The sequence below is a fragment of the Carya illinoinensis genome, chromosome 4, assembly GCF_018687715.1.
Source record: "Carya illinoinensis cultivar Pawnee chromosome 4, C.illinoinensisPawnee_v1, whole genome shotgun sequence".
Classification (NCBI taxonomy): Eukaryota; Viridiplantae; Streptophyta; class Magnoliopsida; order Fagales; family Juglandaceae; genus Carya; species Carya illinoinensis.
In genome coordinates, this window is record NC_056755.1 from 3766725 (window position 1) to 3906129 (window position 139405).

At 34.9% G+C, this 139405-nt stretch overlaps 12 protein-coding genes and 1 long non-coding RNA gene across 32 annotated transcripts; 5 read left to right on the forward strand and 8 right to left on the reverse strand.

The window, feature by feature from the left end:
* Positions 1-1524: 1524 nt before the first annotated feature.
* On the reverse strand, positions 1525-2898 carry LOC122306585. The gene has a single exon (XM_043119009.1). The coding sequence runs from the start codon at positions 2609-2611 to the stop codon at positions 2105-2107; it is 507 nt and encodes a 168-aa protein (XP_042974943.1). The 5' UTR covers positions 2612-2898; the 3' UTR covers positions 1525-2104.
* Positions 2899-3246: 348 nt separating this feature from the next.
* Positions 3247-14197, reverse strand: LOC122306583 (LEAF RUST 10 DISEASE-RESISTANCE LOCUS RECEPTOR-LIKE PROTEIN KINASE-like 1.3). 2 transcript variants are annotated; one of them, XM_043119008.1, is made up of 4 exons: positions 13216-14197; positions 4926-4955; positions 4507-4830; positions 3247-4429 (listed from the first exon to the last, which is right to left on the reverse strand). In XM_043119008.1, the coding sequence occupies exons 1-4, from the start codon at positions 13958-13960 to the stop codon at positions 3501-3503; spliced, it is 2028 nt and encodes a 675-aa protein (XP_042974942.1). In that variant the 5' UTR covers positions 13961-14197; the 3' UTR covers positions 3247-3500. The 2 variants fall into 2 exon arrangements, with proteins under 2 accessions (XP_042974942.1, XP_042974941.1); XM_043119007.1 differs by lacking the exon at positions 13216-14197 and adding an exon at positions 10336-11567.
* Positions 14198-17795: 3598 nt separating this feature from the next.
* On the forward strand, positions 17796-23910 carry LOC122308023 (EVI5-like protein). Of its 8 annotated transcripts, none has more exons than XM_043121176.1 (9): positions 17797-18198; positions 18973-19266; positions 19370-19565; positions 21545-21715; positions 21799-21915; positions 22783-22980; positions 23077-23136; positions 23218-23316; positions 23517-23910. In XM_043121176.1, the coding sequence occupies exons 2-9, from the start codon at positions 19124-19126 to the stop codon at positions 23598-23600; spliced, it is 1068 nt and encodes a 355-aa protein (XP_042977110.1). In that variant the 5' UTR covers positions 17797-18198; positions 18973-19123; the 3' UTR covers positions 23601-23910. The 8 variants fall into 8 exon arrangements, 6 of the variants coding, with proteins under 6 accessions (XP_042977112.1, XP_042977114.1, XP_042977110.1 ...); XM_043121177.1 differs by having other exon boundaries at positions 23529-23910; XR_006241894.1 differs by having other exon boundaries at positions 17798-18198; positions 23218-23428.
* A 626-nt stretch (positions 23911-24536) lies between these two features.
* On the reverse strand, positions 24537-26595 carry LOC122306819 (putative glutamine amidotransferase GAT1_2.1). The gene is made up of 4 exons (XM_043119337.1): positions 26348-26595; positions 25420-26153; positions 25082-25288; positions 24537-24915 (listed from the first exon to the last, which is right to left on the reverse strand). Exons 1-4 carry the CDS (start codon positions 26433-26435, stop codon positions 24664-24666), a joined length of 1281 nt encoding a protein of 426 aa, XP_042975271.1. The 5' UTR covers positions 26436-26595; the 3' UTR covers positions 24537-24663.
* A 1853-nt stretch (positions 26596-28448) lies between these two features.
* LOC122307574 (RAB11-binding protein RELCH homolog) lies at positions 28449-37450 on the reverse strand. The gene is made up of 20 exons (XM_043120510.1): positions 37104-37450; positions 36644-36796; positions 35793-35971; positions 34795-34902; positions 33824-33994; positions 33161-33730; positions 32706-32780; positions 32481-32609; positions 32324-32398; positions 31841-32050; positions 31469-31621; positions 31160-31374; positions 30864-30981; positions 30628-30760; positions 30361-30559; positions 30178-30283; positions 29951-30091; positions 29746-29869; positions 29264-29380; positions 28449-29187 (listed from the first exon to the last, which is right to left on the reverse strand). The coding sequence occupies exons 1-20, from the start codon at positions 37300-37302 to the stop codon at positions 28808-28810; spliced, it is 3555 nt and encodes a 1184-aa protein (XP_042976444.1). The 5' UTR covers positions 37303-37450; the 3' UTR covers positions 28449-28807.
* A 12339-nt stretch (positions 37451-49789) lies between these two features.
* LOC122306997 lies at positions 49790-50473 on the forward strand. Its single transcript, XR_006241603.1, has 2 exons — positions 49790-50122; positions 50191-50473. It is a non-coding gene; the product is annotated as an uncharacterized LOC122306997 (long non-coding RNA).
* A 16987-nt stretch (positions 50474-67460) lies between these two features.
* Positions 67461-72443, forward strand: LOC122308317. 2 transcript variants are annotated; one of them, XM_043121577.1, is made up of 7 exons: positions 67462-67611; positions 68817-69001; positions 69302-69352; positions 70792-71039; positions 71672-71797; positions 71898-71957; positions 72043-72443. In XM_043121577.1, the coding sequence occupies exons 2-7, from the start codon at positions 68836-68838 to the stop codon at positions 72124-72126; spliced, it is 735 nt and encodes a 244-aa protein (XP_042977511.1). In that variant the 5' UTR covers positions 67462-67611; positions 68817-68835; the 3' UTR covers positions 72127-72443. The 2 variants fall into 2 exon arrangements, with proteins under 2 accessions (XP_042977512.1, XP_042977511.1); XM_043121578.1 differs by lacking the exon at positions 69302-69352 and having other exon boundaries at positions 67461-67611.
* Positions 72444-73866: 1423 nt separating this feature from the next.
* Positions 73867-83338, reverse strand: LOC122307488 (elongation factor Ts, mitochondrial). The gene is made up of 8 exons (XM_043120396.1): positions 82976-83338; positions 82705-82877; positions 82427-82516; positions 81582-81756; positions 81126-81310; positions 80271-80396; positions 74762-74850; positions 73867-74165 (listed from the first exon to the last, which is right to left on the reverse strand). The coding sequence occupies exons 1-8, from the start codon at positions 83226-83228 to the stop codon at positions 74120-74122; spliced, it is 1137 nt and encodes a 378-aa protein (XP_042976330.1). The 5' UTR covers positions 83229-83338; the 3' UTR covers positions 73867-74119.
* A 300-nt stretch (positions 83339-83638) lies between these two features.
* Positions 83639-87238, forward strand: LOC122307489 (EEF1A lysine methyltransferase 2-like). Its single transcript, XM_043120397.1, has 7 exons — positions 83639-83985; positions 84599-84727; positions 85085-85285; positions 85702-85798; positions 86217-86320; positions 86542-86593; positions 86800-87238. Exons 1-7 carry the CDS (start codon positions 83768-83770, stop codon positions 87022-87024), a joined length of 1026 nt encoding a protein of 341 aa, XP_042976331.1. The 5' UTR covers positions 83639-83767; the 3' UTR covers positions 87025-87238.
* Positions 87239-87417: 179 nt separating this feature from the next.
* LOC122307490 lies at positions 87418-88567 on the reverse strand. Of its 2 annotated transcripts, none has more exons than XM_043120398.1 (2): positions 87892-88567; positions 87418-87797 (listed from the first exon to the last, which is right to left on the reverse strand). In XM_043120398.1, exons 1-2 carry the CDS (start codon positions 88031-88033, stop codon positions 87529-87531), a joined length of 411 nt encoding a protein of 136 aa, XP_042976332.1. In that variant the 5' UTR covers positions 88034-88567; the 3' UTR covers positions 87418-87528. The 2 variants fall into 2 exon arrangements, with proteins under 2 accessions (XP_042976332.1, XP_042976333.1); XM_043120399.1 differs by having other exon boundaries at positions 88028-88509.
* A 603-nt stretch (positions 88568-89170) lies between these two features.
* LOC122308144 lies at positions 89171-93354 on the reverse strand. The gene is made up of 7 exons (XM_043121330.1): positions 93200-93354; positions 91427-91547; positions 91023-91082; positions 90868-90915; positions 90714-90767; positions 89651-89708; positions 89171-89559 (listed from the first exon to the last, which is right to left on the reverse strand). Exons 2-7 carry the CDS (start codon positions 91517-91519, stop codon positions 89516-89518), a joined length of 357 nt encoding a protein of 118 aa, XP_042977264.1. The 5' UTR covers positions 91520-91547; positions 93200-93354; the 3' UTR covers positions 89171-89515.
* Positions 93355-94186: 832 nt separating this feature from the next.
* Positions 94187-98825, forward strand: LOC122306972 (eukaryotic translation initiation factor 5-like). Of its 3 annotated transcripts, none has more exons than XM_043119552.1 (2): positions 94187-94348; positions 96855-98825. In XM_043119552.1, exon 2 carries the CDS (start codon positions 97228-97230, stop codon positions 98554-98556), a length of 1329 nt encoding a protein of 442 aa, XP_042975486.1. In that variant the 5' UTR covers positions 94187-94348; positions 96855-97227; the 3' UTR covers positions 98557-98825. The 3 variants fall into 3 exon arrangements, with proteins under 3 accessions (XP_042975486.1, XP_042975488.1, XP_042975489.1); XM_043119554.1 differs by having other exon boundaries at positions 94333-94476; XM_043119555.1 differs by lacking the exon at positions 94187-94348 and adding an exon at positions 95534-95682.
* Positions 98826-100196: 1371 nt separating this feature from the next.
* On the reverse strand, positions 100197-107319 carry LOC122306973. Of its 8 annotated transcripts, none has more exons than XM_043119558.1 (10): positions 106387-107310; positions 106221-106282; positions 105954-106064; positions 105382-105631; positions 104153-104224; positions 103962-104029; positions 103688-103832; positions 103313-103393; positions 103132-103221; positions 100197-100670 (listed from the first exon to the last, which is right to left on the reverse strand). In XM_043119558.1, the coding sequence occupies exons 3-10, from the start codon at positions 105971-105973 to the stop codon at positions 100593-100595; spliced, it is 804 nt and encodes a 267-aa protein (XP_042975492.1). In that variant the 5' UTR covers positions 105974-106064; positions 106221-106282; positions 106387-107310; the 3' UTR covers positions 100197-100592. The 8 variants fall into 8 exon arrangements, with proteins under 8 accessions (XP_042975492.1, XP_042975494.1, XP_042975493.1 ...); XM_043119560.1 differs by having other exon boundaries at positions 106190-106282; XM_043119559.1 differs by having other exon boundaries at positions 106162-106282.
* Positions 107320-139405: the final 32086 nt, after the last annotated feature.

The following is a 139405-nucleotide window of genomic DNA, read 5'->3' on the forward strand; positions in this document are numbered from 1 at the left end:
CCCCCCTCCTTAGACTCAAAATCAAAGTAGCATCAAAATGGAAGTACCTAATCTTTAGTTATATTGCATTAAAAGCTTAGACTCCCAAAAAGTCAATAAATTAGGAGCATAGGATTTGGGACTATCCAACTATATTAAGGTGAGGAAATGAGAAAATAGTCAATTATTCCCCACACGACAAATTTAGAGAGAGACGTGACCTGCCTACATATATTGGATGGGCCATCAAATGCTCATTTTCAACATCATTTGATCACAACCTATACCTAAAAATCACTTCTGCAGGGCGGGACCCAACTAGCCAGAAATTCGTATCATGTGGCATCTTTTTTAGTGAGTTTGGCTCCAACCTATTGTCTTTCTCTTCTTCTTTTTTTCACTCTAAACCATTGAAGAAGTCCATCATCGTCAATTCCATACAAAAAGTCATGAATTCGGTCACTTGCTACTGAAAAATCTCGAAAACATACTTAGTTGTTAGTAGTTACTATTTCACTTACCATTTTACAGCGGTCACAGAGAGAGAGAGAGAGAAGTTTCACCTCTCGTATGTTGGTTGCAGGGTTTTGGCCATGGAAGGAAACCTGATTAATCATTGATGAACTGACAACTTATCCCCGAAATCCTAAAGCAGATCATGTTAGCATGCGAAGAAATTATTGAAAAACTAAGAATAATTAAAGCAGAAGAAGCTCAAATTCTTTGAAGAGCATGCCTAAGTTTTATGGTTTTAAAGACAAGATTCGTAAACTTTACATCGCGGTGGAGAAACTTGCACCAAAGAACATGGACCATGTTCATTACAAAGCATATAATGCTTTTCTTAGCAAAAACATAAAAGGCTTGGACCATATGGCATATCATCCTTGGACATCGAGTTGGCCCAGATGAATTCTCAGCTGTTTTCTTCCTCAGAATTTGGTTATAGGATTGAGCTATCCAGACTGATCAGTCATCATCATGGTCCATGTTACTTTTTGCAACAAGCAAACCCAATATAATATCGAGCCATCGTTAGTCTATTATTAATTTGTTATTTTTATTATTTCAGCGTCGGGTTAGATATAAAAAGTATTTAGCTCTCTCTCATTTCATCCCTATAATTTTTTTTAAAGTTATATATAAAATATAATAAACAAATTTAATTATTTTAAATTTTAAAATAATAATAATATTAAAAAAAAAAAATTAATAATATTTTATTCAATTTTTAAATTTTTTAATCTCTAAACTGCGACTAAATCATTAGTCATATATGGGCCAGATTCAATCAATGCATAGCCACATATAGCAACCTTTACGTTTGTTTAAAGAGCAAGATCATTATTCCTGGTGTCCGCTAAATGCATGTAAAAGAAAGTCAGCTTGTACAAGAAAGAATGCACCAGCCACGGCACCCGCATTTTGGGGGTGGGGGGTCCGGAGGCTTAAAGGGCAGGTTTTTGGCTGGAGCGGTATATGTGGGACTTTCTTTTTGTTTATCCCTTAAGCATCTATTCTTGAATGCTTCAGGGGATGTAGAAATTACGCATTGCAAGTACAGCCATCTGTAATTCATATATGGTTAACATGATTTTCAATATCAATGGGTTCGTTCTCTAATGGCCAAAACAGAAACAAAAACTAATTTTGTTATGGAAAAATCTCCAAACAGCAACGCATGGATGCTAATTAAGCTGCAATGGAGTTTGGAGACGCATGCAGCTTTTATTAAGAACTAAGTAATTTGTTCTTGGTGTCCTTTGTCTTGACCTTGTCATCATCATCCATGGCCACCACCCTCATAAACCCAACCCCACGAGGCCACCCCCAACACCATAACAGAACCTCTTTTAAGATCCATGATTTCCCAAATTTTTCATTTTTTTCCTAAGAATTTTACGGTAAGAGGCGCCTGTCCTGTCCAGACCACCTCCCACGTTCCTGCTCCAATTTCTAGCCGAAGAGGTTCAGGACTTTACGCCTCCGTCAGACGCTTAAGATAGCAGTGGGCCGTGCCCGTTAGCAAACCAACAAAATATACATTGATTTTTCCAAAAAAGACAAAAAATTAAAAGAAAAGTAATCAACAGAAAAAATCCGTACATTTCGTTCCTTTCTGCCGCTACTCTGTGATCGAAACGAGTACGGGTCGCCAAGCTCTTCTAAGCAATCTATACCGGAACGTCGTCGTAAAAGAACCGGCTCCTCCGTTTCCCTCACGCCGAGGAGCGGGGGTTCCACCATCGCTACTCCCGTTTGCCAGAAACAACCCGACTGCTCGTTCTTCTGCTTCTGCTTCTTCTTTTTCGAATCTCTTGTCCGAAACCCTATCCTCAAGCGGTGGTGAGGACACGAACAGGTCCTTCAGCTTGTGCCGGATCCGAACCTCCTCGTTCTTCTTCTTCTTCTTCTCCTTCTTTTTCTTCTTATCCTGCAGCGTACGATTGGGATCCGCTCGGAGCTCCGGAAAGTCGTCTCGGGAAAAGAACCCGCCACGGTGATCGTTGCGATAGAGGAGCATGCGGAGGGTCTTGCGGCGTCGGAGCTGTATGACTGGGCTCCGCGACGGGCTTGCAGCCGCTACGGCGCACTGAGTCGCCAGGAGCTTGAATTTCTGCAAGGTAGCCATTGGATGGAAAGCTTAGCTTGATTGTTTGTTGGATACTGGGGTGCTGCTTGTTAGGGGAAGTGAGTGAGATCTGAGGGCATATTTTGTTGTTTAGAATGAAGAAATTAAGCTGTGAATTGAGTTTTCTAGATATGGGACAGTGAATAATACCGTTATGCGTCTAGTCGGGTCAATTACGCTACCCAATCCCATCCATTCCAAATGCTTCCACGTGGCATATGCTTGACCCGTTTCTCTATTATTAGTTCCAAATTCAGGTTTCGGATAGAACTTACTACATATAAAAATAAGGAGATATTTGCTGAGGGATTGTGCATACAATCTTATTGATGAAATAAAATTTTATATATTATACTATCATTCTATTTATATTTTATTAAATAAGATATAACATATTTATTATCATTAAATAATTATTTATTACATATTTATTTATTATTAAATAGTAATAAATACACCACATCATATATAATAAGATTATGTAGTGTATAGTATTACTCAACATAATTGTACGAACTTGCAAGAGTAGTCCTCATTTAGAGACTCTATGTAAATTAACTCAATAGTTGTACGTCTAGCTACATCTCTAAAACAATTTCTCGGATCGAAATGATAAAATATATCATCAAAGTATGTACTTAAAAGAAATACATCCCAACTTGTATTAAGAAGTGCATCGTTGGCAGTTCCATTTACAATGTGCATTGCCCAACAAGCAACTGTGATTCTCTTTCATCTATCTAATTTTATCAAGACAAAACAAAACCAACCAATGGTGCAGATAATGCAGCATTGATCCACTCATTGACATCCGAATATGAATTTACAATACTTATCTACTTAAGAGTTGTATGCCCAAATACAAAAAAGGATAAGGAAATCTCAACTGCTAGAAGGAGTTGGCGTTAGTAGAGTCGCTAACCCATTTACCAGTCACAACTGAATCAGGTGAAAGCGGGGGAGGAATGTTCTTCAAATGCCCAACATCATCCACCCTAATATCCACCACTTCTGCTTTCTCTTCACCCATCTCTTCATTCTTGATCCTCTTCAAAATCTCCAGTACTTCATCCATCTTAGGCCTCATATCCCTCTCTTGCTGCAAACACCGAAAAGCCAATTCTGCAACTGAGGTTGTCATCCTCCTCACAGCATGATCCTTTTCAAACCCAAGAGACGGATCAACCAACTCATGTAATGTGTGATTCTGAATCTTGTTGATAGCCATGCTAGCCAAATTAATATCGTGCCGGTGTCTATTGGTGTCCACGGCTGGTAATGATGATATAAGCTCAATCAAGACTACTCCAAAGCTATAAACATCACTTTTGTTAGTAAGTTGGTAGCACTGGTAATACTCAGGATCAACATAGCCAGGCGTCCCTTGTGGAGCAGTCGAGACATGTGTGACATCAGTCGGAAATAATCGTGACAAACCAAAATCAGCCACCTTAACACAGAAATTCTCATCTAGGAGAATGTTGTTGGTTTTGACATCACGGTGGATAACATCTGATTGATGGAGAAAGTTCAATGCCTCGGCTGACTCTATGGCTATGCTCAACCGAATGGGCCAAGTCAGTGAACCAGTGCTTGATTTGTTTCCATTGAGATGATCGGCCACAGTTCCGTTAGAGATGTATTCATAAACAAGGAGAAGTCCTTGGCTACGTTTTGAGGTGCACCCATACAGTGTGACGAGGTTTTTGTGCCGTAAGCGAGTTAGTATAATAACTTCATTCATGAACTGCTCAACTCGTTTGAAATTGTTTTCATACAGGCGCTTCACAGCAACCACACGTCCATCATGGAGCTTGCCTGGAAATAATTAAAAGAAAATTTCAGGGAAACAAAAAATAAAAAACCACAACGATATGTATTTAGTTACAACCTACCATAGTAAACTGTGCCAAAGCCTCCATCTCCAAGTTCTCTAGAAGGGTCAAAATTGTTAGTGGCTTCTTCCAGTTCCGCATAGCTGAAGATATGAGCTCCAAAGTACGTGCTTCCCTTCTCAAGATCTGACTTCGAGTGGGAATAAGATGGGGTGCTTTGATACAGATTAGTTGAAGAATCAGGAACGCCTTTGCTTGAAGGAGGTGTAATAGGCAGCTCTTTGATTTTAGCTTCCTCCGCTCGTTTTTTCTTCCGTTGCCTGATGGAAAAGATCCAGAAACCTAGGAAAATGCCAACAATGCCCACACCACCTATGCCAATGCCTGAAGATGAAACGAGAGTTCACTTAAATTTTCTTCTTTATATTACTGACCTCAATGAAAACATGTGGTATGGTTATAACACCATAAAATATTACCTACTCCAAGTGATACTTCATTCTTCTTGCCTGCAATGGTTAAAAAATCAGAGTCAGTCAAAATGAGACACAAACAGATATTGTAGAAGGACATCTTAACAAACATGATCACACAAGCACAAACAGCCGTGATGTAATATAAACTTAAGTAATACAGCAAAGGAAAACAGCTGTCTAGGGGGAAAAAGAACCAAGTGACAAATCGAGAATGAAAAGGTAACAATTAATTACTAGCAAATAATCTCTTTTCCATATTCTGAGCTCGTCATATTGTAGGGCATACAGAAGGTTTTGATAGAAGTTTGAAATAGCATCTAATACTGGCCAGAATAGGTCTCAAATAGATGTGGACAAAATATATCACAACTAGATAAGCCTGTTCCATTACCGGTCTCATCTACAGTACTTTTCATTGGAGAATGGTCCATTTCATGTAAAATTGTTAAAATAACTCTTTTTCTATTAACCTCATAATAAGGTTGTTATAAATATTTAGTGGGGGTCCTGCATCGACTAAAAATCTCAGAATTCTGCTATACTAGAATTATTTGTGCACTTGTATACGTATAAATATACCATATAACTGGTCTTGCATGGGACTCACATATCAACAAACACAAGCAGGGAATTGGTGGAAATTCAAGTCCGCAATGCAAAAGCTTAATATCTTTTTCTATGTTTGTACCAAGCTGCAATCTCAAAACATATTCTACCCTCTCAAAACTAATCACCAGTCTTGCATGGGACTCACATATCAACAAACACAAGCAGGGAATTGGTGGAACTTCAAATCTGCATGCATAAGCTTAATATCTTTTTCTATGTTTGTACCAAGTTGCAATCTCAAAACAAATTCTAACCTCTCAAAACTATTCACGTTTAGATATATAAAATCAGTTCTAAGTAGCATATGGAAGATGGAAGGTCAGGTCAGAAATGTAATTTTCGTATAACAAGGAGGAAGATCCCCTGTTCATTATTGGCTCCAGAAGTGGGATCGAACAACAGGAGAAACATATGTGCATAATTTAAGAACAATTCTTTACCCTATCAGCAAGGATACATTTTATAAAATCCATACTTCCCTTAGCATATACAAAAAGAGCCAGTGCAGCTTGAGGCAGCTTGCCTTTTAGACTCTTAAGGGCTATCAGACAGACCAAATGCAACAAATCCACTGAGTTCCAAATCAGAGAGAGACCATCAAAACAGCATCCAGTTTAAAGCACGGGCTACATGGAACATATTAATGACTAGTGCCGCTAAATTCAATGGAGACAGGACAACTCAAGGATTGCAAAGCTGTTCTAAACGGAGATTATGAACTAGAGCGGCACCAAAATGAAACTTTTTTTAGGTGCGGGCCGCATTTAAGTATACAAAAAGCAAGAATGTGACAGAGTGAAGGTAATGCGGAGGCTTTCAAATAAGAGACGAAATTACATCGAATAGTCAGGAATTACACAAGAAATTGGAAGCTTGGTGTCATTTTTCGATATATGGAAGTCACAAATACAATTAACGCGACCATCATTAAGACCACCCCACTAAGGCCCTCAGCAATTAAGGGGGGAGTGTTAGGCTATTCAGCTAGTTAAATAATTTTTCTAAATCACTCAAACCATCCGTAGGCACAAAGACATAGATTAGCACCAACCATTGCACTGTCTATAATCCAAATTCGATAGGCTACAAAAATGTTTCCATTGCCATTTACACGGATAAAACAATTTCTGCCTTAGCCGCTCCAAATTGCCCATTTTAACAATTCATTTCTATCTCAACGATCATTCCCAAGAGAAAACGCTAATTTTGTCTAGAAAGAGCTCGAATACCTGGTGGCGAGGGACATGGATGATTGTCGCAAAGGCAAATAGGTTGGCCTGAATCCTTATCAAGTCCACACTGCCTACCAGAAACCAGACAATCGGCACACTTACCATAACTCACACTGAAACCCGCCATCAAAACCTTGAAAAGCGTTGACCGATTGTTTGTGAGCTGAACTGCTTGCGCCTTGAAGATTTTCTCTCTAAGACCAACGCTACAGTTAACAACGCTCAGAATCGGATCGGTCGGAACGGGACCGGTCAGAAAATAAGAGTCGTTACGCGACGTCCCATTGATCTTGCAATGGAATCGATTAGCAGGTGTCACTGAAGTCAGATTAGAGCAACCGTAGTAGATGGTGAGGTCCTCAGTGTCCGTACCATAAGCGAATACAGCGGGATTCAGAGTGGAATTAAGGAACTCGTGAGGGCAGGTGTTGTTCCAGAGGTCGGAGCGGGCGAGGGTCATGGTTTTCGCGGTCTCGTTGAGACAGAGGACTCGGTAACTCATAGAATCAACGGTCAAACCGGCAAAGTCGTTGTTGCAAGTGAGTCGGAAATGGCCGCATTCGCCCCGGCTGCTGAAGGGGTAGGAAAGGTTCTTGAAGGGCCCGCAGTCTAAGGTCTTGGGGCAGTCGAAATAGGGGGTGGCTTCATCGGAGGGAAAGGACGTGGCCACGAAGACGGAAAAAAGGAGGAGAAAGACGGGAGGGAGAGTGATTGGGTGCATAGCGGAGGAGTGGAGAAGTGATAAGGCATCATAACTGGAGTGGAGGCAATACGATAAGGGCAGTGTGGTCGCTGCCGTTGCTGGGAGGAGGTTGACTGGTAACGGAGCTGCTATGGTTGACTCGGACTGTTCATCGAGTAGCCTTCGAAAACTGACCCATGATCCGCATCTTTCAACGATTAGAAACGTGTGGCTTTTGCCGAAGAAAAATATAAATATATAATTTATAAAATATATAATTTTATTTAAAGACCCGTGGCATAATTTATATCTACCAGTAGACATAACACAAAATTTTAATAATAATAAATTCTATTTTTTTAAATAATTATACAACATTTAAATATTTCATGATTATGTAGAATATTATTATTATTATTATTAATCAACTTGTTCACATGAGACTGACTGGTTCATGGTCATGATATATTATTATTAACATAAAGGAAAGGCTAGAATTTGGAATACAGCAATTAGACACGTCAGCCAAACAATTTTTCATTGCGGTGTAAGTTGTTGACCAACTCTTTCTTTAGTTTCTTTATTTTCCGTTGGAGACTTGGATAACACAAAGTAACATCTCTTTCTTTAATGAATTAATGCAATAATAATTAGAGAAATGATATTTATAATTATAATTGTGTAAGTGTTATATAATTTTTTTAAAAAAAATAAATTAATAAAAAATTTATATAAAAAAATTAATTTTTTAATTATAGATCATACTTTTTTTTAAATAAATTACATAATATTTATATATCCCACGACTGTACGTATCATTATTCTAATAATTATATTCAATTTCATGAAAAATGGTCATATTTATGGCTGAGTTCACTCGGCTCGGCATTCTACTTTCTTGTCTCGTTTTTCACCCTCTTCAAATTTTGTCTTGCACGTTTCTCATGATCATTTCGTTTTGGCTCTGGTTTTTTTTTTTAATAATTTTCTTGACGCGTCTTGAGATACTTTTCTAGAGGCTAAAATCTTATACAAGGAACAAAAAAGAAGACTTTGTAGCTAGGCTGCATGCAGGACATGAACCTTCTTAAATAAACTATTTAGCCGGTGTTCTCATGATGCCTACATGAAGCGGTCCATTATGTCAACTATCCTCTAGAATCATTTGTCGCCATTAATGTGAATACTATGCAATATCCAACTACCTACTACGCATGCATTAACCAGAAAAAATTAAATTAAAAGTACTACCCACCCCGTGCATGATACACGCGATGCAAGGAAATTGTCATATGTTCCCATGTCAAAAGATCAACATCCTAATTAAAAGCAGCCTAGTACGAGGCATTAAAAATAGATGTGAAAGTCTATGCACAACTCAAGTTGGAGTTTTGAATTGAACCTAGTCTTTGTCGTTGGTGCAAGAAATTAATTAAAGGACTTGATATATATATATATTGGAATTGCAGACCAATAATATATAGGAGTTAGAAGAATTTGATCGATGCGGGTAGTTTCTAATGAGAATGGGATAAACTTTAACTAGAACACCAAAATGGACAAATTGACTTGATACACAAAGTTGGTTAGCGGTCATGATGGGGTTTAGGTTTGTTTGAATGGAAGATTAGACAACCCTTATTGGTCATCTACCAGCAAATAATTGAAAATTTATTTATTATTTAATTCAAAACTACTACAGTCTTAAACAAAATATATAAAAATAAACTTATAAACTGATATATACGAAATTTATATGATATGTTAAATCTACTTTATAATAAAAATAATTTTATAATATATCATACCACATAAAGTCATGCTGGTTTATGAATTTACTTTTGTGAAACTTTATTATGACTAAAACATTTATTTACTTCTATTTATCTACCAATGATCAGTTTATGCAACATAATAATAATAATAATAAGAGAAATGATATTTACAGTCGTGGTTGTGCAAGCGACGTGCAGTCGCTTTGAAAAAAAGAATTAATATGAAACTCACGTGAAAAAAAAAAAATTAACTTTTTAATCGTAGACCCCACTATTTTTCAAAGCGATTGTGCGGTGTTTGTAATTCCACAACTGTATGTAGCATTGCTGTAATAATAAATATGATAGTTAAGAAAATTATGAATAGAATTTTAGAGATTTTGAAAATTGCATTCCATTTTAAACCTAGCTAACACAAAATGGCTTATAGTGCAATTGTACATGATAATTGCTGCTAGATGATGTTTGTGTCTAAGGTGAAGGTCAGTGTGCTAAAGATTAACCCAAGAAATCCCCCCGAAAGAGATCCAACGAAAAAATCACTCAGTCTAGTTAAAAATTTTAACGGAAGAAATCCAAGTACTGACTTAGTTTCATCTATTTATTTACTTCGATCTCGTCCATGCATTATATCCTAATCTTTAACTAACTCGGACTCCGCATATATAATATTGTTCCCAGCTCCTACGTAGTTAGGTTCAAACCCAAATCATCCATCAATTCCGTATTCAAGATCATCAATCAGTCCATCCTTGACCAGAAGAAATATTTATCTTCAAATTAACCTAAGTAATTAGCAATTAATTATCCGAATTAAGCTATCATGGAATTCTGGAAGTAATGCCTCCCTCCGATTTCACTCACAACAATAATAATCATCATCATATAACCGGATGCTCATGGATGTTTCGCATATGGGATTTTAAGACTATATATACGCGCCGCCCAGCAAACGAGTTCGGAGTTTTTCCTAAATGTTTGATCTTAATTTCTGAATCCTCTGGTCTAGAGAAATTTTCTTGATTTATTCATTCAAGCAGTACGAGAAAGGGAAAAATGAAAAAGGAAAAGGTAGCTACCAATCAAATAAATTAACTAGCGAAATGGATACTTACCATCTGATCCACACGTTTCTGGAAAAGACCCAGTTTTACAGAGGCAAGCGAAAGCATTCGTGCTGATGTTGAACCCACACTGCCCACCGGACCCATTACATCTATCGCACAAGCTGTTATTTGCATTCCACCCCACCGTGAAGCCACCATCAATAGCTTCCTTCAGTGCGTCTTCAGTAGTTAAATTACTGACTGCTTCAGTACTTACTGGAACGTTAACGTTGTTCTCGCACAACCCCAATAAGCTATTAATCGTGCTTGCAGTCGAGGAGCTCGAATAGTAATTGGTAAAGCCCTTAGCGTCTCCGGCACAAGTAAACGAGAAACCATCCGCCGGCTGAGGTAGAAGAGGTGATATTGAAATAATAGGGCAGTGGTAGTAGAGCGTCAGGTTGGTGGTAGCAGCAGTAGTACGAGAAAAGAGGGTACTGCTATCTGTGGTGGTATTATCGTAAGTGGCAGGACAGGTCGTGTTCCAGTAATCCAATCTAGCAATCCTGAGACTTCGCGCCGCCGCCGCGCCATTGATTTCAAGGACTCGGTAAAACATGTCCGCGACATTAAGCTGCGGGGCATCGCCGCTGCAGTTCAACTCGAAAGCCGGGTGCCCACAATATTCAGACCGATTTGGTGATCCCCATAAAGGATAACCGAGGCCCGAAATACCCGCACATGAAAAGGTTTCGCTGCAGTTGAGGTACTGCTCATCTTCAGCAGCGTGCACAGATGGTACTGGAAATTGGACTAAGGTACTTAATGCTATTACGATGAAGAAGAAAGTGGCCGAAGCTGGGAAGAGATCATGGGTATGCATTTTGAGAGAGAGAAGATCGAGAGAGATTGGAAGCAAGCGTATAGAAAAGGAATTAAGGAGGTGGGGATGTGTGGCTTTCCAATTCCTATCAGGCATCATAAGATAAGGAAATTGGTGGCTTTTGACAAAATGAATTCATGGGATGGGAGGTTGAAATTTTCAAAAGAGATGCTTCTATTGGAATATTACCAGCTCGATCTAGTCAATCCACAAATTGGGTGACATAGTTGCAATATAAGCATACCCTGCAAAAAATCTCGATCTTCTAGAGATTTTATTTATTTATTTATATAATACTTATTAAGTTAACATGACTAGGAAGTTCTGTAAACATTTTGAACTCATTTACCGAGTCAGACATAGCAGCAGACAGCCGCCCCCATAAACAATTTAATGATCATGACCAGCCCAACTCTTAAGTTTTTTAACATAATTTAACCACTGCATCTAAAATAAATAAATAAATAAATATATATATATATATATATATCAAAGTCATAAAGGTACGTAGGAGGACTTGATGACTCCCATTTTAAGTCTTATTATTCCAGCTTTTTAAATATCTCCCTAATTATGAGTTAATCCAAGGGGATATCCCCAATGATCGCACGGCACTTCTATTTCTAGCTAACTAGGCCTAGGAGGATAAAAATATGATCATCTTGATTATGTTATCCGAGAAAAGAATAAGCTGGAAGATAGGGAGATCAAGAAATACATCATCTAGAGGGACAGAATTTGAAAAAAAAAAAAATGTAGTATTGGGGTTGGGGAAATAAGAATTTGAGGAACAATCAAGGTCTTGATCAAAATTATAAAACTTGATCAAGAATGCATGCATGGATGCCTACGGCAACTTGGTTCCTACATTTAAGTGGAAGCTGGTCGTCGATATCTCGTGTCTGCTCGATCCATGGCTCAATCGAGTATTCAATTCAAGCCTATAGAGCTGCTGATCAAACTCGTGGTGCTGAATTTTCATTTTTTTCCCCATTGAACCACCAATTTCTATACTGGCCTCTACGCGTACTCATGAAGTCCAATATCACTGCTATACATGCCAATATCACCACGTACGATATATATAATTTGCACTTTGCCGTATATAGAAAATTAATGTATCCTACTCGTCAAAATATAGGAATTAGGAGACACGACCCAAAGTGACATAATATAATAAACGTACGTGGATCAATATTGCTATTAATCACATATATATATATACACTATAAGAAAACTGTTCAGTTGTAACTAATTATTTCTTACGAAAATAATTATTTTTTATAAAAATGAGTGTTTTGATTGTAAATAGTTATTTTCATTGCATATAATTCATCATAAATAGTCTCTTTTTTTTTTGTAGTAATAATACTTTCAAACAAGTCTTGTTGGGCAAATATAGTTGTCCCTTGCACGTTTATATTATATATATTATATATTATAAGATCAATATCAATGAAAACGAATGCAATCTATCACACAAAAATATCTACTTAATTTCTTGATCCCAGTTGAGATCATGACCATCAAATAAGAGAGATAAATATATAAAGCGAGTAATATTTTAGTCTGAGGTCTTCAAGTTATAAGGACACGATCATCCCACGCGGAGAGAATTCCGTATTTATTAGATTCGGTTTGGTAATATAAAATATTTATCTCAAATTTAAAATTTTTATCTCATCATTATAATTTTTCTAAATTTTTATATAAAATATAATAAATAATTCAACTTTTTCTTAATTTTTTACAAATTTTAAAATAATAATAATATTTAATATTTCTTCTTAAAATTCAAAATTTTCACCTCCCTTACTAAACCAAACCAAACCAAACCTTGCCTCAGCAATGTTAACGTGATCGCGATGTCGTCTTGGACCCACTTGGGACCCAAAATGTCAAAACAAATTTAGAATTCATGCGCCCGTGAATGTGATGAGGAGTGTGTAGATTGCCGTTCAAAACAAATATTTTATCTTAATGATCATGTTCATTTGGTGCAAATAATTAACTTTTTTCCTAAATTAAATAATTAGTTTAAAGGTCATGCTGGCATGGGGGCGTACCTGGTTTAACTGGTGAATAATAGCAAGTTGGTTGATTCAACTTGAGGTCATAACCACAAACTCCCTTCAATCCCACGCAGTCACTGCACTCTGTACTATCCACCTTCCATTTCACCTCAAATCCCTCTCTAATGATCTCTTCCAATTTCGACTTAGTAATTCCTATATCCATCAAGTTTCCCAGAGTACTCAGAGTACTGACGGGGATAACAACACTTTGATTGCACTCGTTACTAATATTAGGTAATCCAGCTACCAACTCCATCTGCACATCCCCATTTACATGGCAAGTGAATACTCCAGGGACAGATAAAAGAGAAGTGCAGCCATAGAATAGCGTCAGATTCTGGTAACCGGGGCTAAAATCGAAAAGTATAGGATCGAGTGTGGAATTCACGAATTCTGGGGAACAAATCCCACTCAGGTAGTCCTCTCTCGAGATTTTGATTGTCTGGGTGTTGGGATTGACATCAAGAACTCGGTACGTCACGTTCATGATCTCTATGGTGGCAACGCTTCTCTCGCAGTTGAGCTTCAATCCTGGATATCCACAACCATCGGGTCGTTTATCTCCCCAGAAAGGAAAACCAACATCGTTGATGTTTCCGCAGTTGAACCGCGAGTCGCGGCAGCTCGAGAACAAATCTTCGTAGCATAGAGATAGAGGAATCATGGCCAAAACCATGAATAAGAAAGATAAAGAAACGAGGGAAGAAGACGACGAGAGAAGCCAGCTGGAATCCATTTTCTGAGAGAAAAAAGTCGGTAGAAAGTAAGGATCGATGAGTAGAGATCGAATACAAGAAGCAGATATGGATAACCACCGATCGAGCAGCAGTGGGGGAAGATCGATAATTTGGGAAAGTGATAGCTATGAGGAAGGGATGTATGTGGTGATTTAATTTCATTGATTTCAACGCCCAACCAATTTTCGTCGGCGAGTGATTACCATGGGATACTGTTAGAACGTGTGATCAGTAAGTAAGCTAAGGAATACTCGCGAACAGAAATGCATTTTACTTCATCCATTAATTGGTATTAAAAAGTTTCTTTTCTGATTAAATGGATGATGTTGAGACGAAATAATATAATTTTAAATAAAAATTAAAAATTAAATAAAATATTAATAAAATATTATTATTTTAATATTTATAAAAATAAAATTATTTATTATATTTTATAAAAAAATTTAAAAAAATTATAATAATAAAATAAAATAATTTTCCATTCTAAATAGCCCATAAATATATATTAGAAAACTGATTTGTACACGTCCAAGCCTTGCACAAGTTAGTCCTACCTAAAAGCATAATTTTTATGGTGAGGGGGTTTTCTTTTTTCTTGTTTTTAACAAATTCCTAACTTATTGTATATATATAGTATTATTCCGAATTTCCATATTTATCTTTTATAAAGTAAGAATCAAAAAGGTTTGGGAGCTGCAAAACAGAGAGAGAAGTGTTTAGACATAAAGATATTTAATAAAAATAAATTTATAAATTGATATAATTTTATGTGAGTTATTAAATTTATTTTATAATAAAAATAATTTTTAATTTAATAAATTATAACAAATTACGTCTATTTATAAGATTTTTTTCACGGAATGATTTTGTGAATAAATTATTTCTCAAACCGAACAGGACGAAGAAGGATGAAAAGCATGAGTTCATAGAAGCAAGTTTCGCATTCAGTATGCCGCGAGTAATAAATAGAGCCGACGGTTGGTGTGGAGCCTGTGGATGGTGAACGTGTGTAGCCCGCAACCTAGACTTGATCTTCTAGTCATAGGATCTGCCATACGTATTACGTATACATCCAATTCGCGTGTTGCACTTCCCGTTTCTCCTACCACTCGGCACTCACCCACCCTGACGACGTCGTTTATACGGTTTGGTGGAGAAAGACACTTCCTACCTTAAACGAGACCAATCGAGCCTGTAATTAATTTAGTCGAATTCTTTCTTAAGAAATTAGATATAAATTTCGTTCCCGTGATCGGCTGATAAATTATTAAAAGTGCTGAGATTTTAAAATTTGATAATTAGTAGATATACTTAAAGTTACAACAAAATTAAAATGATATAAACGACTTTAAAACTAAAATTTGATAATTAGTAGAAAATGTGGGATTTTAATTTCTATTTGGTTGCTGAGAAAATATGGAAAATTCATGGGCCTGATATGTAATCTAGTATGATTTTGTACTAACTAGCAATGCAATGGTAAAGCTCAAGATGCCTTGAAATTGATACTTGCCCTTGAAATTGGGTTTTTTCTCTCTTGATACCTGCACCTGAAATTCACGGGCGTTAGTAATATGGTAACTTTTAGTGACAACACATTGCTTGCTGTCACGATTTTACAGAGAAGAAATAGACCATTTCCATGGTTATTTAAGCAATACCAATACATTGTGCGTGTGTGTATGGGTGGGTGCGTCTTAGCAGGAGATTTTAAGAGAAACCACACAAGGATTTTAATGTTGTATTGATTGTTGAAGATTTCCTTTTATTACGTGTTAGCAGGAGATTTGCTGTATTATTGAATATTTCTTGAAGATTTGAGTGTGTGCGTGTGTATGGGTGGGTGCGTCTTAGCAGGAGATTTTAAGAGAAACCACACAAGGATTTTAATGTTGTATTGATTGTTGAAGATTTCCTTTTATTACGTGTTAGCAGGAGATTTGCTGTATTATTGAATATTTCTTGAAGATTTGAGCGCATAAGATCATGATGTTTTTGTTTTGGAACGATGAAAAGGAAAAACATTAGCAAACAAGAGATTATTATAATGTTTTTGTTTTGGCCTGGGAGAGAAAATCAATAGATGGTGATGAGGAGAGAGATAAAAGAAAAGATGTGAGAGGACAGAGGACTGCAGAGTGTGGAGGCGAAATGATAGAAATGAGGAGGGGTATTCAATACACTAGCCCACATCATAGATCACATAAGTCTCGTACTTGTTGAGATTATTGGCTAGTGTAAAAAAGGCGAAGACATCTGATCAGGAGTTTTTTCTAATCTAAAACTATGGTTATAATCGTAAAAAAATTTCATAAAAATAAATTCATAAATTGATATAATTTTATGTGATATATCATATCTATTTTAGAATTAAAATAATTTTATAATTTAACATGTCGCATCAAATTATATTAGTTTGTGAATTTACTTTTATAAAATTTCTAAAATTAAAGTATTTATCATTTTAGTATTTCAATATCTCTTCTTTAAAAATATTATAATAGGTGACACGACTCAAATCTTATTCTTTCTAGTTAGAACATGACGTTACTAAATTTGAAAAAAAAAAAGTCAAAATTATAATTTAACTTATCATTCTCATGCAGTAAATTCTATTCACAAACATATACACTCTGATATAATTTATAAGTGCATATTTTATCTTTTTTAATACACATAAGTTATTCTTATATGTTAGTAATGTATAGCAATAGCATAAACCAACGAGCTAACGAGTCCAATCGAATTCTATATGAGTTTATTGACCAATAATATCCCAATGAGTGGATTTTTATAAGAGTGTGTATTATTTAATAATTTAAAAATTGAGAGGTTTGGGTTTATATACAAATCTTATACAAAAGAAATTTAAATATTAATATAATTTCATATAATACGCTCATTTTAATTTAGAATTAAAAAATTTTATAATATAATATATTACATTAAATCATGCTGTAATTTTTTTTTTTTTAAATATTGCTATATAGCAGCCCCTACACTGCACTCCTCTCAGGCTACACACTTTGTAATTTTTTTTCTTATACCATTTTCCCGAATTCCTATTTCCCTATTCACGTCTCTCCTCTTAAGCTCTGCGCTCTCTTAAGTTAGGTTTGGATTTAAGAATAGCTTTTAACCAATCTCATTTTATTATTATAAATTTTTTAAAATTTTAAATAAAATATAATAAATAATTTAATATTTTTAAATTTTAAAATAATAACAAGATTAAAAAATAATATTTTAATATTAAAATATATGATTTATAAAATAAAAGTAGACAAGAGAAAGTAGACAGATGTTGAAGCGAGCGAAGCGTAGCGCAGCAGAGCTACATGCCCATACGAAGGGTATTTTTATAAATTTTTAAATATGTGCGTACGTCTAGGGTTAGTATAAATATATATTATGTAATCTTACTTGACTAATAGTGAATTTTATACCGTTCGCTCCCTATAGATATAAGTATATCGCTAAATCATGTTAAATATCTATATCGATTTTTATTATTTTTTTCTTTTGATTATTTCGTACAATTTATCAACAATTATCATATGTTTCGTAATATTTAATAATATTTTTTTTAATTTTTAAATTTTATTTAAAATTATCTTATCTTATCTTATTATACAAACTTCACTTTAATCTCATCTCATCTTGAATGTTGAGAACTGTAACGCGGTGGCCAAACCGAATTCGCTACCTCATGTCGTGTGGTGTAGAAAAGTTGGACTTGCTGCCGAACATAATTTCTCAATATTTTTAGCTCTAAGATTTATGCGAAAAAAATATTTTCTTATTTAAATTTTATTTATGTTTAGAAAACCATATTCGAATTAGACGTGGAATGTCCTTGTTCGGTTCCATCCCCAACAGCATTGCCTCTGCGGTCTGTCTCAGTTCCTCCGGCCAAAACAGAAAACTCAACAATTTTTATTTTTAAAGTCATTTTCCTGAATTCGTCGCTATCATCCGACTGCTCATGCACGATTGTTACGCTAACGCACGCGTAGAGCTCCATTTGGCCTTTACTTTTTAGAGCGAAAAAAGCAATTCACCATTCGTCGATAATATAATCGACAGTAGACTTAGATTAGATTGGATTTTCTGCTTTTTTTCTTCTCTGAATTATCATATCGGCACACATGCGAAACAATTGACTTTCCTTTATACACTGCAAGAAGAAAGGGAAAGCCTCTCATCACTCCCACACTGGCAACTTTCCGAAACCTAGGTTGGTTTTCTCATCTCCCGCGTCTGGCTTTTATCTTATTCTCTGAATATGTTGAGATTTTCGTAATTTTGTGCTTGACCCATTTGACGGTTATGCAAAACACTAATGGGTTTACATTTCCTCATTGGTATTTTCAAATAACGTTGCCGTTTCTGTCCCCTCTCTCCTGTTTTTAGTTTAAGTTGAGATTTGCAGAGTTAAGTCTTACGGGGGCATTCGGATTTTGGCAAGTTTCCAATTCATATCTTTTATTGGGGTTTCGGGCGCGTGATTAGGGTTAAATTGCATATTGTTGAACCTGTTGCTTGGTTTACATGTTAATGAATAAACCAAGAACATTGTTCAATTTGTTCTGCTGTATTTTTTATTCTGTATTGTTCTTTATGTTGTCTTCTAGCAGCGTGGCCATAGCATCTTTCACGGGCATTGATATTTACTCCTTGTATCTTCTTTGTTTCTTGGAAGTTACTACCCTTTTCGGCCATATTGATTCAATGTAGTTGGACAGTGATTTTATAGTTGTAGGTAGCTGTTCTTCTTGGGGATTATTCTGTCATAGATTTTATAATTTACCATATATTGCGATTATCGATCTTAACATCTATAGCTTGTCTTCATTTTCGTTGATGTGCTCACACATATTCTGCTAATCTGGTATTTAACTGATTTTGGGAATACTTGTCGTTGATGAGCTTTTAACATAATGACTATATTTAACTGTCAAGTGCTGTTGCTCCTTTAGATTCACTGATTACCATATCTTTTATTTTTCAGCTCTTTCAGATTTCGCTGGAGGATACTTTTAGAAAAAGAAAAAGATGCCACTTGAGGTTGTAACTGAAATTGGTCAACAGAATATCATGTTGAAGAAAACAGATTTATTTCTTACCCTTTAGCCGTGTGAGAGATTGTTTGAGGTAGCGGAATGGAAAAGAAAAGAACTGATGACTATGAACCAGGTCCCATTCCTTCACCAAGACCACTGGACAGATTTGGGTTTGTAAAGCAGGAACCTAATAGCTCTCCTGATGGTTTAACTAGAGGCAGGCCAGCTCATGAATACGAGAGGTATGTTATTCTTTTACTGAATCATATAAAACTTTACTGCTGAATGATTATGCATGATTACACATTCATCTTGTTCATTTACATGGAAATTGATTCCTTTAAGGGAGGAAGGAAGGGTTCGAAAATGGAGGAAAATGATTGGGGTCGGAGGGAGTGATTGGAAGCATTATGTTAGGAGAAAACCCCATGTTGTCAGAAGGCGTATACGGAAAGGAATCCCTGATTGTTTAAGAGGACTAGTTTGGCAGTTGATCTCTGGAAGTCGGGACCTTTTGCTGATGAACCCTGGGGTTTATGAGGTATGCCGTTTCCTTGTCCTGATAAGTAGCCTTGAAATCTTTTTTGCACTTGATAAGTGGAAGATATATCCATTTTACCTTTGCCATTGCCTGATATATCTCTGTGGACTGCATGAGTTTGTGTTTGATTCTTTAATGATCATGGGAGAAGGAATTTCACCCTCTTTGCTAATTCATGACAATTTTTTTCAACAATATTTCACTTCTCATGGAATGGAATGGGCTAGTTGGGATTAGACTTTTAGATTTTTGTAGAATAACATGAATGATATGTGGATTTAGATTTCGAGTTGATTTACAGTTTGACTTGTGTTGATTGTTTTCGTGGCGCATAGCAATTGACCTTTTTGCATTTATCTTTCTCTTATGAAAACCTTAAATGATTAAAAATATCATGCCTCTTAATTGGTGAGATGGAACTGCTGCATATTTTATATTTGCTTTGAACTAGGCTGCTTTTTTCAGAGAGCCTTGTGATAATTGCAAGCAAGGGTGATGCTACTGGCAGTAGCCCAAAGTTTAGGGTTTGAATGTCACGTCCATTCCTAGAAGAACATGCTCGTACTTGCTGAGGTCCATTTGCTTTAGTGGTTTTCTGCCTTTCCCACCTGATTTAGCTGCATATTACTACAAATGAGAAGGACCAAGACATAGATTAATTCACCACAGTTGTTCTATTCCAGATTAGCCATATTAACTGGTGCAGGTTTGCATCATACCTGCATATCTAACAATTTTTGTGTACATTTAAACTGAAGCTCATGATCCTACCGCAGCCATAAAAATGATTTCTTATTTAATCATACATCCACAGCTAAGGTTGCTTGCTTGACAAAGAGAAATGTACTTATTATGTGAAGCGATGACTATTGAGTATCGAATCTGCATCCATGATGCAGTGAAAACTGGAATGAGACTGGTGAGAAGCCTTGGGTGACACTTTTGCCATGTTGGCTTAGGAACACCTCTTGGGTGAATTTTTCTTGATAAGTAACTCTTGAATGAATTCTACTTGAAAATGAGTGTCTGACTGATCGTTAGGTATGCTTTGGTTAAGCCTTTTGCACTACCAAAGTGGGGCTTCGTTGGAAGATCACAACTATCTAAAAAAAGATGGTAGTTGGTTGAGGTTCTGGAGCTTGGTTTCTGTGGTGCAATTAAAGTGTCCTGGAAATGCGGAGATTTTGTTTGACATCAAACGATAAATAATCTGGTAACAGAGCTTTCGCTTTAGTTAGGGAAGTTGGGCATGGTTCTTAGTTTTGGCAACTCAGAATTTCAGGTTACCTTATGCTTTGCATATATTTGATTATATGGCCATTTTGACCTGGTTTGTGTTATATACTCAGAAGATTGTTTTCCAGTATCAAATTTGATGCCCTAGGTGGATTGTGGACATTAGCTTTGTGCTGTTAACTTAGCAAATCCATACCTTTTTATTTTCTAATCTGACCAAACGGTTTTGACTCAAATCCAGTAATCTTTCCCTGAGCTGAGCTAATGTTGGCCAGCCTGGGTTAATTATCAAATTGTGTTGGGTAAAGAGTAATTATTAAACTGTGTCTGGATAACTGCCTTCTTTTTATTAATAAAATTTTAATTTTACTCATAAAAAAAACTTTGCTGTTAAATGATAATGTTAACTTGGCATCCATACAGTGCTATACACCATGATAATGTGGAAGTTTTGGGTAAAAATCACGTCATTCTGCTAATGTCCTGTTTTTATCTTGCCAGGCATGAGTCTTTCAAGTTAATTAATTCTTCCTTCTTTAATTTCAAAGAACTAGCACTGCTCTTATCCTGTTCAGCATCTTAACAGAGTCCAGTCTGTTTTCCTCCCTAACAGAATCGATATTCTTGGCTTTGGTTGATTCTTGAAATATTCGGGGTTCATTTTCATTAAATGCTGTTCTTCCATGCCATGGACACTTGCACATCTTTATGTGTTACGCTGATGGGATTTTATGTTCTTGCAGCAACTAGTAATATATGAGACGTCAGCTTCAGAACTAGACATAATACGAGACATTTCTCGTACGTTTCCCTCACACGTTTTCTTCCAGCAGAGACATGGACCTGGTCAAAGGTCACTTTACAATGTTTTGAAGGCATACTCTGTCTTTGACAGAGATGTTGGATATGTTCAGGTTTAACTCTTGGATGCTCTAATTGCTATTCTATTTACTGTGTCTATAAATCTATGATACTAAATGATAGATCTGAAATGCAGGGAATGGGTTTTTTAGCTGGTCTCTTGCTTCTGTATATGAGTGAAGAGGACGCTTTCTGGTTATTGGTTGCATTACTGAAAGGAGCTGTCCATGCCCCAATGGAAGGATTATATCTGGTAAGCTTTTTCTCTGTAAATGCATCCTTTTTCTCATCTTAGAGGTGTAGCCAGCTTAGCATGTCGGGAAAAATGCAAGGTTGTAAGAATGAATTTAAGCTGACTGCTAGGTCAGTTGGGATTTTGATCTATATAATAAGTGAACTTGTTCTAGTTTTTCAAATTTCTTTTGATAGTGCAAAAAGAAGTGGCTATAATCTAGGAAAAACAATGAACTTGAAATGACTTTTTTGCTTAATGCTAGCTTTTGTAATTATACCCCACGTTATACCATAACAAATCAGGCTCAAGAGTGGCTTCTAGAATCCCGTTGAAGCTGCTACAGATTAATTTTTTAAGACAAATCTAGATGGTATCTTTCGACTGAGATCTTCTAATGTTTTGTCATATGCTGGCCAGAAGAAAGGGTAGTCTCTAGTAATCCAAAATTTTATATTTTTTTCCAGAGCATACTAATACTGTTCTATGCATTTTTGTCTGTTAATTAAACCATAACAACTTATCAAAAAAGACTAAATGATAACTTTCTGAGAAGTAGTATATGTTGACTTCAGGCATATATGGCACAAGTAGGCAAAATGGGAGGGAGGTTGGGGGGGGGGGGGGGGGGGGGGAGAGGCCCACTTGTTTTACTCTTAGCATCCTAAATCATAATTTGAAGTGATTTTTTCGTCCACAAATATTTTGGGATCATGCTAATGTCACTTGAAGATGAAGGTTATGATTTCATATAACTATTCATACACTAAGGGCTGTTGAATTGTCTATTTTTCATTATTAAAGCCAAAGTCCCATCTATTTTGATTTGATTGCAATGAGAAATATATTTTGATTCTCTTAAATCTCTTGTGATATGTTTGTTTATAGGCGGGGCTACCTCTGGTACAGCAGTATCTTTTTCAGTTTGATCACTTGGTGAGAGAGCATTTGCCGAAGCTGGGGGAGCATTTTTCCCAAGAGATGATAAACCCTAGCATGTATGCAAGTCAGTGGTTCATTACAGTTTTCTCATACTCTTTTCCATTCCACTTGGCTCTTCGAGTTTGGGATGTCTTTCTCTATGAGGTTAGTGATTGGTAACATTATATGTCTTTCCTTGCAAGCATTTTTATCGTGTTTGGAACTTGATATATATATATATCTATTATTTATATTTTTCAGGGTGTTAAAATTGTTTTTAAGGTTGGTTTGGCCCTATTAAAGTATTGCGCTGATGATTTGGTGAGTATCAGAAGATCTTTTGTCTGCTCAAGATTTGACCTAATAGTCTAATGCCTGCTTGCCGTGTTTTTTTTTTATTAGACAAAATTACCTTTTGAGAAACTCATACATGCTTTGCGGAACTTCCCCGAGGATGCAATGGATCCAGATACATTATTACCATTGGCCTACTCAATGAAGGTCCTCTCTCCGTTTCTCATCCATCTGTAAATGGTGTTGGTTTTGCAAGTGCCTGTGTACTCTGATCGTCTCCATGTAGTTCTTTTCTGGTGCTTGAAATGCTTTGTTTGAGGTCCTTGGATTTTCATTCCTCACTCTTTTTCCAATTACTTGGCGTAAGTACATTTTTATATGATGATTAGGTATCTAAGCGTTTGTAGGAACTGAAGCAGGAGTATGAGAAGAAGCATGGAAAGACAGTTGAATCAGCAGAATTTAACGACAAGCAGAGACAGTCGCAATGACGCTTCTTTTATTCTAACAAGGAGCTTAAAAATAACTCTCCTAGACACATATATATTCGCTTTGGTGGATTAATATCTCATGAAGAAACATGCCTTAAACATTGACCATGTAATGTGTGATTGTTCATATATAGCTGCTCTATCCAGACTGTTAATGTAAGAACTATACGAAGTCAGTTTACACGTGAAGGCTTTTACCAGCAAAATCTAAACTCCCATCCCATCTTCTAAATACGGATGAAACCTATCTGATGTATACACTGTTTCATTTGGAAAAGTCAGAGAATGTCTAGGTGGTTGTTTCTGTAAATATATTATGGTTTATTATTTGATATTGTTGGAAATAGACAACATAAATTACAATCATGAAACAAATTTAGTTGGGAAAATTGCTCGAAAATTTTGACAGATTTTTTTTTTTCAATTTTATTGTCCAAATCGAATGATTTAATTTGAAAATTGATATTGTAAGTTTCTTTCTGTTTGACAGAATCTCTGTAACTTTCATTGGCCGATTCATTTTCTGTGGTAACCCACAAATGCTTGTATATATTTTGGACATTGCATGCAAGCCAGTGTTATGGCGAATATAAAGTTTCTGAACCATCGGATTAATCATTTAATTTAGAGAAATAATAGTTACAATCGTGAATAAATAAATGTTGTTTAATTATTTTTTAAAAAATGAATAAATATGAAATTTATATTAAAAAAAATTAATTTTTTAATGATAAATTTAATTTTTTTTTAAAATGATTATATAATATTTACGCATTTTATAACTGTATATCTTTAATTTATATTCTAATATTATTAGGAAAAAAAAAAGTTAGCAATAAAAGGCAATGAAAAGAAACGGAAAGTAATCGCGTGTTCAGAAATTATGCTGGTGGTTTTGTTTCATGTTCACGGAGGGAAGGAGAAGAAAAGAAAAAGTAAAAATAAGTTAATATCTTATTATCTTGTAAAAAGAAAGAAATAGATGAGAGAGAAATACACAGTCCAAAAACCAAGAATCATGTGAGTCATTCAAAGGAGTACTGGTGCGCACTGGATCATCCTTTCAAGAACCAAGGTCATTGACAATCCCACTTAGCTTTTTTTCCAACACTTCTGAACATATCTGCCCCAACATGTGGTAGAAAGACATGAGATCAGATAGCTGTTCTACTGTCATTTTCCCCATCACAATCCTTGCCAACCTTTCTTTCTCCGCGTTCAACTTCAATCTTTCTATGTAGGAACCCGCATTCCTCACTGTTGCACCCATCTGCTTCAGCCTATTTTCTTGCTGCACGCTCAGCGCTGTGTTCGACTGCAACTCAAGATCAAAACAAATAAGAAACACAATCGGAAACAAAACAAAAAGGTCGAATCATGCCTGTATTTGTTATAATGAGGAAACCCACAAAAAAATTGTTTGAAATATATGTGAAAGCTGGATTCTTTGATCTGTATTTTGGTACATTAATAGTAAGTACCTCAAGAAAGTCTGCTCCAGCTTCGAGTTCAGATTCTTTCCAGGGATGCATACCACGGCCAGTTGCGTAGATATTTTTTGCGAGTGAGAAACTCCGCATGATAACTTTTCTTTTATTCTCCATTTCTCGATCGAGCTTTATGGGTTTTGGCACTGATGTTGTGCTATTACGTTTCTTCTGATAAGCAATAACCGCCTTCACAAATTCCTGCCCATATCAACAGTAAATTAATAATTTAAGAAATGGATAAACCAAACATCAATTTCATCAAATCTGCTGCTGCATATATCTTAGATGAGAGGTCATGATATATATATATGAAATCACAATCTTGAAACCTGATAAGCAAATGGACATCCAGGATAATCAAATTCGTCAGAGTTCGTCTGCCTCATTCTCTCTGGATGAAATTGGAGTCCCATAATGAATTTACCCTCATCTGGATTATAAGCATCAGCATCATAAAACCCTTCAATCAAACCATCGGGAGCAAATGCCATTGGAACAAATCTCTGAGCCAATCTCTTAACCCCTTGGTGATGATAGCTATTCACCCAAATCCCCATTTTCCATTCTTCCTCCAAAGAATCCTTGAACCAATGATGCAAGGGGGTATTCTCCACCACCTTAACCACGTGCCTATGCCCATCATAATTGTCATAATCAATGTGTTTGACTCTCTGCTCATCTGGGCACTTGCTTGATACTTCTTTCTCTATGTCTTGGTATAGGGAACCCCCACATGCAACATTTAATACCTGTGAACCCCTGCAGATTCCCAAGTAGGGTATGTTTCTTTCTAGGCAAAGCTTTGCGAGCCTCAACTCGATCGTATCCTTCTCTTTATCAATGGCGGTATCACTGGAATGAAGCCCCCTGATTTCTTCTAATTCTTCTGGCGAAAGGCCAGAGGTTTCTTCCTCATATAGAGATGGATCAATGTCCTCTCCTTCACAAAGAAGAACGCCATGGATGGGCTCAAAGCTATCTAATAACATATGAACCCCATGAACACGGGGAACAATGACAGGTACTGCACCATAGCCTACTATAAGATCGAGATGATACTCACCTGAGAATTATTACATGTTCAATTTTAGCGTATTCTTATAAAATAAATAACAACAATATTTCAAAATTTCGCCGTATCATTAAAGAGGAAAAAAGAAATGAAGAATACATACATATATATATATATATATATATGCCGGCTCATGTGAAACTTGATTATACATGAAACTTTGATGTGAAAGAGAACGTACGTACCCACAAAATCGACGAACTTGTTTTTGCGAACGCTACGTCTAGAGACGATGAGAACGCGAGGGAGGATCACGGAGAGATCTGAGGCCATGACAGTGATGATGAGAAGGATTGAACTATGACTTTCAAGATTGGATCGATATACTCTAGTTTAGTTTTCACAAGTTGGATTTCTTTCCATATACACACACACACATATATATATATATAGAGAGAGATAGATATATACAGCTTTAAGAGGAAAACGAACAGCGCTAAGGTTTTTATTTATATTTTGTTAGTCTTTGGTTAGAGAAACGGAAGTCAGAAACATGCGCGCAGTCCTCGCGCCGCGTAAGATCGAGCGAAATTCCATTTAGGATTTCGTTTTTTGCATTTATCAAAATTAATTAGGTAAATGCTTGATTTATAAAAAAATAAACCCATAACATAATATATTTTAATATGATTCGTAAAATCATAAAGTTATTTTTATTTTAAAATAAATCTAATATGTTATATAAAATTATGTCAATTTATAAATTTAATTTTATAAAATTTTTGTAATTGCAACACTTGTCAATTAATTAAAAATTAGTATTTGTAAAATAGGATTATTATTATTTTTGAGTAATTTAAATAAATTAAACTATAACTAGCTAGCTAGCTAATTAATATACGTACATTTTATGGAAAGAAAATGTGATTTTATATATAAAGAGATCTCATGATGCAAATTAAAATATTAATTACTAGCTAGTTAGCACCTGCACCTCACGTTATAACCAGAGTGTAGTTACCAAGTGTTGGTCGGGAAGATGGGGCAGACTTGACACTTGGCTGGCTAGTCATGCTTATCTTAATTGGGACCTAGTTAGGTAGACATAGAAGGGTCAAAGCTGAGGCCGCCGGAAGCTCATGAGGATAAAGATCACGATATTCTTGATAATTAATTAATGAGTAATGCTATATACAGTTATTTTTATATATTTTTTGTGTACTCTACTGATATAATTGGTTGGATTAATTTTTTTTTAATATCTAACCAATCATATCATTGGAGTGCACAAAAGAGTACAAAAAAAGACTGTATATAAAATTTTTATTAATTAATTAATTAAAGAAAATAGGTAAGAGTATTTTTTTAATGGATGGATGGATGGGCATGCACATGATGTGGCCATAAATTATAGGTACGTGTATATATTATTTATAGGAGGGCGCGCTAGCTTTAGTACTTATCCACTTGTAGTAGTTCAGATCAAAACATACATCCTCACTTTCATTAAAGCAATATTTGTTTCAAGAGGGAAGCCCCCTTCGATAATCAATAAAAAGAGTTTGTAGGGGAAAAAGAAATGAAAATATAAAAAAATTTCGTGCAATTATTTTTATTTATTTTATTATTGTAGGGAAGCCTCGTGATGATCACGCCCAAGAGTTGGATCAATAAATGCATTAATGATATGTATTTATGCCCTTGACCACCTTGTTAATGTCTTTTTTTTTAACACCTTTTAATGTTTGTTAAAAGGTCGGTGATGATGACTCACTGCTCACGCGTCAGGGGCGGCCACGGCTGCCTCTTTTTCCAAGCCATGACCAATATGACTGCATGCATGCATGAGTGAATTTTAATTAATTAGTTTATAATTGGCCAAATTTACAAAGCTGAATCGCTTCATTAATTCCAACATGCGCAGTACAATGCACGGGACCAACTCTAAAAGGTTCAATATATAACATCTCTTGCAATACGGTACTCGATCGATCGATTGTTTCAAATTGAAGGTCTGGACGTACGTCTAGTACGTAGTACTTTCATGAATAATCACTTTCAAATTCGTGAGATTTGGTCAAATCTGTCGATAGATGGGTCGACAGATTATTCTCACCAATCTGTTGTTCAGAAGCAAAAATATAGATTTTGTATTTTTCCTCTCTTTTCCATGAAAAGTTGAAGAAATTCGGTAAAAGTACAAACCCGGCCGGCCCGATAAATATTGCATGCATGATGCATGTATGGGGCATGGCTAGCTACTTTGATAAAACGATTATATATATTATCTGTACAAGAATGAAATCTCCTTGAACATTTGAAGATAAACATGTGGAGATGGATACATGAGAATTCGAAATCACGTCGTCTTTGTTATCGCCTAAAAGCTTAAAATCAAGGCAGCGTATACGTCCTAGTGAATATTGAACAAAAGTTCATATTATTTTGAGCTATTTAGCAATTAAAACGTATCAGAATTTCAGCAAGAATTTACCCCTCCCACCCCCTTTTTACTTTTGATATCCCACAATGAAACCATCAAAAGAATAATAATAATAGGAAAAAAAAAAAAAAAAAGAAAATTCCTGTTTTCAGTCCATCACCTGCTAAACAGGGAACAAAAACCGCTTCAACTGACATATTAGGAGATAAAAATAAAATAAAATTATCCCCACAGGACACCATTGATAGCTCAAAATCAGACTTCATGGGTTCTGAGTTTCCTCTTGGCTCTTTACTTTTACCCTGAGCATGTCTGTGAAATTGCCCCTCATGATACGACCAAATCTAGTGTCCTCTACTGGCAGTGGTGGCAACGGATTTGGGGACTTGGGAGGCTCTTGTGGCGGCTCTGTACTTTCTTTCTTTCCTAGCAGCCCACCTTCCCCAAAGAAACTGCTCACTGATGAGGCAAGTCCGAGATGAGCACCCATCACCTTACTGATTGTCTCAAAAGTTCCACCTGATCTTTCCTTCATTATGATTTCAAGGGCTTCCTTGTGTGCTGGATCCAGTGCATCTGTGTCTTTTAATAGGTTCTGCACAGCAGGTAGGAGGAAGTCTCTAACACTAGTTGCTGGAAGATCTGCAATAAGCAAAGGTTATATCCAGCATCATACATTCAGCATGTAAAGAAACAAAAAGCGAAAGAGAAAGCAAACCTGTAGCATCCAGAGCACGAATTGCCTCACAGAATGCATTGGCCTTCTCACGACGACGCAGCACATCACTTGCAGAAGTTGGGGTGGATGAGAGTTGGAAAATCTTGGACAAAAGATGTATCTTATGTTAAAGAAATAAACAGCATAATTGGTGGCTTGGTATTAGAAGCCAACTAGAAAAATGATGCATCTACTTAAAAACACCAAATGAGAAGCGCCAAAAAAAAAAGGTGTTTTATGGGTTTTTTTTTTGGGGGGGGGGGGGGGGGGCGGGGAAGGCTTTCAGGGTGCAGCCTAGTGATAAAAGGACAGATTTGGGATGAGCTGTAGACTTCTCCGAATTGGCACCAAGGAGCTTTCCTAGATTATCCGACACATGGTTCTAGTGGGTGAGGTTTTGACTCTCCCTATGGGAGGGTCCTACCTTGGTGAGGATCCATGACCTTAAAAAAAAATAAAAAATTAAAGAAGGTTGAGGATATAATCTCGCAATTTTTCCGTTGTATGTGGTACAGCAACAACCATAGCACGAACCACAGCAATAGTAGCTTCATGAGACCCATCTTCAAGAAAAGCATCCATTTGTACACGTATCTTATCAACAATCTAGGAAATATCAAAGTTTGATCAGCCAAATGCATTAAACTGTCCCATTACCGCGTCAGGGCAAGAAAAACGAAAGTGTACCATATCATTTTTAAAATGCTGGGCCACTGCTCCAAATGCATCTATGCTTGCATACTTCACATTTAGGTTTTGGTCAGAGCCCAGAGTAATTAGAGCAGGCAAAATGTGAGTAGAAGCAACTTTTGCATCAATATATGGTACCTGTTAAACAAATGCAATTATAAAAGTCTTAATCTCAATGTCAGATGCAGCTGGAAGTCATAGTTTCACAAAGTGGGTATGCTTACAATGACTTTCAACAAATTAGCAGCACTTATTTTCATATTTATGTTGGAGCTGACAACCATTTCCCACAGAATATTAAAAACCATACCATGATGTTCTTCAAAGGTGCTGCATTACAGAAAAGACCCATCAGTCAAATAATGTAGAATAAATAATTCGTTCTAAAGTGATGCTGATATACCAACCAAAGGAAACGGATAGCATTGAAAATCTCATTGCGCTTTGTAGGTGTACTTTCCTCCATGCTACCACCAATCAACAGCTTTCTCAAGTAATCTGCTAATTTTTCATGGTTAGGAGGAGAAGCCAACACGCCTGCCAAAAGCAGTGGCAAGACACACGTAGTAGCGAGTTTCTCAGCCATGGCAGTTCTTGGTCTCAAACCTGTAATCAAGCAACAGTCAAACATCTCACAATGATGTGAAAGAACAGAGCATGTTAAGATCCACAACCTTTTATTCTTGATTGGACTCTAGAAGGGAAAAATGTCAAATCAGCATCATCCCCAACTGCTACCAAAAATACAGGCAGCATAATGTGCGTGAGGTAAGAATCCCCAAATTGTTCCGATACAGCCAACAAAAACTGCATTACCAAGATATAAATCAAGAGCAACTGGATGAGTACTATTCCCATCATATAGACAAAACATGTTAACATGAACAGCCATAAGGTTATGCATTGGTACCTTTGTAGTTCGATTTCGTAAACTATCTTCTTTCTGAGGTAACAAACAGGCAAGCTGAATCAAGTCAGGAAAGCAGTCGACATGCATCCACTCAAATGCAGGCCACTCAACACGTCCCCTATTCAGTCATATACAAAAATAACTCAAGAAATAACTATGGTAGAAACAAGGCTATCAAATGAAATAATGAAATTATCTCAAGAAAAGGTTATGTAATAACCAGAAAAAAAATAAAAATAAAAATAAATTCAATTAAATTAATTAATAAAAAAAATACAAGGGGAAAAACCAGATACCCTGCATACAACTCAAGCAAGGAGGTTGAAAATGTTGTTCCTGATGTTTCAGGATCGTAAGACAATGGGCATGTCTCAAGTGCTTTCTGGTGCACACAAGGAAGCAATTCTGTCAGCAATCTCAGTAAAACATCAACACTCCAGCGTTCTCGTTCTCCTAAAACTCGAAGATGCGACTCCATGGATCCTTCAACCCCCGAAAGAGGTGGACAGAGCTGCAATATTAGATAAAGAAAAGATAAATATATAATCCAGAGCAAATGGATGTTCTCACTAATAACTGACTAAGCAATACAAAAAGCAGCATACCTGAGCAGAGCTCAAGATATGGGAAAGTAAAACTCTCAAAATATGGTCTAATTTGTTTCCCCAATTTATCACTGCAGGAACTAGTTCTTTGAGTGTAGCTTCAACCACAACTCCAGAAGGATCGCATATTAATTGGAACATGAGCTCCTCCACCTGTCAACAAACAAAATAAAGCATTGGATAAACTTTTTTTTCGATTTATTTTACATCTTCTCCTATCTTATAAGTCTTCATATTATGGTAAGGGGAAAAGGCTCCATTCCCTAGATCATGTGTGATCGTCAACCTGTTCTAGAGCTTACATTGCAGCCAAATCTGTCAAGTCAGAATTCTTCTCCATGACTGCCTCGAAGCATATTTAGTGAGGCTGACCTTGAAATATTTCTCCACATTTGGACAGCGTGGAAGCAGCAAAGCCAGATTTTGAGCAGCAGCCTCCCGGACAACAGTTGCAGAATCCTCAATAAGTTGTTGCACAATAGACAAAATTAGAGAATCGCGAATCTCAGGCCGGACAAATTCTGCAAGCTCTCCACATGACTGGGCAACAAGCAGCCTGCGCTCCTCATACATGTGATTTATCTGCACATTCAAACAAAATAATTTTTTTTATAAGTAATTTGATCTCATTAGAAAAGCATAGAGGGGTGCAGCCCTTGTACACATGAATTATACAAGAGAACCCCCCATGCAGAAGTAAAGGAAGAACAGCAATTCAGAAAATCAGAAACAGAAATAGAAAAGAGCAAACCATTATGTGCTGCTAATAAAACAAAAGATTGAACACCTATTGCTTGAGGTAAAAGCAACAGAATGGGTATAATGATATCTATTCATCAAGAATGCAAAACTTACTTGTTCCCAGCACTGAGGAAGCAATTCTGTTTCTGTTCTCATTTCTCCAACATTCTTAGCAAGGCTGACACATGCCTGAAACAGTGTCGAACAGATTACAACGTTCAGAACTTAGTATCCCTATTACACAAATTTAGTTTTTCAAGCAATAACCTACATCCATTATAATTCTTCTCTGCTGCTCATCTGGACGTTTGATTAAATTAAACAAAGTGTGGGTCAAGGAATCTCTAGTGGTGCTATCTGGATGGCGCTCAATCGCACACATTATCAGAGGAAGAAGTTCCTGTAGAGAAATAACACCAATATATCATAGACACAACATTTCATTGGAAAACTCCAGTGATAAATGGCAGGATAAAATATGTTGCTAAAAGCAAACCTCGCGATGGTTGATCAAGACATAAGGAACAATCTTGGGCAAGGCATCTGCCAAGATCTGAATGGTTTCTAAGCCCTGTCAAAGTAGAAATATATGTCAAATATGGACTGCAAAAAATTAGGAATATTGATCCACGGAGCTAAGGTCCAAAAATATGGAAGAAAGAGGTGTTTTTGCAACTCTACCACCTAGTTAAATCTGTTTCCACCATATAAGCACATGCAAATTATTCGTTTAAATTTTTGGGGAGGTAGGGGGGATGCGGATTTAAGTTCTTAAATTGAACTTAAGAGGTTTTGAATTTAAATGGAGGGGCCCATTAAGAACAATAAGAGGCACCACAAGATTGACACAATAAGAAACCCAGGCCAGGCCCCTGCCTAAGAAAAAACTTCCGGTGGAGCCCTGTGGGGAAGACTATATAACGACCTAAAGCTAGAGTAAAATGAACTTGCCATTTTTTCTGGATTAGCTTCACCAGATAAATTGTCTGATTTTGGAAGTAGCCTGCTTTCTTCTGATTGTGAATCACCATTGGGTTTGGAAACATTCTCAACATTTTCATAGATACTAATATCATTTGAAGAATTTATTGATAACTCTTGTGAAACTTTCTCAGATCCATCTGTGTTGTCATCAAAAGTTTGGGTAGCCTGTACTTGATAAACTAAATTATCTACAACTTCTGATGCTGCATCAACTGGATGAGATATTATACTCTTATCTTCAAGTATCTCAACAACTTTCTCTTCTGTCTGGGCAGATTCTTTTTCTGAATTGATAGAATTTATAGAACCAGGAGCAATCCTATTTTTTGCTTTCAAACTTTCTAGTTCCTTCTGCAGCAAATTTATGTCTTCCTTGTATTTTTCTAAAGACAGGGATTGGACATGATCAACATTGCTAGCTACCAAATTTTGTCCCAGATGAGATACTTCTATATGCATTTTCAGGGCAGTGATTTCAGCTCTGCAATCATTGAGCTCCTTCCGTTGGTGCTCCAAGGACTGCTTCAAACCTTGTACCTGAAAGTCAAGAAATAACCAAAAATAATTATCTCACATAGTCAAGAAATAACCAGATCTTCTAAAGAATTCATTGCAGTAAGGGAGAAGTACCAGGCTTTCTTTGTCTTTAAGATCCTTCTGAAGAGCTTCTAAAGATCTAGTCAATGTACCTAATTGACCATCGGCCAAATCTTTGTTCTTTAATAGGAACTCCTTTTCATGAGTAAGCCTCTCATTTAATTTTATCAATGACTCATTTTCCCGAAGCATGGCAATTTTCTCCTGCAACAGAAGGTGCATTGAAATTTATCCACAGTTCAGAGCAAGAAGACAATTGAAAGAGTTACAAAAAACATTAAACGAGGTGCCCTAAGTATCTACAGCATAGGGATCAGGTATCTATTACAGTAATGTCCCGATTAAAGGATTTAGAAAGAATGGAAAAACATTCTGTAAAATGGCAATTGGCAAAAGAAATAGCAATGAACATATGGACAAAATTCACTACTCTTAAGGATAAGACTGGTGTCAGTCCAAATCTGTAGATCTTAATTTGCATATTGAGGTTAATAATCCAGTGAGAGAATGCTAGTTTGAGGAATGTTGATCTACCGTATTAATATCCCAATATTGACAGTTCTATTGTATCACGTCATCAATTCCAATTGACACACTGATATGTGTGCACTTTCAGGTCAACACCTCCAGTGTTATGTCTAACTGAAAAAAGGGTACAGAGATTAAATGTTTTCATGTGCTCATTATATGTAGTAGACTTTAGTTTATTGCTGTTCATCCAATCATCTAAAGTTCAATTCATCAGTTAACCTATTTATTGTTTTATTTATTATTGGCACTAGGCATCCAAGAACAAAGTCCCGACTAATCCCAGGGGTATCAGTTAACCAGTTTATACTCAGTGACATAACATCTATTGAGCATACTGCAGATCAACTGTAAGAAAACCAAAAAGGATCGCAAAGGTGCAAATCCTCTTTTAACAAGCCAGGTGGAGCCTAGTAAAAGGCAATGACTTTTAAGAATACATAAGAAGCAATTTGCCTGTATATCTCAGGGAATACCTCAGCAGCCTCTGTAGTCGATGAAAGATACTGATAGTAATAATGCCGTAAGGCATCTGGTACACATGCTGGTGAATTCTGCCAAACCTCTAGATTCTGATCAGTGACCTGAAATGAACATACCAAAAGGTTATGATAATTCTTCAAGATTTTATATGGTTTCCAGTTCCATCTTAATCGCAACCACCACTGAGAATCAGATATCCTGTCTAATATTAAAGTTTTCTAAAGCTTCCCTCATTTGTTGTATATTTCCAGTAATGCATGAAGACTTTACAATGACTTAAAATGTTAGAAATTTTCCATTCCTAAAAACTGTTGTTGCCAATTTATTGTATTTGTTAAGCATCATTGAATAAAGAAGGGATGTTTGGCTAAAATTTTTTTATAGATATTAAAAAATAAGGGGAAGATAAGAATGAAGAGAGAGAGAGGGATGGAGGGAGAGATGAGCATGCCATTGATTGATTCCATATATTTTTGCATACATAAATACATGTGTATGCTTCCGTATGAGAGTGCATACATGTGTATATGTACAGACCAAACCGACCAAAACAAGCATTCTAATGCAAACCACACCCCAAATAGTAAAGCTTCTAAGCCTAGCCCCAATGTACCCGTATACCGGGAATAGGAGAATGCCACATCCTAGTACCCATATCATGATCCAAATATACCATGTTGCACATAACTTTTGAGTCATGTAGAATTTTATAATATAAAAACTTACACATATACACTCATAGCAATACTCTCTGGTCAGGCTGGCAAGACAGCTGACAAATGCATGACAGTGATCGTTTCAGTCTTCTAATGGTGATTGAAACAGGTTGACTAAAAAATCAAGGAAAAATAGGAGGAAAAAACTAGGGAAGAGAACACAGATATGCGTATCTCAATCAGAAATAGTCATCCGAGAGAGAGAGAGAGAGAGAGAGAGAGAGAGAGAGAGAGAGAGCAGAAAAGAGACAACTGAAATCGATAGTCTTGCATACCTCTTCATAAAATGTCATTGCAGTGAGCCGATACCCTGCTAAAAGCAAATATTCCTTTACAGCACAGTTAAGATCTCGACGTTCATTATCCTTCAAAGGTCCCAAATCAGAGAGGGAAGAATCCCTTTTTTGCCGTTGAAATTCTGGCCCATGATTGACAGAAACATCTATATTTGACTCTGCAAAAGAATCAAAAGATAGAAATCAAAATGACGGTAGTCTAGCTAGTAGACAGTGAATCTTAATATGCCACTATTTACAGTTAAATTATGAGGGTTTGGACAAGGAAAAAACTGCCAACAATTGTAAAAAGGGTGCAAATATGTGTGTCCATCTCGAAAACGTTGCATAGCATGGTGACTGAAAAATAAAATTCCAGTGCATACACACGAGCATGGCTGTCAATTCCTCCATTGCAATTTGAAAAAACAAAAAAAGAGGTTCCATTATTATTTTCTGTCATAAACTCACAACTGATTCATCTAGATATATTTGGTGAGCTTATTTGGTAGCTCATCGTGAGCATAAAGTTTCATTGATTAAAGAACTAAAGATCACGGAGTCTTCAAATAGAGTGCAATGTCAATGCAGGATATTATCTCGCCAAACCATATAATTTCAAACAGCAGCTCATAAAAGAAATACGCACACACACATCTAATCTCAAACAGCATACAGAAAGATCTGTCCTGCAAATTAGCCGGAACTTACAGAAGGACGCCGTTTAAAACATCAAACACACACACACACATATATAATCTCAAACAGCATACAGAAAGATCTGTCCTGCAAATTAGCTGGAACTTACAGAAGGACACCGTTTAAAACATCACGCACGCATGAGAAATTACCACGCGATTCTTCATGAGGTATTTCTGCTTTCTTGTTTAATTCAGCCTTCAATTTTGAAATGTCCTCTCGGGCTAAACGAAGCTCGTACTCACTGATTGCTAGTTTTTCTTCCATTGCTTCTCTCTCTTCTAGCAAACTTTGAGGGTCTGCAACTGCATTTGAAGAATGAAAGACGAAGAAAAGAGAATCAGTAATGTTATGCGGTCAGCATCAATAAAGAAATCTATGAATTCAGTGAGAAAATCTCAAATCCAATTGGGCACGTCAATTCGTGATTCAGGTATGGGCTTAAATCGTCTAAAGGTGCATTCACTGTTTGATTAGCTGAATGCTTCAGGCAGAATATAGTGCAATTCTTTTCTCGTAGTTGACTGTTCTCTTGAATTTTCGGTTTTTGCTTCATGAGAGAATAAAGTAAACTCAATTTCTTCCAAATTTATTGCAAGAGAGAGAAAGAACCTCGGAGCGAGTTAAGGCGAGTGATCTGATCTGGAGGGAATTGAGAGTGATCGGAGAAGAAGTCCTTGAGACGAATTGCCTGGGCGTCTCGGCCATCGTCGAGGAGTTCGTGGAGTAGCTCGAATGCCGTTAACAGATACTTCTCCTCCAACAGAAAGTTCACCACGCAATTACACAACGAAGACCTCTCCACATCCATTTCCCCTACTCTAATCAGACGACAGATCCAAAACCTTAATCTCCGTCTCTCTCCCCAGCGACATTGGAGGATGACAGAAGCTCTTAGAGTCTTGTGCTAGATCTGTGTGGTTTATAGAGGGGTAAATATTACAATTTACAGGGCTTTGTGCGTGCTCGAACCGTTGTTGGAGGGATGGCAAACGGTGTTTCAGTGCTGCGCATCAGCATAAGAGTTCATGATTAGCCAGGTTCGCGTTGACTCATCTAGATAATCCTAAACGTTGGATTAGGCTGACTTGGCACTGATTTTCAAGAAAGTGGATGGCCTGGATGACGCAATATTCAGATCGCACCCTGCAGGTAGTGATATGGAAAATTTTAGTATCGGATTTCACCCCAAGTGGCCAAGTTCGACGTTGATGCTGCAAGCTGGGAATCGAATATCGGGTACAATTTTAGTATATGGAAAATGATAAGTTACTACTCTATTATTATTCTTTTTGTATTTAATTTTTAATTTTATTTAATGATTAAAAAAATAAATATTAGTAAAGTTGTATATTTTTTAAATTTTTTTCTTAATGATTAAGGATGTTAAAAAAATATTTAAAAAATAAATAAATAAATAAACTTAAAATACACTTGAGTAGTATATGGGTAGTAACCTACCCTATCACTACCCTTTTTTTTATATATACGTTTTAAAATATATTTTTTTCAGAAAAATTATAACGTTATTTAAAAATATTTTTTTAATAATTAAATAAAAAATAATCGGTGACATCAATGACTTTTATCCGTAGGATAAACAATTCCCATTTCTTAAACTTTTAACGCCGACCAACACAGCAACAATATTATTGACTGCAATAATAATTGACTGGAGAAGGATTTAGGGTTGACGGCATGCTCATACCTGTATTATCATTTATGTATTATCATATACATTAATAAGACAGTGTGTTAAAACACCCCACAGATGAAACATGAAACAAGCTTTCCCACAGACGAGCTTCCCCACAGCCAACCACAAAGACAAAACACGAAGACGATTACATGTTCTTCTCATCTTCTTCTTTTCATCAAACCCCGCCCACCCTCTCCTCACCAGTGAAAAAAGAAAAAAACCATGAATCTCAATCACCCCAACTTAGTAAATAATAAATATATGACCTACGTATTGGTTAACAAAACAGAGAAAAGCTAACCTTTTTCTAGCAGTTCTCTGCACCATGACAATGATTGGCTTTTAATGCACACCCATAATTCAAATCCTACGCCAGACAAGAATTCTCAACAAATCCACTTCATTCCTTGCAAGCAATCGACATTTAGGCAAGTTGGATCGACCAAAAATGTTATCCAAAGAAAGGTCAAAATCACAACAACTTTGGACACGCAAATTGGTCGGGAAAGCAAAAATCTGGGAAATGGAATTTGGATATATAGTTAGATCCAAAAATAGATTTTAAAGAAATAAAGACGAGTTTGAGGAAGACTAGGCTGAGAAAAATGATGAGAACGATGCAAAATGGAGTGAAAAACTGAATTGGGTGATTTTAAAGCATGTTGGATGGTAGGGTTCTTCATCTTTTTCGAGCAACGACACTCTTGAGCAAAAGCAACATTTCTATTTCTCTTCTGGTTTCATTTCGTTTCCCTCTCATTTTGTTGTTGTCTTTTTCTTTTCTTTTTTATCACCAAGTCAGTCGATTTCCCCAAAAGTACCCAACCCCATGTACCTGTAGCAGAACTGATATATATATATATATATATATATACGGACATAAACAAATCAGTGACAAGCGCGCAACTTGAGCTTGGTACCAAGCCGGAAGTTGTAACACTCCCCAAGGATCCTTGGGAAAAAGTAGGGTTTTTGCTCTTTCGAGAAGAGCACCTCCGTAATGATGATGGTAGAGAGAGAGAGACAACTAGAAAAAGAATTTCTATTTGTAATCAAAATGCCTTCCTACCATGATGTTGTATGCAAGCGATTTGGGGAAACGCCGTGTAGTTAGCGCCAACGTGGCATAAATGAAACAGTTCATTTCATTCCATTTTCTCTTTGTGTTTTATCACTTTGATTTCTGCTTCGCATTTTATCACTTCAATTTCTTTCTTCCTTCTCCCTTTTCCTTGTCTTCAGTCTCCATCCCCCTTCTCCCCCTCTCTTCGATTTCTATTTGTTATTAATGAGTAACAAATAAATCTATAATGAAAAACAACATTTGTCACAATGACAAAATAAAAGCCAAGCAACATAGATTTGAGCAAGTAATACTGTTTATAGAAACTGATCTACTCCAAACTTTCGAAACAAACAACAGTTTAGGAGAAAAAAAAAAAAAGAAAAAAAGGAAGAAAGAATAAAAACTTTTGGGTAATGACTAATGAGCATAGAAAGCCTAATTTTATTTATAAAACTCCCATCATCATCTGAGCTAAATAGGTTATAAAGAAAGAGAGAAAGAAATGATGACGCCATTTGGACAAAAAAAAAACATTGTGGGCAAGCGGTTGGATTTGGCCTTGATTTTATTTACGAAAACAACAGGGAATATGGCCCTTGATTCTATGAAATTTGGACCTGAAGCGGTTGGATTTGGACCTACAGCTATAAGAGACTAGAAAATTTAATTTTGCTTCATAACCACAACTAGTAATGCAGAGCATTTACCTCTTCTCTCGGTCCAAAGCTCATAAGCTTTGTTTCGATGGGATGAACAAAGCTTCAAATAGAGCTTCAATCACAGAGTATTACAGCACCTATTTCTTAATACAGAGAAGAGAAAGGAGGTAACTGGTACTTGACAAAAGCATGGAAGAGTTCTTAGGAGCCGCTGTTGGATTGCAAACTTAGTAAAAATGAGACTATGATGCAAAGATCCAAAGAATCTGTTTTTTAAAAAAGTAGAGTTTTAAGTAAAAATGATAGGCGTACAATATCTCTTCTCCATTAATATAAACCCACACACTAGAGAATACCACACAAAGAACACTCACATGTAGAAGAAGAAGACCCACACAAAGCTCTTACCAGTTTGCTTACAGATGACAACGTCGAAGACTGTGATATAAAGATTCAGTTTTTTTCACTTTATTTCAAGCTACAATGTGAATCAGCTATATGAAGAAGACGAGCATGCGGCACACACAATGTGAACAAGCCAAAACTTAGACCACACGGAATGTAATTGCAGCTTAGACCACAATCAATATTTCCTTAAACTAGAAGAAGAAGCCAAGTATTTCATCTTTCCTGCATTTCTTTGAATTTTTTTTTTAAATAAATATAATAATTGACAGCCGACTGCCTACCGTTTGCAAGGGCCAACTGACCCTAGAAGAATTGAATGGAATATACATCAACATAGCAGATAAGTGTTAAGGCCATGGGCCCTCACAAGCAAAAACAAGGCTCACCCAGTTAATAAACATTAAAGGAAAATACAGAAACATAATGGCCCAAAGACATGCCTCTGGCCCAGCATTCCTAACACAAAGAAAATACTCTACAGCTTTATCCTAGCACGGCCCATCTCAGCAGCTTAAGAGTCCAACTTTACCCAGCCCGGTCCACGCACGTGTTCAGTTGAGTTGAACTTGAAAACAGACAAGTACCCAGCACTTCTGCACGACGGCACCCTTCTCCAGTTCTCCTCAACTTCACGTGAGCCCCTTCCGTAGAATATAAATCAGTCAAGAACCCTATAGGTCAGAACCAACCTGTTACAGAAGTGGATCGGGATATCAACAGGGGATAAAGACCGGCATATAGCAAGCTTAGCGGTAAATGTGCTAGATGAAGTGCAGCTTACTTCTGTGCTAGCGGCCGGGAAAGCATGCATATGCATGCGCGCAGGCGGTGCACTTTTTGGAGAGGGTTGAAACTTTCAACAGCCACATTAAGGACCAAAGTAGGTTTTCATTGCGTATATTATTATTAGGCCTGCAACCCAAGATGCAATTACCGGCTATGTACCGACCCGACCCAAATACTTCCAACTAATATGACAACCCGATCTGCACCGACCCATTAAAAACAAAATCGGGTTGAACCCAAATGACCCGACTTGGTCTTTGAAAGAAAAACTGAAAGGTTCGAAACTCATTCTCGATCTTTGCTCCTTCGAGACCCATCAAAACAAAATTGCTTGTTTTATTTTTACCAACTGAATTGGTAAGTCTATGAAGCAACCGTCACAATTCAGCCTAGAAATCAAATTAGCTTTGATGCCAACATGGTAGGAGCCCACATGTCCAGCGGTATGTCGGACGGAATGCGATTGGTTGACATGCGGGCCTTGCTGCGCCACCTCCGCCACATTGTGAAGGGGCTTTGATGCTAATTTTTTCTTTTTAAAATTGTTGCTGCATTTTCTAAGTTCGACTGACATTTTCTTAGGAAAGTGACAGAAAATTTTGTCATTTTGAAAATCTTGTTGCATTTTTCAAGTCCAGCTGACATTTTCTTAGAAAAGTGACGGAAAAAAGGCTGGTCATTTCCTGGTATTTGTTGCTTGTGGGTTTTGATGCTAATTTTTCCTTTTTGAAAATTTTGCTGCATTTTCCGAGTCTGGCTAACATTTTCTTGGGAAAGTAACAAGAAAAAAAAAGCTCATTTCCGAGTACTTGTTGCCTATGGGTTTTGGTGCTAGTTTTTTCTTTTTGAAAAGTTAAGAGAGATGAGAGAATCCATAGCCTTCACTCAGTCATTTTCCTCCTCCAACCTCGATATTTGGTCGGTTTTACACCAAAATCTAACCCGTCTATATTTGTCGGATTGGTGAACCGATGATTAGTAACCCGTCATATATCGGATCGGGTCAGATCGAGCCACTCGGGCAGCTCGGGGTATCGGGTCATCTGCACATGCCTAATTATTATTATTATGGGTCTGTTTTTCTGTTATTGATCTACCAGCTCCTCCAATCCGTAGGGATAGAAAATTTGAAGAAGCTGGCTAGCATGGTCAACATTAACCTTCTTGTTAATTAGCCATTCATTTATTATATATTGTGCGGATGGCGATGCCCCCAGCAACGATGAACCTTCAATTTTTCTAAGCTGCGGCGGCACAATTATAGCCATTCAACAACCCACAATCAGTGTTGCCATCATATTCTATCACTAGTAGTCAAAGCAAATTATGATTTTTTTTTTAAATTTTATTTTCAAACGAACATGCACACATAATATTATAAATAAATGACATAATTTAATTAAAAAAATAAATTTTAAAATTTGAATATATGATCTTATCAAGCAAATCTTACTATTTAACTGATAAAGATAGCCATATATAATGCTAGATATAGTTATAGAATATGTAAATGCCGTGTAATTATTTTAAAAAAGAGTAAGATATATTATTAAAAAGTTGGTTTTTTTTGGGTTTGGTATTAATTCATTTTTTTTTAAGAGACTGCGTGGCGTTTGCATTACAAATATCATTTCTTTAGCTCTATATACTAAATTAAAAATATAATAATTTTTTTTCTAAGAATCTATATATAGACGATTAACTCTGAGTCATTCCCGGATAAATATGTATGTAATCAATTTCAACACCTACGAAGTATTTTAGGATTCTGTTTCTCTTTATTTTGTTTTGTTTAAGGCATGATTTGTACGTTGATCCATCTGGTATATTTAGAAAGAGCACTGCTACACAGCAGCCCCACACCCAACGTATCAATGTAAAATAATAGAGGGTAAAATAATAAATTTATATTTTTTAATAATATGATGCCCCCAAATCCCCATGCACGGACACGGAGAAATCGAGACGTCCGGATGATAACAACCCGGGTCATTGCCCTATCGACGAGTACCAAGTGTGTGCAAAAGCAACATATGTGCACGAAGAAACACGTAGCGGATAACGAAAGTCATATAATTAAGTACCAGAATTTTTCTTAACGTAATACAAGCTGTTTAAAACATACATAAATAAAATATTACAAAACACGAATATAGTTTTAAACCAAACTATAAAGCATAACATCAGCAACCCGGCGGAGCCGCATCCTTGGGCTCAGCCTCCTCCTCCTCATCCTCGAATCCTGCACCAAAATCTACGGAACCAAAAAGGTACCGCAGGTAAGTAAAACCTAAACACCACCAGATAAAAACATATAGAACTCAAACAACATGCATGAAGTGATGCTAATGCGTAAAACCCATAAAACATAATTTTCCACACACGCCAAAAAACTCATTTGGCTCAAAAACAAACCTTTCCAAATATCACGCCAAAAGTCACATTTGGCCTTTATTCATCTCAAACCATTATCCATTTTAACCCGTATGCACAATGACCTCCCCTAGGGGTCATCCGCACACCCTGGCTCCAGTGCCACACCGCAGAGTACCACCACACATGTGACACCTAACGAGCGATGCCCAGTTCCACGCCCCGCGTGTTCGTAGCCAAGCATCCTCTAGCCCTCGCCAGCGAAGGGCCACAGAGTCGGTGCGTAGAGCGATACCCGGTTCTGCGCCTGGCGCATTCGTAGCCAAGCACCCCCTAGCCCCCGCTCCCGTCGTCGCCCAGCGACCACCCATGGGACATCACTCAGTTTATTCCGCTCCCGAGTGACCAGAGGAGCTCCACCGAGATAATACCACATCCTGGCTTGGGGTCGTGATACACACGCACCCGTAAGTCCACTTACGCCAATAAACAGGCTTTTCACAATTACACAAAAACACACGTGCATGCACAATGTAAATGCTATATCAATGCACAAAAATAATCAACCAACATAATTCAATAAAACAAGCAACTCCGTCCTCCATCCATCCGACCCCCAAACTTCTCGGACTCAGTCCGGAATCAACCAATCAGCAGATAAAATTATTGAATGAGCAATATATTTTTAAATCTGAAAATAGGGTTTGGAAAATACTTACAGCGCTATATGGTATTTTTAGAAAGCTTGCGGCGTTGCAAATGGCGGAGAAAAAGCAACGTAACAGTGAAAATTCACTGTGGTCGTGGGTTGTAAAATACCCATTTTTGAACGGGGACAAACCAGGGCTTGGGATTGATAGGGAATGGCCTAAGGATGATTATGAAGCTATTGGAAGTGGTGGTTGGCCGTGGGTGGCGGCGGAAATGGAGGTTGATGGCCGGATTTCCCAAAATGGAAAACTAGCTCGTGGGAGTTGTTCCGGTGACTATTGGAGGCTGAAAATGGGTGGGTTAGGACGGCAAGGGACCGGTGATGAAGTGGTGAAGAAATGGTGGCCAGAGGTGGAGCGACGGCGGCAGATCGGAGCAAAAACCGTGGGAGCTTTGATGGCGTTTTCCGGCCAAACGGCTGGTCGGATGGGGCTGGGATTTGGTGGGGAGGTGCGCCGGAGGGAGGGGGTTCGAACGGTGGGGGCGGTGTGCCGCACGGCGGCCGGACGGCGGTGGGTCAGGGGTTTGGGTGGTTTACGTCGTGGGTGAGGAGAGAGAGGGAGAGAGCCGATCGGGAAGAGAAGGAGGAAGAAAAAGAAAAGAAAGAAAAAAAAGAAAAAGAAAAAAAAAGAAAAAGAAAAAGAAAAGAGAAAAAGGAAAAAAGGAAAAAGGGAAAAAGAGATGTAGGAAAAAGATGAGGTCTCATCCTCATTCTGGGAAAACAAAACAAATCAAACAAAACGAGATTAAAAACAGTAAAACGACTAAAATAAATAGAACACAACATCAAATAAATTAAAAATTAATTTTAAAATGTAATAAATTAAAATAAATAAACTAATATATTAATTAAAATAAAAATAATCATTCAGTAAAAATATATACAAAAATGAGTCATGACAAATAATGTAAAAGAGTATGAAAGTGCTTTGTAGATTTATTCATTTAGAAAACACGAATATTTATTAAATTACAAATGTGGGTGAAAAGGCTTTAAATATTTGTCAAAAGGCCTCAAAGTTTGACTGACTTTAATATTGTTTGTTGTCATTTTGTTGATGGCCGATCCAATCCTTCCTAGAGGCAACTTAAATACTAGTCAAACCTGCTTTATTTGACCTGACTTTCAGCTTCTATCACTTCTACAGGAAAAATCGTGCCCTTGCTGAGCAATTCGAATTGGCCACGATTTCCATGCGGCATGCTCTCCCCCTTCAATATATATATGATCTGTGAGACTCACCACTTTGTCATTCTCTCTCTCTCTCTCTCTCTCTCTCTCTCTCTCTCTCTCCCCCTTCCGTCCGTCTTCTTCCTCAAGTTAAATGGAGTTAATTCCTAAACCAATTCAGGGTACCCTAAAGAGATGCTGGCGAAGACAACAGTACCAACGACTCTATGGATCAAAAACCAACCGAAGGAACATGAAGGTCACGAGATTTGGAGACAGCCCTCGTAGGGTTTGGAGGATTAGAGCAATTCCAAAGCTACGCTGGAAGATTGGGTCACCTTTCAAAATCTGGGCAAAGCTAAAGAATGCTTATATCAACATGATGGTTAACTTGGCCGGCAACGTAGGGTACTTGAGTACTGCCAACGTTTTTGGAGGAAAACGCATTCCAAAAGGTCGCCAAGGCTCTGCCTCAGTTTATTCCGTTGAAGAAGTTGAGAATAGACTAATTTTTGAGATATATAAGGTTTTACAGGCTTCTCGTGAATTAAGTAGTACTACTGTGTAGATCATCAGATACTGTTATATATTGTCTGTTTTGTCTTTTCCTTTTGTAATTAACTTTGCATATGGTCCTTTTGAAAGTAATTTGGACCTGTGATGTTGTTTTCTTTATTTGTTTACCTTGTTTTTCATTTGTGATTCGTTTTCCTTTGATCTTAAGTTTTGTCGGAGGAAGCTTTAATGCCAATTAATTTGTTTTTCGGGACATCATGCTGCATATACTTTCATGTTTGAGTTTGCAGGCACGAATTCGAACTTGTCTGAACAGACATACACACGTACTCACCCCCATGCAACAAAACTGATAGGACGTAATACAGGTTCTTTAAAAAACAAACATAAAAAACAGATAAAAGCTAGATCCTTAAGTGCTAAATCCTTAATCTATGGCAATTTACTAATGGGAAAGAAATAATCATGAATTTTCAGATCGAGGAAAGATCGACCACATGATATAGATCATTAGCCTTAGATTGGTTTAATTAGTTGGGATCTAGGTTTCAAGGAAGCACTCCTTTTACACTCAAAACTATAACTAGCTAGTTATGATTTTACTTGCTGCTATGATTCTGAAGGTCAAATGTTTAACCAAATTAGTTACCAATAGTTTAGAGTTTTTTGATCAATAGTTGAGTTTCTAACAATTGGTATTAGAGTAGAGACATCAAGAGTTCAAATCAAAGAATGAGCAACCTATAAACTAAATTAAAATAACTTAGTACTATGTATGGACATAGTCATGTTAAGTTATTGAAGACTAATAGATAGGTAAAGTCATCAAGAGGGAATTGATTACCACAGGATTAGTGTCGATAGAGTGGATGTGTGGATGTTGGATTTAGAAGCACGGTGAAATATTATGATTCTGAATGGTTAAAGATATCCAATAGTTCTAAAATTTTTGGATCAATGAACGGTGGACATGATATGCATGCAATACTTTGCCTTGATTAGGTACCCAATTATACCAGCTAGCTATGAGGTGCACGTCTTACTCACTCTGTAATGATTTTGAACAGTTGCAACCCTTGCGTACATTTAATTCCTTGGTGTTGCATGTTCAACTTTATTGTCGTGTCGACCCTACTACCCTAGCTAGCTAGGTCGTCGAAGATAATGGGTCGTTGGAGATTGTCGTGCAACACTTGGCCGCAAGCAAATTCAACTAGTCTACATTTCATGATAACATTAATTAGTTTTGAAAATTAGAAATACTTCTTTTTCTATTATAAGAATCATGAAACTAATTATTATTATTATTATTATTATTATTATTATTATATATATATATATTGTTAACGTTATATTTCACATAACTTTAGGTCGAGTTCTCAATAATTCGAGTCTTCTATCTTGGACTTACAAATACAAAGAGAACACCGCAAGACAGTGGCCGTGGTAGTGACTGGAGAGTCTCCAATGTTAAAATCAGTATCGTCTTAAAATTTAGTACTGCAAGATAATAGAAAGTTTAGAAAGAGTTCTTAATTAGTACTTAAAAATTGCATTGTATACACGATTTTTGCAGTTGGCTATCCATGCTCTATGTCAAGAGGATATATATGTCCTATTAACAATTTTTTTAGTCAAATTTTTTTTTTTAATGCGGCGTGGCTTTTGGAGTGGCGCAATCAATACGTTGTGGCTCTCTGCTCAATTTATCTTGTGGATGCACGCTATCAAGTTCCAACTTCCCCATCTTTCAAATGATCAATGGCTCCCCGTGATCATTTGTGCTCAGCATATGCTCAGAATCACATGAAATTAAACTCTATAGAGGGATGCCTATGTGGCGTGTTCTCTCTTCCTTTACGTTACGTCGGATTTCCCATGCTTTCGATGTCGTAGGTCAACCTCTATCAAAAGTCCGGGGCTCTTTGTTGGGTTCATGGATTACCCGATTGACCTGAGCCCTCTTCGTACTTGGGCTTGCATATGAGAATCGAAAATCCCCTTTTATATATATATATATATATATATATATATACTAGGTGGGAGTAACGTGCAAAGCACGTTTGTCTAATTTTATGAAATGATTATTTGTAAAAAAAATATATATTTTATAAAAATTATTAATGTCACTTAATAATTTAAGGCATATTAGAGAAAATAAAAAAATTAGTTCAAAATATCATATAATCCAATACATATTTATAACATCTATAATTTTAGCAAAGATGTATGCGAAAAATTTAATAAAAGTCTAACACAAACGTTAGTTCAAAATATGTGTCGTTTGATGTTTGTATTATAATTCATCAATTTATGTCATCCTGTAGACAATCAATAGAGACAACATTAAAATTCTTATTTTACTGTTGGTTGAGTCGATCAGGGACAACATAAAGTTAAAACATAATCTTTTTATAAAATTTGTGGTATAATATTTTCTATATATAGCATATATATAAATCATAAAATATATTTTGAAATTATTGGCCGAATTTACTCTTTCTTGATTAGCTCAAGGATCACGGCCTTTGTCACGTGCCTATCATAGCAAGCCCACGTATGAAATATGACTTAGCGGAAGCTACGCCCTACTACCATGGGGAAAAAAACACTTTGATTAAACACACTTGTATTATATATTATATGAGATTTTTAAATTTGAAATACTCAATAATCTGAGTTAATGAAACGTATAATATACGTATATTATACTTAGAGATTCACGTCTTATGCACCTAATACACGTGTATATGTTAAGGAAAAAGAGAAAAATATAATAACTAATCTTTAATTACTTATTATTATATAAACTATTAAGTATTATAATTATTGAGATTAATAAATCATATAACAACATTGAATGCTATCTCTCTCAATATTTATGTCTTCATTTTATGTGCCAAACCGTTAAAACAAACGGTGTTAACTTTAACGGAAAAACAAGAAAAACCGTTAAAACAAGATTTTCCGTTTCATACACACTTTTTATATATAGAAGATATATTTCAAAACAGAAAAGAAAAGGGCCGGGTAAATATATGAATGTTCTTGAAGTTACCGGGAATATTTCGCATTGTCCCTCTTCAAAAGAAAGGAAGATTGTGCGACATTTTAGACGAATTTGGTTCTATTTTTATTTTTGTTGATTTTGCGTGGTGCAAAAGCTACCTTTGAGCATCGGGAAATTTGGGGTAACGAAAAGGATAGCGACAGAAAAATAGAAAAGCAAATTATATTATTATATGCTAATGAAAGGATATGATGAGATCTAAAGACTCTCGAACTTTTGTTCTGCATCAAAGAAATTGCTTGGAACTTTCTCATCTATATATAGCCTTTGCAAAATTGGTCAAGCCCCTTACTCACGCAAATAATTATAAAAACTATTTTACAAGGTGTCTCGACCCTCGATCGAGATGTTTCTTTACATGAAAACAAGAATTACGCTCAATCTATTTATCTTCTTAAGGTTGTATATAACTTTTAATTTACAATATTGACATCGAATGAGATTCTTGCAAGTAATAATAAATATAAAAATGAAGATTACGGGTCATTTATTCTAATTTTTCTATGTTTTTGTTTACCATTTTTCTAGTTAATTGCAATATCTCTTTTTCTTCTTTTTCTTTTTAAAATAAATTGATAATAAGAATATTTGGCGATAAAAAATTTTAAATTTATAAATTGATATGTATTGACAAAATTATAAAATTATTTTTTTATAAAATATATATATAACATATCATATAAAATTATATTAATTTTTTAAAATCAAGAATTTGCTTTGAAAAGCAAAGGAAAGAAAAAACTACAAAAGCAAATAAGTAAAACTAAAAGGATCATTTTGCAATTCAGTAGCTCTATAGGGGTGGGTAGGTGGCGTTGTGGTCCAATTAGGGTTGGAGTCTCTATATAAGGAAGGCGAAGATCTATTTGCTTCTATCGAAAGTTATTTATGGTATAGCGGCCATTCTTAAAGAGTGAAAGCAAGAAATTAACAATAGCTGAGGTCATGTAACTGAGAAGAGGGAAAGGGAGATTGGAGCTACTGGAAGTTATGGGAATGGGCTGTTTGGGATGAAAGAAAGTGGAAGAAAGTTCTGATCTTTGCGGAGTTGATTCTTCCCAAAGCCGCCCATTCCAATGACTTCCGGCGGTTCCTCCCTTTCCCTACCATCTCTACCCATTTTACCCGTTTTGGGTTTCTGCTATTCTGCCTCGTTGAGTAATCTGTACAAGGTATAATTATTTTTTTCTTCTCTTTTTTCTTAACATTTCTTGACCCTGTTTTTTTTTATTCCTAGTAGCAACTAAGTTTCGCCACCCGCCGGCAGAAAGAGGGAAACGGATTGAAAGAGAACAAAGTCAAGTGTTTAGATTTGAATATAAGATGCTCTTATCTTTCTTTACAGGATAATTATAACATGCAGTTTCATATGGTGGATCGTGTTAATTTTTCGGACTAGGGTTCTTGTATAAATCAACCCTGTTTGGATCTCGGTAATAACGAGGGGAAAATAATCTGGGAAATTGATTATTATTATTATTTTTTGGATTGATTTATTTCAGGGAACTATAATTTTGCAATGATATTTAAATAATCTATTATTCGTTTGGTTTGATGGTGGATCAGTGGAAAAAACACGACTCAAACATTCAAGCTTATGGGCCGGCCACTGGGTTGAGGACTTGTACTCCGTCGCTATTATAATATGGGGACTCTAAAAGCTAAATAAATAACCCGGTCACTTCTGATTAAAGTTTTGATTAACAGCTTACAATATAAGTTCAATTATAAAATTTGAATTATGTTAAGACTGCATTGGAATTTTGAAGTTAAATTGTAAATCTCATTAATGACCGGTTGAGAGAGAGTTCAACATAGCTCAAATAATTGGTAGATATGGACGGTGCGCTTCAAATTCAATCATTTAATAGATGGAACATGTGGCCTTTGAAGTTTGATAATTTTAATAATTCCTTAGAGAAGTGGTAACGGCAAGCTTCTTACAAATGTTTCTAGTAAAGTAAAACAGTTGTAGAAAATTTTAATATTTTCTGAAAATCCCACCAAACTCAGAAGCATACCCAATATCCCTACAGTCAGAGGATGGGTTGCCATGGACACCCCTCCCAGCCCCATGCTTTGCTTTGGGAGGGGGATGTTTTCGGGGTTGGGGGCTGGGGTTTAGTCCTATCGAATCATTGATGAGCCCATTTGCAAAGGACAATTTCTCCCACAGTAAGCTACCTGTTGTGATGAGCGGCAAATTTATAAGTTTGAACAGCCATGTTTCACATATTGCTTCATCTGGCTGCCAGGTTACCCCAAAAAGAACGTTATTCTATCCAGTCTCATCTCTACTTGTTTAGACATGTACTACACATAGTCATCAGATCCAAATAATACCGTTTCGGGTGAAAACAGTAAATGAAGGAAAAAAAAAAAAACTTATCCAATAAAAATAAAAAAATGTTTCAACAAATAAAAGGGACTTGTCCCGGTGTTAAACATGTTCACTCAGCATCCAATCCAAACGCAAACCTAAGGGCAAAGAACACCAGCGCTCACACGTAACAGGGCGAAAAAGTAGGAGAATAGAAAGGTAGGACAGGTACTTTGTGGTCATGGCAGGCAGGCATATCTCTGATGAAATGATACTGCTGTCTGTGATCCTTATTCGACCTTTATTTGTTATAGGTCAATGGGCTTGGTAGTTTTGGTCTTGTGCTACTTGTTTGTAAACTTTTAGGTTCATTTGGTGCAGCTCCTCTTGCTGTTACAGGCCTAAGCCTTTTTGCCTTCCCAACGGTGTCATCTATATAAAGAGTTTTATTAAATACAAGTATTTTGTGCATCAATTAACATATCCATAATTTTTTTGTTTAAAAAAATATACAAAAATTTTGATAAAAAAGAAAATCTTCAATCTTATAAAAATTATTTCTATTTTCAATTCATATCGTTTCGTTAAATATATGTCTTAAATATTAATATCAGTGAACGAATTATTTTTCCATATATAAACAAGATAAATATTTTAATTACAAAAAAATAAATTGACATGATATAGTATGTTATATGATGATATTGTAAAATTATTTTTATTATAAAATAAATATAATAGATCATAGAAAATTACATCAATTTGTAAATTCACAAATAAATTTGATGCACACAAAAGTGTGAAATTAAGAGCTTAATCTCTTTGTAATAAATTTGCTGCTGCGTACTGTTATCGGATCATGTAATTAGAACATTATTAATGCATTTGTTAATTGAAAAATTATAGTATGACTCTCAAATATGTTAATTAAATTTGTCTATTTATATATTTTTATTTTTTTAATAGTTAAGAAAGTGATTATTTGTAAATAATTTTTTTAATAATTAAGAATATTTAAAAAATACTTAAAAAATAATAAAAAAATTCGTTTACACTGTATATTTGGAGTGACCATAACATTTTCCTTGTTAATTTGTTTTGAAAATGAATTTTTAACAATTATTCCTTAATTCCTCCTTTTTGGACTTATCATGTCAGTCAGTCAGTCAGCAAAGCTGACATGGCAATTCGCATGCATGCGGGTCTAGTGACTTTCGGAGACTCACGTGGGAAGGGGTGGGATCGGGCTACGTACGCTTGCTGTAAAATCTAGGAAGAGAAGCTGGCGTGGTTAATGTGTAAGAGCAGTCTCATTGGATTATTTATATTTAAACATAAGTGTATAGGATATAAAATTCATTTGTAATAGATTAGCTATTAACAAATTTTATAATTTTTAGCTACAGTAATTATAAAGAAAATATCAAATTTGATATCTACTGTATACATATCAAATATTTATTTTATTATTTTTTTTATAATACTCTCTTTTCTTTTCATCTATATCCATAAACTTCTATAAGTTTCTTTAAATTAAATAGTAAAATGTGATAAAATAAAATAAATTAATAATTAAAAAACTTAAATATTTTTTAAATTATTAATTCATCATTACTAAATAATAAATAAATAGATTTCCAATGTGGTGATTTGATATGAATAGCTAAAGTCAAATTCATTTTATATTATTTTATTGTTATATAATAAAAAAATAACCATTCCAATGTGGAAACTTATATAAATGGAATAGCTAAAATTTAAATTTATTTTATATTCATTAAAATTGTTCTTTTCATATGTATAATCCATTAACAATACTCTAAGATGTATCAACGATCGGTATTGTCAACATGCAAGCCAAAGATAAATGGTATTATATGCCTACAACCATTCTGACGCATAAGTTATGAAAGTATATAATCGTTCAAATATATTATTAGTAGTGGTGCATGTTTAGGATTGCGGTAAAAAATCTAGCTTATAATCTTAAGACTTATAATTTATAACTTAAGTAATAAGTTCTACTACTAAAAATTTATTTACTATTTGGTAACTATATGTTTAAAACACTTTCAAGTATGTTATGTTTGTTTAGAAATAAATTAAAAAAATATTTTCTAAAGTAGGAATGACGATTATTTAAATTTGTAAAAATTATGATCATATTCTTAAAAGTTTAAAAGTTCTAATTATCTTAAAGTTGTATAGATATTTTCGTCCATTGACAGTATTTTTAAAATTTGAATTACGTTCCGTATGATCTGAAAAAGCACATTTGAGAAAAAAATCAAACGTACTTTTTAGCTTATTTGAGATTAAAAATACTTTAATATGTAACACTCATACAACTTAATTTTTTCACTAAAGAATTTTTAAGAATATTTAAACATTTTTTAAAACTTTTAATGTAATCCCAAACAGGTCCATAGTTTTAAAATTATTTGATATCCATATATATAGGTATGAGGAAATATTAGATCAATATTGTGATTAGATTATCTTTATGTGGCATCTCGCCATAAAATTTATTTCTAGATAATTAGAATGGTCCGATCGACATATCATGACTTATCAACTTTATTAATCAAGAGAGTATCAGGCCGTAGTGGGCCTTTAGCATGTGATTTGGGCTGGGCCAATAATAGACTCTCCTTAATGTTGCCAGTGCATACGTGGAGGCAATGGTGGACTAAATTAATGCGGCTGGACTGATACATATGTTAACGTGGAACAGAGCATGATTAGCCTGTGCATATTTGGATAATAGAGTGATATGATATTATTTAATATTTTATTATTATTATTTACATATTAATATTAAAATTAGGCTAAACATTATAAAAAGATAACAATAAAATAAAACTTTACTAAGACGGAGCAAAGCCCAAAAAAAAAAAAACTACAACTAAATAATCCAGTTAAGATAAATTAGACCCGACAAAGTAAGAGGACAGCAAACATGTTAGAAGCTGCTATCTATATTGAAAAACGTGTAATCCAGCTTGACTTATTAGAAAATGGATAGTGATAGATTTATTATTCTATCACTGTCTATTTATTATTTATAAATAATTTAAAATTTTTTATTTTTTTATCATTTTTTTAAAATATTTTTTTAACATCCTTAATTACTAAAAAAAAATTAAAAAAAAATATTAATAATCACTTCCTTAATCATTAATTAAAATAATTTTTTAAAAAAAATCAAATATAAAAAAAATAGTAAATAGATAGTAAGAGAATTGTACCCCTATCATTTTTTAAGGAAAATAAGTTATATTCACGTACATATACTATTGTAACAGTACGATAATATTCTTTATGATTGATGGCATATTCACGTGCATATACCATTGATGGCATATTGTCATCAGTCGTTAATTTTTATTTGTATCATTTTGTAACGAGTCCTAAGAATATTTGGTCAGTCCTTGAAGTTGATGCCCCCACAAGTGCATAAGCATGCACTGATTAATGGGCGATAAAAACGCAAAGTATTAATACTGAATCTGTTCTTTTTCCATCCAAAGAGTCGGACGGGAATCACTATCTAAATAAAAATATAATCGCATTAACGACAGGAATATTGTGACATATATATATTCGACCACCTTTAATATTATTGGTCATAAATATTCAGATATTATACCAGTCTTAATTTGTTTGGTCAAAAATGCGCATGTTCTTAATTTATGGTGTCTATCAAAGGATAGTCCTTGATATTCACTACAACAAAATTGAGATTTAGTGACGCTTTAGAATTGGTAACAGTCCCCAAATTGTCACAAAAAATCTATTTTTGTGACGGTTTATACAAACCGTCACTAAATCTAGATGAGAATTCATATGACGTTCGAACGTAAGCAAATTTACGTTCGAACGTTACATGAACGTTTGAACGTTAAAGATTTTTACGTGCAAACGTAATATTTTTTGGCGCTAACGTTCGAACGTTAATCTGTGACGTTCGAACGTTAGTGGGTGAAGTTCGAACGTTAGATAGAGTATTTGATAAATATGACTATAATTTAAATTTTATGTAATTTTTAAATAAAATAATGCATCATTTGTGAAATTACAAATTTAAAGATTGAAATTTGAAGCGCAATGATTTAATATTAAAATTAGATAAGCTAATCATAGTATATTATATACTATATATAATATATAATACACTATATTAAATACTAGTTAAGTATATAATATATATTATATATATAGTCTAGTGCTATATACTATACTATATATAGTCTAGTATATATTATATAATATATATAGTATATATATACTCATTATATATTATATATATGGTCATTACATATAATCTATAATATATAATATATTATATAGTTAATATATATAATATATATTATAGTATATAGTTAATATACTATATATATTATTATATATTATTTATAATAATAGAGTATATTTCTTTCACATACGTTCGAACGTTAGTGAGTGTAGTTTTAACGTTAGATAGAGTATTTGGTAAATATGACTATAATTTAAATTTTATGTAATTTTTAAATAAAATAATACATCCTTTGTGAACAATTATTACAAATTTAAAGAGATTGAAATTTGAAGCGCAATGATTTAATATTAAAATTGGATAAGCTAACTACAGTCTATTATATACTATATATATATATATATATAATATAATACACTATATTAAATCTAGTTAAGTATATAATATATATTATATATATAGCCTAGTGCTATATACTATACTCATTATAGTCTAGTATATATTATATAATATATATATAGTATATATATACTCATTATATATTATATATATAGTCATTACATATAATCTATAATATATAATATATTATATAGTTAATATATATAGTATATATTATAGTATATAGTTAATATTATATATAGTTAATATACTATATATATATTATTATATATTATTTATAATAATAGAGTATATTTCTTTCACATACGTTCGAACGTTAGTGGGTGTAGTTCTAACGTTAGATAGAGTATTTGGTAAATATGACTATAATTTAAATTTTATGTAATTTTTAAATAAAATAATACATCCTTTGTGAACAATTATTACAAATTTAAAGAGATTGAAATTTGAAGCGCAATGATTTAATATTAAAATTGGATAAGCTAACTACAGTATATTATATACTATATATATATATATAATATAATACACTATATTAAATACTAGTTAAGTATATAATATATATTATATATATAGTCTAGTGCTATATACTATACTCATTATAGTCTAGTATATATTATATAATATATATATAGTATATATATACTCATTATATATTATATATATAGTCTAGTGCTATATACTATACTCATTATAATCTAGTATATATTATATAATATATATATAGTATATATATACTCATTATATATTATATATATAGTCATTACATATAATCTATAATATATAATATATTATATAGTTAATATATATAGTATATATTATAGTATATAGTTAATATACTATATATATATTATTATATATTATTTATAATAATAGAGTATATTTCTTTCACATACGTTCGAACGTTAGTGGGTGTAGTTCTAACGTTAGATAGAGTATTTGGTAAATATGACTATAATTTAAATTTTATGTAATTTTTAAATAAAATAATGCATCATTTGTGAACAATTATTACAAATTTAAAGAGATTGAAATTTGAAGCGCAATGATTTAATATTAAAATTGGATAAGCTAACTCCAGTATATTATATACTATATATATATAATATATAATACACTATATTAAATACTAGTTAAGTATATAATATATATTATATATATAGTCTAGTGCTATATACTATACTCATTATAGTCTAGTATATATTATATAATATATATAGTATATATATACTCATTATATATTATATATATAGTCATTACATATAATCTATAATATATAATATATTATATAGTTAATATATATAGTATATATTATAGTATATAGTTAATATTATATATAGTTAATATACTATATATATTATTATATATTATTTATAATAATAGAGTATATTTCTTTCTAAACGTTCGAACGTATATGTAGAATCTTCCCACACATTTTTAACTAACGTTCGAACGTTAAAATTTAACATTCGAACGTTACTTTTTAAACGTTCGAACGTATATGCATATACGTTCGAACGTGAAAAAATGCGTCAAATTTTCCACTCATTTTTAAATAACGTTCGAACGTTAAAATTTAACATTCGAACGTTACTTTTTAAACGTTCGAACATATATGCATATACGTTCGAACGTGAAATAATGTGGGAATTTTCCCACACATTTTTAACTAACGTTCGAACGTTAAAATTTAACATTCGAACGTTACTTTTTAAACGTTCGAACGTATATGCATATACGTTCGAACGTGAAAAAATGCGGGAAATTTTCCACACATTTTTAAAATAACGTTCGAACATTTAACGTTCGAACGTTACTTTTTAAACGTTCGAACGTCATATCAAATCAGAATAGTTTTAATGAATAAACGGGAGGAAGCAGAATCATTTCTTCTGCTTCTCCCGTGCGTGAAAGAGAGAGTGAGGGTGAGAGAGGGTTGTGGGTTAGAGAGAGAGTGTGTGTTAGAGTGAGAGAGGGTTAGAGAGAGAGAGTAGAGTGAGAGATGATTAATATTTTTGCTCTCTCCATTGATTTTGGTAAGGAAAAACTCTTTTTTCCTTTAAATGTTTTGCAATTTTATGATATTTATTTTGTGTCTTTTTATATATATGTCTTTAACTAACTAGAGTTGTGATTTTTTTGAAGGATTGATTGTTGTGACTTGTTCAAAACTTGTGATTTGTAAGAGGATATTGTGAGTGATAGGTATATTTCTAAACTTTATTAATATGTTTATATATTTTGTTGTGCTTTTGTTGTGGATAATGATGAATATTTTGATGTGTATAATGTGAGTTAATTGTGGATTTTGAAGGATTAGATATGGATATAATATTGTGAATTGAGTAGTGAATTTTGATTGTATATATTGTGAATATGTTTTAAATTGAATATTATTGATGAATTAGAAGAAATTGAATTGTTTATGTTAATGAATTAGAAGAAAATCTTTGTGATATGGATTATGTAATATGATGAATTAAAATGAAAATTTGTGTTGTGTGTATGCTTATTCTTAAAATGAAAATATAAATATTTGTGTATATTTATAGATTAAAATGAATATGTTTTACAATTGTGTATGGGAATTTGAAGCATATGTTATGGTTATTTTTTTGTGACTATGTTTTGGTATTTGTGAATTAGTTATTATTGTGCATATGTATATGTGATTTGTGAATTAGTTTATTCTATAGGGAATATGTTTATATATTGTGAATTTGTATATTACAGTATTTATTAAATTGTTGGAAATATGTAAAATATTGTAAATTTAGTTGTGAATATGTTTATATATTGTGGAAATATATGATATCATTTTGAAAAAATTTGTGAACTTTTATTGAATATGTTGGGAATAATTTATTAAATTATGCAACATGTCATTAATTTAATTTTTATTTGTATTTCTTTTAAAATGTTACTTATTTTGCAGCATTTTTTTTTATCAAATGAGTATATGAGATCAAGACAATAAAAGTTGGAGTCTCTCTTGGAGCAACAGTCTGATTTAGAAATGCGTTTGTAGGAGCAACATAGAGACCATGAGGAAAGAATGTGCAATGAAGTTTAAGAACAAGTGCAGAGGGAGATGAGAGTCCAGATAGGGCATGTTATGTCACTGTAGTAGAATCGTGGTGGGCGAGGAAAGAAGAAGAAATGAAATCAATTCAGTTTTCTCATTGTATATAACTTTTAATATCTAATTTTGCAACTATATAAAACATTGTTAGTTGCTAATTTGATGATATAATATGATGATACAATTTGTATATTTTTTAATTTTATGAAAATAGTATTTTTGATCTATACGTTCGAATGTAATTACACAAAATTACAAAATAACGTTCGAATGTACGACCTAACGTTCGAACATGTTCACCTTCAAAATGAATAAAATGTTCGAATGTTTAAATGATTTACGTTCGAACGTTTTGTTTGACGTTCCAACGTAAATATGATACGTTCGAACTATAACCAACGAACGTCAAATTTTCTCATTCGAATGTCAATCAGTCGGGTTAACGTTCGAACGTTCTGTTGGACGTTCGAACGTTACATTTTGTGACAGATTTTAACTGTCACAAAAAATCCCACGTTCGAACGTGACATCAAACGGAAGGCTTCCAACCGTCACTAAAAATATTTTTTGTGACGCTTGTACAGTAAACTGTCACTAAATGTAATCCGTGATGCACATTACGTGACAGTGGTGGTGACGGTCAGAAACCGTCACCAAATATATTTCGTGACGTTTTTTTCATTTCTTGTGACAGTTTCATCTGTCACTAAAACCTATTTTTGTTGTAGTGATTCTTTCTGATGCTAACAGATCATGTAATTATTGTATAGCAAGTCAATGAAGAAGATAACCGACCGACCCCACATGTATAGATCCCAGGCCGGGTTTCAAAGTGCTGATGGCAGGCAGCAACGAAGAAGTTATAAGCATGCATGCAAGAATATACTCGATCAAAGCTGAACATATATAGCAGAAAGAAGTTGCTCGCTAAACAGTAAAAATTAGCCATGGTGAGCCCCCTGACTCTGAGTGGTCTGTATATGTAAAGATGACTCATCAATCAGCACCATATATATATGATTCTCTCGGCCATGATCCCCTCATGGAAAATTCCCACACCACACTCCCTGGCCTACTTATCCGATCATTCCCACACCAATCAGCCAAACCACTACAGACCTCTTCCTGCATGCAGTACCACCATACGCTTAATTCTCTGATATATCACTAATTGCGTGCAGATTAACATAGAACATAAACATATATAGTAGATCACTGGATTTTATGTTACACTTAAGAACGACTTAAAGGGTGAAGGAATTTAGGATTATGAGATGATATAACGTACAATTTGTCTGTGGTTAATTTCAAGTTTGGCTGCAGATCTTAAAATCAAATATTGTTAAAAGAAAAAGACTTTAACTGAATTGTAGATATATTTTAATGAGATTCCATCAAAGAGAAGTCTCCTTCACACGCGGTCACGAGAGGTGCAAGTTGTGAGGCAGGGGCTGCATGCAGTGCTGCCCAAATGGGGAAAGCATAAATCATAATCTTCTTTATCGATTGTAGAAAAAGAATAAGCTGAATGGGGATAAGTTTAGGAATGGGCACACATCCTCCTCATACTCATTGCTCTGAAAGGTTATGGGACCTTACCAATTATAGCCAGTTGCAATGATTCTCCCCTCCCCAAAGTAAGGATTCTTTCGTCAGAGACTCTTGCCTGCTGCTTTCTCTCTTTTGTCCCTTTTCCGTTGTGCGTGCCTGTCTTTACGTATTCTCCTTTAATGATATTCGTTACTCGAACTCTTTCATGGTTATACTTTTATATATAATGGGATATGCTGTAATTTTATTTTTTATTTAAAAAAAAAAAACCAATTGATCTTGTCCTAGCTAAAATATTTGAATTTAGGCTTTTAAATAAATCCACAATTTGAGATAAAAATATATAGGTCTTCTAAACTGATCAGAAAACCAGGACCTTGATTTAGAAGTTATGGAAAACGTTAAAAAACAATGAGGAAATTAGGAGCTATGGGGGAGCTGACAGCTGGAAGAATAAGTAGTAGTGAACGATCCGTATTGGCCGGTGTTAGAAAGATATTGTCCCAACTTTGATGATGAGAGTAGGATAAAGGCTTTCGCGGTGGGGGATTCCCCAGCTTTTTGCTTTCTTCTCCATGGTTCTCTGCAACTTGCATGCGTGCCTAATCCCTGATGCCACACTTCTGATCTCTCTCTCTCTCTCTCTCTCTCTGTGTGGCGAGAATTTCACAGCTAGCCACGATGATCCCAGCTGATCATTTCGGGAGAAGTTACACCAAATAATTATGATCATTGCATATGCTAGCTCGTAGTTGCCTCTTACACGGATCGTATCCCATGCTACAAGTGTCGTTGCCATGCATACTGCAAATTAATCGACGAGGTTAACAAGAAACGCATCTGGGAAAGAAATAAAACTTTTAACTGCATATTACTGCTAGATCATGAGTACTTAGTGTGATCATAATTAAGGAACTAAGCCACTACGTACGCGCGCACAAGTTTGATCTGCACGAACAAAATATTACTATAAATGGCTTACAAATATATAAATATATATATATATATATATATAAAGTCTGGTTCTGTTGTACGTATTGATTAATCTACAGCAGTACTCGCGGTATATTAATACGCCTCATGAATGAATTAAGTAGAATTACAGGTTAATGGTTTGCTTTTGTTCAGGTACATGCACCTTTCTTGTGATCGCTATATAAGTTAACGCAGGAACAAATGCACCTTGCTTGTGATGGCCTGCTTACATGATATATGTATATATGTATGTGTGGATATACATATATATATATTATATCTTTGCACAAATTAAGCTCTTTAATTTGTTAAAAAATTGTGTAGCAAAATAATCAATTAATAAATAATTAAATGATCATATTCATAGAAAAATAACTCTTAACATTCAAAATAATCAAAGGTAGGAACGGATATATATATCTTCACCTAAACAAGCACGTGCACTTTATTCATGTAACAGGTAGCGAGCAGAACAATAGTTGAGTACTCCCTGATCTGCATCATCATGATATATATATATATATATATATATATAAGTTTTAGTGGCGTTTACGTGCACCGCAACTAGACCTTTAATCAACATCTGTTGTAAATATATGATACAAAAAGAACGACGACAACAAAATGTGTAAACAACCCGATCGAGCTTTTCATATTTAAATGCACGCAATAATCTAGATTCTCATGATGGGTATCAGTAGGATTCTTTTCACTTAATTAATGCATTTAAATAGTGCAGTAGTACTACTCTAGCTATTAAGATTTAAGTACAGATTGGCCATTTAAATGCCCTAATTGTCCTAGAGTTTAACGTTTTATTTTTTTGCGGCGAGGACCATGCACCAATAAGAGTCGTCAGTGCATGATCAGGTACCTAGTAAATGATGGAACGCATATATAAATATTGGTCTAATTCTGGATTTTCTTTTTTGAAAAGCGAGAACATAGAATATCATGAATTTTATGGCGACAGATTTTATTCCTTCATAAATCTCATGAGAGAAATGCTAGAGGATTGGGAATTGGCACAACTATTTCTCTATAAATAGGGGGTTTTGAAAGTCTTTCAAGGTCATCCGAAACACTCAGTTGATCAGTACTGTTCTTACACACCCCCCCTGGCCTCTCCCCTTTCTCCACTCAGTACTCTATGATCCCCTCTCTCTCCTCTCTTATCTTCCCTCAGCTTTCCTCGTAAAAGGCTCATGCAGGAAGTCCTCTATGCGGCCGTTAGATCGAAGGCTGTAAAATGCTTAATATTTTTTTCTTATTTTTTTCAAGTAGAGGGGGCAGTAGTGGTGATGTTGCTGACAGAAGATAGAGAGCACAGATGATGAAATGCAAATTGGAGCGGCAGCATCTCACTCCTTTGTGCTCTCTATTCTTCTGTCATCACCCTCCATCAGCTCCTGAGGATCATCTCATCTTCATATATTCTAACAAAAAAGTAGTCTGGCTAGTATATATCACTGCCATACTGAAGTTAATTAAACATTCTCTTTACAATATCCACTCTATACAGAGCATTTTAGTATTATCTTCGTATATGCTCCCGTACGTACTGCTTCTGTGCTCCTGTCTATATAAGCCCTAGCTAGCTACTGATCTCTGTATTACGTAGTACTTCTTCGATCCTGACATCAGATTCTACGATTTTGTTGAGGTTATTTGGGTCAAGACTATAGTTCTAGTCAGAGATCTACATAACAAATTAAGAAGTACTTTCCTTTCTTCATCATCAAGGTTATAATATATATATATATATATATATTGGACGTTCTGGGAAAACTGTAGCATGTCTAACATATGGTCTCTAGCCCTGGAAACTGATTTTTATTCTTTTTTAGGCCAGTGATTGGTACCAATATCAAGTACTGTTTCACTTTCGTCGCCCATCGCATAACTGATCAAAGGCTGGATACCCTTAGCTAACCTACGAGCTATGCTTTCTGATCCCCTTTCTATTCTGAAGGCACCATTTTTTTTTTTTTTTGGGGGGTGGGGGGGGGGGGGGGGGGTGAGTATATATAGATGCATGCATATATCTTTATATATATATGTATGTATGTATGTATACTAACATGATAAATTCAGGTGTGTAATATTCTGAACGGTCGGTTTATATTTCATGTAACGAATTCTTTGGAAATTAAGGATATTGTGCCTTGGCGTTAATATGCAATTATACATTAATTTCTGCATTTTTTGTTTTGTTTTTTGGGCATGCAGAATTAACCATATTGAAAATCATGAATTAGTATAGTTACGATATTCATGATCTCATGCATATATACAGCTAGCCAGAAATGATCGATCTAGTTTGTATATAAATATATACAAAAGATATGCATGCATTTATATATGCTCACCCAAAATAAATTAGCACTAATATTAGTTCGGAACTAAGAAGGAATTAATCTTACAATTAACTTCAAGAAAACCAGTACTAATTCCCTCAGTTTTTCTGCATTTTTTTGGGGTTCTTAATTCGAAGGACATTTTTCGATTTAATTATATGTGAAGTAATTGCATAAACTGGCAGCCTTTTGCAATTTATTGCAAAATGGTGGGTATATTTATATATATATACACACACATTCTGTAATTCTAAGGGGCATGATCACCAAATAATGTATTCTTTGGAATGACACTCTCTTCATGGTTTGATGGTTTCCATAAAGGGTAATGTTTAAAAAAGTGTCAAGAGACACAACCTTTTGAGTTATGTGACTAATGAAGTGTTAAATGACACAACATATATAAATCAAAAGGTTGTGTCACTTCTTAAAGTTGTGTCATTTACCAACCATTGATTTACTAATGATTGTACTATTTGCCAACTGTTGCATGATGGCTTATAAATAGGGATTATTGATGCACAATTTAACTTACTTAATTCTTTTTGTTCATCACTAACTTGTGGGACAGATACGTCACAGGAGTGTAACCATTTTGTCAATTTCACGTTTAGTTTCGTTCATTTTGTTTTTCCATTTTTCTATACACTCGACTCATAACAAATAGTAATAGTAATAACAAATACTAATTCAATCACATTCAACTCTTACCAGATTAATTGAGAATTTGAAGCAGATCAGAAACCAACTTTCCATGGGCAATCCATGGATCAAATATTTTTTAAATATCCAATCTTTCTTTTTTCTTTTTTCTTTTTCATTTTTTAAAAGTTTCAAGAGAATAGATATTACTTATCATAAAAGTTACTTTATAATTTAACATATCAAATCAAGATATAACTTGTTTTATAGATTTATTTTTATAAAATTTGTTAGCTAAAACGTGCAGATTTCTCCTGCTTGGAAGTACTCATTCGCGGTTTTTCGAAAACACTCATCAGGGGCGGCCAGCTAGCTGGAGCACAATCGGGTGTATATATATATATATATGTGTGTGTGTGTATAATATAGTCTGATCGTGATATTGCCACGCAGTACCTAAACCTCAATATCTACGTACCTACCCGCATATTGAAATGGCAAGAATATCCGCTGGTGATCAATCTTTTAATTCATACATTTTTATATTTAGGTGGCCACAAGATCACTGTGTTTTTTTTTTTAATTGAACTCACTGTAGCCTGTGATAAATTGAGTATTGAAAAGCAATGATTTCTTGCTGCATGCCTAAATAATCAGTTGAACACTGAACACATGCATTTTTTTCTATAGCTACCATTCTTCCAACTAACAGTCCGGCCATCAATTATTTTTGCAATCTAGAAACTTGTCTTTGATCAGCTTCATCTTCCAACAACCCCACAACTGGTGATATATATATATATATATAATAAACCTGATCCTATCTCCACTGTATAGATCTTGACCTTAGTCTCTATAACAAAGCAGTACTTCTCCTTCTACCTTTTGCAACTTATCATATATAAGCTTCAGAAACATAATGCCTTTCCATAGACATCCACCTCCACCCCCATTCCTAGATCCATTAGGCCCATCTCCGCCGCCGCCGCCTCCACACATTGACGGTCCTTTGCTGCGGCCAGCTCCTCCAGGTCCTAAATTCTATCCTCCTCAGCCACTGCCGCCAGTACCACAGCACCATCATTCTCCAAGACCAGCCCCAGTACCACCTTATGGTCATGATGCACCACTACCCCCGGCCGCCGGTAACCCTCTACCACCATTTGTAAACCCACATCGTCCTCCTCCTCCTCCACTCAGGTACTATCGCCCTACGTCGCGTTACTAGCATCCGGGAAAGTATACCGATCGAAGAAGCTAGCTCGATCACATTTGTTCTTTTGCTCTCTGTTTCAAAAGGAGAAATAAAATATATTTTCCAGTCTTAGTTACGCAAGGTGTAATTTTGGCCCACAATATTCAGGATTTATATTGTTGTATAAAAAAATATTGGCTTTTTATTTGATACATTAGTGGTCCATATATAGTCCGCGGAATGTTTGTGTTCAATTGTGACATTTATATTGCATTTATAATGTAATATAAGAAGACATTACATTATATAGGCGTCTACATGACAAACAGGGCGACAATTTAAATAAAAGAGGCTCATTTATGTAAGACAGTTAACATGGTGACAAGCGCTAACAGGACATGCATGTGCAGTTCAGTATCTATATATTAAGATCTCGTTTGAAATTTAGATTCAATTGAGATTAATTCAATTTAATTTAATTTTAAGCTGAATGTAACATCAAAAGACTCAATTTTCACATTACTAAACTCATCATAATTCAAAACCTCTTTATACGTGGGACCCACAACTTTTTTCAACTCAATACCTCTTTACATGAGATCCATAATATTTTTTAACTTTTCATAATTAATACATGTAAATTCATTTTAATATGATCTAAACACATTTTAGGTGGGCTCTACAAAACTCACTCTACTATATCAACTTATTACTATTAATTTAACTGATCATTTCAACATCCAAATGTGGAACAAGTTTTAAGGGTTAAAATCTTTTGCAACTTCAAAAAATTTGCAATTATGTGTCTCTATTAATTCTCATAATTAATATAATTAATAGAAAGATTGTCACATATTGATATCACTGGTTAGCTTTGATTGACTGCAGAGAAATAATATGCCACGTTTAATCTTGGATAGATTGGTGATACGACATATTGATATTATGTGTTAAGACTTCAGTTTAGTCTATTTTTTTTTTTTAACATTCGGAAAGGGTCTGGTTTCGAATCTAAGACCTCCATTTTAAAGGTTTAGGGGTTATGAAAATCAAGTCATGCATTTGGTGTGTTACAGTGTTAGTGTTTAATTGATGAGGAGGAAAAATATACCACGTTTTAATATTGGTATGAACAATTAAAAACTAATACATTAACAGTACTGATCCCGCGGTTAATTTAATTTGACTAGTGTGACGTGATATCAATACACTTTTCCACAATATTTGATAAAGTAGCAATACATATAGTCGTAGAATTATAAATATCGCGTAATTGTTTTGAAAAATAGTGGAGTTTATAATTAAAAAATTAATTAATTTTTTATATATATCTCATATTAATTTATTTATTTTTAAATAACTACACATTATTTACATAATTACAATTGTAAATATTATTTTTTGATAAAGTGATTTTAAGGGACGTACAGATATAAAGGAATCATGGAACTGACATTCGCTTTTCCAAAAATTTAAGAAACATTATTGACTTGTTTGTTACCTTGCTTGATTTTTTAAAAAGTATTTTTTAAATATTTTTAAATATTTTAAAAAAATTAAAATACACTAACAATCAAAATCAGGACAAACCCAAAGAGCAAACCAATATTTTCCATAATAAAAGGGTTTTGTCTCTCTGAGCGAAACGAGTGAACGTATTGATTTCTGGGTAGAAATATTTATAAGAGCTTAAAAAAGAAGTGGGCCTTATTCCATACAAGTGTAATGACACTAATGTGGCCCTTTATTATTGGGCCGGGCTCCATCACCAAATAGAAATTAGAATTCTCTCCCTTCCCCTCCCCTCTCCCCGCAGTCGTACCCAAAACCTGCTCTGCTCTTTCCTTCCTCTCGCCGCGCCCGGCCGTCACCACCTTTGTTCAGTGTGAGTCTCTCTCTCTCTCTCTCTCTCTCTCTCTCTCTCTCTCGCTTCCCCTCTATATACATAGATAGATAGAGTTGAGCTACTTTTACTCTTTTTGTTTACTAATCCCAAATTCTCAGGGGAAAAAATGAATATAGGAAGTAATCTGTGAAAAGGTAGGGGCATCACTTCTCGGTGAAAATTTGAGGGTAATGATATATGTTTTAATGTCAAAGGATTGATTTCATTCAAGTTGGGGCCCGAGGAGGTAAGAGACAGGTTGGAAAAAGAATACGGGTTGATATTCAAGGGAAACTTCGTGGCATATCTCTAAAATGGAATGTATTGCTCTGTATAATTTTGAATGTGATAATGGAATTCTGTAGGCTGCCCCAACTAGACGGTGTATAGGAATTAATCGAGTTCTTAAATTAGTTATAAAATACGTGGTCTTGCTTGATTGCGTATTTCTTGAGCCTTGTTAGTCTCCACTGGGAAATGTAATGTTTAAGTTATTGTCTCTATTTCTTATCCTGCATCTAAGTCCATTATCTTATCCCAATTGTTTTTCGTTGCATCTTTTAGATCTTATCTGGATTAGTTTTTTTTTAACGGTGTTTTAAAAGCTACTTTGCTTTTATGATTGGATGCTAAATAATCTCAATTGGTTGGACAAAAATATCATGGTCTTGGTATCCAGTGACGAGTCATAAACTTTATTGGTGTTTTTAAATATTCTTTTTATAATGAGGAAGAAACTTTATTCCCAAGAATAGGCAAAACCCAAGTACACAGGACGTATACAAAGGAAATACCTACATCTCTCCAAAAACAAAAGAAATGCTAATACAAATATTTAATATTGCTACCACATCAGAACTTTAATATCTTCTTCTCCACTTCAGTTTCTAAGCAAAGAAGCTTCTGAAATTCCAAAGTGATTATGAAATTCTAATTTCCTTTTGAATTTCTTTGAGTTAATACATAAATGGGTTTGTCCAATGGGACTTCTCTTTCTCTCTCTAGTGGGTTTAAGCTTGGTGTGTGTATGTGTGTGTTTGGGGGGTACGTTCATGCCCCATTGGGTGTGTGAAACTTAACAATGTATTGTATGCTATCACTATAAGATCCTTTTCTGGTCTTTCTTCTCCACATAATTTGTAATTTGTATTAATTGCAACCTTCTCTTGTTTTACTTTCTGAATTGATTTTTTTGGTTCTCACAGTCTAATTCCAAGAGAAGAAATGATAAAGAGGCGATTCTACAAGCTAGAACATGCTGATAAAGATCAGGCCTCAGATTCATCATCATCCTCTGACTCTGAATTAGAAGCAGAAGCCATAGATGATTCAGATGATGATGTAGTTGCAGAAGTCAAAGAGAATGAAGAATCTTGCTCTACCTCGTCTGGTTGGTTCAATCTTATTTCCTTTTCTTCTTTCTCTAGATATCAATTGATTGTTTGTATATGTTGCATTTTTATTAGGACTTATGCTCATCCTTCTTTTTTCGTTGGTTACCTGAGTAGGGTGATGCAGGAAAACTCTACTGTTATTTCATGCAAAATCCCATGCATACTTACTATTATCTCTGTTTTGTGAACATCTTGTCGTGTCACCTATAGAACCTTATAGACTTTTCCACCTACAAAAATCTCATTGATTCCAATTTATTTTATGCTTCTTTTTTCATTTATTTGGCTGGTTTCAGGGTATGAGTGTGAGGATAGCTCAGCAAATGAGGTTGATCTTGACTCATCGGGTAGGATTTACTGTATTTTCTGCGTCGCTGGAATTCTGTAATCTTGCTGTTGAGATACATTGGCATGCATTAGTCCTATATCCACTATGATAATATTAATTTATTTATTTATTTTTAATATGTACGAAAGAGTGCTATGGTAATATTACTACTATGCTTTTTTCATGACCAAGCAACAGAATATATGGGATTGTACAAGCTCTATTGATGAATATCTATGTGTTGTGTTTGTTTAAGCCCTTTTTTGTATTTATAAGTACAAATAGAATTTAGGCATCATAAAAACTCATAAACTGGCTATAAAATTAGAGGTTTCAAGGATTTACCTCTCATGAACTTTTTTTTTTTTTTTTGGTCAGGTATTAGGACCAATGTTGTTGATTTTTTTTTTTTTTTTTTTTTTTTTTTTTAAAATAAGTAAACAATATTATTAATAAGGATTGGCATAGCCCAAGTACACAAGATGGTATACAAGAGTTTGATGTTATTATAAACACATTTGTATTTAAGATTGCTTTTGCACTCTGTAGTTTAAGCAATGCTTGAACAAGGATTTTGATTTTCCCTTTTCATGGAAGGAGAACTTTTAGTGCTTCAAATTGAATATTATATATATTGGACCTGCCCTTCCTTTTGCAGGAATCCCAAAAAAAGAAATGTATCTTGTGAACACGGAAAGATTTTCTCCCTCAAAATATTTGTGCCCATTAATGGTTGCTCCTAAAAGTAAAAGAGGACATTTGTATCCAGTACCTGAACTTTCTGACCTTATTTAAAGCTTCAGTTGTTTTCTTACTTACTGGCTTACAATTACACAAGTCAGCACTTCTTATGATGTTGGTTTAAATATTGGTGCTTTCAAGATGGATAGAGGCGAGGGACGTATGGTTATAGCTTTTCTGAATCCTTGTTGGGGATTTGTATTTGGAAGTCTATTAAGAAGGCAGCCCACCTTTAAGTGGGATCAATTTCAGCATGATATGTGGTGTAGGCACTGTTCAATCTGTGAGAATTTTGAAGTTGGATATTTTATGAGTAGAGGGGTCTAGGACGTACTGCATTTCCTTGGCAAAGTTCTTGCCCTCTATAATGATTTCAAGGGGTTCTAATTGTAATCTTAACTGGTTCTTTTGGAGTATAGGCTTAGATGTGGGTTGAGCTTTTTTTGAGTCGTGACAAAGGAATATAGGGAAATTGTGATCGACTCCTTATTTGTTTGTTAGCTTGTCAATGATGATTTATTGCTTTGTTTGTAAATATACTTGGGGAATGGCACTTCTAACACCCACAACAATGGGGAGGTGGGTATGGTTTCAGTTTAACTCTCATGGGGAGTGTGCGAGTCATTTACCAATGCGTGCACACACACACACACAAACTATGGGTAATGCCATGGTTGAGTACATTCCTTGATATTTGATGTGATTGTTGAATGGCAGGTCTAACCATAGTGGACGATGATGCTGAAACCGGAAATGAAAGACAAATCCTTACTGATAGTCATTTGTCTGGTAAATGTGGTTCTGAAGCACTGGAGACACATTCCAATATCATGGCTGAAAAAGAATTGTTACCAGCAGATATTCCAGCCTGTATAATGAAATGCAAATCAGTTTTCAAGTGCCGGATATGCCCTAGAATTATCTGTTTGAATGAAGAGACTCTAAGGGCTCATCTAGACTCCAAGGTGAGATGTCTCGCATATTTCTTCCTCTCCTCTTCATTCCCCTCATTTTTACGAGGGTTAATCTCTCTCACCTTGGTTTGGGAAGGATGATGGTAGTTGATTTGAATGATGGATGATGGCTCAGGTAGTAACACTCTTTATACCTTTATATTTCTTAGCATTTGTGTGCTTAGTCAATTACGTGGTCTGTGGTTCTAAAAGTGAGGAACTCAAGTTGGCATGATAAATTTAGGGGAAAAGTTGTCTGTGCACGAACTCACCTCAGCCATCACTATCCTGCTGTGTCAGAGTATTCTTCTTTGTTATGATTAGGGCACCATGTCGTCTTTCTCATATGTTCTGGCAACTACTTAATAGTGCACTTACTTACTCTCCTTACCTTTTATTTCTTAAAATAAGTACCTTTGGCCAATTTCGTAGTACGTGGTTTGGTAACATGTACTTCTATTTGTCGTAATGAAGCAAGATGAGAGTAATGTCTCATAACTCACCTTAGCCACCACCCTCCTGGGTTTCTGTATGTTGTGCCATTAGCCCTCGAGTTTATTTGAATTGTGAGAATCGTCACCATATTGTATTTTGTTAGAGGGCCTTACATTGTTGTCCTAATTGTTACTCTTTCGATGTCTTAGAGACATGCTCGGTCTGAGAAATTACTGAATGAAGGTAGACTGAAGGCTATACTCAACAGTGATGGGGAAATTGAGAACCAAGAGACTCCCGCAGAGATGAATGCTCGAATTTTAGCTCTTCCGCTGGTTAGTATTTTTAATTTGAAGGTTCCAGCACAATGTTTTAAAAAACAGATTGAAGAGTACATCTTTATACAAGATGCTAATGCTTCTCTGCTAATGTCAGAATAACAAAAAAAGGAAAAGCAGAAACAGGCTTGGAGAGGAGAAGAGACAAATAAAGAAGGTAATTAAGGTTTTATATCTTGATGCTATAATTTAATCTGAGCTTTAAGCTTATTACGGTTTATCTGATTGCTTGATGTGAGTAGGAAATGGGATATGAAGAGAACATAAAGAAAGCAAGGAAGTTGACGAAAGGTCCATCCAAGAAAAGGCATAAAAATGAGAACTGAAGAACGTTGCGTATTTTTGTTTGCCTTACTGCTGGAGAGAATATGAAAGCTAGAGATGAATCAAGAATTTGAACATTTCTTCAGCTACTAACATTTAGACATTGCTCAGATTGATAACTTTATAGAGTGATCACTTTATACTGCTATGTTTCTTTTATTATCTTTCTTTGCCCTCCCTTTCTCTTGAGGTTGCGGGTTGTTTAATCTGGATCTGTATCCTGTTCTATACCGTGTAATAGCCCAGGCGCTTGATTTTGGTTTAATAGTTCCAAAATTTTGTTATTCATGAAAATCAAAGCCATCGAATATTGTGCGATTGGGTAGTTGTTTTTACTATGAGTTTTCTACGGAGCAGCTATTGTAGCAGTGCACACACTGCACATACTACGTGGCAGCTTCTGAGTTCTTATTTATTTATTTATATATATATATATAAACCAAAACGTGCGTTTGGCCTATAGAGTGAAAGTCTACTTTTAACTCTTCCATTTGTTTGGTTCTCGAGAAACTCAGAAGAGATATATGATGAAAAATTGAATTTGGGAACTACGCTATATGCTCTATTCCAACGATCAGTTTTGTAATTTCGAAGCATACGGCTGTTGTTTTCTAATTCTACATCTTCTTAGCAACCAAACGAGATGCAAGCGTAGCTGGGTGTCGCTCCATGAGAAATTGTAATGAAGCTGGCTCTTTCTTGTCCAGGTTTTAGAAGATGTAATCAGGATCATGGCACATTGAGAAAGAGCTAATATAAGAGACGAGCCGTTCAGAAATGTTGACAATGTCTCCAAAACTGGGTGCCTCTCCATTGTAGTGCTCGGTGCTTTTGGCGATTTCGCCAACAAGAAGACTTTTTTACTCACTTCAAAAGGCACTGGTTCCCAAGGCTAAGGGCTGAGAGATGAGAGATAGCAACTAGTGAACAATGTTTTAGTGAACCCAGCCTACACGTAATGTGTGCAATGGCTTCACCCAAATAGTGGCTTCTGTGAAGAATATTTCTTTTACCATCTTCACGACCTTACCTTTTTCAAGCCTATTGTTTTAATTCAAATTCTAGTGTCTCTATGTTTTGCTCCTCCTCTCTTTGTTTTTCAGAATATATTTTATTAATCTTTGTAGTTTGGGATTATGACAGCTTTGTTTTTCTTTTCGTACGAATGCACATTCCAACTCAGCAATTGATGATGTACTTAGGATTTAAGCGGAAGAGATAGAAGGGGGAGGAAGGAGTGAAGTTCCTCCAACTTAAAAACCTCTTGCAGTTGCCATGAGAGTTGAGAGCACTGAGAGATGTTCAGGTTGCATCATCATTTTTTATGCATCTTGAAAATTGACTCTGCACAATAGAAAACTGGTTGAACTACTTCAACATGGACCCCCCCCCCCCCCCCCCCCCCCCCCCCCTCTCTCTTCAACTAGAAAAGTTTCAAGCAGCTAGAGTATGTCGTCTTTGTAACTTGTTAATCAAAAGCATTACTGAAAAAAAAAGAGTACATTATAGACCACACCAATTTGTTTTTCCATGTATTGAGGCAAAAGGAAGAAGAAAAGGGAGAGAGACATATCCCCCCTCCCCCGCGCCGGCGGCATGATAACAGCGGAGCTCTTCAAACCATTCAGTTGCTCAAAAAGGCCTTGTTTATGAAGCTTTCTTCCCATTTGGATTCAAAAAGCGTTTCATCTCATCTCTCTATTATAATTTTTTCAAATTCCCACACAAAATCCAAAACAATATAATATTAAAAAATAATCTTATAATAATATTTTATTCAACTTTTATCTTTTATCTAAAACCATCTCATCTTATATCTAAATCTAAACCATAAGCTCAAGAAAACATGCTAAGACCATATTTAACCTTCCGATAAGTACTAAGACCGTCAAAATTTCAAATGAAATAAGAACGCAGCAAGGCCCTCGACCCCGTCTTTAACATTAATCTCTACCTTTATGAGTCCACTGGAAAAGCGAGCAACATCAACTCACATTAAACAACCTGAGCCACAGGTTCAGACGCACTGGATTCTTCCAGCCTGCAAATTACAGGTAGCCGATAAGAGACATAGGTACACTTCAGGCCTTGTGCTGGTAAAAGTTAAAACATCTTATTTGCAACAGGATTTAAAGGTTGTAAGCCAGTAATATATACATATGTTTTGCCTGTAATGACAAGATTGGGTATTGCAGAGTAACATCAGAGAAGCTCAATGTAGCAAGATAATGACCCAGCATGAGAAATGCAGATATAATTTTGTCAGTCACTGAACTTCATTTTGTTAAATCAAGTTTCTGTGTAAATAGGTGAATCACTTGTATGTGTCCCATGTACTTGGATTTTTCCTTTTGTGGTTTTAATGATATTTTATTACTTAGAAGAAAACTCAATGTGTTTGGGCATCATTTGGTAACTAAGATCTTGACTAGGTCCAAGGCTGTCGCTAGGTGGGATAGAAGAACCAAAGAACTACAACACATTACATTGTACCATATTATCATTGTTTTACATCACATTATACAACAACATTTAAGAAAACTCATTGTTGCCTCTGGAGAATTTCAAATACACCCCAATTTCCTATAACAAAGAAGAAAAATGACATGTACGTAGAGAAAAGTGCATGGTTTCTACCTTTGAATTCCTTCTCCAACTTCCATTCTGAAAAAACTCCCTATCTTCACAGGTGAGCCCACTTCGTTGGAAAGATTATTTAACAATGTCTGCAGAGTACCATGCAAAAATAAATCAACCACATTTTGCAACACATATATGCTCAAATGCATGCACACATACATAAAAGAAGCCAGAAATTATGCATGCCTTCATGTTACAGAAAGTTGTACCACATTCTATAGATGGATGAATGTGGCAGATGAAGAGGAACAATTCATAACCCATGTAACCTGTATACTTGGGCTCTTGCCTATTCTCATGATCAATAAAATTTTGTTTACCGATGAAAAAGAAAAATAATATGATTATGTTTTTACAATTTTATAGCTATCGTTGAATGTTTATTTTACCTTATATTTTTGCTGTAAGTTTGTTTTGATTGAATATGCGCTAAGAAGTTGGGTTATTTTTATCACTTGTGGTGACAGAGACTGATTATAGAACTGATTTTATCATGAACTGATTTTATTGGGAACTTAGTTGGAATGTGAACGATTGATAAAATTTATGATTATAAAATATATAATTGTGTACCTGGTCAAATTAAATATTTGAGTTAACTCAAACCATTTCTATTAAATGGATTGTAACGGATCTTATTCGGGTTGAGCCATTTACTCCCATGACTTGACTTGACTTGACACGAACCACCTGTTTTACATGGCATGTTGCTTTGATTATGGTATATACTTAAGTTTGCAACATAACATTTTTGGTCTCCTTATTAAAAGTAGTCCCTGTGGGCATAGTCGACAACCTAAGTACGGTGGCAGCCATCCTGGGTTGCAAGGTCTCATCCTTGCCTATGAAGTATCTTGGACTCTCCTTGGGGGCCCCTCATAAATCTAAGTCTATGTGGGAAGGGATCATTGAGAAGTTTGAAGGAAAACTGCCAGAGTGGAAGAGAATCTACTTGTCTAAGGAGGGGAGAATCACTCTTATTAAAAGTACGTTTTTTAATCTTCCAACGTACTTTCTCTCTCTATTCCCAGTGCCAGCAGGAGTGGCGAATAGACTGGAGAAGATTTGTTGGGATTTCTTATGGGGAGGTTTAGAGGATACAAGGAAATTCCATTTGATCAAATGGAATACAGTATGCACCCCTCTGTCTTGCGGTGGTTTGGGCATAAGGAATTTGAGAACTTTTAACAAGGCTCTCCTTGGTAAATGGTTATGGCGGTATCATCTTGAGGGAGACACTGTAACAGCCCGCTAGAAATTCAATTGTGAAATTTTTATTAATTTTAGGAACCTCGTGAAAACCCCATAAGTTTTCACGAATCCATTAATCGTATAGGTTTTTGTCTAACTACATAGTTAGTATTATTATTTACTATGGTATCAGAAGTGTGTTTTTGATTATTGGAGATAGTTAGAAGTGTCAAAATGTATTATGATTTGTGCCATTAGACTTGGAGGGTTATTTAAAGTCTTATGGCGCAATAACATTTTTTCATATTTTCGGACAAAACGTCTGTTCAAAACTGTAGATATTATTGGATAAAAAGAAATATTTTGAGGTAATTTTCATGAATATTATTGGGTAAAAATATTTTGAGTTGATTTTTATAGATATTATTAGATAAAAATATTTTAAGTCAATTTTTTTGTAGATGCTATTGGATAGAATATTATGAGATAATCTTTTATAGATATTTTGGATAGGAGAAAACTACACTCAACTCTCAACTCCAGCCTCATCTCTTCCATATCTCATCTATAAGTATCTCCAGCCACCTCTCCCCACGAAATTATCTTCATTTACACTTTCCATTGAAAGAATATCAAACACTCTCTCTCGGACAGCTTTTAGGAGGTCTTTTGCACACCCATTTCGAAGCTTTTGTAAGTGTTTTATCATAAAGTCTCCTTCATATAAGTTGTTCCTTTTTTAGTCTAGTTTACATGGATATCTTATTTGCCCCATTTGAAGATCATTTGGTCAGTCAAATATTGTGTAAACTATAGAAAAGTCATTCTAGGAGATAAACTGGAGAATATGTTATAGTTTGGAGTTTTTGACCAAGCTAATGGATAGATATTGGTCCGAAATTTTTATGGAGTATTGTTAACATGTATATGTGACTATTGGTTGAGGATTTTTACATGATTAAAGGTTTTGATGAAAGATTTTCTTAGATTTAAAAACTTAGAAACTGGAAGAAGAAAATCAGTTTCTGTTTTGAGAAAGTTTAACTCTTTGGTGGTCTAAACCTATTATAATGACTTTAATAATTTTATTAGAGGATCCTAAGTATCTTATATACATGTTATATTCTTATTTTGAAGATATTTGATGTTAGTTTCGAAGATATGAAATTTTATGCAAAGAGATATTCAAATAAGCCAAAGTGTGAATATTCTTGGCTAAATTTATGTTTTGGTTAATTTCTAACCATGTGATCTTGAATTAGAAGCTTATATATGTTTTAGGACATCTTTTTAAACCATGTGATGGTTTGGTTTGAAGATCATATATTTATAAGTCATAGATCAAGAGATTTATCAAAACTAGTTGAGGAAAAAGTTTCTGTTTTTGGACTAAGTGTAAAACCAAAAACTCCAAATGTTATTTTGTGATTTTGGTGACTTTAGTTTGATGATTTAAAGCATGGTTGATGTTAGGATGATATTATGAATATGTTAGAAGTAAGATTTGATTTTTGAAATTCTTGGAAATGTTTTGATTTAAGGTCAAAACTTGTGATTCAAGTGCTTGGATCTTTTTACAAAAAAGTTTGATGTTAATTATTAGTTTTTTCTAAATGGATGTTTTAAGTATGGTTTTGAATTTAGGATTGGAAGATGTTTGTTGCAAAATTTTGGTTTAAGCATGAGTTTTGAAGTTGGAAGGAATTGCAACAAAAATCAAGGGAAATGACCTATGGATGTTTCGGCCATAGTGTGTTCTTCATAGTTGTGTTTTGTTTTAAATTTTTCTGAGTTGATATTTAACTTTAAGACAAAATTTACATGAGGAATGTAAATTTTGGAAACTTTTGGAGTTAGTATGCAAAATCCTTAAGTTATGGGTAAAACGGTCATTTTTCCACATGTAGAGAGTAAAATGAAAATTTTACTCTTTAAGTTAGTATTTTCCATATTTCAAATTATTAGTGATTTAGTTCTAACTTTTAGAATCACTAATTACAGTTCCTCATGGTCGCACTTGAAGTTTTATAAGAAACGCAGAGATCGAGGTAAGTTAGCTTTTAACTTACTAGCAGTCTACTGTGTATGTGTGCTAAGTAAAGGAACTACAGTGTATGTATGTGTGTTATCATATATGTCATGCCATGCCCAGTTATTACGTAATTGTCTATTATACAGAATTTATTGTCATCAATTTTTATCTGTTACATAATATATTCTGTCATGTATTACTATACATTACAAGTATGTCATGTTAAATATGTTGTCTGTTATATGTTATGCCATGTTACGAAATGTTTCTATCTCAAGTTGGTCATGTATTTCAAGTTATGTTCAAGTCACGTTATGTTACGTCAGGGCTTCAGTTCTTTTGTATTCCAGTCACGTTTCATCTTGAGTACATTCAGTTTGTGTAGAATACATGGGGCCACAACAACTGTGGAGTATGTATTTTTCATGTTAAGTCAAGTTTCATATCAAGTTCATGTCAAGTCAAGTTCAGTTCATGTTTCAATTTAAGTTATGTTAATTATGCTATGTTGTACGCCAAGTTATACTTTAATTACTTATGAATTTGATTATGCATTTATTCTTTTACTGTCATGCATGCATCATTAGCTTGTGTGGAAGTTTTTTTGTTAACTTACTGAGATTTGTAATCAAATCTCACTTTGGTAGTCCCAACTACCATTCCCCTCGAATGGTAGATCTTGTTACAGGACTTGAAGGAGAATCAAGAGCTGATCAACTAGACACAGTTGACTAAACGACGGTGCGACGTCAATGTTAATATAGTAGTTAACGTAAATTACTACTTGTACAATGGAGTTGCATCTTTAGTACTTTTTGGATCATAACCATTTTGGACTAGTGTTGTGATCTATTCAATGGGTCTTTATGTATGAAGTATGTTTTAAGAATTTGGAATATTTTCAATTTGGTGCATAGTATTGCTAAAGAAAAAAATTATCCGCTGCGAATATTGCATAATGTTAGATGCATATTAGGAACATTGCATTTTATATGTCATGAACGAGGGCAGATAACCTTGTGTTGCATGTCTCGACGCTTCAAATGTCCGTCCGATCCCAAACGGAATTTGGGGGCGTCACAGACGCTTTATGGAAAAATATCTTAGAATGCAAATATGGAAGTGAGTGGGGTGGCTAGTGCACAAAGGAAGTAAGAGGAGCTTATGGTGTGGGAGTTTGGAAATTTATCCGGAGTGGATGGGACGGTTTTCGGGGTCATTGTAGGTTTGTGGTGGGAAGGGGCACACAAATTAGATTTTGGCATGACATTTGGTGTGGTGATGTCGCTCTAAAAAATGCTTTTCCTTCCATTTATAGGATAGCTTCTGATCAGAATTCCTCAGTGTCTGAAAATATGTGTCTTACCGATGGTTCCATACTTTGGCCTGTGAGATTCACTAGAGCAGCACAAGACTGGGAGGTGGGCGCTATCACTGACTTCTACAGTGCGCTACATGACTTGAAGATCAAGGCTGGAGGGGAAGACAGATTATTATGGACATGCACAGGGAATGAGAAATTTTCAGTCCGTTCGTACTACAAGTCTTTGACGAATCACTCCCCCAACGCCTTCCCTTGGAAGAGCATTTGGAGAAGCAAGGTTCCCCTCAAGGTTGCTTTCTTTGGGTTGGTGGCGTCTCATAGTAAAATCCTAACCAAGACCAGCTAAGAAAGCGTGGACTCGTCATAATGGATTGGTGTTTTATGTGCAAACACAATGCTGAATCAGTGGACCACCTTCTCCTTCGTTGTGACACAGTAAATGTATTATGGTATGAGATTTTCTCGAGGTTTGGCATTGCTTGGGCCATGCCACGGAGGGTGATCGATTTACTGTCTTGCTGGCAAGGGCTAAGAGGGAATCACCAGATTGCAGCTGTATGGAAGATGGTACCTTTGTGCTTAATGTGGTGCACATGGACTGAAAGAAATAGCCGCTGTTTTGAGAATAAGGAACGCTCTCCGGATGCTTTTCGAGCTTTTTTCTTTCACACTCTACTCCTTTGGGCATCTACTATAGTTTTGAATGGAACGAGTCTTAGTGACTTTTCCGCTACTATCCGTAGCACTTAGTTTGTAACTAGGCTTTTTTCTTGTATACTCCCAGTGTACTTGGGCTTGGCCTATTTACGTGGATCAATAAAATTTATTTACCTAACAAAAAACATTTTTGGTCTCTTCTTCCCTCCCTAGAAAACTAGTTGATCTCCAAGCAACAAGTGATTTTTTCACAGTCATGCTATTTGAATAACAAGTTCTTCTTTATATCAACTTTTGCATACCTTTACATTTAAGGCATCATTCATAACAAACTTTTGCTCCATCAGAACAACATCTTCGAAGTATTTGCGTAATCGGCCTTCTACCATTTTATCTATGGCCATCTGAGACTTCCCAGTCGTTTCAGCCTGTGATGGAAAATCAAATAAACAATTGAAATCTAAAACTTTTTTTTGTAAGTATAATTGGAATCTAAAAACTAACAGAATGAACATTACAAACAAAAAGTTAGACGATATAAATTATATTAGCAGAAAACTACTTGATAGATTGAAGTGTGTGTGGGGGAGAGAGAGAGAGATTAGTATAATCAGTATCAAAGATTTATACCATCCAGTAGAGAAGAAGGATTGAGTTCATTTGCCAACGAGCCTTAATAACGACATGCTGAAATAATTTAAGGGTTCATATTGAAAAAAAAAAAAATGAGGGCTAATACTTTGAGTTGCCATCCATTACGGGGAAGACTTCATTTTCTCATTTGATGCAACCAAAATTCAACAAAATCAAACCAAACAAATCAGGAGAAGAAGAAGGATCTTGAGGGGAGAAACCATACAACCATGGCAATAATTTCCAGTCAATCTAACTCCAAGAAGAAACTAAACAAGAAAAATATGAAAATGAGGCCACCAACTGCACATTGACACTCTGAACACGCACAGGCAGATGCATGGACATAAAAAATAAAGATTTAGAAAGCCTCATCCATATAGAAACCTCAGTCAGTATCATACACAACTATAATTACATTAAATAAGCATAATCCAGACTCTGATTCGGTAAGCTCACATTCACTGTTCAAGTCATGTTTAACTTAGAGCCTGCTACAAGTGCTAAATTGTATGAAACAGTACCTGAGACTTAAGAATTTCCCTTTCACTTGCTAATGCCTCAGAAGAAACAAGGTCCTTTGTTAAGAATAACGGCTTAGCTGCTACAACATGCATGGCCAATTCTGAACCAACACGTTGAAGAGCATCCAGTTGAGAATTCCCATCCTCTACTTCAAGAGTTAAAATTCCAGCAATACGACCCAAACCTGTTTCCAGATTAAATGCTTAAGAGATCATGTCAAATGAGATAAACCTCTCCTTCTCTGGAAGAATGGACTTCCATTAGAGGACCTGCCTGTGTAAGTGAGTCTATTTTCTTAAAAAAAAGGGACGTAGTTTGGAATCACTGGCCAATGTGCTCAAGCTCAAATGGATCCTCTTCCGTTTGTAATGTGCACAGGGTAACTTCGTGGATGCAAATCCCATTTAGGTGCTTCATAAAACTTACAAGAGAAAAGGCAATTTGAAATTATGTACCTGGTTGGGGACTTGTATGGAGATAGGTAGAAAGAACACCATTTAAAGAAGTAGACATCACAAATCCCCTTCTAAATCTGACATTTTCTCCCATCATTGCAGCCACTTCTGTTATTGCATTTTGTACAGTTGTTTCTCCACTAATCTTCGGATGTTCAAGATACAACTTCAAGTCCTGAAGGATGAAATTTGAAGATTACATTACCCTGACCGACTCGCAAAAACTTCAACCACATGATAGTGCTAGCTTGAGCTTTGTTCCGCAGTGCTAAAAATACTAGGTCTAGGTGTCGGCTCAAGATGGTGCTGGATTTCCTTCTTATTGAGTTTTTTGTCTCTGTTTTCCTTCACCTCCTTAGTTAGGTGCCCCTCTTATATGCACCCTGTGTAGAAGGGTAGCACCTTGCGCACCCAATAAAAATTCTTATTTATCAATAAAATTCTTATTTCCAGAAACAAGTTTTGAAAGTTTTATTCCCGATATTTTTTTTAAAAAAAATTTGATAAGTCGATATTTTTAAAAATGAAATCTAGGTTGCGACATGCATGACTAAAACAGTCTAAAATGGATCAAGATCAGGGATTCAGGGGGAATCACAAGGTATCGTATCCAAAAAATGATTGCTCGTATTAGGGAGTAAATAATGGCAGTCAAAATGTGAACTAAGACCAAAAGCAAAATATCAGTATTTAAGATAACAAGAAGAGAAAACAAATAACCATTTACAAGAAAGGGAAAAAAAACAAAGTAACAAATAACCATTTACAAGAAAGGGAAAAAAAAACAAAGTAACAAATAACCATTTACAAGAAAGGGAAAAAAAACAAAGTAACACAGTATCTACCTCTAGATTCTCAGGTCCAACTTGGAAGGGCTCCGCACCCTGCTGAGAAGCACCTCCAACCAGCAAAGCCTGCTTAGCCAATGACAAAGCCTATTCGAGAAAAGAGAGAGAGAGAGAGACGCTTTAGCCTTAAATAAAACATGAGCATCAAAACTGAAGAACATGAAAGCACACAACTAAGAAAAAAATGAAAGCACACAGAATTATTAATTTCTTTGATAAGTGGAAGCACACAGAATTATGAATCCTAAATAAGAAAAAGTCACACAAATACCGACCAAGTGCTGAAATATATCATTTCTGGCAACAAAATCGGTTTCGCAGTTAAGCTCAATAAGAGCAGCCTTGCTCTCAGTCTGCGCCAGAGCAAGAAAACCTTCGGCGGCCGTACGAGCCGACTTCTTCGACGCCAACACCTTCCCTCTTTTCCTCAAGTCCTTCTGCGCCGCCTCTGTCAGAAAATATTACATTTATATCTACACTGAGGAGAACCAAAAGAAAAAGGAACAGAAAAATCAAAACGGAGGGTTTTGGGGAGTGATTTCGGACCAATGTCCCAATTGCATTGGATAAGGGCGGCCTTGACGTCCTTTATGGGGGCGCTGGTTCGCTCCCTCAGTTGCTTTATCAAGTTCATTTGGTTGGAAGAAGAAGATACTTCGGCGCTGAAGCTCCTGGAAAAGATCGCGAGGCCGCCGCCGCCGACGTCACATCGTGAATCGGTGTAGGTAAAACTAGAACTTAGTAGCCTGTTGTGGAGGATCGAACCGAGAAAGCGCTTAGTTGCGCTGGAGAGAGCCATAACACACTACCTTTGACAACGTGCGAAACCCACAGAGAACTGTTTAAAGAATCAATGAGAAAACAGCGCTCTGGAGGATATCGACCCGACCAGCTCTTGTAACAGACACTGTGGCTAGAAAGAAACGTTTTTGTTTTTTTAAATGTAAAAACGAAACGATTCCTTCTTTCTGTTGTTGTTTAAAACGATACCGTTTTGACGGGAACGGGATTTTTTGTTGAGTTATAAACCCTAAAATATTTTTTATAATTTTATTAGTTTTTTTTTTTTTTTTATAAATATAATTTTATTAGTTAAATTATGAAGATATGTGGAAGAGGTGAATGTTACTTGGACCCGAAAGGATGGAGAGATGGGCCGGCTAGGAGGATCCAAACCCAAGACCCAAACCCAAAGTTCAAACTTAGCGAGTCAGTGACCAAAGAGTCCCCCACCCACGTTTCATCGCCTCCTTTCTCGCGGGCGGCTGCTTCTTCCCAAGTCCCCCAATCTCTCGGAAAACTCCTCTCTCCGTGTAGTCTGTAGAGAAATAAGATACAATGGCTGGAATCCGATTATCTCCGGAGGACTCGGAGCTCTCGTCGCAGCAGAGCCGAGGCGCCGTGAGCGAGCTGATCTCCGACGACGACCGCTCCGTGGCGGCTGACTCCTGGTCAATCAAAAGCGACTACGGCAGCACCCTCGACGACGATCAGCGCCAGACGGACGCCGCCGAGGCCCTTTCCGCAGCCAACTGCCGTGCCCCCTCCGATTACAGGTCTCATCTCTCTATATTTCTGTAAACGCTCCGCTTTGTCTTATTTGCGAGATATTTCATCGGAAAGTTACGTAAAAAGAAGATGAAGACGAGATTTTGAACGTTATCTTTTGCGATTTTTTTTGGAATTCTGATTTCAACTCGATGACCCTGATTAAGCGCAATTCTGAATCTGTTTGAAATTTAGATGTGCAATTGCGGTATCGAGTTCCTAGAAATGATCGATGAGTTTTTCAGAATATGTTAAAAACAAAGATGTAACACTATGCGTCGGAAATGGAACGTGAAACTGGTGGGCTTATGAGTTTGATGCGTGGCTTTGTCAAATTCATCCATTATCGAGTCTGATTTGTTTACTGTTAATCCGAGGAATATACTAGATGTGATGCTCTACAACTTGAAGTGTCGCCAAGGAATATATTATATGTAAAGAATCTACGATTCGAGAGATGCTGATATGGTTTGAACTCTTGCCATTGGTTCCCTGAGTGTTTAGGAGCAGATTATTTGTTTAAAAATTAAAGTTTGGGAAATGGCTGAAGTGTTGCTTATTTGTTAATCGTTAGTATCTGATTGTGCATATTGATTTTGAAATCACGTGATGTGTGTGCAGTTCTGACAAGGAGGAAGCAGATGCTGAAGAAGCTGTGCAATCAATGTTAGGCCTTCAGTGTTATTGGGATGCTGCATATGCAGATGAATTGGCAAATTTTCATGAACATGGCCATGCTGGTGAAGTTTGGTAAGTGTTAATTTGGATATTTGATTCTCTCTTTTTTTCTCATATAATGTTTGTTGTGAGCTGTGGGTATAGCAACAGAATGTTACAATATGCTAAAAGTTTTATTGGGCTTTGCTTAGTTAGTTAAGGATGAGCAGGGTTTGGTTTGATATTAGGTTTGAATTTTACCAATAAAAAGTGTTCGGATATGCTAGATGATAGGAAGAACTATAATATTATATTCTGAGGGATAGTTAATTAAAAAGAACAGGAAAAGGGCAGAGAAATAGAATGATGGGAGTTTGAAGAAATCTTACGTTCTCTCGTTTTTGCACTCTGGAATTCATCTATTTGTTTGTTTTTACTCTGTTTCAATAGGTTTGGAGCTGATGTTGTGGAAGTAATTGTTACTTGGACCAAAAGCTTGTGTTTTAGTGTTTCTCAAGGTCGTTTGCCAAATCATGTTGATGATATCAAGTTTGAGAGAGTTGAGGAGGGTGATAAATATCTCTCTACTTGGGGTGTTCTTGATATTGGGACTGGCAATGGTTTGCTTCTTCAAGAACTTGCTAAGCAGGGGTATGCTTTGAATTTTAAATTGTATTCCTGGTTATATATATATATTGATAGGTGTATTTCTGGTTATGTATGATTACTACAGAAGAAAACTTGTGTAAATTTTTCACTTTTTAAGAAAACATTATGTGCATGACACACACATACCTGTAATCTTGTGTGGGATACATGTAGGGGCTTTTAATTCAGAGAGTCTGGCAATATCGAATGTCAATAGAGATTGTGTATGTTAATAAAAATTTATTTTCATTGTAATTGATAAACTCAGCTTTAATAAGGATATTTATTAGATGATAATATATGTAGGCCCTACTTATGAGATGGTTATAATATTTTGGCTGAAGAGTGAAATTTTTATTTGCGTTTCAAATGTTAGCTCATATTGAACTTAATGGAACTAATAGTGTTTTTATATTCAGGTTCTCTGATCTAACAGGAACTGATTATAGTGAAGGGGCAATTCAGCTTGCTCGAAGCCTTGCTGCTCGCAATGGGTTTCCTAATATTAGTTTTTTGGTACGACTAAACTTTGAGAATACGTTGGGATCCGTTATAGTCATGTGCAGAATTTTCACTACTTATAATTGTTAGTAGTGTTGATGCCATGGTCTGTTGTGTACCCTAATAAATGGAAGGATTTCCTGCTTTTTGCATCACCAAATTATCAGTATTGATCTTAGATTGGTGTGATTAATAGCACCCACTTTGATTTAGGGGTTTGAAGTGCTTTATCTGTGGCGCTTTGTGTTTTAATGATGTCTAGGATTGAATTAATAATCCCGCGATGAAATTACTGATAATGGTCAATGCAATATATTTTTTGGAAGGTAAAAACTAATGTAATGAACTCTTTTATATTTGATTGTTTTGCATCTAAAACTTCTGTATCATGCATTGAGAAAAACTTAACCGTGTCGCTTTATTTGCTTATAAGGTTGATGATGTTCTTGAGACAAAGTTGGAAAGGCAGTTTCAACTTGTCATGGACAAAGGAACTTTAGATGCCATTGGATTGCATCCTGATGGCCCTGTCAAAAGGTAACATGGAGCCTCCTCTGCTGCATGCGCTGTGAATATAGCCTTTCAAAAGAAAAATTGTTTTACATTCACTTCCTAAAACAACCCCCCCCCCCCCCCCCCCCCCCCCCAAGAAAAAATAAATAAATAAATAAAGTTTTTTCCTGTTAAATTTTTAAACTAATCACTGCATGGTGAATTCTAACTTGTAATTTAATTAATGATGTTTTCTGATTTTGCAGGATGATGTATTGGGATTCAGTTTCAAGATTGGTGGCTTCTGGTGGAATATTAGTAAGCATCATTAATTTATATAATATTTGTTTCCGGAATCGGCCTTGTTTCTTTTACTTGTACCAAGTAATTTGGACTAGCCCTTTGCTTAAAAAAAAAAAAAAAAAAAAAACAAGCAGCCCTCATTGATGGAGATTCCCTTTGGAAGAATCATTACCTTATATAATATACCATTTTTCTATCTGATCATGGTGATGCTTTCTTAGGTTGTCACGTCGTGTAACAGTACAAAAGACGAATTGATGCAAGAAGTGGAAAGTTTCAATCAGAGAAGGATTGGTGTGTCGCAGGATCCTGAGACACCCAAGGATCAAGAAGCTGGAAGAGATCCTCCATTTCGATTCCTGAGTCATGTCCGTTCATATCCAATATTCATGTTTGGTGGATCTGAGGGATCACGTGTTGCGACTGTGGCATTTTTACGGAACTAAAATTGCTAGTTCTTTGACATTGTTGGACATATCCTTGGTCAAATGTTTTTCCTTTTACCTATAAAAACAAAAAAAAAAACAAAAAACAAAAAAATTGTTTGACACAATTTATGCTTGTCGTCTGTATGTTGGGAAGTCAGTGATGTGTATCAGTTAATTTGTTTGAGATCATGAATTTGCTGATCAATGTGAAGGTGAGGTTTCTCCAGGCTTACCATGATTTCTATTGGTAGGGGTGTAACGGTCCGATTTGGTCCGGTTACTAACTAGAATGTTTCACATCTAACTTAATTTGACATTGCATGTAGCCCATATGTTGTTAAGATAATATCTTATATACAAGTAGTGTCCAGGAAAGTTTCTGCATTTCTGGGATCAATAATATCGGAGAGCTGTAGAAACCAGTTCTCATTCACGACTATATAATTACAAGGATGAAAAATGTTGGCATGCAGAGAGAGGGAGAGAGAGAGAGATTCATTTACATTTTGTACAAAATCCAACTTACTGAAACAAGTGAACAAAGAAGGAAACTAGGCAAAGACATACAATACCACTAAGACAGGTGAAACCGAGAGTCCCACAAATTATGCCCACAAACTCAAAGAACTGTGATATCTCTCTATCTCTTTTGAGTTTATAATCGTACACACGGACGTAATTCCATCCACTTTCACATTTGCAACACCTCTCAAGTCTCTCATTCGTCTTAAGCATCTCTACTTTGTCTCTAAGAACACTCAAGTTTGCATCGACGATATTACTAGATTTCCCTAACAAGGATAAAAAGAAATATCAATACTTCACTAAGGATAAACATAACAATACTTAAGTAGGAATCTTAGGGAAGCATCGAAATATGGTTACCAGTTATCCTTTGATTCTCTCCCCAAGCACCAAGTTTCACGTTATAAAAGCCAAGGCACTGGTGAAATATTTGTTTATACTCGCATCTCATTTTGGTTGTGTCTGAAAATGAAATGGATAGCAGAATGAAAGTTACCTTCATTACTAAAGCTCTGAGCTCTTATATGCACAGCTTGACGAGTATAGTTCCTGAGAGGCGGTTTTATTGAAACATGGAAAGAAGGTAGGAAAGAAGCCATGTTGTTGCTATATATCTTACATGTAAATCTGAAGAACAATGGTTAAAGAAAACAAAGAAACCGAGAGAGATTTCTGAGTAGGGTTTCCTCTCTTGAAGAATGCAATGCGGTGCAGCGGAAGAATACTTTCAGACCTTTTCTGGATTTGCAGACGTGCTTCTTCATGGCTGGCCAGGTCTAAATATATGGGAGATGAGCTGGTAATTATGTGCTGGTCAACAAAAACTTCAATATTGTCTGCATAAGAAAATATGATCGATAAAAGAACTATAGAGACATATTTTTTTAGTTTTATTGACCAAATTACCAACTCTGCCCTGAAGAAATAGGATTGGAATGATCGATATAAAAAAATGTCCAAACAGAATTAGATAAACACATCAAACTAGGGGAAAAGTTTGAAAACTACTTAATTATTATTTATTTATGAGCAACGCTGCATGCAATCATGAAGTATGTTAGTGTCGTATAATCGTTTTGAAAAAAAAGTGTGGTCTATTATTAAAAAAAGATTTTTTTCTTTTTATATTAGTCATATATTTATTCCATATTTTTTAAAATAATTACAGACACTTACATACTTTATAATTATAAGTACCGTTTCTATATACTTTTTAATATATATATATAAAGTTGATAGTGCATTCGGTGCATAGGGTACTACGTAAACGATTTAATTGCTGACTTTGGAGTCACGTTTATGGACAAATTGCACAAGTGGCTGCTTTAGCCGTGATCTCCATATTTCACAGCTGTTGGATTAAAACATTAAAAAATAATCTGTTGATGTAAAAGCCACCGGTAGATTGTCGTTCCTTTGTATTAAAAGATATGTACAAGTTGACTTGGAACATTATTAAAAACAAAATTAGCTGGGAAGAATTCATCTTGTTGATCTGAACGGCTTCACTGTGTTTATTGGTAATCCATAGGATCTGAAAATTCATCTGTTTTGAATTTAATATAAAAAAATAAAAGTTTATTTTCACCATTAGGTACAGCAGACACCCAATACTTCGTAAGCACGTAATAGCGAGAAATAAAGAAATGAAAATTATTTGGATTCATATTTCTTAAAGAGTTTCTATCCGACTTCTAGGATCTAAAGTACGTAGGAAGGAAATAAATATATTAAGAGGAGCCCTATAGCACTTAGGTGCCCAAGCAACATGTCCCACATAAGAAAAACACATGGAACAGCCGACAATTAAGGGTCCATAAATCTCAACTCCATCATCGTTGTTGTTTGTTCCTCTAGACTTGCAACAAAACATTATCACCAACTTTATTCTGGAGAACAACATAAAAGTACTCATCGCCTATGTAGGCATCAGACTAACAATCAGCAGTCCTCAAAAGATTAAAGATCACCAGCAGCCTCAGCCTCATACATTGGCAGACCCATCCTCGGATAGAGCGCTTCCTCCATCTACAAAGAGAATAAGGTTCGTCAATGTAGTAAGAAAGAGTTCTTAAAAACAAAGAAATTTCAGTAATCAATGTTAATTGGTTGGGCATACCTTCACCATCTGCCGGAGCATAAGGAGACTTCCGGTATCTTGTTTGCTGTTGTGTGGGCTACATCATATAAAGATGCAATAATAATGTCATGAAGAGCATGCAAATTTCAAACAGATAAATGTTTTACTCATTTTAGAAGTTAGCTTTTATAAATGGATGTGATAAGGTAGATGTCTCTAACGACTTCTATTTAGTCTGATCCATATTCTAATAGCATTACAGAGGAATGCTGTCAGCCTCAACAAATCATTTGACCTACCACCTTGCATTGATTGGTATCATCTAATCAGACCTTTCTGCTCAGGAAAAAAAACTGATTCAACTTTTATTGAATGCTTAATGCACCTTGTCCTCAAATACAAGCTTGCATGAGTCTATTTATGGGGCAAACACCCTTCCCAAAGGATGTTGTCATTTATTTTAACCAGGGTACAAGATTGAGGCAGAATACTAGAATTCAGTTCCAAACTTTAGCATTAATCATTCAAGAGTCATGACAAGGATGAAATGGACAGGGTGAAACTAGGGACCCGAGCCCAAACGACAACCATGGGTTGCATTGGTATTAAAACTTCAAAAAGGAGGGGTTCATTTGTTTCAGTTTGGGATTTTTCACAAACCAACAAAAATGAAGTAATGCGAGATGTGTTATTGTATTAAAAGATATTGAATGTTTTCTATGTAAAACAAGGACATTTGTTTTACTTTCTTTAGGCAATTACCTAATATCCTATGCACTTTTTCTTTTAGTTTTTTTGACTAAATGCTCCAAAATGTAAAATCAAATACTGAAATTGTCACCAGCAATGGAAGATACAAATGGACTGAATGGTATTGACCCAAATGACAACCCAAACAACTACATTTTGACTAGTGTAATGGGGCCAACTGGTTGCTTCAATGGATCAGTTTATTTTGGTTTAGCTATTATCTAAACCAATGAGACCAGTTTAGTTTGACCAACCCCCCCTCTCTCTTTTTTCTCCTAATTCCAAAACAAATTTCTTCTACAAGTTAAAAAAATAAATTTAAAAAATTAATTAATTAATTAAAAAAAAAAACCTGCAATTTGGGCCGAAGGGCTTCAAGTGGTCCCTTGGGCTTCTCAACGCCTTGCTGTTATCCAAAGCATAAAAGATATTAGTTGAATAACTTAAAATCTGTTTCCCAATGCTGTCAAGGACAAGCAAAATGATCAGATAATTATACAAAGTACCTTTCCTAGAGCCCAATCAGCGGAATCAAAGTAAGCACGTTCATGGTCCTGACATAAAGCCAAAACAAAATAATTTTGATGGAAACCAACTCAAATAGATATATCTTCCAAACCCCAACAGATGAGCAATCAACAATTTCAGAACCAGAAATCACCTTAGAAATGAGAGGTGGTTTCTTGGGAATTATTCCCCCATACTTCTTCTTTATTACCTCCTACAGAAATAATTTTTTATCAGTAAATAAGAATTTTATTGATGATACTAGCATAGCTCAAGTACATGGGATACAAGAGAAATCATAAAATCAGTAAACTGTGAGTTTGAGAAATTGCTGCAATTGTACATTAGAAACTTTCCAAATGCAATAAAAAGTTTGTTGGTAGATCAAGATGCATGCTTACCCGGCTATGTTAAAATTTTCTTGTTTCCATTATTATGACCTAGATAGGTCTTCTCTTGTATACCAACTTGTGTACCTGGGCTATGTCTATTCTTATTGATAATTTTCGTGTACTTGAAAAAAAAAAGTGTAAAGAAATCCAGAAAAACAGAAGCGACCTCCTCTTGAAGTGAGACTTCGGATTTCTCGGACTCCCTGGGGACATGTCCATCCACCCGTTCTTGCTCTTTGATATCCTCCACACCTGACATAATGACTTTACACCACCCAACCAAATAGCTGCAACAGGAAACCAGTCGCTCACATTCACATTTTAGAAGATTTATTTAGTTATTACTTAGACTGAAAAGTTACAATCAAATAAAACTTAAAATTTTAACTCTGAAGGGGGGGAAGCACCCTTTCGAAAACACAGTTTTTTATTTTCTATTTTCAGGTTGAAGTGGACATAATTGTAACTAAAATAGAGGTCGTCAAAGCAGAAGGATGGAATATCCCAGCCTTAGCACGTGATATCAAACATGAGATAGTTGCTCCAAATTAAAAGAAATTAGAAAAATTACAAGAGCTGTACATGACCAAAAATGGCAAAGCCCTAAGTAGCAATGAAAATATGACGACTCATACAGTATAAAAATATGGTATCTTCTGCGCCACAGAAACAGAATTATGAATCAGTTAATCCAGGAGATTAACCAAGATTTGGACTATCAACATGTAAAGAATTTAATGTGAGGGCTGCTTGGCTTTTAGTTTTTTTTTTTTTTTTTTTCCTTTAGAAAAGCATGTCCACTGTTAACAACTTTGAAAGTAGCTACCCATATTAGAACTTTTCCGGTATGGCACCTTTCATAACTAAATGCCTCAGCAAACGGAAGGAAGAAAAGACAAGACGGATATAGCTTTTAAAAAAGATACAAAGAAAGAATACCAATCAGGTAAGAGAAGCCAAAATATATATATATTTTTTTATAAGTAAATAAATTGTACGAGAAGCCAAAATCTTAAGGCAACAAAGATATAAAAGAAAAAAGAAAGACACTTTAAAGTATCCAAGACGCCGACAAGCACAACCACAAAATCGAGACTGCAAACAGGAAAATTAAAATCCCAAACAACATCGGCAAAGATCAAATGGACATACGAAGCTGGAATCAAATCGAAGAACAGAGCTCTGTTAATGGCCAATGGGAGCCCAGATGAGAGAGAGAGAGAGAGAGAGAGAGAGAGAGAGAGAGAGAGAGAGAGAGAGAGCAAAGGCGGAGCCCCAGAAAGAAATCGTATATGTTCCAATTTATATTTTTCGAGCAAATTTCTATTTCATTTGATTTTCTTATTTTTATTGTTATGAAGGACCGAAGGGAAAGGCTAGGGAGGGAGGGCTTTACCAATGTGAGTTGGGTCACGGCTCAGTATTTTGTCCGGATATAGTTTAATGACATCTACCTATCTGCTTGAATCGTTTAGTGATAAGGGCTTCTGTCTGGGTTTTGTCAATGTTGTTCCTCACCTCCATGCTCGAGGAGGAGGACATAAAGAGCAGAAATCACTAGCTACTCGGTTGCTTCTACTTATTGTCATTCTCCTTCAATTCGATCCTTTTTCTACGTTCCCTATATTTCGTGATCCTCAAAGATCCGCATTACAGCCCCAGAACTTCTCTTTCTAAATCAAGCTTAAATGGCAAAAACAACTCAGAGATTCGAAGGAGCTACTCTTTATTCAACGATATACTAAGCTTCAAACAACCAAAAAAGGAACAAGAAAAAAGACAAAAACAATAACTACGAGCATAAGAGCGAAGATCCAAGTACAGACAGGAGAAGTTTCACAAATCAATTGATTAGAAATCATGAAGAGGATAGAAATGCAAGCGATCTATCATTTTAAAACAGATATATTGATAGATAAACAGCAAGTGGAAGCGTTACCAATTATAAGTAGCTCCGAAGCTGTTCTTCTTGGCTCCCGATGCCGATACCGAGCGCGAGAGCGAAAGAGAGAAGAGAGAGAGGAGAGAGATAGAGAGAGGGGGGGTGCTTCTTGTGGCCGTAGAAGAATGAAGGGTTGAGATCAGAAGAGGGGTGGCCGTAGTGGGGTCCAGATGATGACGTGGGGAGATCTGATCTGGACAGCATGACAAGCTTGCCTAATCAAGTTCCCAAACTCAACTCGCTCGGCTCTGTAATCTTGTGACCACAAAATTTTTGGCTTGAAAATAGAAAAAAATATTGGAAGGAGCCTTCACATAATAATAATAAAAGAATAATTCCCTACACCTTTTACATTCTCAAATATTAATTTGTGAAATTAGATTACAATTATATTTACAAAAGATTAGAGAATATAATTCATCCAAAACACATATGTATAGTTATAAATTTTCAAATAGCAATGTTACGTACAGTTATTAAATATGCAGATGTCGTATAATTATTTTAAAAAAGAAAAAATTCTATTATTAAAAAATTAATTTTTTTATATGTGTTTTGTATTTATTCATTTTTTTTTTAAATTATTATATAACGCTTGCACACTCACGATTAAAAATATTATTTCTTATTTTTAAAATATTATATTTTATAAAAAGAGTAAATTTGTGAATTCTTTTTTTAATTTTGTCATATAGAATATAAGTTGCAGAAATTGCCAACAAAATTAGATTTTTTTGTTCCTTAATTATTATTTTTTATTTATCCTCCAGCTAAAATTCTCTTTATATATATATATATATATATTAATAGAATAAAATGGAACAATATTCGTTTACCTGATTTACAGAGAATTTTTTTTTTTTTTTTTGAAAGGGATTTACAGAGAATGTTGAGCCCTACATTCTGCTCTTTTCAAAACAATAATTCTATTTAAAAATATTTGACCTTGAAAAAATATATATATTTTTTGTTTTTGGGGTTTTCCGTTTCATAAATGTTCTAACTTACTTTTGTCCCGATTCATAAGTTGACAAAAAATCATTTCTCCAGCCGTGATCAAGATTAACATCAAGATCAAGATCAAGATTCAAGAAGCATTTCTCGAAGGAAAATACTTTAATTCTCAGTAGCAGACAGCAGTGCCAGGTAATTCTCACTTGCATTGTATCAAACCAGCTCTCAGGGCTGCCCCTCGTCCCTCTTCTCTCTCTCTCTCTCTCTCTCTACCTAGAATTCGATTTCTCCCTCTAAGTTTCGATCTCGATCAAAATCAGGTGCGAGCCCTAGGCATACGTTGGTTCTTTCGTTCGATATTTGTAGCTGATTGCTTTTCTGTTCCTAATTTTGATATCGGATAGCTTATAGATCTTACGCCATCGCAGCTCTCTCTCTCTCTCTCTCTCTCTCTCTCTCTCTCTCTCTCTCTCTCTCTCTATATATATATATATATTTTTTTTTTAAATTCTGCAATGGAAGTATAAGGACAATGACAGTGACTTCGCTGACTGGTCGGAATTTCTCTTTGTATCTGAGTTTTTTTTTTTTTTTTTTTTTCCTGTCTGAGGTAGTTATTTATTTGTTGAATTTATTTCAAGTTACAGATTATGCTTGTTGTTCTTAGTTGTGGCAATTATTTATTTATAAATTTCGGTTGTGAGTTCCTGCCAAAGTTTATTTTGTGAAAGAGAAATGCCTTTTGCAAGCGCCGGATACAAGCGGCACGCAATCGGCCATTTTAAAATAATATTTTTTTAAAAATTCTCTCTCCTCTCTCTTTTGTTATCCCACCCGCCCAACTTTTCTCTCTCCCTTCCCGCCCAACTTTTGGAAGTAATAGGCCATCTGGTTTTGCTTTTAGAAGTGATTGGTAATCGGACTTGTGCTCAAAACCTAGGCAGACATGTTGGTTTTGCAGTGGACGAGGTTTATGAGCTGAGAGTGGAGAGTGCGTGGTCTTTGGGGTCTGGTTGGTAAAAGTTCGGTGATTTGAAAATTTCTTCAAGTTATGAAACTCGGGTTGGGCGTAAGATTGGAAATTAATCGCTGAGGTTGGATTACAGTTTAGCTTTTGAGTGAGAATTAAGTGGATTTTGTGAATTCATGAACGATTTCGAAATACGAGAGATTTAGATGGCAAGCACAGCGCCATCTCCGGATTCATCTCCCTCTACCGGTGACCTTCTAGCATTATATCTCCTTCCACCAGTTCCTATGGCTTTTTATGCTCTGTTTCAAGTTAGCTTTCCACTTCCACGTGTTTCAGGTTAGCAGCTGTTTTTTATTTTATGTGTGAAAGATCTGGAGAAGGATCAAAGTGGTAGAGGCCAGCTTCCTGTTCCTCCCTCTCTCTCTCATCAGCTAAGCAACTTTTATGTGCCACTCTTTTGTTCTATATAACCTGCATCTTCTCACTCTCTTTGTAGCCTGCAACTAGAAATGGCAAGAAAGCAAAATCGGAAGGAGAGAGAGAGAGAGAGAGAGTGAGTTCTGATTTTTGTTTTATTTTTTTTTATTTTTTTTCCACGTAAGCACTTTAGTACGGCCGATTACCCCCCGCTTGCAGACCCCGCTTGTCCCTAGCAGAGCTGGTCCTAGATTACCCAATACATGATACATGGTTCTGGCAGGGGTTGTGTATCGGACCCTAGGGGTGGGTCCGAAGGGCCTTGGTGAGGTTCCGGTGTTGAAAAAAAAAAATGACTGGTAGAGATTATCTATCCATTCCAAATTTTATTGCAATTAAATGATTAAAAAAACGGGCTGGTAGAATATATATCTAATGAGTTTGATCATGCCTAATCAATGTCGAACTGCTGAGAGATTTTTTTTTTTTTTTCCTTTCCATCCTTGTACTACTATTTTATTGCTAACATTTGGCATAAATTTTACTATACTACGAGTGTCAGACAACATTAAATGTATTTTTGTTAGAACAAATTCATAAGAGAGAGCATTTGAAAACTGCAAGACATTGGTGGACACAATAATTGTATGTTGTTTAAACGATTATGTGGGTCTTCCTGGTACAGATAATTCTTATAAAAGAAATTCTAGTAGAGATAATATAGTTAGTGTGATAATCGATTTAGATCAATCTTTTGGGTTGTATGGAATAATGTGTGACCTTGAAGATTAACTATGTTGTGTTGTGATCAATTTTTTGGGTCTGCCAATTTGTTCTTTGTTGAGATCAACTTCTCAAGGGACTTGAATGATAAAAATGTCACATGTAGGCTGAAATGTTTTCAAGTTTTGAATCGATTTTCATCTTAGTGTGAACGTAAGACTTCTTTGAATTTGGAAACTTGTGAGAATTTGAGCAAGCTTAATACAGTCAAAAAGTTTTCCAGTCCACATTCCTTTTATTCTTGTAAGTTTTTGGCTTTTACTATCAATCTTCACCCACTCCTTCCAAAAAAAAAAAAACTATCAATCTTTGTCCACTAATATGCAGATTGTGTTCTGAGTAAATGTGAGCTATTTGTTCATTTTTACATGTTATAAGTTATGTTACTGCGTTTCTACTTCCAAGCTGACTGCTGTTTTATGTGTTCTAGTGGAATCATTACTTCCATAACTTGATATTTAGAGAATTTGCTTCTGTATTTGCAATGTTTACTTAATTTTTTTCTTCTGAAATTTGTTGATACAGGAAGCTTGCCGGTTTTGCTGCTATTTGCAGATTCTCAAGGTGAAGGTGTCAACATTGAAGTTTCTTTTATGTCCGAACAGGCCACCTTCTATTTGGGATTGATTGGGTTGCTAGGAGAATACTGTCCTTCGTCAAGGAAAAAGAACAGATCAATATCTCAAAGGATTGGCTGCATGCATATTGGGCCATTCTCGGAATATCATGAGTTTTATGGTTGCAATTGTATACAACCTTTCCTCACTGCAGAAGACCAGTCTTATCTTGTCCAGAAACCCTTAGAAGATAATTTTGCTGCTCCCTATTTTCCAAATTTTATCATTTGCTCCCTGTGACATTCAGTATATCTTTCATACGATTTTAAACTGTGGTCAAGATGGCTTTACAGAACATTGGTGGAAATAATGATGATGCCTTTTACAGGTATAAGATGCCCAAAATGGTTACTAAAATTGAGGGTCGAGGAAATGGCATCAAGACAAACGTAGTCAACATGGTCGATATTGCAAAGGCATTGGCAAGACCAGCTGCATACACCACAAAGTACTTTGGTTGTGAGCTTGGAGCACAATCTAAATTTGATGAGAAAACTGGGACTTCTCTTGTTAATGGGGCCCATGACACTCCTAAACTTTCTGGCCTTCTCGAGAATTTCATTAAGAAATATGTGCAGTGTTATGGTTGTGGAAACCCTGAGACTGAGATTCTGATTACCAAAACTCAGATGATCCAACTGAAATGTGCTGCTTGTGGCTTTGTGTCAGATGTGGATATGAGGGACAAACTCACTACTTTCATTCTGAAGAACCCTTCCGAACCAAAGAAGGGATCCAAGGACAAGAAGGCTATGAGGAGGGCTGAGAAGGAGCGACTGAAGGAAGGTGAGGCTGCTGATGAGGAGCAAAAGAAACTTAAGAAAGAGGTGAAGAAGAAGGGCACTACGTCGTTGAAGGATGGCAACACAAAAGCCAGATCTTCAAAGAAGAAAGCAAGTGGCTCTGATGAGGATCGCACATCACCTACTCTCAGTCAAATTGATGAGAAGGAAGAAGTTGATGAAGACGATGAGGATGATGATGTTCAATGGCAAACGGATACATCACTAGAGGCAGCTAGGCAGCGCATCCAAGAACAACTGAGTGCAGTGACAGCTGATATGGTCATGCTTTCTACAAATGAGGCAGAGAAGAAGCCTGCAGCAGCAAATGAACTAAGTGAAAATGCTGAAAATGGAAACTCAGTCAATCACAAAACACTTGCTGATGAGGTGAAAGAAAATCTGAAGAAAGGTGTCTCAGCGAAGCAATTGCAGTCCCTTCTGGGATCACTTTCCGGTTCTGCCCAGGAAAAGATGACTGCTCTGATTGAGGGACTATTTGATGGCATTGAAAAGGGGTTTGCAAAGGAGGCCATCAAGAAGAAGGGCTATCTTGCTACTGCTGTTGCTCAGGATGAGGGATTGCAGTTGCTCTTGCTTCGTGCTACTGAGGAGTTATGCAGGAGGAAGTCAAACACAGGTGCGATGAAGGAAGTTGCTCTAGTTTTGAAAGCACTATATGATGCTGATATATTGGAGGAAGGGTTCATTGTCCAGTGGTATCAAGAAGGGATGAAGGGAGGCAACAAGGGGTCTCAGATCTGGAAGAATGCTAGGCCCTTTATTGATTGGCTCCAGAGTGCTGAGTCAGAATCAGAAGAGGAATGAAGTGTCTTCTTATTTCACTTTAGTAACTCTTTTTCCCTGCAGGAGTCTACCTTATCTTGCATTTCGAATAAATGGCTGTCTTCTGGTCCTTGCTATCCTAGATGATGCCTTCAACATAATTGCTTGTTATGTCTGGTTCTGTTTCCTGTCTGTTAAGTGCATGTTTAGTTGTGTCAAAACTTCGTCCTCTTTTATAATGGATGTGTGTTCATGTCAACTCATTTTCACATTGTTAAGAAGAATAAAACTCATCTTTGTGTTTGTTCTAATATCTTCTGAATGTACAATTTGCATAATTTCGAGCCTGCTAACAGATTATGTCTCTTAGAGCATCTTAACCTAATAGTTTATTCATTCCTTGCTCTAGTCTGTAATATGGTTGCTCTAGGTGAATTACTTGCAGAAAGCAGATGGATGTTTGTTCACCCAAACGGCATTGCAGGGTGCCAGATATATTTTTGGATCACGTGTGTACTTCTTTGTCCGTGTCCTTCTAGGTTGAATGAATTCTTCTGTATTGGATTCAAGAACCATCCTCGGAAATGGGGAGTGGGAATGGTTAATCTTAACACAGTATTTAAAGTTTAACGTTGGAAGAGTTGGACGTCTGTAGAACACCTTCAACTATATGGTGAGGTTGTTCGAGCCTCTTAGACAATTTTGATCGAGTTGGTTTGCCTAGAAGGATAGTAGATCTCCTTGTAAATTGGAGAGGATTGGATTATGTGACAGCCTACAAATTGCAGCAGTGTGTTTGTTAGATGGCCATTGAAGAAAATTTTGAGGACCATGGCCGAACGATGGAAGAGATTTAAGACCTTCAATGCTCTGTTTCTTTGGGTAGTTGTTATAGATTTTAGTGAGCTGGGTTTTCATGATTTTCTTACATCTTTTATTTGTTTCTAATTCGGTAATTCTATTGGTTTAAAAGCCCCTGCGCTCTTCAATAAAATTTCAATTGCTTATTTATTTAAAAAAAAAATTAAAAATAAAAAACTTTTCTTAATACACTGTACCTCTTGTCCACCTTTGTTGCAGATGTCTCTCTTTTCGAACCATAAGGCCTCCATGTGGTTGACGTCATTCAAGAGAGGTGGTTGATATGACGAGAGAGGGAGATTCAACAAAAACCTTGAAAAATTCGTGGTGGTAAATGGCTCATTTGCCATGCCAATGATGATAATGATAGCAACGTAGCACATGAGCAATAGCCTAATTGCTTGATTAACCAAATACTTGCAAGAAAACACATTTCCTTGCAAAACCGTGAGAGGGAGGAAAGGGACGGGATTGTATATGTAAAGTTGTTTCCTAGCCCTCCCACCCATCTAGTCGTTTATACTTTTTCAATGAGAAAAGGATTAAGGAAGGGGAGACTACAGGTTAGCATCCTCTAAAGCCTGACCATAATTTCATCCCCCACACATTGGGAAACCTCTCCAGAGAGGGTTAAACAAGGAACTACAGGTTTTCTCGAGTCATAACCTAACTCCAATCCCACAAAGGAAAGTAAAGTACTTCAACGATGGACGAGAATGGTGGACATTTTTTTGTCTAATGAGACTGGAACCATGATCTGTCATCCGCCAAACCACCGGAGACTGTTACCACACTAACCATTAAGCCCGTAGCCTTGGTGGTAGTATTAACTATAGAATGCATTTGCCATCTTTGCTATCAAACATAGTATGCGACATTAACTTTGGCTTGCCCATTTTGTTTAAGTAGCATTCATATATGCAGTTCATTATCCCTTTAACTATACTTTGTATGCATAGCTCTCATATATCTTGATAGGTGTACTTGGTTAGAAGGCTTCTTCCAGGAAAAAGTGGCACAATTAAGCCTATCATTTTGAGCATCTCCCGCCCCAACTTGTTTCAACCTGGGTTCCAAATCTGGAGGAGCGGAAGGTTGAGTTCCTCACTATCACAGTCCACAAAATGTTGATTTCCCTCGTATCACATTCCACAAGGCCGCCATTCTTCTCACGAGTTCTTTCTGATTTCTTCAAGCATGATAGGAACCTACAGCAACTACAGCACTCGAATAAAACGTGATTGATGCTGAGGTAAGTTGTTTGTCCCATCTGATGTGGCAATGGAATGAGAATCCTAGACACGAGAGAAATCAAATAGAATTAGTCACAATGTCAGTCTTCAATAGGCATAAATCAACAAATAACTTGCTTATTGTATTTTTTTTTTTTTTTAAGTAAAAGATAATTATTATTGCTCAGAATATAATAGGCGTGACCCGTGTACACAGGAAGTATACATAAAATACCTAGATACATTCTATGCTCGAGGAATTAAAGGTAAAAAATCATGAATATTGTCCCCATTTAATATAATAGCGGAAAACCAAAGCATTAAAGTTTGAAAATAGAAGTTCTTTAGCTCCTCCATGTTGCGTTCCTTGTTTTCAAAGCAACGCGCATTTCTTTCCGACCAAACACACCATATGATACATAGTGGGATCATCTTCCATACTGCTACTACTTGTTGGCTACCTTGTAACTTCCTCCAACACCCCAACAGATCCACCACCCTCCCATGCAACATCGACCCTTTGGAAAATCCCGTCCCATATCTCCCTTGTGACCTCACAATGTAATAGAAGATGGTCCACAGATTCTCCATTCTTTTTGCACATATAACACCAATCCATCACTATACACCCCCTCTTCCTCAAATTATCAATAGTCAAGATCTTTCCAAGAGCCGCGTTCCAAACAAAGAAGGCTACTTTGGAGGGCACGCGAGACTGCCAAATATTCTTCCAAGGGAACGGAGGATCACCCTGTGCAAAATTTTGTGTGATCAAAATTTTGTAATATGCCTTTACAGTAAATTTCTTATGATTATTAGACCTCCACTTTACACGATCATCCTGTGCCATAGGAGTCCCCATTGAGTATAGGAGGCTGAGAATATCTGATACAGACGTAGTTCCCAATCATGAAAGTCCCTGTTGAAAAGAACATTCCACTGAATAGTGCCATGATAGAGACCACATATCTGCCAATGAAGCCTCCCTATTAGCAGCAATACAATATAGGTTCAGAAAAGCTCTTTCCAATGCTTGATCTCCACACCACACATCCCGCCAGAAACTGATTCTATTGCCTTCTCCCACAATGAATTGAATATGTTTCTCAAAACAAGGCCACCCCCTCCTTATAAACTTCCATAATCCCACACCATACTCCCCACTCCCTTCATTGGAACACCAACCGCCCCAGGCAGTTCCATAAGGAGCTACAATGATTTCCTTCCACAATGCATCCCCCTCAGAGTAATATCTCCATAACCATTTCCCCAATAGAGTTTTATTAAAAGTTCTCAAGTCGCACACTCCCAACCCCCTATGTACAATTGGAGCACAAACTGTCTTCCATCTGACCAAATGGAATTTCTTCTCCCCCCCCCCCCCCCCCCCCCCCCATAAAAATGCCCTAAGGATTTTCTCAATTTTGTTCCCCACCCCTGCTAGCAAAGGAAACAATGATAAAAAATAAGTGGGGAGGTTCGTAAGTGTGCTTTTAATAAAAGTGAGTCGGCCCCCTTTCGATAAATACATCTGTTTCCAGCCAGCCAACCTTTTCTCTATATTCTCCACTACCCCATCCCAAATAGTTCTAGCCTTAAAAGATGCTCCCATAGGGAGGCCCAAATACTTCAAAGGCAAAGAAGATACCTGAGAGTCTAGGCAAGCATTTATAGAGCATAGAGAATGAACTATAGATAGTGCGAGATATGGCAGGTGAGAGGCAGTTAAAGGGCTTCACCAGTCTTGCAAGAGAAGCATTTATAAGAATTTAGATTCCAAAAACACTAACCAATTGCTGACCTTTTTCTAAATGAAATGACCCTCTAAGTGAATTTTGTTTTCTTGTCCAATTCTTGCAACTGTAAGTTCTAAAGGATATATATATATATATATATATATATTTCTGAAAGGAAGAAAACGCAACAATACTGGCTCACGGTGTACCAATGACCTTTTACAAGAAGTTAAGAACTGCCGAAATTATGAAACAGGGGGGAATACGAGTTAAAAGATACCACAGAAAACCCATCTCAAATGAAGAAGTAATTTGACAACCATCAGATGTATTTAGCAGTACTGCCTGTAGGATCTACTCAATTAATTCTCCCAAACAACCACACATACCAACCGGAGGAAAACAAATCATTCAGAATTACCTTTCGGGCTAACAGAGTGTTTGGATGCTGTGAAATCATTGTCTTCTAAACCAAATCTGAAAATTTTGGCAGGAAGAGAGGTGTTTTGAAGCCTACATCGTCTATTTTGTACAGCTCAATTGGTTATTTGAGGAAGACTTTTAAAAGCTAGTTTTTTTTTTTTTTTTATAACAATATAGCTTTTAAACTTAGACAGCAACATGGTGTCTTTAACAAACATGAGTTGACAAACTTTGGTGCTTATCAAAGTGGAGGATGGCCAATACAGATACAATGAAAATGGAGACAGTTTCTGCAGGTTACTTGTCCCAAAAAAAAAGGGTCAACTACTTGTCAGAGCATTAGCAAAACTAGGTACATCACTAACCTGATGATGTCGTCGACGCTGGATAGCAGTGAATGCTCTAACCATGATATAGATGGGCAAAAGAATCCCAATGGTCCTCAACATCAGTAGCTGCAATGCAAAGACACTTTTAGACAATTCTTTTATGTTATTAAGCCATTGAATCTTCTTTCACTAATCTAACAGTCTTAGTCAACCATACCGTCAACAATGTCAATGAGTATTCTCCAGCTCCACTGATTATGAATGGTAGAGTATGACGTAAAAGCAGAAGAACCATAAACTGCAAATAGAACAACCTTAATGTGATAAAGGTAAGATATGGTAAGCCAGCCTAAAAAGTTTCAAATGCAAGGCCAAGTAATAGAATTTAGGGGCACATATTCCATTTGAGGGCAAAATCAAAATTATGATTCAAAAGATACTCTAATTTAATAAAAAATAATGAGTATCAAACAGGAACATTATTTGGAATCTGCTAAAATAGAAATTATTTATGTATAAATTACATCATTGACTAGCAGAAAAAGGATAACTCTGAATAAATTACAGAGAGAGAGAGAGAGAGAGAGAGTACAATTATAGCAACTACTCGACAGCAAAGCAGGCTTCTTGAAGTGGGAGCTGAATATTCATCAGTGTCTAAAATTTCACTATCAGTAGCAACCATTGGTATAAATTGAGAGTTGTGCAGGTCCCTTCTAGACATTTCCCAGTTTCCGCTGATATGAGTACCGCCAAAGGATCATGAATTATTTTTCAATGAATTAAAGAAAACAAATCCAAGTTCCATCACCATACACAAAATAAAAAATATCAGTGAAAATCAAGCACAGCCAAGTGAAGGATACCTGAAGTTAATTGGAATACCACCATAGTGAAACAGGGGAGGAGGTGCTGTATAACCGGGCTTATATTGCTGAAGTTTCAGATTATGTTCAAGCAGAAAAGAGCTAGTGACAAGTTTTTATGATTCGAGAAGATTAACATAAAAACTTACTAGATTTATAATCAGAAAAAAGGATTTTAAACAATGGCAGACCTGGAGGCAAATCTCACAGATGTTATCTCCCTTTGCATTGCACCACCTTTGCACACATATGCGGTGTGCATGCTGCAACATTTTAAAAAGGAAGCTACTCATTTTTTGGATCCATCTAAAATCAGCAGGAACACTAAATGCCAGAAAATAAGAGAGAGCATCACAACCAGTATCTCCCTCAAATATCAATCAACACTAAAGATAACTTCATATGCCTATTTATACCATAGTCCAGGATGATACTCCGTTACCACAAGTCAACTACATGCCTGCTTATGCTCACTCTAAAACATAATAACTAATGCTCCATGTTTATGACAAGATATGTTTGTCCAGAGATCAGCATCCTATCAGCTCTACTGTGAGTCTAGATGGTTGATAGATAAATTGAGTTTGCAATCGCCAAAGATAATGTCATCCCAAAAAAAAAGAGAATTTCACATATGCGTTAACAACCTAATATTCATCGACAACCAAAAGAGAGTCAATTGGAAATCTCTAATTGTTCATAAAGCATGCAACATGTTTGTAAAAAACTCAACAACATATTGATGGAAAATATTGAGGAAATTCGGCACAAGATAATGGCTTGAGTCAAACTATTGTGTCTCAAAAGTTCTATACAAACATCCAATTTTAGTTGTTTACAAAAGCATACAACACGCTTGTATGTCAGAAAATTAAAACATCCTACTAGGAATTATGCCAGCAGAAGGAAATTTCAAAAGTTTCACCAAATATTTCAAAATATTGGTCAAGCTAGATACATCCGGTTGAGATGTCACCCAAATCTTTGAACTCGCAGGGGAAAACACCTGTCCATTGCACTGCAATTTGGTATTCTTAAACAAAGATAATAACCCACTACATGAAGCCAGGGATCTATGATCCTGCTAAATGCAAAATGCATAATTTGGAGCTTGAGAGTACTACTTAAAAAAATAAATAAATAAATTTATATAAATAGAAATTGATTGGTGAAAATCATCTTACAACTAAGCATTCTTCTCATCATGCAACAATTCAAAAATTCACCGCAGCATATGACAGACATTGTGAGTTATTAAGCTAAAATGGGACTAATCAAGTCTTTATTGTCTGGAAACTTTTTTTCAGTGACTAACATTATCATAAAGATATTTATAAACAAAATCAATATAACTTCCAATGAACCAGCCTCAAGTTTCAAAGGAATAGTTGCCAAAGTAAGCTACTAAGTACTTACTGACCTTCAAGCTGCCACAGCAAGAACAAGGCGTCTCCATGTTGGACTCCTCATCCTCATCGTGGCAGATCCTACACTCTACCAATTTACTTGGTGAGAAACTACTATCGACATCCATCCTATAGGCAGAACTCAACAGATCTTTGCTTGTTGAGGGCGTGGTTTGCTGCCCCCAGTATTTGCTCTCAATAGCAGCTTCAAGAGTAGATTCAGTGAGTAACCGATCCACCAGCAACGCAAAATGATCCCCCATCCTTCAAATTAGCAAAGAATTTGAATTCAAAAAATTAAAAAGAAATATAAGTTAAAAATCCTGACTAAACCTGATTGCAGACTATTTATTTTTCACTGAAGTCTATGAAATTAAGTCCAACAGTTCCCACAGCGTGATAATATGGAACTAATTAGGATATAGGAAACCAGAGAAACAATATGAAAATATCTACATTACAAAAAGGCATGATACGAGCCCGGAACAAAACCTTGTTGCCAAATGAAAAGTAAGAAAAACAAGAAGATGGTTCCTCTAGATGCTGCAAGAAATACGGAATAAATCATAAGATTATGAAAGCATACATTTTCCCATTATTTGGCATTCAGTCGGTCCAATCAATTATTAGTTCTATATTTTAGAACTGAAACAACGTAGACTTAGAGCATCGATTCCCATTAGTATCTTTAGACTTCCTGTAGTTTCACAGCAACCGTCCGATAGTTAGAATCACTAATTAATTGAAAAAAAAAAGCAGGTAACCATCAGAGTTCGGAACATCGAAAACCCAACTAGTAACGGCAGAAATCATAACCCATACAAGTAGACAGCACAGAGTACAGAAGACTAACTGGAAGAAATCAAGAAAGGGATTTGTGGTCACCCGTCAAAAGAGCAATACTGAAGGCTGAAGCTGCATCAAAATCAATACAGGACCATCAAACAAAAAAAGAAAAATAAGGGATCTAAAGCTGAAAAACAACAAAATAGAGCGGAATGAGAGATTAGTAGAGTTACCTTTCAATCGAGAGCTTAAAATTTAAAAACAACAGGAAGCGGAAGTGACAAAGATTTCAAGAAAAAAAAGAGCGAAAGATGAAAATGAAAGCAAACCCAAATATGGGATGCGACTTCAAATGTCGAAAAGAATATAATCAACCCAATGTCGAAAAGAAGTCACACGGTTAACGGACCACACTGAAATGTCGAAAAGAATATAATCAACCCAATGTTTAACTTCAGAAAACACCGTGGTGGCAGCGAAACCCATACCAGACACAAACTCCAAGAGCTTCCAAATGCAGACATATAGGGAAAGGGGAAGAGAGCCGGTTTGTAAAAGGTGTCATCTTGATGCATAGAAGAGCACGCTTAAAACAAAACAGCTCCAAAATGATTGGCGTAGAGAATAGAGATACATTAAATAAATATGAGGAAAATTCGACGAGGGACACAATGAGAGACGTTTACAAGAATTGGAATGGAATATTCTGCAAGCGAAGAAAGCAGCACTTGCTTCCTTCCGCCCATATGATTAGGCGAAGCAAGAGATTGAGTGTTGTGGTATAAAACCACAACAATCCCGCTAAAGAAAACCCAAATACTTCGTAGAAATGCTTAATAAAATATGAAGAACTCAAAAAGGTACGCACAATTCCAAAAGTACAAACTCTCTCTCTCTCTCTCTCTCTGTAATGATTCTCTCTAGTGCGTTGCGAGTGGGGAAAATGGGAGGTAGAGGCAAAGGTGTGAGAGAGATTCTAACGGCGGAAAGCCCAAACCCATCACCGCCACGATTCCTCTGTAGTTACTTTTACCGCTTCTCACCTCCCGTATTTGTCGTGTATTATCGTACAATTTTGATTTTTGTCAATCGATTTTCGTCGGTATAATGATCCCATCTCATCTTTTGTTTGTTTGGTTCGGTCATATGAGTGTGTCTGTGAGAAGCGTGAGTGGGGCTTTTCTTTCAATTGCAAGAGACTGGGTTTCGTACAGTAAGGGAATGGGACGTGACTCGTGAGAGCAGAGCAGGCGCAGTAGTTGTGGAGCTTCCAATCCAAGTGTACCATCTGATTGCATGAATGAAACATGGGCCCCCAACTTCATATTCTCCTTCCCTAAATTTCATCTTTAGCTTTGACCATATATGGATGCAATATATTAAAAAAAAAAAAGAAACTTTATTCATACTTCTATATTACGTCTATTTTTATTTTATTATTTTTTTAATATATCTATAATATAGAATCATGAGTAGAAAAACTATTTCACAAATAATAAATAAATATATATAGGTTATATGATCCTCTTTATAGGTTATATATATATTACATTTTGAAAAATAAAATGTTTTTGTAAAGGTAAAAATTGGGTAGGATTAAATGACTAAATGATAAGGTTTATCTTATCATTATTTGATTAAATTTAGATGAATGATAAGATTTATTTTATCATTATTTGATTAAATTTGGATGAATGTAAAATAAGTATTGATTTATATCTAAACAATATTAAGTCTATCTAGAAGTCTTAGATGTTGTTTAGATAAGTCATTGAGGTTAAGATCAAGTTCTGGAAGATTAGTATTTATCAAGAAGAAAGCTGAACAGAATTTAGTCAATAACAGAAGATATTATCGCGAAATATTAGCAGTCTATTGGGACGCGTTTTCGCGTCTGTTGCTAACCGTCAACAGAGTCCTACTGCGATTAGAACTCTTTTCAGACCTTCTATTTAAAGGGATTCGGTTTTGTATCTTTTCAATCACTTTGAACTACGAATTTCAGAGAGGATATTCTAAGCATTTATGAGAGAAAATTCACTTGAGAATTTTCATGAAATTTTTCATATCTTCTTGAGTGTGATCGTGCTTTGAGGGTGAAGTAACATCGATTGGATTTCAACCTCTGGAGTTCCAGAAAGGAAGTTAATATTTGAAAATCGGCAGAGGTTCTGGCTGCTACTGTGGTAGAAGACAAACGGGTCGTTTGTATAGGCAAGTAAGAGAGTCGAATTGCAAAGGTTTTGTAATTGATTAGTACTTGTAATTGTTCTTCAAATAATAAGATTGACTTTCCTGAATTTGGCTGCCCCGTAGGGTTTTATCTTTAAAGAGTTATGTTGCCCAGATGACTAACACAAGAGGGGGGGTGAATTGAGTTGTATTAAAAAAAATTAACAATTATAAATCAAATATATAATATAAAATATAAACAAAATATGAAATAACAATAAATATAAGGAGTAAGGGTAAGAGAGAAGCAAACTCAGTATGTTAACGAGGTTCGGCCCCACTGCCTACGTCCTCGCCTCAAGCTACCCCTTGAGGATTCCCAAATTCACTATTCAACCTCCTTCAGGTGGAGATAGAAACCTATTACACCTTTGAACAACACCGCTACAAAGGATCCGTGTAGAACACCCTCTACACTTGCAATCACCTTACACGTGGTGATTCAACTATTCCCTGTGTAGAATACTTTCTACACACACAAGGGTTATACACACCATTTTTCTGATACAAAAGCTGATAGTGGGTAGGTTATCAGAAAACACTCCTCAACGAGTGAAATAAAAACAATACAGCTCAAGCTATATCTCTCAAAATGAACAAGGATTAAGGCTCAATGTTTAGAGAAGAGAGAATGAAAGCTTTGAATGAATGTTGTATGCTCTTGGTGTTGTGAATGTGAAGCTCTCAAATGATCTATTTATAGGCATATGAGACTTCATATTCAAATTTAAAAAGATTCACATGTCAAAGACAACATCATTCACTTTTTCAAAAAATTCAAATAAAAGGTTCTTCTTTTTCAATTGTCAAAGACAACATCATTCACTTTTTCAAAGAATTCAAATAAAAGGTTCTTCTTTCTCAATTGTCAAAGACAACATCATTCACTTTTTCAAAAAAATCAAACCTAATCTTTTACTTTTGGCATATGACAAAATGAGCACACTTTCATTTTCAAAAAATTCAAACCTAATCTTTTACTTTTTGTATAAGTCTAAAAAAGCATCAATCACTTTTGAAAATATTCAAATAAAACATGCACATGTGAAAGATGACAATCAATCATCTTTAATATTTTCAAAGTTCAACCATTTAATCAAGGCATGCACATGCAAAAGATGACAATCAATCATCTTTCAAAATTTTCAAATTTAATTTTCAAAAATATTCATGCACATGTGGAAAATGTATTTTAATGCTTTATGATAAAATATTAATTTTGAGCATTAATCCTAATTTCGAATTTTGAAGAGATTTACAACATTACTCTATAATTTTAATGTGAACTTGTTCCCTTCTTGCTCATGCTTGTTTCCTTGATGTGCTTGACTCCATTGTGTAGACAACTTGAGCTTGAGACTTCTTTATTCTTTGAATTCATTTGTTATCATCAAAATCCATGTGTAGATTTATAATCACATGAAACTTGAAATCTTGAGTTCAACAATCTCCCCCTTTTTGATGATGACAAATATTTGATAGAACTTGAAACCTATATTAATACTTAAGCTCCCCCTGAAAATATGCGTTAGTTTTTCAAGCAAAAGTATAAATATAATTCCAAGCATATATAACAAGTTTAGCAATTTAAACAATGTTAATGTTCTAGTCTAACACTTCTCCCCCTTTTGGCATCATTAAAAAGGATCCGCAACAAGAAAATGGACTGAAGAAAACGATGCGTTTAATAGTCACTGTAGATAGTTGAAAAATGGAGCCGTCCGTGACCCGACAAGTGCTGCAAAGCCTCGAGGCCTAACTCTATGAATTTAATACGGCTGAAGATTTAAACAATCGCCTGATGTTGTTGACAAACGGGATTGAAGGCTCCGAGTTTCTATAAAAAAATGATCATTTTCATCTATCGGATGCCAAAAAAATAATCACTTCTTGACCTGAGTTCTGTTTTTCCACAACGATAGAATGGCTGAGCAATTCTCTTCCACTAATGTTCCAGACTTGAATCAGGAACCCTTGACGCATCAATCATCAATCTTCTCTCCTGAGGCCGTCAATACCATGATAGGAGCAGTGAACCGTTTTTCTAGTAAGACTGATTCTGAGATTATTGCAGAATCAAGAATGCTCAGTAATCAATATGCTGCCTCTGTTACGATCATGTCTCGAAGGTTAATGGCGAGGGTGAGTGAGATTGATCATCTTAACATGCAAATATCTGAGTTACGACAGAAGCTTGCTAATAAGGATAGTGAGAATAAAAGGCTAAAGCAAGAAAACCAAGAGTTGAAAAAATTTGCAGATTGGTATGCTCATGATCTGCAACCACGAATAGAAGAGCTGGAACGAGAAAGGGTTCAGATACAAGGTCAACATCGGCAGATAACAGCAGAGGTTCATCGTTTACTAGAAAAATAGGGACAATCTACTGTTAATCTCGCTGGCTTAGTAAGAAAACTTTTGACAATGTGTGTCCAGCATATCTTGTATTTCTTTTGACTAAATAAAATTTGAAGAGAAAATAGTTTGTCTTATTCTTTATGCTATCTCTATAAAATCAGTCCTGAAGTTCATCTAATCCGCATCAAGTTTTCATCTCATCTCTATAACTCATCTGCATTCCTTCAGCATTCTCGTTTTAAGCCTTCTATTCTTTTCTCAATGGCTCATTCTTCTAACATTTCTCTAGATCCATCCATGAGGCATTCTGCATCTCAACCTCCTGTTCTTTCTGCAGCTACCATTGGTGCCATGTTGCAGCAAGAAAATAATAATCTGACTAATAAGTCAGATTCTGATGCTATTTATGACTTGGTGAGTCTTGGGACTCGCTACTCTTCCTCTATTGTGGCTTTTTCTCAGCGGCTACAAGCCAAAAATCACGAAGTTGAAAAGCTCAAAGAACAAATTGTTGTACTTCAACAAATTGTTCAAGAGTCTCACACAAGGGAAGGAATCATTCGGCAGAAGAATAAACAGTTGAAATATTTATTAGATTCTTCATTCCGCTTGCCGGTTCCCATGAATAAGAATGACATGATATTGTATGAAGAGAATGAGCGTCTCAAACATGAGGCTAAGAATCTCAAATTTATGTAAAAGTATTAAAAAAAATCTATCTCTATTTTTATTGACTCAGGTCTATCTTTTAAGAGATATTCATAGCATGCATCATACCTATTTCTCTTCTGATCATACATAATCTATCTTCTGGTAAAGGTTTTGTGAAAATATCTGCTAACTGATCGTGTGTGTTTGTGAACTCTAACATTATATCACCTTTTTGCACATGATCTCGAAGAAAATGATACCTTATTTCAATATGCTTAGTTCTAGAATGTTGTATTGGGTTCTTTGAAAGATTTATAGCACTTGTATTATCACATTTGATTGGAATGTGATTATACATGAGTTTAAAATCTTCAAGTTGTTGCTTCATGTAGAGAACTTGAGCACAACAACTACCCGCAGCAACATATTCTGCCTCAGCAGTAGATAGTGCAACAGAATTTTGTTTTTTACTAAACCAGGAAACTAATGCATGACCTAAGAAATGGCATGCTCCACTAGTGCTTTTTCGATCTATTTTACAGCCAGCATAATCTGCATCTGTGTAGCTGATTAAATCGAAAGATGTGTGCTTAGGGTACCATAACCCTAGGTTAATTGTACCACTAAGATATCTAAGAATGCGCTTAACTGCAATTAAATGTGATTCTTTTGGAGATGATTGAAAACGTGCACATAAGCACACACTAAACATAATATCTGGTCTACTGGCTGTTAAATATAATAAGCTACCAATCATACCTCGATATATCTTCGAGTCAACTGGCTTACCGGATTCATCTTTATCAAGTTTAGTTGATGGGCTCATTGGTGTTCCAATTTCCTTAGCATTTTCCATCCCAAACTTCTTCAGTAATTCCTTAATATATTTTGATTGATTGATGAATGTCCCACTTTTTGCTTGCTTAATTTGCAATCCGAGAAAGAATGTAAGTTCACCCATCATGCTCATCTCAAATTCTTCCTGCATAGTCTTAGCAAAAACTTGACACATATTTTCATTAGTAGCACCGAATATTATATCATCAACATAAATCTGAATCAAAAGAATATCATCATTTTCATATTTAATGAAAAGAGTTGTGTCGATTTTTCCTCTTGAAAAACCTTTTTCAATCAAGAAACCACTGAGTCTCTCGTACCAAGCTCTAGGAGCTTGTTTAAGTCCATATAGTGCTTTTGTGAGTTTGAAAACATGATTTGGGGAAATATGATTTTTAAAACCTGGAGGTTGCTCAACATATACCTCTTCATTTATAAAACCATTTAAGAAAGCACTTTTAACATCCATTTGAAAAAGTTTGAAATCTTTATAACAAGCATATGCAAGTAGCATTCGAATAGCTTCTAATCTTGCGACAGGTGCATATGTCTCATCATAATCGATTCCTTCTTCTTGATTAAAACCTTGGGCTACAAGTCGAGCCTTATTTCTAGTAATGACTCCAGACTCATCTTTCTTGTTTCTAAAAACCCATTTTGTTCCAATAATAGTATAATTTTTGGGTCTAGGAACAAGTGTCCAAACATCATTTCTTTCAAATTGATTCAACTCTTCTTGCATAGCTAGAATCCAAGATTCATCAAGAAGTGCGTCATCAATATTTTTGGGTTCAATTTGAGATAGAAAAGCAGTATGATTACAAATATTTCTAAGAGATGATCGAGTACTTACACCTTGTGAAGGTTCTCCCAAAATTTGTTCCACTGGATGATCTTTCACAAATTTCCACTGTTTGGTTGCATCTTGTATTAAATTTTGATGATCTTTCCTGATGGCTCCATGTTGAACTTCCTCTATTGCTTTCTCTTTGTTGAGATTGAGACTTTCTGTGTTATTTATACCTTCTATTTCTTCATCAATAGATTTCTTGGAGAGTGGAGAATTAGATTCATCAAATACTACATGCATAGATTCTTGTACAGTTAAAGTCTTTTTGTTGAATACTCTATAAGCTTTACTATTAGTAGAATACCCGAGAAAAATACCTTCATCAGATTTTGCATCAAACTTGCCTAAATTATCTCTGTCATTCAAAATAAAACATTTGCATCCAAATACATGAAAGTAACCAATGTTGGGCTTTTTCTCATTCCAAAGCTCATAGGGGGTTTTATCTAATTTAGACCTTAACATAACTCTATTTATAACATAACATGCAGTACTTACCGCTTCGGCCCAAAAATAACTAGGCAAGTTGTTCTCATTGAGCATTGTTCTTGCCATCTCTTGAAGAGATCTATTTTTCCTCTCTACTACCCCATTTTGTTGAGGAGTTCGAGGAGCAGAAAAATTATGAATAAAATCGTTTTCATCACAAAATGTTTCAATATTTTTATTAACAAATTCTTTTCCCCTATCACTTCGGATACTTGAAATAGTATAGCCCTTTTCATTTTGAATTCTCTTGCATAACTTGGTAAAGGCATTATGTGCCTCATCTTTATGAGCAAGAAAGATGACCCAAGTATATCTAGAGAAATCATCAACAATAACAAATGCATAATATTTTCCTCCTAGACTTGCAACTCTATTTGGTCCAAAAAGATCCATGTGTATCAGTTGCAATGGTCTAGTAGTGGAAATATGTTTCTTAGTTTTAAAAGAAGTTTTTGTTTGTTTACCAAATTGACATGCATCACAAATTTTGTCTTTAAGAAAATATGTTTTTGGTAAACCTCTCACAAGATCATTTTTTGAAAGTTTGGAAATAAGTTCCATGTTGGCATGACCTAATCTTCTATGCCATAACCAACTAGTTTCATTTTGAGCTGACAAGCAAATAGCATCTTGTGAGGTAATTTCTTCAAAATCAATTGTATAAACATTATTGTTTCTAAAAGCAATAAAACAAATATTACAATCATGATCATTCAAAATAATGCATTTATCCATTTTAAAAGTAACTGTAAATCCTTTATCACATAATTGACTTATGCTCAAAAGATTATGTTTTAAACCTTCAACAAGTAGAACATCTTCAATTATGAGAGAAGATTCATTACCAATTTTACCTATTCCCACGATCTTCCCTTTCGAGTTGTCTCCAAATGTCACGTGTCCTTCTTCTTTAGATCTAAGATCAAAGAACTTAGTCTTGTCTCCCGTCATGTGTCTTGAACATCCACTATCTAAAAACCACTTATTTTTGCTTGTGGATGACTTCATGCATACCTATAAAAACAATTAAAATGATTTTTCTTGGTACCCAAGTTCTTTGGGTCCTTTATTTATTAGTATTAGAAGAAACAAGATTTTTAGGTACCCATATGGCCCTAATAGTCATTGTATGATTTCTTCTAATAGGACAAGTATGATAATTATGACCATTTCTATTACAAAAATTACAAATAGCATGTGACATATATGAAAAACTTGAATGATTATAATAATATCCTTTTTTGACAAAATTATTTTTATGAAAAGAATTTTGAATATTAGTCTTTGAGGTAGAATGATTATCAAAGAAATTTTTATAAGGTTTGTATTTTTGTTTTGGCATATATCCCAAACCTGCCTTGTCAAAAACACATCTTTGACTACCAAGAAGTTTTTCAAAATTTCTTTTTCCATTCGTAAAGTTTTCAACAATATTTTCTAAATCGGTTTTCTTCTTATTCAATTCAAGATTTTCATCTTTCAAAATGATACTTTCTTTTCTTAAAATTTCAATTTCGTTTGTTAAAGAAGAATTTTTCTTTTTCAAAGCAGTATACTTGATACCCAATTTTTCAAATTCCTCATAAATCTCTTCTAAAACATTTTGCAATTCTTCATATGAAGGATTTTCAATATTATCAAGATTTGTTACCTCAATGTCATCTTTAGCCATAAGACAAAGATTTGCTGATTCTTCATTGCTTGCTTCACTATCTGAGCTACTTGAATCATCATCCCATGTAGCTTTCATTGCTTTCTTGCCCTTGTTTCGATCTTTCTTTAGCAGAGGACAATCTGGCTTGATATGACCAGGTTTATTGCATTTATAACAAATTAAAGTGTCGTTTTTACCTGAATCTTTCTTGGAAAACTTTTTGAAAGATTTCCTCGGAGGAGTTCTATTTTTCTTCAAGAACCTCTGAATTCTTCTTGTTATCATCGCAACTTCTTCATCTTTATCGTCATTTTCCTCATCTTCATCACTTTCACTTTCATGAGGAACAGCTTTAAGTGCTAAACTCTTCTTTGGCTTTCCTTCTTCTTCTCCTCTTTTCAATGTGTACTCATGGGTGATAAGTGACCCGATGAGTTCATTGACTTCGAGCTTCTTGAGGTCTCTAGCTTCAAGAATCGCTGTAACTTTTGATTCCCAACGTTTTGGTAAAGAGTTGAGAATTTTTCTTACTATCTCTACCTTGGAATAAACTTTGCCAAGAGCTGTCAAGCTGTTTATGATGTTAGTAAAACGAGTGTGCATACTAGAAATAGATTCATCATCATTCATCTTAAACATTTCATATTCATGAGTAAGAATATAAATTTTTGATTCCTTGACTTGCGAAGTTCCTTCATAAGTTACTTCCAAGTTATCCCAAATTTCCTTTGCCGTAGCGCAATTCATTATTCTATTAAACTCATTTCCATTAAGAGCATTATATAATAAATTCATAGCAGTTAAATTTAAAGTATAAAGTCTATCGTCTTCACGATCAAACTCTTCTTCTTCCTTTTTGACCTTTACTCCACCAACCACTTTTGTTGGAATATAAGGTCCATTTACAATACATTTCCATATTTCTCTACCTTGAGCTTGAAGAAATATTCTCATTCTAACTTTCCAGAATGAGTAATTATCTCCACAAAAAAGTGGAGGCCGACTACTAGATTGACCTTCACCAAATGAAGCTGCAATGTTAGCCATAAGATCTTAACTCAAAAGATAGTTAATCTTATAATAGAGCTCTTAGCTCTGATACCAATTGTTGCCCAGATGACTAACACAAGAGGGGGGGTGAATTGAGTTGTATTAAAAAAAATTAACAATTATAAATCAAATATATAATATAAAATATAAACAAAATATGAAATAACAATAAATATAAGGAGTAAGGGTAAGAGAGAAGCAAACTCAGTATGTTAACGAGGTTCGGCCCCACTGCCTACGTCCTCGCCTCAAGCTACCCCTTGAGGATTCCCAAATTCACTATTCAACCTCCTTCAGGTGGAGATAGAAACCTATTACACCTTTGAACAACACCGCTACAAAGGATCCGTGTAGAACACCCTCTACACTTGCAATCACCTTACACGTGGTGATTCAACTATTCCCTGTGTAGAATACTTTCTACACACACAAGGGTTATACACACCATTTTTCTGATACAAAAGCTGATAGTGGGTAGGTTATCAGAAAACACTCCTCAACGAGTGAAATAAAAACAATACAGCTCAAGCTATATCTCTCAAAATGAACAAGGATTAAGGCTCAATGTTTAGAGAAGAGAGAATGAAAGCTTTGAATGAATGTTGTATGCTCTTGGTGTTGTGAATGTGAAGCTCTCAAATGATCTATTTATAGGCATATGAGACTTCATATTCAAATTTAAAAAGATTCACATGTCAAAGACAACATCATTCACTTTTTCAAAAAATTCAAATAAAAGGTTCTTCTTTTTCAATTGTCAAAGACAACATCATTCACTTTTTCAAAGAATTCAAATAAAAGGTTCTTCTTTCTCAATTGTCAAAGACAACATCATTCACTTTTTCAAAAAAATCAAACCTAATCTTTTACTTTTGGCATATGACAAAATGAGCACACTTTCATTTTCAAAAAATTCAAACCTAATCTTTTACTTTTTGTATAAGTCTAAAAAAGCATCAATCACTTTTGAAAATATTCAAATAAAACATGCACATGTGAAAGATGACAATCAATCATCTTTAATATTTTCAAAGTTCAACCATTTAATCAAGGCATGCACATGCAAAAGATGACAATCAATCATCTTTCAAAATTTTCAAATTTAATTTTCAAAAATATTCATGCACATGTGGAAAATGTATTTTAATGCTTTATGATAAAATATTAATTTTGAGCATTAATCCTAATTTCGAATTTTGAAGAGATTTACAACATTACTCTATAATTTTAATGTGAACTTGTTCCCTTCTTGCTCATGCTTGTTTCCTTGATGTGCTTGACTCCATTGTGTAGACAACTTGAGCTTGAGACTTCTTTATTCTTTGAATTCATTTGTTATCATCAAAATCCATGTGTAGATTTATAATCACATGAAACTTGAAATCTTGAGTTCAACAAGTTATTTAAAGGGTTTCCCTTCGTAACCAATCCTTGTGTCTTGCAAGTTTGATTATTTATTTTAAAGTATTTGATTCGTTTCATAATCTTGATAATTGAAATCTAACCTATTTGTTCAAGGAAATTGGTAGACAATTTCGTGGTTTTACAGCGGTACCTTGGGAATTTCAATTGGCATCAGAGCGTGGTTCACTCATTCGAGTGTGATCCTTGCCCTTGTAGATCATGTTGACGTCATTATACGTTCCACCATACTTCGATGAGGGAAAACTATGCTTATTGGAAAGTTCGTATGATGGCTTTTCTCAAGTATTTGGATGAACGTATATGGCATTTGGTTGAACGAGGATGGATTAAACCCAAGATATCTATAGATGCTTGGACAAAAGATGAAATCAACAATTGCTATTTGAATAGCAAAAGACTTAACGCTATTTTCATGGCGGTATCCTCCGAAGAATTTAAAAGAATCTCCATGTGTGAGATTGCTAAAGAAGTTTGGGATATTTTGGAGGTTACACATGAAGGCACAAGAATAGTAAAAAATTTGAAATTACAAATGCTAACCTCAAAATTTGAAGAAATTAAAATGTTGGAAGACGAAAATTTTAATGATTTTTATGCTAAATTGAATGATATTGTGAATTCCAGGTTTAATCTCGGCGAGAAGGTGGAGGATTCAAGGATCGTGAGGAAAATTCTAAGGTCTTTACCCGAAATATTTCGACCCAAAGTTACCGCTATTGAAGAAAGTAAAGATCTGGATGCAATAAGGGTAGAAGAACTGGTAGGTTCTTTACAAACGTATGAATTTTCGTTTCCTCAAGCAAGAAAATGTAAGTTTATTGCCTTAAAAACTATAAAAAAAAAATCAAGATGATTTTTCTGATGAAGAAAATCTTAACAATGAGGATATAGATCCATAGTAAGAAAGTTTAGAAAATTCATGTTTAATAAAAGTATAGTGGAAAGAAAAAAAGAGGTAAAAAATTTTCTGCAAAGAAAAATTACTTTGAAAAATGGAATAAAGAAAAATCTGATAAAATAAAGTGTCATGAATGTTCTGGTTATGGTCATATAAGAATTGAATGTCCAAATTTCAAGAAAAGTAAAGGAAAAGTATTGAATGTCACACTTAGTGATAGTTTAGAATCTGAAATTTCAAGTTTATCATCTGATTATGACAATACTTTTGTGGCTTTTTCTACTATTGTTAATGATTTTTCTGATATTAAGCTAACAAAATCTGAAAGTGATGATGACAATAGTAATTCGGAGGTTGCTCTAGTTATAGATGATCATAAGTTGAGTTTACAAGAACCTTACAATGATGTGTGTGAAGAAGTGATCAAATTAAAAAAAACTCAACAAGAAGTTGTACAAGAAATTCACTAATATGAAGAGTGAGAAAAATAATTTGTCTGAGGCATTCAAAATTTCTGATATTGAAATAGCAAGATTAAGGGATCAAAATATTGCATTAGAAAAGGAATTGGAAAAGGTTCAAGAAAAAACAGCAACACAGAAACTAGAATAGATGTTGAGTTTTCAAAAATCTAGTTGTGATCGCACGGGTTTGGGGTATATGACTTCCCAAGGTATGGAACTTAGAGACCCATCATCCGCTGCCACCTCATCAAAAACTATCATTTTTGTTAAAGGAAGTCAAGATGAGGAAACTCCAAAGAAGGCCATGTCTATAACTCATGCTTCAAGAGCCTCACATGATAGATCAATGACAAAGAAGTCCAACCAAGGTAAGTTCAAAATTAAGTTTATTCCTATTTGTCATTATTGTGGTGTTGTTGGTCATATAAGACCAAATTGCTTTAACTTGAATAAAGTGAAGAAAAATGGATGTAAAAGAAATCCAAAAAGGAAATGAAATAGTCTAAAGAATCAAGTTTGTGATATGAGTCAACAAATCAATTTTTTAAGTCTCAAAATTGGTGAAATAGTAGATTTTTGCTTTCAAAATAAAGAAAATATCATACAAAGTGATGTTGATAAAAAGAATATGCCAAAATTTAAAGCAAAGTGGGTAGTCAAAGAGGATGCCATGTCACATTAATGGATAGGACTACTTGCATGTTCTTGCATCCTTTATATTATTGCATTAGCCTAGGACATGCATTTTATTTTTCTGTTTTGTTTTTATGTTTTTATTTTTCTGTTTTAAATAAGAAAAATATAATATAAAAAAAAATTCTGGTTTGGTTCAAAACTTTTCTTTAAGGAAAGTGCATACTTGATATGTCAAAATTTGAGTATTTGTGTTCTCACTTAATAAATTTTTGAACCTATGCATCTCTCTACTTTGTGCAATTCACTTTGTGCATACTAACCCTATGGATTATCTTGGCAAAGTTAATTTTCAATGCACAGTGAGAAACTTATATGTATGTTTTTTTATAATTAAAGTTCACATCATTTAATGAGATGCTCATCAAAGAGAGAGTTCATACCTTAAATTGACTAATACTAGTTGAACCTAGTACATAAATAAAGAGCTCTCTTCTTGCCAAATACAAAGAGTTGATCCATATAGAAAAAGTCGGTGTTAATTCATTGCGAAAAAAGATAAACACCCTACACGGATCTACCACCTTAAAGTTCTTATAGAAAAAATCGTTGCTCTAATCATTATGAAAAAAGATGAGCAACAAATATGAACACAAAAAGGGGGTGTACAAACTAGTGTTTAAAGGAGATGCTCATGTATCTAGGCCCTACCATAAATTTTGACTTTTAAGGTGAAGCAACAAACTCTTGTGAGCATCTATAAGAAGCAATCTTTCATGAATAAAGGTATAAAAAAAAAAAAAAAAAAAAAAAAAGATATTGAAGAAAGGAGTTCATAAAAATGCTATGTTATAAGTATACTCACTCACACACTCACATGAACTTTGACATTGATGATCTTATGAGAAGTGAACATCCATAGTGATTGTTGCAAATAAGAGGGTGTACTCTATTGAATTTGTTTTGTGAGTTACACTATATTTCAATTAAGATGCATCTAGGCATGTTTCTTGCCCTTTTGTTTTTTTTATTAAAATTTTTTTTTTTTTTAAATTTCAATTTTTTTTATTTCTTTCTAATCTCTATTTTTTTCGTTTATATAACATGGTATGCCTACCAAGTGTTTGTTTGTTTGTCTCAACCCAATTGTCTCAATCATTTGTTCATTGTTTAACATACATTCATACTCATACATCATGTGCATTTAATCCATGAAAAATTGAGATATATGGGAGTTGTTCATCATGTCTTTCTTAGTACTGTTTTCATCTTAACACACATAAATGATATTTATTCTATTTTGTGTCTTGTCAGATTAGTGACAAAAAGGAAGAGTATTGGAATAACACATTGGAATATTTTGATATTATGAAATTTAGGGGGAGTCTGAGTAAGTGTGAGTTTAATGAATTTGCTGAAAATATAAAAATGGGAGTAACAAAATATTGAAGGGGAGAACTATATACTTTAGGGGGAGCAGCAGAATATTGAGGGGGAGAACGAAGTATTGAACATGGTTATTGATGATGACTAGAACACTTTCTTTTTGTAGGTTTACATTACATCTAACCTTTGGTTATTATTGGGACTAGTTTCAAAGAATGAAACTATGTCATTTCTTATCATTACTGTATTAAGATATTTTTCACGAGATCTTGGTCTGCTGGTTGTTTTTGTCTTAGGTACACACTACATTCATCAAGTTGGTTTTGTGACCGATCCACCAAAGGGAAGATTGTATATGCAAGACATTCATTAAGTTGGTTTTGTCACCAATCCACCAAAAGGGGAGATTGTAAAGGCAAAAATTGGATATGATTAAATGATTAAATGATAAGGTTTATCTTATCATTATTTGATTAAATTTGGATGAATGTAAAATAAGTATTGATTTGTATCTAAACAATATTAAGTCTATCTAGAAGTCCTAGGTGTTGTTTAGATAAGTCATTGAGGTTAAAATCGAGTTCTGGAAGATTGCTATTTATCAAGAAGAAAGCTGAACAGAATTTAGTCAATAACAGAAGATATTATCGCGAAATGTTAGCAGTCAATCGGGACGCGTTTTCGCGTCTGTTGCTAACCGTCAGCAAAGTCCTACTGCGACTAGAACTCTTTCCAGACCTTCTATTTAAAGGAATTCGGTTTTGTATCTTTTTAAGCACTTTGAGCCACGAATTTCATAAAGGATATTCTGAGCATTTATGAGAGAAAATTCACTTGAGAATTTTCATGAAATTTTTCGTATCTTCTTGAGTGTGATCTTGCTTTGAGGGTGAAGTAACATCGATTGGATTTTAGCCTCTGGAGTTCCAGAAGGGAAGTCAATAATTGAAGATCACCAGAGGTTCTGGCTGCTACTGCGGTAGAAGACAAACGGGTCGTTTGTCTATGCAAGTAAGAGAGTCGAATTGCAAAGATTTTTTAATTGATTATTACTTGTAATTGTTTTTCAAATAATAAAATTGATTTTTCTGGGTTTGGCTGTTCCGTAGGGTTTTATCTTTAAAGAGTTCTTTAAAGGGTTTCCCTTCGTAACCAATCCTTGTGTCTTACAAGTTTGATTATTTATTTTAAAGTATTTGATTTGTTTCATAATCTTGATAATTGAGATCTAACCTATTTGTTCAAGGAAATTAGTAGACAATTTCGTAGTTTTACAGAGATACCTTGAGAATTTCAATTTTGATCCTATAGCTATAAATAATAATATTATTAGATAAATTGCTTGAAATTAATCAGCTCCATCAAATTAGAGTTCGCATTGATTCGTTTACATAATGAACTGTTAATGAACACGTACAAAAACTATGGATGGATCGAGAGCATTAGTATCATTAGCTAGATTCCAGTTAACTTTGCCTCGCATATTTTTGCATTGAAGCCTACACACACACACATATATATATATACACACATTACTCATAATGAAATATTACTAGCTTAAGAATAAAAAAACAATCCCTTAATTAACAAGTGGAGACAAGTTCGGATCAGTACTGTTTCCACTTTCGGGTACCCAACTCATGATCATCATGGCGATCTCTACAATTAATTTTTATTACAGTGTGCGTCGACACTGCAAGCATGCATGCACCGAAGTAATTGACACCGCCGCAAAGATTGAGCACGAACCAGGTGCATGCAGGCGCTAGCTAGGGATCCGAGGATCATATGTGTACGTCGTGATGCTGATCAAGCAACATTTACAAAATCATGGCTAGCTAGCTAACTGTGCATCATCAGGTAAAGATCAATAATTAATTAGCTCGATCGATCGAGCACATGGAAATCCCCATGCAGAACATAATTAAGAACAACTACATATATATATATATATATATATAAGATTCTCTTAGCTATCTCTTCTGCATGGAAAAAGGCCACCCCAGAAGACATGAGCAAACTGCATGCAATGAGTGCGAGCATCCCAAAAGCTAAACCTGGCCTCATACTCATCCAGTTAGAAGGTGGCTCGTAATTCGTTTCTAAGATCTTCATCTCTCTAATCCGAACTCGGATCGAGCACGTACAATCATGTTCTCATCCACCGGCTTGCCCCAGTCATCTCGTCCGTTTGCTCCTCCACTTGCTGCAGCCACATGAATTAGGTTATTAAAGCCCCTAATTCTTCTATGGCGTACTGGAGATTTGAAAGAACATGCAGCTAGGCCGAGAAGGAAGCGCAGGGAATGAAAGGTTAGTAATTGCTTCCGTCGATACACAGATGGAAACAATACACCATGAATTAAGGCCAGATCGGTCGATACGTTTTAACTTTTTTCTAAGGGGAAGATACAGGAAATTTAGAAAGGATCATGTCAATCAAAGCTAGCATGCATGCATGCATATATAGATCAAGTGAAGTAAAATCATATGAGACTAGGAATGTTTTGATAGGGAAAGACGAAGAATATTGGCACCCTAGCTAGCTTGGCTTTTCGACGTGTATTAGGGCATGGAGGCAATTTGAGACGAAACTTCACCTTTTTTTCTCCTTATTTTTTGCCCTTTTGATTTTTGATTCTTAATTTTGTTTTGCTCCGTAATTTCTTGTGTACGTACCGCAAGCAAGTTCATTTACTTCATCTAAACTACTACTACTGCTAAAAAACAAAAGCAGTAAATCACAAAATTTCACGACGATGAGGTTAGAAGTGACGCGTACGTAGTAGCAATAAAATCAAAAGTGGGCCATTGGCAATATTGTAGACTGAACTTTGATGATAAGGACAGAATGTTAAGCATCTCAGTGCAGGATCTTGATGTCAATTTTCACCTTTTCGGCGCACTATTATTGTCGCTTCTTCTTTACTTTTTGGCTGTCACAAAGTTTTTGTTCAAAATAACCTATGCATTTTACAGTCTTTCGGCGTAAAAGGATATAAAGTTTTCACGAGTTAAAGTTTATGAAACAACGTAGATATGACGTAATATAATATTAAATCATGTCATGAGTGTTATGTAAAATTTGTGTATAAATCCAACACTTCTCTATATATTTTTTTAAATAAAGAATTAATCGTCCAATAGTAATAGAAAAGTGATATTTTATATAGCAAGACGAACGTAAAATAAAAATGTAATTTTTAACATTACTCGATTGTTAATTAAGATTTGAAGGGGAACTAATTATATATATATATATATATTGCATCCGTATCATGATCATGTGTTAATAATTAATTCCGTGAATCTTGACTTGTAAAAAGTTGTACACTCTGATCAAGAATGATCAATTCGTGAATGCTTTCCAGATCATCGAGCATGAGTCGACATAAGTTTACAGACATGGTGAATTTGGAGAATATTGTAAGAGTACTACTGTCTACTTATAATAATATTTGTAATATTTACACGTCAAATTAAAAACATGGACTCCGACAGCAATTATGGAAATTTATAACCATCTTTCCTGCTCAATATTCAACTTCTTTACGTTCGTTCATTTTTCACTGCGATATCATGTGCAATTCGAGGGACAACAGCCACCTAGCTATACTAGCTACCTACCTAGCATCAATTTGAGCGTCTGAAGGAAATAGCAAAAAGCTATTTTTCTGGTGGGGCTTTGTTAGATACAGTCAGTAAATACAGTTGATGTACAATCGACTATATGGAATGAATAAAAAAAATTATAAAAAAATTATTTTATATTCAGGGGACCTACATGAATAAAAAAAAATTATAAAAATAATTTATTTTTCATGTAGGTCCCGTATTAATTCACTTTTTTCTCCACGACTGCACGCCGACTGCATTTCCCGACTGCAAAAAGTATTTCTCTTTCTCGTGACATGGATCAACCTAGCTAATTTCCTAGCACTCCATGCATACCATGATCATCGAACTAATCAAAATAGGGATGTCAAATCGTGTTAACAGATCATATTTATATCGTATCGAGACATGTGTATTACAGTTAATGGGTCAATTTGAACACGACCCATTAAGGATTTCGTGTCAAAATTATAAACCCTAACAAGACTCATTAAGATAACGGATTGACACGACACGACCAGTTATGACCCGTTAATAAATTTTAAGAAAAGATTAACACGACACGACACGACCCATTATGACCCATTAATGGATTTTAAGAAAATGTTAACACGACACGACACAACACGTTATAACCCATTTAACCCGTATATATTACTAGACACGGAATTTTATATAAATATTAAAATCACAATGTCTTTAAAAAAATATAAAACTAACTACAACTACAAATTACAATCTAAATAATAAATATATCAAAATTAAAGTCCCAACAAAATAACAAACTTGTTGAACCCAAGATTTCAAGTTTTGTGTAATTATATATTTACACATGGATTTTGATGATAACAAATGAATTCAAAGAATAAAGAAGTCTCAACCTCAAGTTGTCTACACAATGGAGTCAAACACATCAAGGAAACAAGCATGAGCAAAAAGGGAACAAGTTCACATTAAAATTATAGAGTAATGTTGTAAATCGCTTCAAAATTCGAAATTAGGATTAATGCTCAAAATTAATATTTTATCATAAAGCATTAAAATACATTTTTCACATGTGCATGAATATTTTTGAAAATTAAATTTGAAAATTTTGAAAGATGATTGATTGTCATCTTTTGCATGTGCATGCCTTGATTAAAGGGTTGAACTTTGAAAATATTAAAGATAATTGATTATCATCTTTCATATGTGCATGTTTTATTTGAATATTTTCAAAAGTGATTGATGCTTTTTTAGACTTATACAAAAGGTAGATGATTTTGTTTGAAAATTTTGAAAAGTAAAGTGTGCTCATTTTGTTATATACAAAAAGTAAAAGATTAGGTTTGAATTTTTTGAGAAGGAAAGTGTGCTCATTTTGTCATATGCCAAAAGTAAAAGATTAGGTTTGATTTTTTTGAAAAAGTGAATGATGTTGTCTTTGACAATTGAAAAAGAAGAACCTTTTATTTGAATTTTTTGAAAAAGTGAATGATGTTGTCTTTGACATGTGAATCTTTTTAAATTTGAATATAAAGTCTCATATGCCTATAAATAGATCATTTGAGAGCTTCACATTTACAACACCAAGAGGATACAACATTCATTCAAAGCTTTCATTCTCTCTTCTCTAAGCATTGAGTCTTAATCCTTGTTTATTTTGAGAGATATAGTTTGCGCTGTATTGTTCTTATTTCACTCATTGAGGAGTGTTTTCTGATAACCTACCCACTATCAGCTTTTGTATCAGAAAAAGAGTATGTATAACCCTTGTGCGTGTAGAAAGTATTCTACACGGGGAATAGTTGAATCACCACGTGTAAGGTGATTGCAAGTGTAGAGGGTGTTCTACACGGATCCTTTGTAGCGGTGTTGTTCAAAGGTGTAATAGGTTTTTATCTCCACCTGAAGGAGATTGAATAGTGAATTTGGGAATCCTCAAGAGGTAGCTTGAGGCGAGGACGTAGGCAGTAGGGCCGAACCTCGTTAACATACTGAGTTTGCTTCTCTCTTACCCTTACTCTTTATATTTATTATTATTTCATATTTTGTTTATATTTTATATTATATATTTGATTTATAATTGTTATTTTTTTTAATACAACTCAATTCACACCCCTCTTGTGTTAGTCATCTGGGTAACAATTGGTATCAGAGCTAAAAGCTCTATTATAAGATTAACTATCTTTTGAGTTAAGATCTTATGGCTAACATTGCAGTTTCATTTGGTGAAAGTCAATCTAGCAGTCGGCCTCCACTCTTTTGTGGAGATAATTACTCATTCTGGAAAGTTAGAATGAGAATATTTCTTCAGGCTCAAGGTAGAGAAATCTGGAAATGTATTGTAAATGGACCTTATATTCCAACAAAAGTGGTTGATGGAGTAAAGGTCAAAAAGGAAGAAGAAGAGTTTGATCGTAAAGACGATAGACTTTATACTTTAAATTTAACTGCTATGAATTTATTATATAATGCTCTTAATGGAAATGGGTTTAATAGAATAATTAATTGCGCTACGGCAAAGGAAATTTGGGATAACTTGGAAGTAACTTATGAAGGAATTTCGCAAGTCAAGGAATCAAAAATTTATATTCTTATTCATGAATATGAAATATTTAAGATGAATGATGATGAATCTATTTCTAGTATGTACACTCGTTTTACTAACATCATAAACAGCTTGACAGCTCTTGGCAAAATTTATTCCAAGGTGGAGATAGTAAGAAAAATTCTCAACTCTTTACCAAAACGTTGGGAATCAAAAGTTACAGCGATTCTTGAAGCTAGAGACCTCAAGAAGCTCGAAGTCAATGAACTCATCGGGTCACTTATCACCCATGAGTACACATTGAAAAGAGGAGAAGAAGAAGGAAAGCCAAAGAAGAGCTTAGCACTTAAAGCTGTTCCTCATGAAAGTGAAAGTGATGAAGATGAGGAAAATGACGATAAAGATGAAGAAGTTGCGATGATAACAAGAAGAATTCAGAGATTCTTGAAGAAAAATAGAACTCCTTCGAGGAAATCTTTCAAAAAGTTTTCCAAGAAAGATTCAGGTAAAAATGACACTTTAATTTGTTATAAATGCAATAAGCCTGGTCATATCAAGTCAGATTGTCCTCTGCTAAAGAAAGATCAAAACAAGGGCAAGAAAGTAATGAAAGCTACATGGGATGATGATTCAAGTAGCTCAGATAGTGAAGCAAGCAATGAAGAATCAGCAAATTTTTGTCTTATGGCTAAAGATGACATTGAGGTAACAAATCTTGATAATATTGAAAATCTTTCATATGAAGAATTGTAAAATGTTTTAGAAGAGATTTATGAGGAATTTGAAAAATTGGGTATCAAGTATACTGCTTTGAAAAAGAAAAATTCTTCTTTAACAAACGAAATTGAAATTTTAAGAAAAGAAAGTATCATTTTGAAAGATGAAAATCTTGAATTGAATATGAAGAAAACCGATTTAGAAAATATTGTTGAAAACTTTACGAATAAAAAAAGAAATTTTGAAAAACTTCTTGATAGTCAAATATGTGTTTTTGACAAGGCAGGATTGAGATATATGCCAAAACCAAAATACAAACATTATAAAAATTTATTTGATAATCATTCTACATCAAAGACTAATATTCAAAATCCTTTTCATAAAAATAATTTTGTCAAAAAATGATATTATTATAATCATTCAAGTTTTTCATATATGTCACATGCTATTTGTAATTTTTGTAATAGAAATTGTCATAATTATCATATTTGTCCTATTAGAAGAAATCATATAATGACTATTAGAGCCATATGGGCACCTAAAAATCTTGTTTCTTCTAATACTAATAAATAAAGGACCCAAAGAATTTGGGTACCAAGAAAAATCATTTTAATTGTTTTTATAGGTATGCATGAAGTCATCCACAAGTAAAAATAAGTGGTTTTTAGATAGTGGATGTTCAAAACACATGACGGGAGACAAGACTAAGTTCTTTGATCTTAGATCTAAAGAAGAAGGACACGTGACATTTGGAGACAACTCGAAAGGGAAGATTGTGGGAATAGGTAAAATTGGTAATGAATCTTCTCTCATAATCGAATATGTTCTACTTGTTGAAGGTTTAAAATATAATCTTTTGAGCATAAGTCAATTATGTGATAAAGGATTTACAGTTACTTTCAAAATGGATAAATGCATTATTTTGAATGATCATGATTGTAATATTTATTTTATTGCTTTTAGAAATAATAATGTTTATACAATCGATTTTGAAGAAATTACCTCACAAGATGCGATTTGCTTTTCAGCTCAAAATGAAACTAGTTGGCTATGGCATAGAAGATTAGGTCATGCCAATATGGAACTTATTTCCAAACTTTCAAAAAATGACCTTATGAGAGGTTTACCAAAAACAAATTTTCTTAAAGACAAAATTTGTGATGCATGTCAATTTAATAAACAAACAAAAACTTCTTTTAAAACTAAGAAACATATTTCCACTACTAGACCATTGCAACTGATACACATGGATCTTTTTGGACCAAATAGAGTTGCAAGTCTAGGAGGAAAATATTATACATTTGTTATTGTTGATGATTTCTCTAGATATACTTGGGTCATCTTTCTTGCTCATAAAGATGAGGCACATAATGCTTTTACCAAGTTATACAAGAGAATTCAAAATGAAAAAGGCTATACTATTTCAAGTATCCGAAATGATAGGGGAAAAGAGTTTGTTAATAAAAATATTGAAACATTTTGTGATGAAAACGGTTTTGTGCATAATTTTTCTGCTCCTCGAACTCCTCAACAAAATGGGATAGTAGAGAGGAAAAATAGATCTCTTCAAGAGATGGCAAGAACAATGCTCAATGAGAATAACTTGCCTAATTATTTTTGGGCCGAAGCGGTAAGTACTGCATGTTATGTTATAAATAGAGTTATGCTAAGCTCTAAATTAGATAAAACCCCCTATGAGTTTTGGAATGAGAAAAAGCCCAACATTGGTTACTTTCATGTATTTGGATGCAAATGTTTTATTTTGAATGACAGGGATAATTTAGGCAAATTTGATGCAAAATCTGATGAATGTATCTTTCTCGGGTATTCTACTAATAGTAAAGCTTATAGAGTATTCAATAAAAAGACTTTGACTGTACAAGAATCTATGCATGTAGTATTTAATGAATCTAATTCTTCACTCTCCAAGAAATCTATTGATGAAGAAACAGGAGGTATAAATAATACGGAAAGTCTCAATCTCAACAAAGAGAAAACAATAGAGGAAGTTCAACATGGAGCCATCAGGAAAGATCATCAAAATTTAATACAAGATGGAACCAAACAGTGGAAATTTGTGAAAGATCATCCAGTGGAACAAATTTTGGGAGAACCTTCACAAAGTGTAAGTACTCGATCATCTCTTAGAAATATTTGCAATCATACCGCTTTTCTATCTCAAATTGAACCCAAAAATATTGATGATGCACTTCTTGATGAATCTTGGATTCTAACTATGCAAGAAGAGTTGAATCAATTTGAAAAAAATGATGTTTGGACACTTGTTCCTAGACCCAAAAATCATACTATTATTGGAACAAAATGGGTTTTTAGAAACAAAAAAGATGAGTCCGGAGTCATAACTAGAAATAAGGCTCGACTTGTAGCCCAAGGTTTTAATCAAGAAGAAGGAATCGATTATGATGAGACATATGCACCTGTCGCAAGATTAGAAGCTATTCGAATGCTACTTGCATATGCTTGTTATAAAGATTTCAAACTTTTTCAAATGGATGTTAAATGTGCTTTCTTAAATGGTTTTATAAATGAAGAGGTGTATGTTGAGCAACCTCCAGGTTTTGAAAATCATATTTCCCCAAATCATGTTTTCAAACTCACAAAAGCACTATATGGACTTAAACAAGCTCCTAGAGCTTGGTACGAAAGACTTAGTGGTTTCTTAATTGAAAAAGGTTTTTTAAGAGGAAAAATCGACACAACTCTTTTCATTAAATATGAAAATGATGATATTCTTTTGATTCAGATTTATGTTGATGATATAATATTCGGTGCTACTAATGAAAATATGTGTCAAGTTTTTGCTAAGACTATGCAGGAAGAATTTGAGATGAGCATGATGGAAAACTTACATTCTTTCTCGGATTGCAAATTAAGCAAGTAAAAAGTGGGACATTCATCAATCAATCAAAATATATTAAGGAATTACTGAAGAAGTTTGGGATGGAAAATGCTAAGGAAATTGGAACACCAATGAGCCCATCAACTAAACTTGATAAAGATGAATCCGGTAAGCCAGTTGACTCGAAGATATATTGAGGTATGATTGGTAGCTTATTATATTTAACAGCCAGTAGACCAGATATTATGTTTAGTGTGTGCTTATGTGCACGCTTTCAATCATCTCCAAAAGAATCACATTTAATTGCAGTTAAGCGCATTCTTAGATATCTTAGTGGTACAATTAACCTAGGGTTATGGTACCTTAAACACACATCTTTCGATCTAATCAGCTACACAGATGTAGATTATGCTGGCTGTAAAATAGATCGAAAAAGCACTAGTGGAGCATGTCATTTCTTAGGTCATGCACTAGTTTCCTGGTTTAGTAAAAAATAAAATTCTGTTGCACTATTTACTGCTGAGGCAGAATATGTTGCTGCGGGTAGTTGTTGTGCTCAAGTTCTCTACATGAAGCAACAACTTGAAGATTTTAAACTCATGTATAATCACATTCCAATCAAATGTGATAATACAAGTGCTATAAATCTTTCAAAGAACCCAATACAACATTCTAGAACTAAGCATATTGAAATAAGATGTCATTTTCTTCGAGATCATGTGCAGAAAGGCGATATAGTACTAGAATTCACAAACACACACGATCAGTTAGCAGATATTTTCACAAAACTTTTACCAGAAGATAGATTATGTATGATTAGAAGAGAAATAGGTATGATGCATGCTATGAATATCTCTTAAAAGATAGACCAGAGTCAATAAAAATAGAGATAAATTTTTTAAATTCTTTTACATAAACTTGAGATTCTTAGCCTCATGTTTGAGACGCTCATTCTCTTCATACAATATCACGTCATTCTTATCCATGGGAACCGGCAAGCGGAATGAAGAATCTAATAAAGATTTCAACTGTTTATTCTTCTGCCAAATGATTCATTCCCTTGTATGAGACTCTTGAACAATTCGTTGAAGTACAAAAATTTGTTCTTTGAGCTTTTCAACTTCATGATTTTTGGCTTGTAGCCGCTGAGAAAAAGCAACAATAGAGGAAGAATAGCGAGTCCCAAGACTCACCAAGTCATAAATAGTATCAGAATCTGACTTATTAGTCAGATTATTATTTTCCTGCTGTAACATGGCATCAATGGCAGCTCTAGAAAGGACAGGAGGTTGAGATGCAGAATGCCTCATGGATGGATCTAGAGAAATGTTAGAAGAATGAGCCATTGAGAAAAGAATAGAAGGCTTAAAACGAGAATGTTGAAGGAATGCAGATGAGTTATAGAGATGAGATGAAAACTTGATGCGGATTGGATGAACTTCAGGATTGATTTTATAGAGATAGCATAAAGAATAAGACAAGCTATCATCCAAGTCAAAGTGCAATGTATTTTTTTTCCGATCGGTGAAAATGACATTTTTTAGAAACTTGGAGCCTTCAATCTCGTTTGTCAACAACATCAGACGATTTTTTCAAATCTCTAGCAGCACTTGTCGGGTCACGGACGGATGAAATTTATTTATTTATCTACAGTGTCTACTAACGCACCGTTTTCTTCAGGTCCATTTACTTGTTGCGGATCCTTTTTAATGATGCCAAAAGGGGGAGAAGTGTTAGACTAGAACATTAACATTGTTTGAATTGCTAAACTTATTATATATACTTGAAATTATATTTATACTTTTGCTTGAAAAACTAACGCACATTCTCAGGGGGAGCTTAAGTATTAATACAGGTTTCAGGTTCTATCAAGTATTTGTTATCATCAAAAAGGGGGAGATTGTTGAACCCAAGATTTCAAGTTTTGTGTAATTATATATTTACACATGGATTTTGATGATAACAAATGAATTCAAAGAATAAAGAAGTCTCAAGCTCAAGTTGTCTACACAATGGAGTCAAGCACATCAAGGAAACAAGCATGAGCAAGAAGGGAACAAGTTCACATTAAATTTATAGAGTAATGTTGTAAATCTCTTCAAAATTAGAAATTAGGATTAATGCTCAAAATTAATATTTTATCATAAAGCATTAAAATACATTTTTCACATGTGCATGAATATTTTTGAAAATTAAATTTGAAAATTTTGAAAGATGATTGATTGTCATCTTTTGCATGTGCATGCCTTGATTAAAGGGTTGAATTTTGAAAATATTAAAAATGATTGATTGTCATCTTTCACATGTGCATGTTTTATTTGAATATTTTCAAAAGTGATTGATGCTTTTTTAGACTTATACAAAAGGTAGATGATTTTGTTTGAAAAATTTGAAAAGTAAAGTGTGCTCATTTTGTCATATACAAAAAGTAAAAGATTAAGTTTGAATTTTTTGAAAAGGAAAGTGTGCTCATTTTGTCATATGCCAAAAGTAAAAGATTAGGTTTGATTTTTTTGAAAAAGTGAATGATGTTGTCTTTGACAATTGAAAAAGAAGAACCTTTTATTTGAATTTTTTTGAAAAAGTGAATGATGTTGTCTTTGACATGTGAATCTTTTTAAATTTGAATATGAAGTCTCATATGCCTATAAATAGATCATTTGAGAGCTTCACATTTACAACACCAAGAGTATACAACATTCATTCAAAACTTTCATTCTCTCTTCTCTAAGCATTGAGCCTTAATCCTTGTTCATTTTGAGAGATATAGTTTGCGCTGTATTATTCTTATTTCACTCATTGAGGAGTGTTTTCTGATAACCTACCCATTATCAGCTTTTGTATCAGAAAAAGAGTGTGTATAACCCTTGTGCGTGTAGAAAGTATTCTACACGGGGAATAGTTGAATCACCACGTGTAAGGTGATTGCAAGTGTAGAGGGTGTTCTACACGGATCCTTTGTAGCGGTGTTGTTCAAAGGTGTAATAGGTTTTTATCTCCACCTGAAGGAGGTTGAATAGTGAATTTGGGAATCCTCAAAGGGTAGCTTGAGGCGAGGACGTAGGCAGTGGGGCCGAACCTCGTTAACATACTGAGTTTGCTTCTCTCTTACCCTTACTCTTTATATTTATTGTTATTTCATATTTTGTTTATATTTTATATTATATATTTGATTTATAATTGTTATTTTTTTTAATACAACTCAATTCACCCCTCCTCTTGTGTTAGTCATCTGGGCAACAAAACTAATAGTGCTGCAGTGCATAATTAGAACACCTACACAAGTCCAACTATTCTCGTTACATTACATCCAAGGGTACCAAATATGTGAAACACACATTGCAAATATTAATATTACAATTCCAAATAAGATGGTACACACACCAATCTAAATAAGTTATAAATCCACAAAAGGGACTGAAGGAAGTGTGGTGTCCTCATTGGTATTTTTCTCCAACTCCATTATATCTTTAGTTAACTCGTTTATTTCTTGTGTTCTTATGAAACAAAAAAATGACATTAGTAAAAGAATTAAGATAGAATTTAATAAAATAATAATAATAATGTTACCCTCGACTTCGGCTTCCTCACCATATAACCAATCTCTTGTACAGACTAATGCTTTAACAATATCTTGTTTCAATGCACTCCTGAACTGATCAATAATATGCCCACCAATACTAAAAGTAGATTCAGATGCAACTGTGGAAACTGGAACACTCAAAATATCACGAGCCATACAAGCAAGATCAGGATAATGAAATTCATTTCCTTTCCAAAAGGAAAGAATATCAATCTTCGCATTTCTATCTGTCCTAGGTTCATCCCAATACAGCTCCAACTAACTTTTTTACATATGGGCAGCGAGATCATTACTTCCAAATGAATCAAATTCCTATACCAAATAAAAATAAAAAAGTCCTATTAAGAATATGTTATATAAAATAATAAAACAATATAATATAAATCATTAAACAAAAAAATATTATTTGAATTTACCTGAAATACTTGTTTATTGACTCTATTCCATCTACCCGAAGAAGATTCACTTTCCGTTCTACTAGAACTTCTTTCAAAAGTCGTGGTAGAACTTGTGGGAGCACTAGAAGAACTATATTCCATAAAAAGATATGTCATTTTGGTACGAACATTTAAAAACTCCAGGAAACCATTTTCATAAAAGCTTCGTATAAGAAAAGTCAACAAAATGAAGCTTGTATCGAGGATCCAATATAACTGCTATCGCCAATTAGGGCTGAGCACCGACACAACCGAAGTCGGTATCTGGGTCGTCCGACTCCGACTCCGACTTTGTTGGAGGCCGAGTCCGACCTCCGACTCCGGCTCCAAAGGGTATATGCTCCGCTCCGGCTCCGACTCCAACTTGTCGGAGCGGAGTTGAGACGGAGTCGGTGAGAAATCTTCAAAAAACAAACCCAAACGACGGAGTTGGCACCTGAAAGCTTCAAAAAAACCAAAAAACAAATCAAAACCAAAACCAAATCCATAACAGAAAAGAGAAATCAAAAATTCACTCTGATTTCTGAAGAGTGAGAGAGAGTGATTTGGCGCAGAGGGAGGGAAGGGAATCGGGAGGGGAAGAGGGGGGGGGGGGGGGAAAACCTAATAATAAGGTTTTGAGATGAGAGGTGAGAGAGAGCGATTCGGAATTCCGGCGCATGGGGAGCTGGGGAGGGGAGGGAATTGGGGGGGAGAAACGAAAACCTAATGGCTAATATAGTGAGAATCTGAGATGAGAGGTGAGAGAGGTAGAAAGCGATTCGGCATAGGGGGACTCGAAGGGGAGGGAAGAAGGGGGGGAAGAAGGGGGGGGGAAGACCTAATACATGGCACTGAAACAGCGCCGTTTGGGGCTATTTTCACCCCAAACGGCGCCGTTTAGCACTTTCTACTTCTAAATTCTACTTCTGAACAATAAAAATAAATTAATAAATAATAAGTGAGTAAAAATATATTTTAAGTTAGTAAAAATAAAATTAAGTAACAATTTAATGTGTATTATTTAATTAACTCACTAAAAAAATCACTAGTTAATTATTACTTTATTAATTATTACTAACTTAGAGAGTTATATATTAGAAATTTGACAAATTTTTTTTTATTGTTGTTATATCCAAGGGAATATATTTAATAATTATGTAATTATATTGTGATATTAATTTAATATATATTAACTAATAGTATACTATTATATATATTATATATTAGTAATATACTAATACTAATACTATTAGTCTATTAATATATAGTAAATTAGTAATATTTATTAACTTATTTACTATAGTCTATAACAAATAACTAGATGTAATAACTAGTAACTAATATATTTATTAACTTATTTACTATAGTCTATAACTAATAATAACTAGATGTAATAACTAGTAACTAATAATATGTAATAACACTAGTTACACTAGCACTAATAGATAATAACTTAAAGATATTAATTTAATATATATTAACTAATACTATACTATTATAATTTGTATATATATATTATATATTATATATTAGTAATACACTAATGCTAATACTATTAAATTAGTAAATTAGTAATATTTATTAACTTATTTACTATAGTCTAATGACTAGATAGTCTAGATGTAATAACTACTAACTAGTAACTAATAATATGTAATAACACTAGTTACACTAGTACTAATAGATAATAACTTAATGATATTAATTTAATATATATATATATAACTAATAGTATATTAGTATATAGTATAATAGTAAATTAGTAATATTTATTAACTTATTTACTATAGTCTATAACTAATAATAACTAGATGTAATAACTAGTAACTAATAATATGTAATAACACTAGTTACACTAGTACTAATAGATAATAACTTAAAGATATTAATTTAATATATATTAACTAATACTATACTATTATATATATAATATATATTAGTAATACACTAATACTAATAATAATACTATTAGTCTATTAATATATAGTAAATTAGTAATAATTATTAACTTATTTACTATAGTCTAATAACTAGTAACTAATAATATGTGATAATACTAGTTACACTAGTAGTCTAGTACTAATAGATAATAACTTAATACATTAATATTATATGTTATTATATTTATATTTATATGATTAATATATAGAAAAACACATTTATTATTTATAAACTATGTACATTAGCGGAGTGGAGTCGGAGTCGGAGTCGGAATAGGGAGTCAGAGTCAGAGTATCGGAGTCGGATCTGCTTGGCCTCCGACTCCGACTTCCCACCGGAAAAATCCTCTGACTCTGACTCCGACTTGTCGGAGCCGGAGCGGAGTCGGAGCGGAGCTGGAGAGGAGTCGGAGTCGGAGTCTGATTTTCGAATTTTTGCTCAGCCCTATCGCCAATAGCACATTGAATTCAGACCAATATTTCTCAAACTTTGCAAGCATTTGACAAGACATATTCCTCATGTAGTCATCTTCACTTTCAGAGTGTTATTTTAATGTCAAATAAATCATAAATACTGCTGGAAAGTACAAATTGGCTGTAGGGTATTTGGTTCCAGAAAACTTACAAGTGGCATCATAAAAAACTCCCAAGAAAGTGTTTATCTTCTCCACTTTTTCCCACTCAGATGTTGATAGACAGTGTTTAAAATTAGAATCAGTTAATTCCAAATGACAAAAGGCACGACGATAAAAAATAGCACTCTCAAGCATAAGAAAAGTTGAATTCCATCTAGTAAGGACATCCTGTCTCAACCCCTTCTTACCATCCAAAGACATCTGTTTTATTGAATCTAAAAATTTTTGTTTCCTTGATTGTGATCCCTTGACATACTTGATACTGTCACGAACTTTTTGAATAGCATAATCAATTGTTGTTAGTGCTGGGAATTATTGATATTTGTGGTAACAGGAAGTTGTGGTCTTATCATTTTACTGGACTTAAATGTACTCTAACAAGCACAGCAGTACTCGGGTCAGATGGAGTACCAACACAACAAATAGCAATTACACCAAATTACTAAACACGTTAGTAGTATTAAACTGGGTCCAAACCATTGACTAGCAGCAATTTATTATACTGCTTCATGATTTCATCAACACAACCCAATCTATTTCTGAACCAACTAAAAACAACAGACAAGTAGTATTTTTTTTAATTATAAAAAGGGCAGCAGCGGCAGCTCGATATCAAATTTAACAAGCATTTAGAGTCAAATACTAAGATTTTAACCGAATATTTAGAGTCAAACATAGTGACTTACGGCTTAAACTTGCAAATTTCACCCGAAGATGCTTGATGGATCGATGAGGAGAGTTTGAGAGAGAAACCGAAAATAATTCTAAGAGAGAAACCGAAAATAATTAGACTTCCATATGAGCGGCACCTATTCGCCATAAGAGGGAAAAGGGAAGCAGAGACTTACCGGCCCCTGTGTAGTGCCGTGAGGTGCCGAAATTTTCCGTGAGCCGCTGAGCCCGTGTGCCGTGAATCGTGAGAATGAATCTGGTTCTTCTGTGATGTTTTAGTCTATGAGTGATGATTGATGAGGTTTGTGGCGCAGGAGTAGGAGCCAGGAGGCGAGCAATGGAGCATCCGTGAATGTTAGGGTTTCCTTTCAATTTTCATGTTTTTACTTTTTAGATAGTGAAGATGGGAGTTAGAGGATGGGTCACGGGGGAGGGGGACCGAATGCCTAAACTCTAAAGGCTATATTAGTAAATTTAAATTCATTTCCTTTAAATATTTTAAAATCCCGCCGGTCTTCTAATTTAAATTTGCGATTGAATTTTAATTTAAGGTTGAAAACTTGAAAAAGAAAAAAAAAAATCAATTTAAGCTTAACGGGTTAACCCGTTAGTGACCTGTTAAGCAATCGTGTCTTAACGGGTTGACCCGTTTTGACTCGAACCCGATAAGACTAAACTCAAACTCACTTTTATCGTGTCGTGTTTGTGTTGGGTTAACGAATCGCATCATAAATTACCACCCCTAGATCAGAGGTACGTACGTACTATACTATATTCCCGATCGGAAAATTATTTCTCCACGATAGCAGCTGATTAATGGACGTTTAAGGTCAATTTTAATTACTCTTTTTCATTTATGTAATCACATGCAACGTACGTACGTGTAAATTTATGATTATAAGTATATGAAAATTCAAATAGAATTAGGATTACAAGTACTATTACTTTTATCGTACGTTGATGTTTTAATGAAGAATATCATGCAAAAGGGGTCCATTGATTTTTTGTTCTTGCCATGAGTACTCTTTGCAGCTTATCTATGCTGAAATTGTTGTCCGTATAAAAAAAATTATTCAGTTGTAGTCAATTTTTATCTATTAAAATGAATTTATTTTAATTATAAATAGTCATTCTCATTACATATAATTCGTCATAAATATTTATTTTTCTTGTAATGCGTGTATATCATGATCTTCAAGTGTACTCTATGTGTGAGATAGAGGCCAATGTGGATCATAGACTATATATATATAGGATTTCATGGACTAGGTGATTTTTCGCTCAGCTAGCTCACTACAAAAAAATTAATATTTATAATAATTTATTTATAATAAAAATAATTATTTGTGAC

Bases quoted from the DNA above. Each gene is read 5' to 3' on its own strand.
- LOC122306585 (XM_043119009.1), bottom strand. From the start codon at position 2,611: ATGGCTACCTTGCAGAAATTCAAGCTCCTGGCGACTCAGTGCGCCGTA.
- LOC122306583 (XM_043119007.1), bottom strand. From the start codon at position 11,248: ATGATGCCTGATAGGAATTGGAAAGCCACACATCCCCACCTCCTTAAT. The intron at 4,956-10,335 runs GTAAGTATCCAT...TAACCATTGCAG, and splicing joins AGAAACGTGTGGATCAGATG to GCAAGAAGAATGAAGTATCA. The intron at 4,831-4,925 runs GTAATATTTTAT...TTTCATCTTCAG, and splicing joins TGAAGTATCACTTGGAGTAG to GCATTGGCATAGGTGGTGTG.
- LOC122308023 (XM_043121176.1), top strand. From the start codon at position 19,124: ATGGAAAAGAAAAGAACTGATGACTATGAACCAGGTCCCATTCCTTCA. The intron at 19,267-19,369 runs GTATGTTATTCT...GATTCCTTTAAG, and splicing joins CCAGCTCATGAATACGAGAG to GGAGGAAGGAAGGGTTCGAA. The intron at 23,317-23,516 runs GTCCTCTCTCCG...AAGCGTTTGTAG, and splicing joins CATTGGCCTACTCAATGAAG to GAACTGAAGCAGGAGTATGA.
- LOC122306819 (XM_043119337.1), bottom strand. From the start codon at position 26,435: ATGGCCTCAGATCTCTCCGTGATCCTCCCTCGCGTTCTCATCGTCTCT. The intron at 26,154-26,347 runs GTACGTACGTTC...AATAATTCTCAG, and splicing joins CAAGTTCGTCGATTTTGTGG to GTGAGTATCATCTCGATCTT. The intron at 24,916-25,081 runs GTACTTACTATT...CTTGAGTTGCAG, and splicing joins CTGGAGCAGACTTTCTTGAG to TCGAACACAGCGCTGAGCGT.
- LOC122307574 (XM_043120510.1), bottom strand. From the start codon at position 37,302: ATGGATGTGGAGAGGTCTTCGTTGTGTAATTGCGTGGTGAACTTTCTG. The intron at 32,399-32,480 runs GTAGGTTATTGC...ACACTGTTTCAG, and splicing joins AGAGAAGAATTATAATGGAT to GCATGTGTCAGCCTTGCTAA. The intron at 29,870-29,950 runs GTACACTTTCGT...GATATTTCCTAG, and splicing joins AGCATTTTAAAAATGATATG to ATTGTTGATAAGATACGTGT.
- LOC122308317 (XM_043121577.1), top strand. From the start codon at position 68,836: ATGATAAAGAGGCGATTCTACAAGCTAGAACATGCTGATAAAGATCAG. The intron at 71,040-71,671 runs GTGAGATGTCTC...TCGATGTCTTAG, and splicing joins GGGCTCATCTAGACTCCAAG to AGACATGCTCGGTCTGAGAA. The intron at 71,958-72,042 runs GTAATTAAGGTT...TGATGTGAGTAG, and splicing joins AGAAGAGACAAATAAAGAAG to GAAATGGGATATGAAGAGAA.
- LOC122307488 (XM_043120396.1), bottom strand. From the start codon at position 83,228: ATGGCTCTCTCCAGCGCAACTAAGCGCTTTCTCGGTTCGATCCTCCAC. The intron at 80,397-81,125 runs GTACTGTTTCAT...TTTCCATCACAG, and splicing joins GGGAAATTCTTAAGTCTCAG to GCTGAAACGACTGGGAAGTC. The intron at 74,166-74,761 runs GTAGAAACCATG...TGTAATTTGCAG, and splicing joins GTTGGAGAAGGAATTCAAAG to GCTGGAAGAATCCAGTGCGT.
- LOC122307489 (XM_043120397.1), top strand. From the start codon at position 83,768: ATGGCTGGAATCCGATTATCTCCGGAGGACTCGGAGCTCTCGTCGCAG. The intron at 83,986-84,598 runs GTCTCATCTCTC...ATGTGTGTGCAG, and splicing joins CGTGCCCCCTCCGATTACAG to TTCTGACAAGGAGGAAGCAG. The intron at 86,321-86,541 runs GTAACATGGAGC...CTGATTTTGCAG, and splicing joins CCTGATGGCCCTGTCAAAAG to GATGATGTATTGGGATTCAG.
- LOC122307490 (XM_043120398.1), bottom strand. From the start codon at position 88,033: ATGAAGGTAACTTTCATTCTGCTATCCATTTCATTTTCAGACACAACC. The intron at 87,798-87,891 runs GTAACCATATTT...TATCCTTGTTAG, and splicing joins AGAGAATCAAAGGATAACTG to GGAAATCTAGTAATATCGTC.
- LOC122308144 (XM_043121330.1), bottom strand. From the start codon at position 91,519: ATGTCAGGTGTGGAGGATATCAAAGAGCAAGAACGGGTGGATGGACAT. The intron at 91,083-91,426 runs GTCGCTTCTGTT...TTATTTCTGTAG, and splicing joins AAGTCTCACTTCAAGAGGAG to GAGGTAATAAAGAAGAAGTA. The intron at 90,916-91,022 runs GTGATTTCTGGT...GCTTTATGTCAG, and splicing joins AACCACCTCTCATTTCTAAG to GACCATGAACGTGCTTACTT.
- LOC122306972 (XM_043119552.1), top strand. From the start codon at position 97,228: ATGGCTTTACAGAACATTGGTGGAAATAATGATGATGCCTTTTACAGG.
- LOC122306973 (XM_043119556.1), bottom strand. From the start codon at position 106,718: ATGACACCTTTTACAAACCGGCTCTCTTCCCCTTTCCCTATATGTCTG. The intron at 103,394-103,687 runs GTACTCTCTCTC...TTCTATTTGCAG, and splicing joins GTCGAGTAGTTGCTATAATT to TTTATGGTTCTTCTGCTTTT. The intron at 100,671-103,131 runs GTTAGTGATGTA...TCTCGTGTCTAG, and splicing joins AGCGTCGACGACATCATCAG to GATTCTCATTCCATTGCCAC.